The sequence below is a fragment of the Eleginops maclovinus genome, chromosome 2 (assembly GCF_036324505.1).
Source record: "Eleginops maclovinus isolate JMC-PN-2008 ecotype Puerto Natales chromosome 2, JC_Emac_rtc_rv5, whole genome shotgun sequence".
Taxonomy (NCBI): Eukaryota; Metazoa; Chordata; class Actinopteri; order Perciformes; family Eleginopidae; genus Eleginops; species Eleginops maclovinus.
The window spans coordinates 19,755,053-19,874,756 of record NC_086350.1 but is presented as its reverse complement, the minus strand read 5'-3'; the positions used below and the strand labels follow the sequence as shown (position 1 = coordinate 19,874,756).

General features: G+C 40.8%; 5 protein-coding genes and 1 long non-coding RNA gene across 18 annotated transcripts; 3 read left to right on the top strand and 3 right to left on the bottom strand.

Annotated features, from left to right (window-relative positions):
- Positions 1–1,186: 1,186 nt before the first annotated feature.
- agk (acylglycerol kinase) lies at positions 1,187–5,396 on the bottom strand. Its single transcript, XM_063898310.1, has 14 exons — positions 5,135–5,396; positions 5,004–5,043; positions 4,827–4,906; positions 4,668–4,743; positions 4,439–4,564; positions 4,230–4,324; positions 3,561–3,630; positions 3,284–3,363; positions 3,142–3,199; positions 2,422–2,569; positions 2,192–2,289; positions 1,987–2,057; positions 1,788–1,872; positions 1,187–1,650 (listed from the first exon to the last, which is right to left on the bottom strand). Exons 1-14 carry the CDS (start codon positions 5,242–5,244, stop codon positions 1,516–1,518), a joined length of 1,272 nt encoding a protein of 423 aa, XP_063754380.1. The 5' UTR covers positions 5,245–5,396; the 3' UTR covers positions 1,187–1,515.
- Positions 5,397–5,799: 403 nt separating this feature from the next.
- Positions 5,800–21,100, top strand: nup205 (nucleoporin 205). Of its 2 annotated transcripts, none has more exons than XM_063900741.1 (42): positions 5,800–5,859; positions 6,891–7,033; positions 7,191–7,362; positions 7,548–7,692; positions 7,824–7,983; positions 8,094–8,322; positions 8,412–8,576; positions 8,678–8,853; positions 9,017–9,133; positions 9,246–9,383; positions 9,536–9,686; positions 9,960–10,165; positions 10,377–10,559; positions 10,883–10,933; positions 11,216–11,425; positions 11,520–11,757; positions 11,852–12,041; positions 12,159–12,279; positions 12,650–12,731; positions 12,888–13,052; positions 13,163–13,287; positions 13,424–13,538; positions 14,152–14,301; positions 14,525–14,599; positions 14,772–14,929; positions 15,030–15,110; positions 15,256–15,447; positions 15,684–15,885; positions 15,970–16,068; positions 16,271–16,416; positions 16,798–16,989; positions 17,105–17,226; positions 17,406–17,538; positions 17,794–17,920; positions 18,045–18,118; positions 18,232–18,360; positions 18,581–18,707; positions 18,929–19,101; positions 19,292–19,421; positions 19,534–19,662; positions 20,441–20,517; positions 20,617–21,100. In XM_063900741.1, exons 1-42 carry the CDS (start codon positions 5,832–5,834, stop codon positions 20,767–20,769), a joined length of 5,979 nt encoding a protein of 1,992 aa, XP_063756811.1. In that variant the 5' UTR covers positions 5,800–5,831; the 3' UTR covers positions 20,770–21,100. The 2 variants fall into 2 exon arrangements, with proteins under 2 accessions (XP_063756811.1, XP_063756800.1); XM_063900730.1 differs by having other exon boundaries at positions 16,268–16,416.
- A 622-nt stretch (positions 21,101–21,722) lies between these two features.
- Positions 21,723–81,182, bottom strand: fgd4a (FYVE, RhoGEF and PH domain containing 4a). Of its 9 annotated transcripts, none has more exons than XM_063900768.1 (18): positions 80,904–81,182; positions 48,828–48,911; positions 36,766–36,918; positions 35,976–36,180; positions 33,118–33,529; positions 31,268–31,357; positions 31,015–31,160; positions 30,340–30,496; positions 30,067–30,205; positions 29,927–29,985; positions 29,697–29,843; positions 29,181–29,353; positions 25,622–25,652; positions 25,454–25,534; positions 25,239–25,364; positions 24,286–24,423; positions 24,025–24,165; positions 21,723–23,932 (listed from the first exon to the last, which is right to left on the bottom strand). In XM_063900768.1, the coding sequence occupies exons 1-18, from the start codon at positions 80,974–80,976 to the stop codon at positions 23,663–23,665; spliced, it is 2,625 nt and encodes an 874-aa protein (XP_063756838.1). In that variant the 5' UTR covers positions 80,977–81,182; the 3' UTR covers positions 21,723–23,662. The 9 variants fall into 9 exon arrangements, with proteins under 9 accessions (XP_063756838.1, XP_063756831.1, XP_063756863.1 ...); XM_063900761.1 differs by lacking the exon at positions 80,904–81,182 and adding an exon at positions 70,917–71,401; XM_063900793.1 differs by lacking the exon at positions 80,904–81,182 and adding an exon at positions 61,822–62,057.
- Positions 75,280–76,639, top strand: LOC134860320 (uncharacterized). The gene is made up of 3 exons (XR_010165222.1): positions 75,280–75,320; positions 75,482–75,546; positions 76,140–76,639. It is a non-coding gene; the product is annotated as an uncharacterized LOC134860320 (long non-coding RNA).
- Positions 81,183–82,122: 940 nt separating the features above from the next.
- On the top strand, positions 82,123–84,011 carry LOC134880079 (piggyBac transposable element-derived protein 4-like). The gene is made up of 3 exons (XM_063906793.1): positions 82,123–83,670; positions 83,767–83,880; positions 83,994–84,011. The coding sequence occupies exons 1-3, from the start codon at positions 82,123–82,125 to the stop codon at positions 84,009–84,011; spliced, it is 1,680 nt and encodes a 559-aa protein (XP_063762863.1).
- A 1,070-nt stretch (positions 84,012–85,081) lies between these two features.
- bicd1a (bicaudal D homolog 1a) lies at positions 85,082–118,972 on the bottom strand. 4 transcript variants are annotated; one of them, XM_063898440.1, is made up of 10 exons: positions 118,617–118,972; positions 99,569–99,781; positions 95,695–95,847; positions 94,458–94,946; positions 91,994–92,383; positions 91,109–91,873; positions 90,545–90,696; positions 90,195–90,405; positions 88,396–88,481; positions 85,082–87,169 (listed from the first exon to the last, which is right to left on the bottom strand). In XM_063898440.1, the coding sequence occupies exons 1-10, from the start codon at positions 118,830–118,832 to the stop codon at positions 87,049–87,051; spliced, it is 2,796 nt and encodes a 931-aa protein (XP_063754510.1). In that variant the 5' UTR covers positions 118,833–118,972; the 3' UTR covers positions 85,082–87,048. The 4 variants fall into 4 exon arrangements, with proteins under 4 accessions (XP_063754510.1, XP_063754527.1, XP_063754517.1 ...); XM_063898457.1 differs by having other exon boundaries at positions 88,396–88,471; XM_063898447.1 differs by having other exon boundaries at positions 91,109–91,870.
- Positions 118,973–119,704: the final 732 nt, after the last annotated feature.

The window sequence follows — 119,704 nt, the reverse complement described above, 5'->3', positions numbered from 1 at the left end:
TAAAAAGTACAATATTTAAAAATGTAAAGATAAGTTAATTACTTATACACAACTGCTAATACCCCACAGTATTTTTCCACAGCAATCAACACCAGCCTCCCTTTGTGTTCCAACCAACTGATCAGGGGCCTGGGATGCAGCCATGCTTAATCCCGCAGATTTGCTGTTTATACCATCTGTCAGATCAGACCTCACCAAGGAGTCTGCCAAACTTCTGCCTTAAGATCTGGGGATTAGTGACACATTCGGAGTGCTGCAGCATCCTTTATTCTTCGATATTCATTCATCTATATACAGTGCCTCCATCCTATACATACTCTTCTGACCCCCGCAGGCAACTCACAGCCAGCTCAGTGCTCTGGTACACTGTATGCTTTTCTTTATGCATGTCTTCTTTTGATTTCCTGTCCTTCCCCTCTTCCATTTTTCCCATGCCCCACAACAAACACTTCTTATCTAATCACTTCCACTGTGAAATTGACCATTTCACAGAGCACGTTTAAACGGGCCCTATTATGCTCATTTTCAGGTTCATAATGGTATTTTGTGCCTCTACTGTGACATGTTTACATGCTTTAATGTTAAGAAAGGTCTTTATTTTTCTTACACTGCCTGTGCTGAAACCAGAGCCCAGTCTGCTCTGATGCGTTAGCTGGTCGGCTCTCTTGTGATTGTTAATCCACTTAGAGATGTCCCGTCCTTTAGCCTATCATGTACAATATGTTGGATCGCTAGCCAATAGAAGCAAAGTGTTAAATAGTGGTGTACTCCCTCTGGAGTGAACTTTGGGATTTTAGCCTTTTCAGACCATTGACATCCACAAAATGTATGTAACACATTACAGGGAAGGGGAAAACCCCCCAAAACATAATAAAGAAATAGTCACACTAGCTATTCAATTTCCTTCTGAACTTCAATACAATGATAAAATGTTGACATAGCTATCCTACTGCCTCACATTTCTATTTATAAATTGATTGTATCGTTCTGCACTTGCATTTCCTGTAATTTTTGGTGTGCTAAGTGTTGAACCAACAATAGAAATAAATCTATTAAGGCTTTATTAGGTATTTATTATCTGCACTGGTCTCACTGTTATGAGACCAGTGCAGTTGTGTGTTTCTTTAATCATCAATCACCTAAATATATCAATAGAAACCATGTGCTACATACTAACAAGATACACTTCAGTTGGACAAATATTCATTTTATTGACCGAGTTTGAATGTGAAGGCAATAATAAACCACTCAGTAAACGTAAAGTCAGTTCCTTAAGTCAATCCGTACACAGGTGACTGGCTCTAAGAAACAAAGCCTTGGTCCTTTAATACACCACCGCGTGGATGTGATCCTTATTATGGATAAACTGTATATTCTATCATAGTTAACATGTAGTAAAATAATCCATTAGTACGACATCTGTTTACCAAACAACTTCTGTGTAGCTGTTTCTCTGGAGATCAGTTTTTGTCTCCTTTTGTTGTTATCTTCTTTTTGTTGTAATGCATTTCTCCATCACTGCATCTGTGTGAGGAGCTGCTCCCTGCGCTCCGCACTGATAAAGAACCGTAGTTTCCGTGGCAACAGACTTATCTCTACAGGCATGGCCTCGTACTCCTCGTTGTCGATGTTGTAAAAGCCAGCGGTACCCTGTGAAGCGTTAGAAGAAAAAGTCAGATATCACCACAAAACTGAAATACTGATCTTTAGAAAGTACACTGACTAATATCAGCACAATCCTGAAGTAGTGTAGCTGTAAAATAATTAAAAAAGGCATGAAATCTGACCTCTGGAAGCTGAAGCCGGCAGGCACTGGCTTCCAGTTTTGTGGACTCTTTAGTGAATACGGTGGAGTCCTCTTCTTTTTTGTTACTAGGATGAAGAAAATGTACCTTTTTTTTACTTGAACTTACTTTTACATTACCTTTAATATGATGAGAAATGTATCCGTTTCCATCAGATGAATAAAAAATGTTATGTACTGACCCAACAGTGATGAACTCGCCCACTGTGAGGTTGTCCGGTTCGGCACAGATCATCAGGGAGTCATTTATACGCTGCAAGCAAAAAAAAATGAAAAAAATGAATTAAAAGAAAGTAAAAAAACAAGGCAAATATGTTTGATGACATCAAATCAGAATTGAAGAGCTCAGGAACAATGTTTTAAAAATACACATATTTTTGCACTGACCCTTTGCACTGGATTTTTGTTGTGCGTTTGAACGAACAGCTCTAATGTCGAAAGCTGCTTCTCCTCCCACTGCACTGGCTCTTCTACTTTTGGAGGCTCTGATCAACACACACACACAAACACACAAACACACACACACACACACACACAAAGGAGGACATTTACTGTTAGGATTTAGTGTAAAGTTGCCATGCTGTGTCCAAAGCGTCGACATAATGACACACACTGACCTATGACAGGAGGGCTCCAGCGGTTTTTCAGCCTGCGGAAGATGCGGTACAGCACGTTGGGTCTCTGGGGCTTCTGAGGGGACAGATCAGGGGGCCGAAGGTTTGGAGCCAAGTAGGACACTGTGACTTCCCGGACCAGGGGCCATTCCTGGCGAAGGGAAGGTGAAGAGGAAATGGGGAGACATGAGATATGGAAATCATTTTATGATGAACAGAAGATGGCTGAAGTCTTTGGGCTCTGTTCTGTTTGTTTTTCCTCTTTTTCTAAGTGCTTTTTTCTGTTATTTTGGGTTATTTTATGGAATTTTAATGCATGAAATGTATTTGTACATTTTAAATGTATTTATGCATGTGTGCATGCTGGTGAATGGGGATTAAAACAATGAGAGATAGAACATTTCAAAATCAGCACTTGGATACTATTATTGAACTGAAACCTACACCTAAGAAATATTTGTATAGGTTTAAAACTGTTTAAGGTTTAATTGTTGTAGAAAACAGGTGATAAATGTCATCGTTTATTCGTTTATATATCTACTCAAAAAAGGGATATATCACATTCTATGTACTTGTATATAGAATTCTGCTTGCACTATTTCATTATATTTTTTGTTATTACATCTTTTGATTTGTTTTATGTCTTATATAACTATGTTGCATTGTTGGAGTATGTATATAGTGTTCTAACCCAGGTATGTTAAACAAAAGAAATATCCTTACATGTAGAGTACTTAACCAATGTGCTGCGTTGGTCTTCAGTGGTCCGAGGTACCAATATCTATTTGGAAAAAAGGTGAATTACTCTTGTGTTTGGGAAATTATCCAGGCTTTGTAATCTGAGTGACCACTTTTGTAGTCTTACTTGCTGATTTTTGCCGCCACATCTCTAAAAGCACCCCAACGAAGTCCCATCAGAGCGAAGACGGGCTGCTCTGTCTCCCCCTGGAAACACACACACACAACAAAAACACAAATTATAGAACTAAACAACAATGGATACATTATACTACTTCATGAGAAGAGTTATTTTATCATCTGTTAATTTGACCTGTAAACCAAAAACTGACCAAGCCAAGTATGTACCTTTAAGAATTATATTATTTGAGGCTTGGCAAGAGTAAACAGAATCAGTTCCTTACTTTGATTTGAAGCACATCCAGAGGTACAGTTTCTCCCTTCAATATGGAGAGTGTTGCTGATGTAATGTCTCTGTAAAAGTAATTTATGATAAGAAAAAATACGTTACCATACACATATTGGATTTTTACAGTCAAACACATCCAGTACACAGGTTAGATTTTGGCCAGTAACACTAACACATTTTCTTGGGCAATATATGATCCTAGAAATAATTGAGATAAACAATATTACTGTAGTTTTATATTACTCATATAATATTAGTATAATAGCATATTAATGCAGGCACACCCTTTCAAAAGCCCATTTACTTTAATTCTTTATATTATTCACACAATGGAATTCGAATGAGAAAAACAAACCATGACATATAATAGCCTAAATGAAAACAATAAAAAAGGGTGTCCCTGGGCTCGGTCAACAATAATGTGTGATGTACGCACTGCAGCCAAGTCTTATGATGTATAGGACAACCATTCTGTTCATCCTGGCTGTTAGTGGCATTCTTAAGTAAACAAAGACGCATAAAACACATTGACAATATCGGGGTCTGCTAAATAAATCAAGGTCATATCCATCTAGTGTCCCAAATGTTGTTGTTGTGACACACCTAGTGAGATGTATGATGCTAAAATTCAGATATTTCTGTAAAATTTTAAATGGATACTTACTTGACTTTGTTGTCACTGAGGAGGTGAAGACTAGGGCTCAGGGAGTTGCGAGTGCCCAGTGGAATGAATCCAATGGGTGTGTGACAGGTGGTGTCCTGTTGTCATTAAACATGTGTTATTGACATCCATAAAAGGAAAAATTGGGACCTGTTTTGCAATTATCTCCTAAACCAAATCATGGTGACAATCGACAAGTGTGTGACACATACCTGATCGGGCCTTCGCAGTAAACCTGTGACGACTTCCTGCAAGGTGCCATCCCCGCCGGCCACGATCAGCATGTCTGTTTGTTCCGCAAGCTCCATTAGCTTTTTAGCCTGGCCTTCATAATCTGTCTGTAAAGAAACAATTAATTTACACTCATGGTGTCACACGGTATCCATACTAGATACACTCATAGCACTGATGGATTCCAAATGGGAAATAAAACTAAAATACCTTTACTATTGTCACCTCCACACCAGCCAGGTGTAAAATAGGAGCGGCATTCTTTTCAAACAGGTTGTTGGCTTTCCTGGGAGGATTTAAAGAGGAAGTTGTCAATATTCTGCGAAAGACCAGGGTCTTCACTGTAGAAAATACTGAGAGGATACTTACCCACCGCAGGCTGCAGGGTTCAAAATCACTGTTGCTTTCCTCAGACGCTCAAATGGTGCTATTTGTTGACGCCCAAATTCCTATCAGGAGTTACAATGATTATAATTAGGGCTACGAGTGCATTTCTGATGGGTTTGGTATATGACAATGTATGAGCAACAACAAGTGATGTCTTACCCTGGCCAATAGACAGGCCTCTCTCCGCAGAAGGGAGTCACTAGCAAAACACAAGAAACAAATGTTAAAAAACTAGAACATGCAGTATGCTTAATGTTATTCGAGGTCATTTAATAACCCGAGAGACTCACCAGTGTTTACCATACAGCCAGTAGCCTCCATAAGACAAAACGCAAACAGCAAATGTGGACTTCTTCCAGTTATTCCGCAGAGTGCGAAACACTTTCACAACCCGAGCCATGGTTTTAATTAAATAGTTGCCAAGCCCTCTATTTTAATGCAGTTATACATTTGGGACGTTTTATATTCATGAATGACACATTTTCATCCCAGCGGTCACGGGTCTTCTACTGTCAGACTGCATGGACATGTTGGTGTAACGTCGAAACAGTACGGGCGAACACAAGGCGGAACCAATGTTTGTGTCACTTGTGTTTCATTAAAGCGTTTCAAGGTATAACGGGTGCTGCTTTACAAATGATTACTTTAAAATAATATTTGAAAGGGTACTGAATTCTTAAAATAAATGATGTCCATTCGAAATGTATTAAAAGAACGTATTCAGGAAATATATCAATAAACTACAATTCCCATTTAGCTAGCTAGATGGCCTCTGCGCTCTGAGGACCTCGCCTGAAAGAATCAATCAGAATTTCATAAATATTTTAAGCTAATTTACAAAACAAACTACCAAGTATTCACATTTGAGTAGAACTGGTAAATATAATTTGATAAAATATGTTTGAAGCTTATTAAGAGTAGATACCTTTTTTAATTTCACAACGGCACAACCACGGCACCCCCTGTCCGGTTTTCCGAAAGTGTATCATGGCGGCCCAGATGGCGGTAAATTCGGGTATGAACTATATTTATTTCGTAAAGTAGCTAAATTGTGTTCAGTCCTATGAGTTGCTATGAGTTATAATGTCACAGATAAACATGCCTATATTCGCTGTTTAGCAACAGTTTAGGCGACGTCAGGTTTTGACCACATGGCGATGGATCACTCAAATTCACTCAGGCTGCTAGGCTAACGTAGCCTAGCCTGCAAAACATGTTAGTTTAGCTAATGTTAGTGTAACTATTTGCTGGGTACAATGCTTAGCTTTAGCGTAACCACATGTTTATATTAGAAGCAAATACGGGCAGTATGAGCTCTCTCACGGAACCCCGGTCAAACGGGTTATCAGACGAGTTTACTCATGGAATCAAAACTGAAACAAACGCACAAGCAAAGACATATTTGGCACCAGTGCTTGGTATTTTGTACTGGGATGCTAACAACATGAAGTTCCTGTAAGAGTTACATTCAGGTCCAGATAATCTAAGTAGTTTCTCCTGTGAGTTGGTAATGAGTCAGAGTTGTTTGCTGCTACCAGTTAACGGTCAGACACGTCTGTACAGACTGTGTTGATGTTGCGTAGTGACAGCTCAGAACCTAGTTATGTATAAAACAATGATAAGCAATCTAAAACGATATGGAAAAATATCTTACATCTTGAATAACTAACATTAAAAGTAAAACGCATTTTGAAGATTGATGTGATCGATGGTCATTTCACTTTTAATGCTATTTGCTGTCAATTGCAAGTCTTTCATCGTTTGAGTTACGGTGGTTCAACATCTGTAATAAGTCTCAACCATACAAACCTTTGATATACTATTCATTGCTTGATCAATTATTCACGTACATATTTACATATTTTTATTGCTAGAGTAAAATGTGACTCTTTGCCATAGTTAAGCCCAAGATTAGTTCAGGATTATTTTATTTTGACATATATCAGATAATAGATAAAGCAAGATAAACCAATGCCAGTATGGTTTTAAAAGGTCTAGCTCTGTGCTTGTCTGTTAACCTTTGAAAAAACATTTCTTCCCACTCAGGAGCCAGTCTGTGGGGGCCGCTGAAGGAACTATGGGAGACAGTGGATGGAGCGGTGTTGAGGAGACAGCCAGAGAGCGTCCACCTCCTCGACTTGCAGCTGAAGAAACACAAACCGCACTTTCTGTCACTCTTCAAAAACCCGGTGAGAGAACACTTGTGTAGTGACCCATATCTTGTACGAATGTGACAATAGTTTTCTTTTTGTGTATCCTGCACCTTCCTTGGGGCAGACAGACACATTTTCTATTGACAGTGTGTCTTGAGAATGTTCTAACATTTGGTCTTCTCTCAATTTTCAGCCAAAGAGTGCAGAGCAGAGAGAGAAGGTGCGTAAAGCCAGCACTGAAGGCATCGCGATCCAGGGTCAGCAGGGGTCACGGCTCCTTCCAGAGCAGCTTCTCTCGGAGGCCTTCATCCTCAGCGATTTGTTTGATATTGGAGAGTTATCAGCTTTGGAGCTTCTGTTAGCAGGTAAAGTGGACATAAGAAAAAGACACAACTCGAAAGCAAGATTCTAGGAAGTTTTGTAAACTTGTTTAGTGTGTATTGTGTGGTAATTTGGGAGGTAGATACAATATAATCCTTGCATGACTTACAGTAGTGGACTATGATATTTCAAACAATTGATATTCTAAATATATTTATCTGTCTTTTAGGGGAGCAACAGCAGCCCCATTTTCCAGGTCTGACACGAGGCCTGGTAGCTGTGCTGCTCTACTGGGATGGAAAGCTTTGTGTGGCCAACTCCCTGCGCACACTCATCCAGTCACGCCATGGCAAGACCTTCACCCTGGACCTGAGGTAATAATGCTATCTACTAATGAAGCATTCAAGCAGTGACAGCTGCTTTGAGTATTTCTTTATTCTGCTGTTTTTCACACAACATCCATGTGTTCTTGTTGTTGACCTGTTCTGTTGGTTTTCTCCCTCAGTGGAGAGCTGGTGGCTTTGACAACGCGTTTCACAGATGAACTAATGAACCAGGGTCTGACCAAACGCATCCTCACATTGGTGTCGGAGATAAATGTGGCACGTGAATTTGAACGGCTGCAGAAGGAGCGTGGCCTTGGCAATGAGAAGCACAGGAAAGAGGTAGAAGCAAATCATTTGTGTTTGTTTGAAATGGAAATAACCTTTTTTGAAAAAGCCACATTGAGTAGAAGAAAATATGGACAACAACTAACTCCCTCTTCTGTCCCCAGGTCTCTGACCTTATTAGAGAGAGCAGACAGGCTCTGGCAGACAGCCTGTTTTCATGGACCTGCCAGTCTCCTTTGTCTAAAGACGACACCCTGGCTCTTATTGGCCACCTGGAGACAGTGTCCGCTCAAGCTGATGGCTCATTGGACAGCGTGAACCTGGCTCTGGTCATGGCTCTACTCTACTGCTTAGATGTGAGCTTTGTGGAACAGGGAACGGAAGATAGAGAAGGTGAGAACATTAGATTTCTTTTTGTACTGCTCTGGATTTCAGAGTTTTCCTTCTACAGCTAGTGAGGGATCGTCTCTGTGTTCCAACAGATCTGATCCAGGCGCTGCCCTTGCTGACTGAGAGGCAGTATGTGTCTGCGGTGCACAGCAGGCTGATGGACGGCCAGCCATGGAAGCTTCCAGGTCTGCAGGCTGTGTGTCGCCTGGCCTGGGCTCTGTCTCTGAGGGTCCTTTCTCAGCTCCCACAGGGAGGGGGTAAGGTCCTTTTTTTATCGGTCTGCCCTATGAAGTAAAATAAAGTCTCAAAGGTAGCAGCTATTCAATGTTACTAATACTTATATCTGTATGCTGTGCAGCCCTGGTGGAGTTCACAGAGGCAGACGAGACTCTGACTGACCAGGCTCTGCTGGGAGACGTCTTCCTGTTTATGAAGGAGGGCATCCTGGGATGTGAGGGCTGTGCCCAGGAAGAGTTTTACATCCGCCGCCTCCATTCACTCATCACAGACTTCCTGGCGCTCATGCCAATGAAGGTGAGAGATGTCACAGGTGTCCGTTACCTATGTTTAAGTAAGAGGTTCACATGGATGGATATCATGCTGGAGTGTGTCTTCAGCTTGTCTTTGATTAGGTATTGGGTTGTTTGTATTATTTTGCATACTGAGTGAAAATAACATATTTGTGCTGTATGTGTAGGTGAAACAGCTTCGTAACCGCGCAGATGAGGATGCCCGTCTGGTGCACATGTCTCTACAAATGGAGGGGGAGCTTCCATCGTCGCTACGCAAGGACTTAGAACATCTCATGATCCTGGTCAGTGTTTTTTTTTTTACACACTTCTATACCAAACGATCAACCTTATACTCAAACTGCCTCACACTGTGGGTTTGAGTGTGTGACAGTTGGTTCTGCTTTGCCTTTGCAGATAGGAGAGTTTTACAGTAAGGACCCATTTGGGCTAGAGTTGGGTCTGGAGTTCTGGTGTCCCACAGAGTCTCTCCAACACACCTCCCTGCAGGGGTCCTACCTGGGAATGGCGCTGCAAAGGCCTCCACACAAACAGGTGAGAGCTGCACTTTCTGGAACCTGATTGCATAAAAAAGTTTGTCGTCCAACCAATAATTGTGGTGACTAAGGTTTTGGCTTTCTCAAGAGAATCATATCATGTCAACTTTTCTGTTAAAAGACTTTCCCTTTACATATGCTTTGACAAAGGTGGTTCTGTCCAAGTTTGTGCGTCAGATGGGAGACCTCCTGCCCTCCACCCTCTATATCTCCTATCTCCGCATGCTGAAAGGGCTCGCCAATGGTCCGCAGTGTTCCCACTACGCCTTCAGCCTGCTCAAAACCAACGGAGCCACGCACAGTGAGAGCAGTTTTTTTTGTATAACTTGGAAAATCCTCAGAAAGGGATTGTCTGGGGTTGAATAACAACAAACATATTCTTAGATTTCTATCTGATATTGAGCATTTGAAGTCCAGTTTGGCCTCTGAGGTTTCTGAATTTGAATTTCTGCCATGTTTTCAATCTCTAAAGATGTAGGTGACATGCACCCTAGACTCTTAAAGTCTATTGTCTAGCTTTAGTGTAATACGTGTCCAAATGAATACCAAACTCACTTCATGTTGATGTGCGCAGGTGACAACCTCCAGGGAGTGTCGGGCAGCCCGGTGTCTTGGGAACACTTTTTCCACTCGCTAATGCTCTACCATGAGAACCTGCGGCGAGACTTTCCAAATCCAGACGCAGCACAGTTCCGCCACCCGTCCCTCAGAGGCATCACCCAGAGAGAGCTGGAAGGACTCACCTCCTTCCTGCAGCTGCTCACCACCATCATCACATGGGTATGGAAGAACAGTCACTTAAAGGATAGGCCTGTTTGCTCCTCGTATTAAGGGGATTATAAAACACGTTATGATCCAGATCGATGTGTGAAGAAGTTATTTGTGATTCCTTTTACACTCACCTTATGTCCTGAACAAATCTGTATGTTCCGGTTTCTGAGATTGTCCGTGTTTTGTGAGATACATTATATATATTTTTCTTTCTCTATAGAGTGAAAATGCTCGCCTGGCACTGTGCGAGCATCCACAGTGGACCCCCGTGGTGGTGATGTTGGGGTTGCTCCAGTGCAGCGTTCCCCCCGTCCTGAAGGCGGAGCTCCTGCACTGCCTGGCAGCTTTCGGGAAGTCCCCAGAGATCGCTGCTTCCCTGTGGCAGTCACTGGAATACACACAGGTTAGCGGTTGAAAATAAACAGAACTATTGAAGTTGATGATTTCATACGAAAGAGAGTGTGATTTCTCATATGAAATTCCAACATGGTTTCTGAAAGGTCACTCTTTATTTTCATATAGGGGTAGAAGATTGAGTTTTTTAGGTGATATTTTGGCTATTGTACCAGTCCAACACAAAACTAAAATGTATTGTCAGCCAGTCATTTTATCTCAGATTTTCTCATCTGGTGGGGGTATTCTCTTATCTTTACAAAGATACTTAATTCTGTTATGGCACAGTTTGAATCAGATTTTATGTTTCCTTTCCATATTCTTGTACCACAGATCCTTCAGACAGTGCGAGCCCCAGGACAGAGGCAGGCAGCTGGAATTGAGGTGAGTCTTTGTGTTTGGTGGAGTTTTGATTATTCTCAGTCTCTCTCTACTTCAAGATATGGCTAAAGATGCTTCATTTGATGCCTGTAGGGAATATTTAAAATGATGTAGCCTTGAATGGAGCGGGTTGTTGTTTAACATTTTCACTGCAGGATTTGGTTTTATAAGTTACACGTTAATTTTAATCTCCAACACCTTCCTTTTAAAAAAAAAGTTAGATATCCTTTAACAAGATGCACATTTGTGTTGTAAACTTTTTGATTTGCTTTGTTTGACTCTAAGGTGGAGCTGAATGAGATTGAGTCAAGCTGTGAGGAGTACCCTCTGACCCGGGGCTTCTGTCACCTGATCAGCACATTGGTGGAGAGCGGCCTGCCTGTTAATTTAGGGGCGGGGCTACGCGCACCCGGCTTCCAGCCATACCTGAACTTCTTGCGTGACTCTGTGTTCCTCCCCTTCCCCACCCGGGCATATCGCCATCCAGCGGAGAAGGTACAGTGCCCTCCCAGTGTCTCAACACGTGCATGCATGTCTGCTCTTTGACCCACACACACTCAGCTGTCTTTCCATTGGTATGGTCTCTCAGTGGGAGGTTGCTGACGCCGTCCTGGAGGTGTTCCACAAGCTGCTGCGGGACTATGAGCCCCAGCCCTCAGACTTTGTCCAGGAGATTGTGGAGCTGCAGGGAGAGCAGCTCGCGGCCCACAAGCCCCCGGGCCACAGCCTCATGTTCCACCTGCTGAACGACTCGCCCACGCTGACGCTCTGCCTCAGCCTGCTGGAGGAGGGGGTGCGCCAGCTGGACACCTATGCACCCTTCCCTGGTGAGAAAACATGTGCTGGCAGAGATGTGTGTGTGTGTGTGTGTGTGTGTGTGTGTGTGTGTGTACACTGACAAGCTCTATTACTCCCCGACAGGTAAGAAGCACCTGGAATCAGCGGTGCTGCGCGTCCTGTGCCTGCTGGACTTGGCCCTACAGAAGGAAGTGGTATTCATGGACCTCCTCAGGGAGAGCCAGGCCTCCCTGCTGGTCTCCCCATTGGAGCAGCTCCTCCAGGGAGTCAGTCCTCAAACACGAAGGGCCGATCACATTGTCAATATTGGCAGGTAAAAAAAGTTTCATCCAAACGGTGGAGTTAGAGCCATTGCTGTGATTTCTGTTCTTGTGTGTTCATGTAACTCCCTGACTCATTATTAATCATTGCCTATATTTGTCCCTCGCAGGTATCTGTACCACAGCAGCTCCAACCCAGAGGCTTCCTTCCAGAGTGCCAAGATCCTGCGTCGCATCGCCAACTACCCCAACATTCAGAACAGGCTGGTGGGAGATTTCACACATGACCAGGTATGTCAAATAAAAAGCATTGTATAACCCAGTCGAAGGATATTTCTCGAAATGATGAGCAGTATTCCAAAATAACACAGTTTTAATGTAGTTGTTTATATTTATACATCATTTAAATATATATCATTAGATCCTGTAACCTGCTTTCTGTAAAAGCTATTGGTACATTCATCCAGTGTTTCATTACTGTACTGTTTAATATCTACATTAATGTGATGCTGTCTAAATAAATTGTAGGAAGCTCTTGTGTTTCGTTTTATTTTCCCGATTCACTGAGGTGTTTCTGGCTTAGTGTTGTAATGTGTGCAACTTTAGTTTTGTTGGTTGTTTGTGTTTGAAGATGAGAACCCTTTGTGTCTCTGTCCCTCAGGCTGTGAGCGACAAGCTAATGGCAGGCTTTGTGGAGTGTCTCGACAATGAAGAGGCCGAGGAGGGAACAGACAACGGAGATGGTGAGACAGAAGTCCTTTTGTTATCTGAAAAAAGTGAATAATCAAAAATCTTCTGCATGAGGTTAAATTCTCTTGTGTTGACGCTGTGAGAGCTAAGCCTGTGTTCCATACCAGTCACACTCAAACTCACCTTTTTCATTACGCTTTAACCTCCAGACTCTGACGCACAGCAGAAGGTTGCAAGGATCCGACATGAAACCCAGATCCATCTGCTGAACCTGCTCATCACCTCCTTGGAGCTGAAGACGCCAAATCTGGCCCTGTACCTCCTGGGATATGAAGTGAAGAAGCCTGTGTCCTCCACCAACCTCCAGGACCCAGGTCAGACTGCTGCTTTGACCGATGGCATGCTCAGTTTGGATGAGATTATAGCAAATATTTGTGTTCTGGTTAAGATGAAAGGATGTGGACCTTGCATTTGTGTGTTACAGGTGTGTTGGGGTGTCCACGCAGCTGCCTTCACGCAATCCTGAGTCTGCTGCAGAGAGGCACAGAGAAGCGATCAGGACCTGTGCTCACTCAGCAGGCCCCACACCTGGCTGAGCTCTGCTACCAGGTACACCTCATCCTCTAATAAAAATACACCGTCATTTGAATGTTTTATACCCTTTAGGTGAATGTATAAATGGAATTGTGGGGCTGATTTATTTATTAGTTTTTTGCGTCTGACTGTCCTTGTTTTCCGCTCCCAGGTGATCTACCAGCTGTGTGCCTGCCCAGACACATCAGGACCCACCATGCGCTATTTGAGGACCAGCCAGGACTTCCTGTTCTCTCACCTGCAGCACCTGCCCTTCATCCTGCCCAGTGAGTAGAGAATCTACTTGGTGCTAAAATCTATCAAAACACAGGGATTAGAGATGTGATTAATACCAAACATGAAACAAAGAGGCAGGAAATGTAAATGCAGGAAAAGCAGAACCCTAGAGAAACCAAGTCCCTTTCACACAGGCTGTCTGTCACTGATATGTTCAAGGACATTTAATTGACATGTGTGAATAGAAGCAGGGTCTTATATCTCCCGAGTCAAGACCTAATAACAATTTTAGGGAAAATGCTGATATAGCTGTGTTGTTAGTGAAAACAAAGGTTTACCCACGTCAGAAAAATAATGCTTTCATGTGAGATGTGCAAGTCTCCCCGCTTATTTATGAATTTCAATATTAACCCAAAGGCTATCTCTTATCTGGCTAACTTATTGAATATTAGATTTGCAACAAGAAAAAAAACCATCTTCCACTGCATACACCTCCTGTACCTCCCCCCTTTCCTTATCTTCTACTGTTGAGTTGAGTTCCGTCATTAAGTGCATTACTGCCATCTGCTGGACTCTCCCTTCCCCCATCTATCGATGTCTGTTGAATTAGAGTAGATGTATTTTCTTTTTCATTGCATCAATTCTACACTCTGCTGCCCTCAGGTAATCAGATCGCCGCCCTCTCCCAGATGTCGTGGCTCATGAAAACAGCCGCCATCGAGCTGAGAGTGACCTCGCTGAACCGCCAGCGCTCACACACACAGCGCCTGGTCAGCCTGCTGTTGGACGACCAGCCTCACACTCAACACACAGGTATCTGTCTTAAAATTCAGTTCTTTTCTTTAACCTCTAATCTGAGTTTTTTTCTGAGGAAGGTACACTCTTTGAAATTATACACACTGTTTGAGACGGACGTTTTTTGGTTTAAAAGGTAATACAATTTTACATTACCCAAGGTTTGGCGATACTTTGCCTTGATCACATAACAAAGGTCTCTTAATGATAAACCTAACAACATCCTAACTTTCCTTTACAGCTGATGGAGAATCAGGAATGGAAGAAGAAACCAGATCCGTCTGTGGCTTCCTGCATTTTGACACCGTTTCTAAAGGTTTGTGCCTCTTTGGTACACATCTAAACAGTCTTTAAGGACACCTTAACCTCTTGAATGATTTGAGATATTTAACCAAACTGTCATTAAATGCTATTAAGGAGTTCATTAAGGAATTATAGCAGATAGGTTTTAACTTTTACTCTCACCCTGTCCCTGTTTGATGCATCAGTGCGCAGGAAGTTGCTGAGCGTGCTGGACGCCATCGACTTCAGTCAGGATATGCCTGAGCTGCTGCAGCTGGACTTCTTCGAGCGCACTCAGATAGAGCAAGTGATCTCCAACTGCGAGCACGTCAACGAGCAGGGACACACTGTGTGCAATGTCAAGGTGAGTCCCAAGGTCAAACGTAAACTTTCATTTCGTTATAACTAACATTATGTGTTTGTTCTTCAACTAATATGTGAAATGATGTTTACATTTCTTCCAGTTGCTTCATAGAGTGCTTGTGGCTGAGGTGAATGCACTGCAGGGAATGGCAGCCATTGGACAGAGGCCGCTGTTAATGGAGGTGAGTCAACTCAAATGAATGACTTATTATTGGTGTAATTATGCAGCATTTTTGGGGGTCAGATTACCCAAAGACATAATCCCTGCTTTAAATGTAAAGGTTAAAATTGCCCTTTTTGACCAATGCGGGGGCTGTGTTCTTCTAGGAGGTGAACTCCATCCTGCAGCAGGTGGTGGAGCGCAATCGCGTCCGCAGGAGTCTGAGTGCAAAGCGGAACGCGCTGCGGTCATGGAGAAGCCTGGTGGAGACGCTGCTGACCGCCTGCCCCGCTGATCTCATTCCTGCTGACGACAGGCAGCTCATCATCAGAGACCTGCTGCTGGACCTGCACGACAAGGTCAGTGTGTCACACGGAAGGGGGAAATCAGTGCAGCAATGGGTGTTTTAACTATGTTATGGGGGAGATCTTTAAGAGAAGTTTTGGCTAAATACAACTTGATTCACCCTCATGGTAAGGAAGATATTCAAGGGTGTCATGGATTTTATTCAGATATCATGTTCAAAGGACAAAGCTGACCCATCCCCATACACATTTTTACAGCCCTAAATATAAATGTTGCTTTGCATTTTCAGGTGTTATCCGAGGACGCAGCAGGAGAACTGATGCCCATTGTTGCCGGGGCAGTCTTCACTCTGACAGCCCACCTCAGCCAATCAGTCCTGTCCGAGCAGCAGCAGGGGGCGGGATTAGAAGTGTCTTCTGGCTTCGCCTCCATCGCCAACTCCGCCCTGCACCTGATTCTCCGCAAGCTGCTGGACTTCATCCTCTGCACCGGTTAGTGACGACACAAATCAGCATTTGTCACGTGGGATATGCTGCGCTTGGGGATATTTTATAATATTGTGTTTTACACGTCAGGAGGTGGATACCAGCGCCTGCGTGCTCACCTGTATGGCTCCCTGCTGTACTACCTTCAAATCGCCCAGAAACCTGATGAACCAGACACTCTGCAGACAGGTACAACACCGACACACTCATACAGACAGTCTGGAAAATATTCAGGGATCCAAAAATGTATTTCAAGTATGATCCGGAGCTCATGTTATTCCATATATTGTCTGATAGATGTTGTCTGAATTTAGTTTGAACTCAACATGTTTTATCTGGTGTTATGTCAAAGGAACTATGTATAGATGTCTGCTCTCCATCCCTTCAGCAGGGAAGGCCATGTGGGAGCGTCTCACAGCCCCCGAGGACGGTTTCTCCAAACTGCAGAGGGAGAATCTCTCTATTATTGAGAGCTATGGCAAGTCTCTGATGGAGGTGGTGTGTCGGGACGCCTGTGACGGCCATGAAATCAGCAGGGTGAGAGCCAAAGCATGAGAAAAACATACTGACTCGGCCATTTCAGCACTATACTGGTGTTTTTTCAGACTAAAGTCAACCTTAAAACAAAGCAAAGAGAGGCTCAAATTACAATAAATTATTTTCTAAGTAGCTCAGAAAAATACCTCTGTATTTAATGGCAGCTAGTTCTCTTATTTATTTTTCTATTCATTTTATTTTCAAGTTGTTTACCTTTGTTATTTCAGGGGTCTTTGCTTCTATTATTTGATGGCCTACTTTTTAAAAATCTTTCATCCTCGCTCTCCTTTGCTTTGTACCGCTGTAAAAGCAGGATTGTTAATTATTTGAGTACCTACCTAGGCTGGTTGTTTTACTCTCTGCCTTTTTTTTGTCTGTCAGATGTTGGCTCTGGCGGTGCTGGACCGGATCCTGTCCATAGACCGACAGAATCAATGGCTGGTGTACGTCTGCAACAGCGGCTACCTGCGCTCTCTGGTGGAGAGCCTGAGGCAGGACGACATCGCCCTGCAGACTCTGCTCACGCCTCAGCCCCCCCTCCTCAAACCACTTTACATCTACGAGAGCAAGATGGTGAGGACATGTGCAGACACACTATGTTTTGCAGTTTTCTTCACATAAAACACATGGATTATAAAAGCCTCTATAAGCAGCCTTATCAAGGTATTGCTCTGCTGTGTGTTCTCAGGCTCTGCTGACTCGCGTGGCTAAGACGGGTCAGGGCGCCGTGGAGCTGCTGCGCTGCGGGCTGGTGGCGCAGCTGATCGAGTGTCAGGTGTTTGACATGGTGCCTGACAGCGATGCACACAGGTATGCATGTGGGGAGGAAATGGGTGTTAAAATTACAATGCTGTTATAAGTCTCTCTTTATTCGCTTTGTCCGCTGCATTTAACCGACTTAAAGTTCTTTCTCTCTGTTCTTATAGTGTCTGTTTTAAGTTGTGTATTCCTACCATAGCCTAAGTTTGTGTGTTCCCCGTGCTCTGCAGGGTGATGAGGGACCCCTCAGGCTTCATCCCCAGCCCGATGGATCGCTACAGGCAGATTCTCCTACCGACCTTGAGACTCTTCCAAGTGATCCTGACCTCGACCACCATGAACCACCAGCAGGGGGCAGCACAGGTACGCACAAAACTACTGCTAAAAAAAGAAAACCAAATCAAAAAATCCTTTTACACTAAAAATCCTAGGAGTTAGTATATTATTTAGAATCTATTAGGATATAAATACTGTCTCGTATATGTAAAGTTTCTGTAAACCCTAGTTGGGCTGAAGTGAGCAAATGTGTTGGACAACTATATAACTAACTTTGTGTGTGTGTGTGTGTGTGTGTGTGTGTCTGTGTGTGTGTCTGTGTGTCTGTGTGTCTGTGTGTAGGTTCTCCAGTGGCTGATAGTGCACTCTGACACCATTCAGTCCTTGTTGCGCTGTCCGGAGCTCAGTATGGGGGCTTTGCAGGAGCTCTCCTTGCTTACCGGCATCATCAGTAAGACAGCTCTGCCAGGTAAAATAATACACACTCTATCAACTCTTTTTTTTATTCACTTTGCCATTTATTTTATCTTCATTGTGCAAATAAACACATCAGACTCTTCGAATGATTATTAATGTCCTGCTCGGTCTCTCAGGGGCCCTGGAGTCCGGCGGGGAGGTCAACAGTGCGGCTCTCATGGAGTTCCAGGGTCACATCAACAGATTCCAGGTGAGACAGCTGCTTCTGTTTTTTTTATTAAGATGTTTTTGTGGCATGTTTGCTATATCTTGTAATACACTATCCAATTAATGAATTGTACATTAATGTCTTTCCTCCTGTAGCGTCTCTGTCTGTCCCTGCTTGGCCGCCTGGCGGGGAACGAGCGGGAGAGGTTACTGAAGCAGGCCGAGATCGCTGCGCCTGCTGACTCAGCAGAAAGACGAGAGGAGATGGAGGTGGCCATGCAGCAGGTATGAATTAAAATAACCTATAAGTGAGATTCTTCCCTTGAAATGTGTTTTCCCTAGTCTGAAATAACAAACTTTCCTTTGATATGTTACAACAGCAAGAAAGAAATGGGAGGAAATGGTTAAAAACTCCACTGACACATTGTGGGTTGGATGCATAGTCATGATTATTCATCAGTACTGCATTGTGGGTGACCTGAGAGGTGCTGTCCTCTGTCATCAGGTGTGTGCTAACATCATGGAGTACTGCCAAACGCTGCTGCTGCAGAGCTCGGCGCAGGCTCAGTTCAGCATCTGCCTCTTCAGCCCCTCAGGCAGCGAGCCAGCAGGCAGGGATGGAGCACGCGCAGGTCAGTGATAATCTGCACTAAGAAACAGGACAGAGTCTGACTCATGTCCTGTATACAAGGCGTGCTTTTCTACCTGCTGTTAAGTGAATTACGCTGCTCACATTTGTCTTGTGTTTTCAGTGTCTAACTGCTGATGAGAAATCCAGAAGCTTTTACAGCAAAATACCTTTGTATTTTCAACACCAAAATATGAAACTGAACCGTGGCATTTGTTTTGAAAGATCTCTCAGCCACTCTGCCATCAATGGCTTACTCCCGGGCCCCCAGCCTGGGTCTGGTCATGTACCTGCTGAAGAACAGCGCTGCAGATTTCTTCCGCTTCCACCAGAGTCACAGACAAAGCCTGGGCAAGCTGCAGAGCCTGGATCAGCTGCCTCCTGACGAGCTCAAGGAGGTAATGAAAAACCAATACTCTGATTCACTCTCTCACTCAGCTGCAGTTTTTCACTCCTCGAAATGATGAACAGTAAAGGTCACAGTAAAATAAAGGTGTGAATAATGAGCATCTGTTCTTTATATGCTGCATGTGTCTGGCTCCAGCTTGCATTGTCTTCAGTTTCTAACCACTGAAATCTTCTCTGTAGTTGTGCCAAGGCCTGGTGTCGGGCCCGGGAGGCGTGGAGAAGATCTCCTCAGTGCAGAGGAGCCTACTAGCCAAGAGACGACTCGTCCAGCTGATCAACAACAGAGCCAAGCTGCTGGCCCTCTGCTCCTGTATCCTTTGGCCCTTTGCAGGCCCAGATTTAGACTGTGGACACCTTTGTATATTTGTAGAAAAGCCAAACCATGGATTACTGTGAGAGGCCTTAACCGGCCTCCTCTCCAGATGTTATCGAGACGTGTTTGTTTGTACTGTGGCGCCACCTGGAGTACTATCTGTTGCACTGTACTCCCACCGACCCCAAGGACTCCCCGATGCCCGGAGCCAGTTTGTATAGATCTCGGCTCACAGACGGTAAGAGGCAATCTTGTATATATGCACAATTTTCTAAAAAACTTTACTTTACCGGCAGTTTTCAGACCTCAGCTCAGTGATCGTAATCCTGTGTGAATCTGCTATATCTGAAATGAAATTACATTTTAGTAAAAATGTCATAACATCAGTGGAAATGTAGCAGTTCACATAACTGAAGGGTGTTTGGTTACCTCATACCTCAAGAATGGACTAAAAAAGACAAATATTTATTAAATCTGTTCCTGGTGGCGAGTAAAAAAGCCCAATTTTAACAGGGATGGATATTACAATGGACATTTACAAAATGGAGAGGATAACATCCTCTGTCAATCACAAACTGGAACTATGTGTGTCACAATGGAGTAAGTGGACTGACTTCGTAAAACCTCATAGGCCAGATTTAATTTTTCCAAAAGGTATGAGTTTAGTGTAAAGACCTGATCACTCCCTATTGTTCGTATTGTTCGTATTGTTCCTACTGTTCGTACTTCTTACTGTTTTTATTTTTATCTTGGTGTAAAAAAAGCAAAAGGCATTTCGGACAAACGTCAATATTAAAATACAATTAAAATGATGTCATAACAATGCCCTAAAAAAGAATCCCTTCAAGTCACATATTTTGGTGGGAATTTACAAGGCTCCATAGTACAGGCATCAATCCCGTAGCTGCCCCGGTTATACTAGTCCCGTGTTAGTAGTGCTCTAGTTGGGAAACTTCCCTTGTGAAGCTATTGATTGCAGTTAAGCTAAATCAAACAAATCTATTTATATTCTTCAGATTCCTTTGGCGGGCTGCAGGGAAGCGGAGGTCGCGCCCTCGGTCTATCGCGTGTCAGCCAGCAAGACCTGGACCTGGTAAGAAACGGCCCCCACGTACTTTGAATGTTCTGCGTCTGTAAACCCACCTCCACTGTTCCTGAACCTCTCTTCTGGTTTGTGCTTGTGTCTCTGCAGCTGAAGAGCGACATGGCCACAGGTTTCGGAGAGGCTCTGCAGAGGAAGCTGCTGGACGTAGAGAGTCTGTACAGCCAAGTACGCTCCCGCTACACTTTCATCCAGGCCCTGGTCCGCAGAATCCGCGGCCTGCTCCGACAGCCCAAAAGCTGAGGCAGACAGGCTAACACAAAGACTCAGAAACTCTGCCATCCGAAAACAACAGAGGACTTCAACTTTATATCAGCCTGCTTTTGGCTTCATAGCTCCTCCTAACTGACCTGTAGCAGCTCCTCTCGACTATTGTGGGATGGTAACACCATGACAGCACGCGACCTAATTATGATTGACAAGCGCTTTGTAAGGAGTGTTTTCTCGAAGAAGTGAGAAAGGATAACACACTTATGATATTTTTACTCGTTGAGAAAACGTGATATTTTGTTTGTTCTGATATTTCTCTCCCTCTTTTTCTGTTGTGAAATTAAACATTTTCTAAATCTGTTAATTACTTTGTCATTTGTGTGTGTGGACTGACTACACATGGCAGACATGAGTCACTATCTGTCGACATGCACTCAGATGAGAATACTGTAAATAGAAAGGTTCTTCCTGTTTAACTTTCTCACTTTACTGGCTTTCTCAGATTGACAGATGTCCCTGTTTCTGAGGCGATTACCACTCAGACTTCGCTTTTCTTTTCAGTGCATGTCTGGCCTGGCTCAAGTGAAACTTCTTATCAGGAGATGCAATACAAGGAACCAAAACGCGAGGTTCCCCTTTTTTTTAAAGGGGCCCTATTATGCTCTTTTCAGGTTCATACTTGTGTTTTGTGCCTTTACCGTGACATGTTTACAGGCTTTAATGTTTAAAAAGAGTTTTATTTTTCTCGAACTGTCTGTGCTGCAGCACCTCTTTTCACCCTCTGCCTGAAACCAGAGCCCCGTCTGCTCTGATTGGTTAGCTCGCCTGCTTAGAGAACCATTTACATGGACAAAAACCTTCATACAACATAAGGCCCCCTTTTTAAAGTAGCATCACAATGACTGCTTTGATTAACCATGATAACGCATTGCAAGTAAAGTTATTCAAACAGTTGTATATAATAACTAACAAGCAAGAACCCCATACCATATTTAATCGATTTATTTTCATTGAAGGTACACTTTAAGACTGTAAAGTGCATCAATTCTCAAACCTTTTGGGGACGGTGAGGGATGAGAGCATACAAATCTGGATATACGTTCAGATATTACAGACGGGAAGTCTTGTGCTCTTGTATCTTTATTTGACTACTGAGAAGAGGAAAGAGTTGGGGGGGGGGGGGGAGAGACTCAAGTGAACACCAGCAATGAGCAGGGGAGTGTCGCTGTCACACTGAAGAATCCAGGTTTGATGTTAGTGGGAGAGAAATCTCAGAAAAAAAATACGACCTACCTACTGCTTCTTAGCTGACAGTCAGGATACACATTTGTGCTACCTTTATTTTTTACAGATCATGCTTGTCATACTCTATAAATTACTTTAAATATTAAAATTAATTACAGCATTAAAAAACATTTACATTTCTCGCACCAGTTTGCTGTATCTGTGATTGTTCCGCGTTCGCATCTTTGTAGAAAAACTTGATGATCCCGGTTTGTCTCTCAAATCCTCATTTTTGAATGACTATCATCCATCAGTTGTAGGCCATATTAAATTACACACGATTAAACTGCTATTTTAATTCTAACAGCACCGTCTGGGCCTTAGGGATGGGCGAAGTATGACAATACATATTGAGAGAACTTAGACATGTATGAACATATTAATTTGTTTCTAAAAACGTAGCTTTACATTTAAAAGGTGATCTTATTTTACAAATAATTGACCTATTTGTAAATTTGTCAGGAATATGGCAACTCAAGCTGCAAATACAGCTGTAGTCTTTATGGCTCTGGAGAGAAAATCTGAGAATGACGTCATCAGGGATATCCTGACTTAGGATTTAGACTATTTATACCAGACAGCATCGGTGGCAATCAGGAAAGGCTTAATGGTGGTCTATTGGGTTGCATCATGGGAATTGTAGGCCTAGTTTGTACTAGGGGGTATCTCTGCTTCTGCTGCTTCTATCTGTCTTGCAGTCCTCCAACATTACTTGAGGTGTGATAAAATAAATTGCTTTATGTTGCAAACCAATGAGCAGGACTGACTTATTGTACTTATACAGGTTTTTTGATAAAATGTGATGAGGCCCTTTTAAGTCAATTTGATCTATAAAGCATTTTGTAGGTACATTTTTTTACGAGATCACAATATGTATTGCCATTATGATTTGTTTTACTATGGTCAGTGGCCTAAATATTGGTTACTCCTTTAGCTTAATAGAAAACACAAACGGGACTGGGACATTGAAAAGCAGACAGATCAGCCAATGTGCAACCAGATTTTGGGTTAATAGTGATGAATTGTCACTGAGGGGTGTGAAAGGGAGCTGGGACCATCATTATCCAAGCACACAGTCATTTTCCCAGTTTTGGATCCATCTTCTCAAGCAAAGAAAAGGTGGGGAACTTAGACATTTTCTATGTTATCAAAACAACATTTGGGATTGATTTCTGTACAACACATTTTCCTTTTTTGAAGAGGAACAAAAAAACATTTATACTGTACAGTTACAGAGTTGAGTCACAGCACGGGCAGGATCTGTCTGGCTCTCATTCACATCCCATACAGAGCTGGGTGAATCCACTGTGGTGGCTCAAGAGGAGCTGACTCAGATCGAAAGTAGGAAGACCGAGTTTGAGCTGTCTTTAAGAGTGCCTGTTGGAGGGAAGTCACTCAATCCTGACAGCTCTAGTGTTGACTGCACCAGACACAACCTTTAGTAATCCAGCACGGCTCTAGCAGTGAGTCAGAAGTCCTTGTGTGAAAAAATCCAGGAAGAAACGGAAGTATATCCAGCACTGATTATGTTCTTATCTTCAAAGGACAGCATGGAGAGTGTTCGTTTGTATTTTGTGCTTGCAGTGCACATCTTGTCTTTCTTTAGCATCTCAACAGCAGTTAGCTTGTAGTTAACACACTTCTATGAGCTATCACTACTCGCTTCTTGTGTGTTGTTGTTGTCCGTCACGTTGGCGCTGCCGCCGTTGGTCTCAGGGCATTCAGGCACCTCTCCCCTCACTGCCACTCGGATGACTTTCAGCCAGCGCTGCTTGATCTCTTCGGTTTCAGCGGCAAAGCTGTGGATGGACTTGGACTGGGTCAGGCGGAAGAAGGCGGGGGGGTCTGTGGGCCGGGCACTGTCGTCCACAGAGTAGCCCAGCAGAGGGATGGTGCACTGGGCCTTCACGTCCTGAGGAGGGATGAGGAGAGTGTTGCATGTATGGATGGATTTCAAACGCAAATTGGTTATCAGATGTATGCTTCATGTTGTTGGTGTGTTACCTGTGGAGCTCCGTAGAGATACAGCACCAGACACTCCTTCTCGGGGATGACGCACCACACTTTCTGCCCAGCTTTGGTCTTCTCACAGTACTGCAGGAAGCCACACATGATGCTGCTGCCTGTGAACTGAGCAGCTTCGATCTGCAAATTAGCAAACGATAAAAAAAAAACTAGTTTCAAATGCAATCTACATTAATTATTTACAAAATGCTTATCATGATCCCAGCACTATGTATTTATGTATCATTATATCGTCTTCACCTCCAGGATGCCTTTCTTCTTGCCCTCTGCGACCCCTGCTCCGGACAGAATGCGGTAGCAGTCCTTGCAGACTTTGTTCGTCTTGTTGTTGTCATATTCAAGTTCCCACTTATGGTCGGAACATTTCCAGCACACCACCTGCAAGAAAGAAGAAGAAGTTAATATCAAAATATATCAGCTCTAACAAAAACCTACCTTTAAGAAGAATATAATTAATTCAATATTCAGGAGCTATTCTAAACCACTAGGCATACATTCAATTAAATGATCTTATTTGATGATTTAAGCATATTTTGGGGCGTTTTGCGTTTTGACTGTGTGAGTATAACATGGAAGAATATTTCATCTTCCAGACTTTGAATACCACATTATTACCCATATCTATCAAATGTATCTTCTTTATTTTTGACACTTTATTTATTGGCTTTTTCCAACATAAAACAGTGGCAGGAGGGAAAACAGAGTGCAATTGCAGCTGCAGTGAGAAAAGAGACAAAAAAAAACCAAGGGGAAAAAAAATACAATGATATTAAACAAATACTGAATTACAATTAAAAAAATATATATCATGAAAGAAACTGAAAACCTTTAAGACCAGTGACGAAAAAACATGAAAATGTTGCAACAAAATCCATAAGTTTATGTTAAAAAGGCAGGGAGTGTATTTCAAAAAAGTGAATTTTCAAGTGTTGAATATTAACTTATTACCCCACATATGACTTTGGGTTGAGAGATTTTTTTTATTTAGGAGCAGAAGTGTCTGTTGTGTCGAAACTAAAGTAGCTTGCTGTGTATAATTCTATTTCTAAGGATGTTTTTACCATGTATGCCTAAGTAATGAATACATAAAGGAAAAAAAGAAGCAGCGAGTGGCTGTTTTATTCATATTGGACTATACTCATCAACAGTTGTTTCTGCATTATGCCTAACATAACAGCATCAAGATGACTTACATATCCACAAGCTCTGCAGTGGTGCCTCCGCCGTGTCAGTGCATTGAAAGGCTCTTTACACTTCATACACATTGTCACTTCATTGTCGCGAATCCAGCGAGGGGCACGCTTCCCCAGCTCTGCGTTCTACACAAAAAAATAAAGACATACTGAGTGTAACAGCGCAGAAAGGCGTGAAAACTTTTCTGTGTGTTCAGCTTTGATGTGACACTGACCGACACTTCCTCTGCGTCTTTCAGTGCATTCTTGAATGACTCGTTTTTCTGCTGGAAGATCTCAATGGTCCTGTGGAAAGCCTGTAGTGACACAAACAGCAACATGTTACATTCAAACACATTCAGTCAAACAGGATAATAACATTATTTTGATTATACTATCCGTACCTTAATCCAGTCTGCCTTGTCCTGCTCTGAGCTGAGGAGAAAAATAGCCACAGTGAGTATACATTATATAAAGGTATAGCCAAGTTTCATTTTCAGGCAGAGTTATGATGACATATTCAGTGATTTAAAGCAGTGATTCTTAACCGTAGGGCCGCGGCCCAAACTTGGGCCGCCGGCACTACCTAGAGGGCCGCAAAACACTTTCAGTTTTGCACTTGTGGGCCGCAAGAGCCGCGGGACTGCATAGGTTATCAACTGAAGACACCACCAGAGATATGTTATCCATGAGAAGCTCAGTTACAATGCAGCTTTCGACCACGTGGTGGCGGTAATGCATCAGTCAGTTGTTTAACAAGCTGCAATAGACAGAGAAGAAGACTGTCTTTTTCTCTACGCTAGATATATAGCGATATATTTAATAGATAAATCAAATTATGGAGAAGTTTTTAAAAAGGGAAAATTGACGAACATCGTGCCGACCCCCCCACAAAAGAGTACATTTTTGCGTCGGTACAATCCCGATTATATAAAATACGGCTTCGTAAACGGAGGTACCGAGGCAGTGCCGAGAGCCCAGTGTGTGTAGTGTGGGCTAACGCTGTCATCTACAGTCTGTAGACTACAGACCAAGCACCAGACGCTCGTGGGAAAGCCGGTGGAATTTCTCAAAAGAAAAGAAAATGGGCTGCAGATGCAGAAAAGGTCGGTCGTGTCACTGACTGGCAGCTCCAAATGTGCACTGAAAGCCAGCTACCTCGTAGCCAGACGTGTGGCACAGAGCAAGAAGGCGTTCACCATAGCGGAGGAGTTGGTTCTGCCTGCCGCTGTTGATATGTGCCGTGAGATGATCGGAGAGGCCGCTGCAAAGAAGCTGCTGACCATCCCACTGTCAAACGACGCTGAGTCATATGAGATATCGCGGACATGGCCTCAGACATACAGCATCAACTTCTTGAAAGAATAAAAAGTAGCCAGTTTTTCTCTTTACAACCAGACGAGTCCACGGATGTCACGAATGCTGCACTGCTGCTGGTTTTTGTTTGCTATCGCTTGGACAGTAGTTTGCACGAAGACATACTGTTTTGTGGAGAGCTACCAACACGTACCACGGCTCAGGAATGTTTCCGCTGCGTGGATAACTACTTCACTGAGAACGGCCTGGACTGGCAGAACTGTGTCGGGGTGTGCAGTGACGGTGCAGCATCAATGACTGGCAGGCATCAGGGTGCACCATAAGCTAAATGGACACACTGTTTTCTCCACCGTGAAAGCCTTGCATCAAAAAAGTTGTCACCAGATTTCCACCAGGTGATGGACGTAAGTGCGAAAACCATAAACTTTATTAAAAACAATGCTGCGAACTCCAGATGTTTTGCTAAGCTTTGCGAGGACATAGAAGCAGATCACATCCAGATGCTGTATCACAGTGAAGTGAGATGGCTTTCAAGAGGACTAGAAACCTTGAAACCTTGAAACCTTGTTTGAACTGAGGAATGAGGTCTTCTCTTTTCTCACTGAGGAAAACAATCATCTTGCACAGTACGGTACTATGCCAACACAATGTTCACAGCAAAACTTGCCTACCTCTGTGACATTTTTTCACTGCTGAACCAACTGAACATCTCACTTCAAGGAAGAAACAACAAATATGTTGCAGACAAAGTTCAAGCTTTGTCTGCACAAAGCAAGAGGAAACTTGCTTTGTGGACCAAGAGGGCAGAGGAAAAGAGGATGGACATGTTTCCACGTTTGTCTGACATACAAACTACTTTCCTGAGGATCTACTTTCCTGAGGATCCCAGAGAGGGAAACATGTGGATTTTGGACCCATTTTCAGTGGATCCCACTAAAAATGATGTTGCTTTGCCCTCACATCTGGAATCCCAGCTTCTGGAAGTTTCCACTGACAGCACTTTAAAGTTGCAGTGGGGCAAACTGGACCTGGGCTCCTTCTGGATTGCTGTCTCAAAGGAGTACCCATGTCTTGCACTGAGGGCCGTGAAAGTCCTTCTCCCATTCACGACTACATACCTGTGTGAATCAGGATTCTCCATTGTGGCCACAACCAAGACCAAAGCCCGAAACAGACTCAGAGCAATGCTGGAGGCTACTCTGAGAGTGAGCCTTTCCCCCATTCCACCCAGACTGGATCTGATTATGTCTCAGAGGCAGGCCCAAATGTCTCATTAAGAGGTGAAGATAAAAAAGGGAGTTGTATTACTGTTGTTCATTGTTGTGATTATTGTTGTTATTGTTGATTTGTCAGATATAAAGATTCTTCTGGTTCTGCATGCCTGCTGAAGCAATTGTCAAATGACTTCGCAGATTATAAGGCTATAGTTTCATTTGCACTTTATTTCAATTTTATTTACAGTTTATTTCATTAAAAAAATATTCATATTATTTGAATGTATTTATTTTGTCACCTTTTTACTGATTGATTGATTTATATATATATTTGTAATTTTTTTATTATAAGTAAAATCTAAATATTGGTCCTTTTTTAATTAAAAAGCCTGACTTGATCCTTTAAAAAAAATTCTTGTCCCAGCTTGATTTGTGCCAGGAATTATAAGCCTGTTCAGTGGCTTGATGTGTGTGCAGGTTTACATACACATGTCTAATAAAAGTCTTTGTGATGATCTCATTTTATCATGTCATTTTATTTGACAAGGTTTTTGCTTGTTAAACTGTAAGTGGATTTGGTTTATTATTGAATACAAATCAAACCGTGAGTGAGGTCAATTAAACCTATACAGTGTAAATATTTAATGGTCCCCGGGCCACTTTGTACTATAAAAATTGGGCCTCAAGGTCAAAAAGGTTAAGAACCCCTGATCTAAAGGATTTAAATACGGTGCTTAGAAGCGCTCATTTATGCAATATTCATATGTTGTTCACTTCATGCGGGAGGGCCTAGGATGTTTTGGCAATTTTATACAAGATTTATGGAGGCCTTCAGAGGAAAGTGATTAAAAATAATTCTGATGATTGAAAATTATTTTTAATAATGATCCAAACAACTTATCTCCGGTGTTTATGACTTGAGAACAAGTTACAAATACGATTTTTTTCCAGCTGCTTTTTTAGTTTTTTGTGTTTGTTGTTGCAATACACACGTTAGCCACAAGAGGCTAAGGTGCACCACTATAATGATCTAAAAGGGACTCAAACTGTTCACGTTCCCTAGCTAAAAGTCCCTCCGAAAAATAATATTTCATAACTTGCTAACACACCATGACTGTGTACCCTTGTGTTAAACGGGCATCGATCATTTTTTCTTAGATGAAAAACAGGATCTTAGAAACATCAAAACATTTTGTTTCCCTGCCCGTTTCAGATATGCAAATATATACAATATTTTATAATTTTATAATTATTAACCTGACAACCTGAACCTCAACTGTTTGGCTACTTTTCTACAGGTTTAAACATAGGAGATACAACTTTTTAAACTGGTCACCAGATTTTCCATTTTCGTCTCAAGGTGTCCGTATAATCTGCGTTAACACTTTGATAACCTTTTGTTATGTTAGGGATGTTTCACTCTAAAATGTACCTGGCCTGTAGCTCCAGCATCCTCTCCTTCCCAGACACCTGGAAGGTATGAGGGTAGTCCTCGTTGGTAGTCTCCAGGACTTTAATGCCGTCGATGCCGATCCGTGTCCTCACTGTGTACTTAGTCCCTCCCAGACTGAATTTAGGCACGCAGTACAACAGCATGTTGTTGAACTGACAGAAAAAGGAAACACAGAAGTTAATTCTGAGTATGGATCAGTGCATTGTTGATATCCAAAGGGGGCCATCTGAAACACTGCAGGTAACCTGAATTAAACAGATGGGATACATTCATGCTGAAGTTAATAAGAAAAAAACCCGAACGTAATCACATTATCTCGCAATCTAAGTGATTTAGAGTTTTCTCTATATGCCCCTGATGCACTCTCACACAGAGGTGTTCCTGGCTCGAAATGATTCACTTGTTTCAATTGGCAAACCCCCCCCCTCAGCATGTTTCCCTGCAGCTCCCCTCATTACATAAGAAGATGTTTTTGTAGATGGCAGTTTCTCTCACCAGGAAGAGGTACCGCTCCATGGCCGAGGTGTTCCTGGCTGCCAGCTTCAAGATGTGGCCCTCTTTAATGAACTCGTTTGAGGGGTTTACAATGTCCTCCTCCTCACCCAGCATCTCGTAGATCTCCATCAGTTTCTTCAGATTCTCCTAAATTAGGAAGGGGATTTGTGTTAGTTTGATATTAATATGCCAACGAAATTAAGAAATTAGTTTAAAATGTCTGTACTTACAGATTTACGTATAGCACTGTTTGAGTGAGTAGCTGCTGTGGCGATTATTTCTAGTGATTCTAAGAAAAAAATAATTGATTACATTATTATAGTATTACAATGTGCTCCTTGAAGTGGAAATGTTCAGTATTTGGACTTACTCTCTGAGTCTTGCCGGTCAGAGTCGTCCTGAGGCAGCTTCTTCAGATAGTCTTTTAGCAGCATCTCGTAGCGAGGGACTCTCTGCACGGGCTCCAGCATGTGATGCTGAAGCGTCAGGCTGCCACAGGCCTCCTGACTCTGTCCAGGAATAACAAAAAAAACTTGAGTTTTGACAAATATATAATGGAATATTCAAAAAGACAAAAGAGTGTTTTTCACACAAGTAAAACACTTAAGCAAGAGTCTGTGTTCTTATGTTCGGCTGGCAGTACCTGTATCTCCTGAATGATGCCCTTGAATTGAGGTGAGCGATCAGTCCAGTGTTTCAGCAGCTCCATGGCTTTTTCAAAATTCTTCACATATTCTGCATACATCTTGAGGAAGGGTGTGAGTTTCAGCAGGATGTCTCCAATTCGAGGTGTGGACGCCCTGCAGGGTGCAAGTAAAGGAGGAACATTATTTTTTTGGAACTAATCTTCATCAGTAACAGCAGCTTTATACCTCTGCTACAAAGCTTACAGGTGAATTATTGTTGAAAAAAATATATCCTATTATTTTTTAAACATTAACCCTTTGGCTTCCTGCTCATGGACAAACTTCATCTCGAAATAATTTGTTCAGTCATCAAAGACAAGTTCAAAGATTTCAAAACAAAAACAAGTAGTATAAAAGTTATAGTATTATTGTTGTAATTTTCCTTTTATACTATTTTTTTAATGTTCTAGTTTTTAAAAGTATTATAATAATTATAAATGAATCCATGTATTTCATTTATTAACAGTTTATTTTATTTATTAATTTGTAGAATTCAACTATTTATTGGACTTACTCAAACAACATGGCAAAATTGTCTTTGATAACGAAGCTTCACAATAAAATGTAATGTTTGAGATAATTTGAGACTTGAAATATATTTATTATATGATGAAAGACAGGCTGAGGCTCACCATTCCCCCATGCGTTTCTCCAGATCTGGAAGCAGAAATTGGCTGTGAAAGGCATGGATGGAGACGATGTTGGAGAAGATGTTCTTCACAACGTCCACAGGGAACGTTCCTTTATTTGCCTCCTCCATCAGCTTAGTACAGAATATCTGTAAAGAGTATAACACATACAACTGGTGAGTGACAAATAATTGAAAGAGAACATGTACTGTGAAATCTAAAAACCTTTAGTATGCGAAAAAGAGTAGTTTCTCACCTGGTCCAACAGGTTCAGTCGCGCTACATAGGCCTTCTCTGTGTGCAAGAGCTCGCTGGCAATCTTAAACAGCTTCTGTTCATTTGTCTCCTAAAAAATCAGAGGGGACATCAATGAGATGAGACGTTGTTTTAAATAAGGTCTGATTATGATGAGTAACTAAAGTGGGAAAGTGGGTTTATTCTGTTGAAATGTGTGGTCTGCATAATGAGCACTTTAGTCTGATATTTCTTTAATGATGAGTCATTGGTATGGTCATCTTAAAAGAAAAGGGGCTGTATAAAATAGACCTGAGATGGCTGAAGAAAATGCAGAAGTGTCTGTAGCACATCTATTGTTTCAACTCAGTATTCATTCCAACATCCTTTCCACTTGCAAGTCCCTGTTTGGTTCAGGTCTCTCATCTCATTAAGATGCTGGATCAAACAGTCATAAGAGGAATGTTCTGCATTTCACTGCAAATCATGCATTTACTGTGTTGATTCCGTGACACGTCTGCTGTTTGAGAGCAGCCCTTTAAATCCCATCTCACTGTTGCTGCATACAGAAGCATGTAGCACTGGTGTGTGTGCTCCTTAACTTGCAGGGCTTTAAGAACAGGAATTGAAAATATGGAAGAAGGGAAATGGCACCAAATGGAGGGAGACATGTCTGACAGTTTTGTGTGTGAGAGGCCAATTGGTTAGAGGAACATAACTGTAGAATGTACTTAACAATAACTTCACAAATGCATACTAATGTGATGAAATGCCACGACAGATTAACACCACAATGACCATGCAGAAGAATATTTCGTAATATTTATAACCACATCCGAAAGCAGTATCGTCCCCTTAGATTATCTGTACGTTATCAGCCCTTATAAGTTACTTTAATCATGTGTCGATACATCCATCGACACATGATTAAATACATGCTAATGCTTTCCTCGGATTCTAAATAACTTTTTAAGACAAATGGAAAAACAAGATACCACTGCAGCATTATCAGTTTATCTGGCTGTTTCTCTATGTGTTTGAGTTAAATTATTACTATATATTTTTTTATTGTATTCTCTAACTACTGACAAAATGTCTCTGTGTTGGAATTCAACAGACACTGGAATGGCTGCCATACGTGTAGAGATAAAGATTTAACAAACATTTGTTGTGGTCTCTTATTTTTTTCCGGAGCTGTATGCATGTTTTTTTATAGAGAAGCAGTGTGCACTATCCCGCCCCCCCATGTTTCACATGTCTATAGTGGGTAGCAGTTCCACTAACAAGTGAAACTGCATAACCTATACTTTTACTTTGCACATAGTAGACATCTTCAAAGCCTTTTTGTGGCTCAACAGCAGAATGACATTTGCATCACGTGACAACACGTGAGGCAATTGTGCCTAGTTTTGACCAGTAAAAAGAAACAAAAATGATATCTGCTGCATCGATTTTGATCTTTTTTTTTTATTTTGATGTTTCCTCTCCTATTACATAGAGACTTTTGTTTCTGATAAGACATTGACTGACCCTAGCTTGAGGTATTTATAATTAGTTGACAATCCCAGAAACCAAGGGGCAGGGAAGGTAGCTGAGACACGAACTCAGCTGCTCAAGCGCTGGACATCTGTTCAGCCTTTGCAGTAAATAACTCCTCTTAAACACACACACACATCCACACACTCTGGTAACTCTACCTCGACAATATTAGAGTAACCCCGGGTTGAGTTCAGAACATTGAATTGCCCTGAGAGCCAAGATGATAAATAACTGCTGACTGTTGCTGCAGAGTTAAAGCACCAACAAAGCTCTGCCTGGCTGTGAAAATAAAGCTTGAAAAAAACTATTTTTTTTCCAACAAATTAAACGTACCTTCTGCTCGATGCTTCCTTCTTCATTCTTGTGCTCGGTTTCTATTTTAGTCCCACTGTCCTTATTTTCAGTTTGGCTTTCTTCGACAGTCCTGTCTGTCTGTGGAGGTGAGTGATCACCACTCTGTTCACTGCACCCCATATCTCCGTTTACCAGCGCCGTGGTTTCTGTCCTCACACTGTCATTGTTCTCTTCCTGGCTGTCCTCCTTGTCCTTGTGCTGCTCCATCTGAGCTAGCACCCCGTTGGCTGCAGGTTTGTGTTCATCCTCGGGTGAGGCCGGTTTGGAGGAGTGGTTCTCCTTAGGCCTGTCTGTCTCCGACTTCTTTGGGTAGGCGCAGTGAGCCGGGCTGCTGTTGGTCGACTTGCTGATCTGTTTGAGCGGCGAGCCGTCTCTCTTGTTCTCTGAGCCGCTGCAAGAACAGAGAAAAAAGGCAAAGGAGGAAGTCAGTCAAGGGCACGAAAAATTGTTAAAAACATCCGAGGATAAAGAACTACAGGAATGTTTTTAGTAGCTTCTCGATCCTGCACAGGGAGAGTGGGGCATGTTGCTGAACAGGGAGCTTTTGCACTTGAGTGTGAGAGTTAAATATAAAACTCCCTCCTGTCTTACGAGGTTGCTGAGAGCTGGTGTAATGCAGAGGAAGTGTGTGTGTGTGTGTGTGTGTGTGTGTGTGTGTGTGTGTGTGTGTGTGTGTGTGTGTGTGTGTGTGTGTGTGTGTGTGTGTGCAGAGTAAAGATAGAATAGAGGTACAGTAATGAGGAGGAGAGCTACAACACGGGTCCCTTGAGGTGGATGCTGTCCTACTTCCAAGGAGACCTCTACTATGAATGTGAATGAAACGGGAAAAACAGTTTGCCTGAGATAATTTGAAACGCAGCACAGGAATGGAAGCTAGATTAAGACACACAATGCCATCATTCAGCTACTCTACATCCTGTACCAGCAGTCAGTCCAGCTGTTTCCCTGTAAATCACCCTCAAGACCTCCGAAAGCAACAACCTACAGTTTAGCAGCTTATGTATCTGAGCTTCGCTTTGCCAAATCTCTTCTACAACTGGTCACAAATCAGATCAAGTAAAAAAAATCCTTCGAGCATCACTGTTTCTAGCAAAAAACAAGATATATGCAATCTAACCTTTATTGGTGCAAAAAATAACCAAGCAGGTGGGTTTTTTTCAGACTTGGTGATGCTCGATGTTGCGCTGAATGTCACTGTCCGGTAGAAACAGGAAGTATGTATAAATAGAGGAACAACAACAGGCTGGTGAAACACTCTACAGATGAATCACTTTTTGTATGGTGCACCTGAGAGTGTGTGAAACAATACAACCAGAGTAATGACACGATAAGCGACTCAGAAATACCGTTTAATACTGTTTCAGAAAAGAACACACTTTAATAGTGCTGCGTGATATGGAAAATAATCAAATGTCATAATTTTTTATATCTTGGTATCAATATTGCAATGATTCTGTAAGATTCACTATCCAAAACTATTTCCACAATGAGTTTTTTAATACACAATCATCAGTTCATCATGTGGATACATACAAGAAAATGACATTATTCTCTCTTTAAAATCAAGAAAAGTTAACCCTTTAACCATTATGATATCCAATATCTAAGACAATAACTAGTCTCACATCATGTTATCCTTATAACACTAATAAATTAGTCAGGTCTACACAAAACTTCACCCTGTAGTTTCTTGTTGCCACAGTATGTGCACCGGTACATGAGGAGAGTTTAAAACAGGCTGAACAAGACAAGAATTAAGAGCAGCTTCTCTTGCCATGTGGCTGTTCTCTAAGGCAGCCGAGTGCCATGTGAACCAGATTAGTATATTAGTAGGCTAATTCTGTTTTCCAAAGCTGCGGGCCTTTCTCTTCCCAGGGCCACCAGAGGGCTAATCCCTCACAGCCCCCGCAGAGTCTGAATAAAAAAAGATACAACCAACTGCACTGATTAACCTCATGTCAACACTGGCAAAAAGGATGGAAGGTGTGGAAAAAACCTGGGATTCTGCTTAGATTTCATAATTATTTTTCTTCAGGGATCCAGACCTAGAATGAGTGTGAATATGATTCTGAGTGGGCATGCTACTGAATATTTTTACGCTCTACGTAATGAGGAGTTTGGACAAGGGGCCTTATTGTTGTTCTTTTAACTGCTGTAAATGAGCCTCTCCTGAATATACAAGTTTGTAGCTACAATCATAACCTGTAATAAAAGCAGAGAACAAAAAAGTACGAAGCACTGCTTTACAAAATCCAATTTATGTTAAAGCACCACCAACAGAACACTTTAATCCCCATACAACCAAAAGGCTATAAGACGAGTCGGGACCTCCTACCTTATTCTCCTTGGCTTCATCTCCAAACACAACCTGTCCCACAACTGAATGAGCAGCGCTGTTTCCCCCCGCCTGTACAAATCTCCTTTCATCCCCTTTGCTTGGCTTGTGGAGCTCGGGCTTATCTCGGCTTGTTCTGTCTACTCGCCCGTGCTGCTATCAGTGAGTCAGGCTGAAGACTTTAATCGAGGCACTTCTGCTTTTCATCTTTGAAATAACCGGCCTTAGGAAACGTTGGGAAAGACTGAGTTTTCCGTCAGCTGGGATGACGACAGCCTGAATGAGGCTGTTTGGTCACAACATCTAGTAAGTGACGTAGACAGAGTTATACAACAGGAACCCCCTCCAAAACAGAAATTAAAAGCTGGACACAGGCGAGAGGTACTTTCACTGAATGATATGACAGATCATAGGAAATGAGCAATTCCTAACAAACTTTGTTGAATGTGAGTCAAAACTACACACACAAACAGAGTGACAGTAACTAGTAAAGAGCCTCTACCTGTTCTCCTCAAAGCGGCTGATGAGGTCTGAGACTTTGGAGTGTTTCTCTCTGAGTTTCTCCCGGTTTACAGCACTTCTCCCTCCCCCTCCCCCTCCTCCTCCTCCCTCATCCATCCTCTGTTTTAGTGGTAGTTTCTGTATGCGGCCTGGTGGCGATGTCAGGTCCGTCACCGGGCTCTGGAGATGTGCTGGCTTTGGAGGCACTTTGGAGCAGAAAAAGGAAAAGTTACTATTTAAGATGCTGGTGGAAGGTGCCTTGTATTTTACTCATGAGGGAACATTTATTTGCATTGCGCATTTGGGCCTGAAGAGGGGGATATAAGCTACCCCAACATACACCATACAATGCACAGAGCTATCTATACTGTATGTAATAAATAAGGGACCCAGCTCGGTGTAGAATAACAGAGCACTTTCACTTTTGCAAAGTGTTAGGAATTTCCCTACATGATTTACAGCAGCACAAAGAATGAAGCTGTGTAAACTGTCTTACCGGAGTAGAATGATTTACTGATGTCAAATAAAAGAGGAATGAGGCTCAGGGTTCACCTATCCCAGGTTCGCTTACATAACTGTATTCCTGTTTTCACCATTTCCCTGAGCACATGTGGAGTCAGATACTGTAAGGCATGGCTATACTTATGGGCTATATCAAAGCAGGAGAAGGTCACAGGAGACGGAACGATCATTGTGTAGGTATCAATACTTTCACATGGCAATTATAGTCGGATTTGTGTCTGCTGAGCCCCCACCCTGTGGTTAAAATTATGTGGGGAGTCGTTGTGTACCTTGCGGTTTAGACAACAGCCGAGCCCTGCTGCTAGTGCTTCTTCCATTGACTCCTCTCCTGCTCTTGTCAGGTGTTCCCCGGCCTGCCCGACTCAGGCACGCATGCACACTGGGTGTGTTGCTTTGTCTGCACGGTGGGCTAGTGCCTAGAGCTGAAGGACAGAGAGAGAGGAAGAGTAAGCAAACTTGACAACATTCCTTTTTTCCCTTGAGGCAGAGGACAGTATGGATATGGAAGAGAAGGAAGGTAGATGGGGAATAGCTAAGCACAGATCCCCAGTTGGCCTCACTTTAACAACAATATACTCTTCATGTTCAATATATACAGTGGAGGAAATAAGTATTTGATCCCCTGACAATTTAATTAGTTTACCCACTTACAAAGACATGAACAGTCTGTAATTTTTATGGTAGGTTTATTTTAACAGTGAGAGACAGAATATTAAAAAAAAATAAATCCAGAAATGTACATTAAAAAAAAGATATAAATTAATGTGCGTTTCATTGGGAGAAATAAGTATTTGATCCCCTTGCAAAACACAACTTAGTTCTTGGTGGAGAAAGCCTTGTTGGACAGCACATAGGTCAGATGTTTCTTGTAGTTGGTCACCAGACTTTCTATGTGATGAAGGTTCGGAGACTGGCAAGGCCCCTCCATCACCTTAATGGGCTTCTTCTGAAGCCACTCCTTAGATGACTTGGCCGTATGTTTTGGGTCATTGTGGTGCTGGAAGACCTATCCATGTCCCATTTTCAGTGTCCTGGCTGAGAGAAGGAGGTTATCAGCCAATATTTTACAATACACGGCCCCCTCCATCCTCCCCTCAATGCGGTGAATCGCCCGGTCCCCTTAGCAGGGAAACGCCCCCAAAGCATAATGTTTCCACCTCCATACTTGATGCTGGGGATGGGGTTCTTCGGGTAATAGGCAGCATTTCTGTTCCTCCAAACATGACATGTCGATTTGGTGCCAAAGATCTTGATTTTGGTCACATCTGACCACATGACCTTCTCATAAGTCTTCTCTGAATCATTCAGAGGTTCATTGGCAGACTTCAGACGGCCTGTACATGTGCCTTCTTGAGCAGTAGACCCTTGCAGGCGCTACAGGATTTGAATCCGTTACTGCATAGTGTTACCAATAATTTTCTTGGTGACTGTGGTCCCAGCTGCCTTCAGATCATTAACAAGTCCATGTAGTTATTGGCTGATCCCTCACCTTTTTCATGATCATTGATCGTGGAGACCCAGACCAAGGACGATTGATGGTCATTTTGTGCTTCTTCTATTCTCTAATAATCAAACCAGTTGTCTCTTTCTCACCAAGCTGCTTGTTGGTGGTCTTCCACCATGATCACAGACCTGTCTTTGGTCTTCGGTGGAGAGGTTGTAATCTGATTTATTGACTGTGGACAGGTGTCTTTATCGAGGTAACGACTTGACATTAGGAGTACTTTCTTAAAGCGAGAGTACTTATTTAACCAGTCCGTGGGATCCAGCATTCTTGTTGGTTGCAAGGGGATCAAATACTTATTTCCCCCAATTAAACGCAAATCAATTTATATCTTTTTTTTATGTACATTCCTAGATTTTCTTTTTTTATATTCTGTCTCTCACTGTTAAAATAAACCTACCATAAAAATTACAGACTGTTCATTTCTAAAATATTGCACAAATGCTTACTTTTAGCCTTTCAAATATGCAGGTGTCTTTCTTTTCTCTGTTACCCATCATACTAAGGGGAATATCTTGTTGATATTGGACGGAGAAAACACAAATAATCGATGATTCATAAAATAATCAGCAGATTCATCACTAATGCAAAAAATATTTGTTAGTTGCGGCCTTACAAATAGAATATCATCAAGTATCACAGGCACCAATGATGGTATGGCAGATGCTAGTATGGCACAGTCTTATCCTTTCTTCGTATGTAACTATATTTAGTTATTTAGAACATTCCGATTCATGCAATGGAGGAAATTCAAACATATTTTGAATCTTTAGACACCTAATACTGTGAGTCGGATTTTAGCTGTTAAGGAAATGTTAAAACCACCAGTAGTTAAATGTGCTAAATCTATTTATTCTTGGCTTCAAGGCTGTAAATAATAATCAAAACTTTCAGTCTTGGTTTGCATTATTCAAACTCAGCTAAGAAAACTAATAATAATTTAAGGCCTAAGAGGAAGCTGTGGTTTTACAAAAACAAGCTAAGTGTGTCCAATAAACTTAGAGATCATTCCTAATGATCTCATCCCCATTCATACAGGCATACTGTTTATATTCATTACTGTAAATATGTTTATGCTAAGCAGCTGCAGGCTTAATATTGAAGAGTGTCAGAGAGTTGAGTTGATTATCGAGCTAATGATCCGTTTGATGATCAGCTCCGGAGAGGCTTTAACGGAGCAGCTGGACGCAGATGGTACAGCCTCAGTGTTTAGATAGAGCAGAGTGATTTAATGGAGCGACAGACACAGACTGGCAGTGTTTACAGTATCCTAAATACACTCTCTCTGACCTCACGGCACACACACACACATACACATACACAACACATACACATACACATACACGTACACGTACACGTACACACACACACACACACACACACACACACACACACACACACACACACACACACACACACACACACACACACACACACACACACACACACACACACACACACACACACACCACACACACACACACACACACACACACACACACACACACACACACACACACACACACACACACACACACACACACACACACACACACACACACACACAGAACATGTGTACTTAGGCAAATGTCCCTATATGGATCTACATAGCAAAGAGCCAGGAGTCGTTCTCATTATCTTACAATGAATTAGTCCATTCATTTCCATTTAAGGTGGTCACTTACATGGGTGTGTGTGATTTCACAAGTGGCACTGATGCATGGGTTAAGAAGCAGAAATCAATGTGGCTTTGCACTTGGTTACCTTGTTTGGATAAGTAATGTGAAGTGGAACCCTAACAGGGTAGAGCTTCAAGGATACATCTTGCCAAAATCTGAAATTCTGAATTGCATTTGTATCTGTCTACAGTATGTCTACAGAAAGTCTACAGAAAATCATGTTGTCCTCAGATTAGCCCACAGTGAATATGAAAGGAGAAAAGTTCCATCCTACAATATAAATCAGTGATAACAGGTCTTAATTTCTTGATAGAAACATTCCAAAAATAGATCAAACTAAAAGCATTTCTGCTTCTAAGGCCGGAGTTGAATGTCTTTTCATGACGTCCATCATGACATCCCAAAAAATGTTGTTATTGTGGTCGACAGCGGCTCTTCTTCCTCCGCAGGCAGCGGAAGTTCAACATGGACTCCAGGATACTCTACAACTTCTACAGGTGCACCATCGAGAGTATCCTGACTGGCTGCATCACCGCCTGGTATGGCAGTTGCACCGCCCTCAACTGTAAGACTCTACAGAGGGTGGTGAAAACTGCTCAGCACATCACCAGGACGGAGCTGCCATCCATGGAGGACCTCTACACCCAGCGGTGTAGGAAGAAGGCCGGTAGGATATTAAAGGACCCCCATCACCCCAGCAACAATCTGTTCTGTCTGCTGCCGTCTGGCAGACGGTACCGCAGCATCCGGACCAAGACCACCAGACTCAGAGACAGTTTTATACCACAGGCTATAAGACTGCTGAACTCCTGAGCTGTGTGAATGTCTACTCACATCTGTTTATAGTACACATATATATATATATATATAAATATATATATATATACACACATATATATATATATATTTATATATATATTATACACATCTGCCATACATATCTGTTTATAATACACATATCTATATATTATACATATCTGCCATATACATCTCTTTATACGTAATATATGCATCTGTTCATACCTCCTCATTCAACAGTGTAAAGTATTTAAATCATTTCAATGTATTCCACATATGTATATATGTCACATCCTCAAATCTTTATTGTTGATATTGTAAATATTCTTCTCTCTTTTTGCACTATTTTATCTATCTTATTTGCACCATGTATGTTGAGTTGTTAGAGGAGCATGGGATATAAGATTTTCATATGCACAGCATATACGTTGTATATGACCAATAAAACCTTGCAACCTTGAAATATGAATATCATTTATGGTGCTGTTAGATTCATGCTGGACCTAATGTTCCTCCTTTTGTGTATGCGAAGCGTACAGTTTATGACCTCAATACAAACGTGTTTTTTTTTTTTAAAGAATTGTTTGGGCAGCCAGTACCTTTAATACAGTGAGAAATGGGGAGATAGAGGGGCTGACTTGCAGCAAAGGGTCTCAGGCCAGATTCAAACCTGGGTCCACTGCATGGGGATCCAACCCCAGTATATGGCCTCCAGCTCTACCCACTGAGCCCAAATGTTGTTTTTTAAAAGCTGAATGACAACAAAGCAGAATATTTTGAAAAACATGTAATATAGATATTTTTTCAATACATTAACTTTTAGACTTTACAGCGCTCTGGATTAATTGGAAACGTCTGGACCAAAACGAGTTGGAAATAATGCTATGCAGCCACCCCAAGAATCTTACTCTACAAACATTATAATACAAAATGAATAGAAATAGAAATACTGGGTATAAATAGAATTAATACACATCAAATGATGTTATTTGAAACAATTCTTAGATTTATCAACTAGTTGATTGACCAGCAGAGCTTATTAAATTAACACACATTACTAAGGTCCATTTCTCACTGATTGTCTTTGTCTTTGTGAATTGATAGATTTTTAGATCCTATATCATTAGAAGACTATTCTAAAATGTCAGCTTAGGCATTATGAATTGACATTGAACACATTTTTTTTTGTAGCAGCCCCTTAAGTAAATGAACCACTGCTATCTGAGTGAAAACATATGTCCTATATACATGATGTGCCATTTTTAGTTTGTTTACTGACATTTTACTACTATGTGCCAAAATGGTAAATGAAGCCCCTTATTTATTTTCCCTACAGTGATCTTTATCTTACCAATCCTGAAACAGTAACAGAAGAAAATACCACAGAATCACATAGTCACAGTTTCTATTTTTAAAAACCTGACCGTAATTAAAGACAACAGCTCTAGCAACTGTCTGACTGGAAACGGTCCCACACTGTGTTTGGGAGAGCCGACCTACTAAAAACGGACCCAAAAATTACCAATCAATTCCGAAAGCGGCCTCAGGAATTTCTCTTGATTATGTGCTTGGCTTCCACCGGTGGCCACATTAAGAGATTATAAGAAAACATCCACTTATGCACCATATTATATACATATACGGCTAAAAATGAATTCCCCGCCTGCAGATCATGCACTACATTTATCGTGTTGGATTGCAGGGGGTCCACCCTCCACAGCCTGGCTCTGTCTACACAGGTTGTTATTAGCTATGTCAAACACCAGTCCCTCGCCTGTGAATCTGCTTACAGGCTGGAGGATTGCACTTGAACCCAAGCAAGTGGTGCAGGTATTTTAAGTGGTTGCTGTTAAAGCTTAGAACATACAGATGTTATAGATACAGGAAGTACCATTTGGAAATCTTTCTGCCAATTGCTTAGAAACTCATTGTAGTTATGATCAGACTAATATCTTTCTACTATCTTTACTCCCTTATTTGATTCATTTAATGGGCCATATTATGGTCATTTTCACGTTTAATAATTGTATTTTGTTGCTCTACTGTGACATGTTTACATGCTTTAATGTTCAAAAAGTGTTTTATTTTTCTGAAAATGAGAGCCCAGTCCACTCTGACCGGTTAGCTGGCCGGCTCTGTTGTGATTGGTCAACTGCTTTGAGATGTCCCACCCCTTAGCCTATCACGTACAATGTGTTGGTGTGCTCACCAATAAAGCACCAAAGTAGCAATGTCACTATGTTTCAGAGTAAACAAAGGACTACAATCAAGGTTTCAGGCAGGGCGAGGGGTGTGTGGGAGAGAATTTGGGGATTTTAGCCTTTGCAGACCATCTACATGCACTCAAACCTATAACACAGTATACAAAAGAGAAAACGCAAAAAAGCAAATAGGGCCCCTTAAGGCACTGAAACGAGCCATTTCCCTTGTAGTAAAAATAGGATAAACTTCCTTTCTCAGAAGTGTAATGCTGGGCAGGAATTGCTGCTCCTTGCAACACACTCATTCTAGCATCTTCTCATTAAAGCTGACAGGTCGCCACGTAGAGTGAATTAGTAGCAGCCACCACCCTGCAGAAACACTTCGACACTTTTTCTCCTCCTGTGTGAGATGGGGAAAGAGCCCTGATGTCTGAGACTTGTTTTTGTGGAAGATAGAAATATGTATAAGAGGAACTAAAGCTGGGCTGGGACACAGCTTGCTATAACATCAATGACATGGAGTCATTATCACAACTTCTCTCTCATAGGTCATCTGCGTTGCATAGAAACCGAAAACAACGTCGCAGCGATGCTTCAATCAAGGAAGTGCAACTCTGAATAGTCTAACTCAGTCGACATTTGGTTCCGTCTTAGTTGGAGGATGGTCAGACTTGTTGCCATGGCAACCAGCCCATTAGCTTTTGAAGATGCAAAACATTTACTTCACTGCTGAGTGGACCGAGCCTGAAGGCATCTGCTTCCATCTCAATAAATCCAAAGCTGCGGCACAGCGAGTACGAGAAATAAGAAATGCTCTTGTAAAGGTCAGGTGTCTGCAGCAGTGTAGATGAAATAACGACTTTCAAAAATGCTGCTTTTCAAAGCAACAGCGTTTTGGGTTTTCACAAATATTCTCTTTTCTTACCTAAAAAATGAAAAGCATCTCATGTTAGTGTGTGAGTATATCCAGGAGACAGAGCTCTCCAACAAACATCTCCCCTTTCAAAGAGAATCTACTTTCTGAGGTTTACCTGAGCTCAGCGTGCTATATGCAAATGTGTGTGTGTCTAATGTTTGTGTGGCACTACAGCTTTAAAGACATCACCCCCCCACAGCCCTCCAGCTCTGCCACATCACAGCAGAACAGGAATGAGTTTTCTGGAAGCCAGCAAAGGAGACTGAAGGAATTTATCACTCAGACGCAAATTAATTTTTTTTGCAACAAAAAAATAAACAGTGTCTGAAAATACTTAATAATCTCAACTAAAGCCTAAAAATAGTTTGATTCCAGGGAAGGCAAGGTCTGTTGGTTTGTTTGTCCGACACTTTGGTCTTAAGCATCACAAACATTGGATGGTTTGCCAATTTTTACAATATATACAGTCATGACCTGTACGGAATTGTATGGCACTTTATCTTAAAGTTGTTGAAGTATCTCAGTCTGAAGCAAAGTGGTCGACCAGGCTTTTTATTCATCTCTAGCAAGGGTGGTTTTAAAGTTGAGCCAGTTACCCTGTAATGTTAAGACTGGATCCCTCTCTGGCCCCCCGCACTATGGCGAATGTTTTCGTAATCTATTTATTTACAACTGCAATGATTCATGATTTTATTGATACCCTTTTATTTTTTGATAATCAATTAACCATTGCTTTCAGCCTCAAATATTGAGATTTCGTGCTTTTCTCCATTTTATAGTAAATATATTTGGGTTAGAACGGAAGATAAAAACACATTCAAATTCCTCTAAAAATATAAACAATTATTACTTGCAGCCCTTTATTGTTGTGTTAATTGGTATATACATATTGTTAGTTTTTTGGATGATCCTCCTTTTTAAATCATCTAAATCCACCACCTATCTCTAGAGCCACAATGTCTAAAGAAGAGACTATATGAGCTTTTTAACAACACACTTAAATATAGCACTTTAAGTCCAATGTCTCCAGCAGGAACTGTTCTTTAAGAGCAAAGTGAAGCAAACCTCTTGCGCAGGTGTAATATTTATCCAATCTCCATTCAGCCTTAGTCAAACACTGTTAAGCAACACATTTCTACCTTATGACACCATTACCCTCCCCCGAAGTGTTAAACCTGACAGGTTGCCTGACCTGTTTGTCGTACAAACCCCCGAAGCAAAATATATGCTGAGTGAGAGTTTCAGGTAAAAACAGAAAAGACACACCTGTTTGTGCTGCAGTGCGTCTCCACCCTGCCAGCAGACGGATTGACACAGCCTGTAACTAGGGCTTTGTCTCCTCGCCTGGTGACTCCACAGGCGCGATATATCAAAAGGAATGTCTGAGAGGACGCTTTACAAATTCTGCTTCTTGTTTTATAAATGGCTTGATGTATTACAGATCGTGTACGTGACTTCTACAGAGCGCAGCGATGTCAAAAACACCAGAGAGGGAGATGGCTAAAGTGCACAGCCATAGCCACACTATCTTATCTGGATCAGCAAGTTGGTTAAAGTACAGACGGGAAAGAAAGTCAGAGCTTGTTGACATGTGAAGGCTATTTGTCATATGAAAGGCTCTGCCAGTGTTACAGAGTAAACATTGCGACACTGTCTTCCATAGGCAGATAAAAAAAGAGCAGGTCAACATGAGAGCATGGGAGCTGAGTGGAGCCACTACTAGAGTGTGACTGTATCTTTTTTTTAAACAAATTCTAACAAGAGAAGAGAGAAGCTTACACTCATGGAGAGACAATTCAAAAGAAAGATGCAATGAATTAACTCACCCTACAGTTCGAGACGGACTGGTAGCATCCTCAGTGACCACACTGTGTGTGTGAGAGTGTGTGAGTCCCAGAAGAGCTCTGAGTTTGTGTTCAGTGTAATCCTCCCAGGCTGCCCCACCGCTCTATCACTCAGCTCAGAGAAGGACTCACAGAGCAACACAAGACTCCTCCTTCAATCTCTCACACACACCCCCTATTTAAGTGGCTTTAAAAAAAAGTACAAAGCCACACACACACCCAGAAGTTCACAACACACAACTCTGGATCTGCACATTTAAAAGCTACAAATCTACAAACAGGATCTGTGGCTAATTAACTTTAGCTTGCACAGCTCTTGCAGACACAAAGGGACAAACATATTTTCCATCTTCCTCGTTCTTTTATCATAAAAGGAGCAAACAAATAAAGCCTCTTGCAGTGTGAAACCACACTGATATGAGCACAGGCCACTTCTCCTTCTGCCTGATTATTCTGATCAATGATTAACAAGCACCACAGTAAAGCAGCCTGCAGCGCTACGCACCACTTCTCTCATCGGCTTGCTAAAATCTAAATGAAGCCCAAAGCCTCTGATCTATTATTTTAAACAGTCACGCCATCAACTTCTCCTCCTCAGGCACATCTCCTGAGCAAATATTTAAGACAAAAAGCCAAAACATTGGTGAAAAACTGAGCAATTCAACAAAAACAAGTGAAAAGTAATGCTAACTCTGGTTTAATCTGGTAAAATCTACTAAAAACAAGTGAATTCAAATGACAGATTTACACTACGTTATACTATGAACGAGAAGTACCGTTTGCAGAAGTATCAACAGGAAACTGCAACATTATATCGTCTGTGTTCTCCATCTGTGGTGTGAGCAGAGCTGGTCCCTGGTGTCTTTGACGGTCAAGCTCAGATGTGCGCGCTTGCTCTGTTGACTAACTGCTGATGCAGTGTTTTATATCAACTTTAAACCATCACAGGGTTCAAAGAATACATGAATACAGGAAGCCTAAATATAAGACCCTGTTCTGGTCATCTTGCTATCTGTGGATATGTGAAAGCCTTCTGTAGAGGCACACACACACACACACACACACACACACACACACACACACACACACACACACACACACACACACACACACACACACACACACACACACACACACACACACACACACACACACACACACACACACACACACACACACACACACACACACACACACACACACACACACACACTGCTGGTGTTGTGTGTCAGCAGAGCAGGATTATAAAAATGACAGGCATTCCATTAAACTGGTTCGATCGGTAGACAGTACATGCATTGCATTCCCTTCCTAATGCCTGTTCTAGGAACTACTTAGAGTAGTTAGGTACTTTTCATATACTGTACATGAAGTGAAAATGACAACATCCTGGATGATGGTGCAATTGTGAGCAAAACTGCACTATCATGCTCACCTCTCAGTGGTGCAAACATAAATTGGTGCCAATAAATACTTGACGCAGCCAACCTCCTATAGCCTTATTGTTGGCAGGGTCTCACTGCCGGCGTCACATGCAGATAGGAGTTTCTGCTGTCATCAGACTCAGAGATGCAGCCAGTGGCATCTGACCTCTGAATTTAAACAGGTGCTACAGACCTGCTCTTCCTTTCACTGTCTATTATATTTGTCAGTTTCCTAAATTTAAGTTAGTTCAGATAACACAAGGATAATTATTTGGTAAACCCATTTTGGGTATTCCTTAATAAAAGGATAGGCTCTGTAATTGAATATGGTTAGATTTCATCATTAACTAATTGTGTAGCTAGAAACAAATGATTGATTAGCCTTTTACATTTTAGTAAAGTAATCTATTTTTGACGGATACAAACAGATCTCTTAACCTTCACATGCATAAATTCATGCATGGCAGAAGAAGCAAGGTTTCTCCAGCAGTATTAACCTGGGCCTCGCATCTCAATTAAGGAAACCTGTTTTTTCATGTGCATTAATTCTAAGTGACTACCAAATACCAGAAAAGGTTCCTTAAGGGCACGTGCTCACACATGAATTAGCTTAAAATGTGGTGCTGACACAGTAAAAAGGAGAAAACAACTCTCATGCAAAAGACAAAGTGACTCAAACTGCTGCTTCACACTTTAAACAAACACACGCAAGCAACACACAAACAGAGACAAACAAAACACAGTTTATAACGTAAGGGCCCTACATCACTCAATGAGATAACAGCTTGTGTCTAGCTCTGCACAGAATTCATTGTGTCCACCATGCTGGTACAAAAACTGGTGTGTGAGTGACAGACAGGGTGACACATGACCATTTCCACCAGGCGTGAGGATTAGCCATTTCTGTTAAACTACCCAGACTTTCTTCAGATTAACACAGCCCCATCCTCTAATCCAAGGGCCATTGTGAGATTAGAACCCCTGTCTGCTCTGAACCAGGAGGCCCGGGAGGGGGGTGGTTACAAAGACGGTCTGCCTTTGTGATGAAAACGAAGATGGAGTGTCGGAGGAAAGTAATAGGGAAAGGGAAGTGGAGACATGGGATTAGAGAGGAGAGAGCACTGGACACAGTGGAGTTATTTCACAGGGATGAACTGTTAACAGATACCAAGGTCGGAAAGTGAGTTGATGATCAAAATAGACGAGCACAGAAAAGACTGACAGATGGAAGAGCGATGAAAGGAAAGACAGATTTTGAGGAGCGAATGAGACACAGTAAAGAGAAAATGAGAAAAAGGGAGAAATAGGCGGAGACTGGGGATGGAGGAATGCATCCATTCATCACCTGTGAGCCACACTCACACTCACACTCACACTCACACTCACACTCACACTCACACTCACACTCACACTCACACTCACACTCACACTCACACTCACACTCACACACACACACACACACACTCATACAGCAGAGGCCAGCAGCTTCCTCCACCACACTGCTGCAGGGAGGCGACTTCATGCTTCCCCTCACTGCATCCTTTCTAACCACATGTCTTCACGGCAGTTTATTTCTATTACATCATCTGATTTGGTGAAGTTTAGAAAGGACCAAAAGGCTTGAAACTCTAACCATGCTATTTGACTTTAAATGCAAACACGTGCAGCCCTCCTGCTGTGAATCAGAGATGGCGGCTGACAGGAAACAAAGCTTTGCATCTTAAATTGGCTTGTGGCTCTACTAGCTCACACACATCAAGAGATAAGGGTCAAGTAAAGCGTAAGACTGCATCACGAATGCAGACAGGAAACCACTGTCATGGTTAAGATTCAAATAGCTATACACTTTAATTAATTAAACACAGAGGGGTTTTCCGCAACACAATAAATAACATTAAACAAACTGCATTTAAAAGAAAGAGATTAAAGAAGGAAGGTGTAAGGGCATAAAGCAATGTTTCCTACCCGTGGAGTGTTCGATTTTCACCGCCACGCAGGGCCCTTGATCAGCGTTTTTGGTCTGGAAACAGTCAGCTTGGCCTTTCCTATCTGCAACAACAAAACACACGTTTCACTATAAAAAGAAATATGAGCAGATATTTTAATACTTCACCCGCATCTGAGCTTCGAGCGGTTTCAAGCCACCCAATGTTTTATTTAAGACAAGCACCGACTCAGTTTTACTGGAGAGGAGATGAAAATGAGAGTGGAGGAATAAGAGCAATATACCATTTCGAAGTCTCCAACAACCGAGACTACATGCTTGACATGCATGACGCGCAAGGGTTTTAAAAGCTCTTCTAGTAGCTGCTTTTATCGACATCAGGGGTAGACATGTGTTTGTTTTTGAGAATGAAGAAAATAAAAATATACCGCCCCTTGGAGATGAAAACTCTAATTAGTCTGTCTGTGATATGTAGGGCATACTCTGTAGGGACAGCTCACACTCTTTCAACACAGCCGTTTAATATGCACATAAAAGATTAAAGAGAAAATAGCAACGGGTGTAAAAACAATGATGGGCTCACATAAACTTAGAAACAAATAAAAAGACACACACACGTACGCACGCACACACACATACACACATACACACACACACCACCTTTGTTTGATTTCATATGAAACGTCAAAGCTGCAGGATGATCGATGTTGACACGCAGCACAAGATAACAGCTGAATAAATCAAAGACTCCATTCAACTTTTCACTCACTATGTCGGTGATGATGACAATGACACAACAGTGAATAACCTATTTTTGTATCTTTCTTTCCTACTTTACTGAAGGTTACTTCTAGTTTAATTTAGGACAAAAGGTAAAGTCAGTAATTACAACTACAGTTCCATCGTGTTGTTTTACATGTTTTTCAGGCATTAAATACATTTAATTTTTGATTGCAGTTTGATTGTCTGCAAGGAGAGCCTCTCTCCTCTCTGCATATGCATTTATGAAAGGGCAAATATTAGCGGGAAGAAATGTTAACAGAGGATGATAATGTTTTTCACTGGATTTTCTGAGGTCACGATAACTCTGACTGTCACTTCTGAGGCTGCCACAGGGAATAGCCTCAGGGAAAGTTGCAGTGGCTTAAATAGATGTGAATCAAATATAGGTTTCTATGTAACTTAAACCTTGAATATTAGCAAAACGTCTACAATTTGGCTTTCCTTAATGAACACAATATCTGATTAGTCTAATGTAAAATGTGAAGTAAACTGACAAATCACAACAGAATCTATGAAAGTTCTGTGAAAGACAATTAAGTGTGCATTTGTAACAACATCCTATGAGTTTAAACACAGATATTGTCATTTAATTTATAGTTTGATAGTCTGTTCATGTGTCACTTGTCAGTTTTTCCCTTAATACACCAAACTATGACATAGCATGTATCACAGTGTCAGTTTGGATCTATCAACACAGTAGATTGTGGATAATGCCTCGTAAAGGAAAAGTGGACAAACTCAGTATGGGGCTGTGAAACAGCCCAGAGGAGGTACAGATTTGTATGGAGTGTGTGTGTGTGTGTGTGTGTGTGTGTGTGTGTGTGTGTGTGTGTGTGTGTGTGTGTGTGTGTGTGTGTGTGTGTGTGTGTGTGTGTGTGTGTGTGTGTGTGTTGTGAAGGGGGGTATAATATCCTGGCTCAGGGATTAAAGGAGGGCTTTCTCCACCCACCATCTGGACTCCTCAGGCCTGCCTGCTGTTCACGCACGCACACGCACACACACACACACACACACACACACACACACACACACACACACACACACACACACACACACACACACACACACACACACACACACACACACATTAACATTACAGTACAACAATTGTACCTCAGTCTGTTATATAAGTTCCATATTCAGAATAAACTGACACACATAAGCAGCTTAACAAAAAGCATTACATACATATCAGACACTTCTCTACAGAGACAACCCTCTAATTCAACTTTACCCCCCCTCCACTCTCGGCTATGTGACTTAAACCATCACACGCCTATTGTTTCCTGAAGTGGATGACGTGTTACTATATCAACACTGACAAATAAAAAGCCACAAACAAAGCCAGAGCATAGGTATCAACACCCTTGAAGGTTGGGTTTCTGAGATGTGGGTGTAGGGGAAACGTGCTTCACTGATGATATATTATGGCAGAGTGTACTGGTCAGGCTACTGGTCTGACCCTTAGCTTCCTCTTCCTGTCTGTTCACTTCCTGTTATTCTTATCCTATAATCCTGAGTTCTAGCTTACCAAAACTCTGACCAAAGCACAAAAGGGCACGTGAACAAATTAACACAGTGGAAAGTGATTCACTACAAGGTCAAATATCTTATCATGAAAATCAGAGCTGCGTCCATTCTTGTAGCTGTAATTATTAAAAAATGTTGAAGTGACTGACGAGACTGTTTCAAAAGATACTGTAAACTAGGGGTCAGCAACCTTTACTACCAAAAGAGCCATTTTGCCCCTTTGCCGCAAAATAAAATATGTCTGGAGCCACAAAACATATTCAATAACACCGCTTATTGTCTCTGGGAACATGTAGATTGACAATATCAAACATGTTGAAAGTCTATATTGATATTTGTACCTGCAAATGCTGTGTGCTTGTTCTGGAAGTGTCTTTCAAGATTATACTTGTTTGCGGTTGGCTAATTTATCACAAAATTAAAAGCATACAGGTGAGTCAGCTTTGTTGGCAGTATTAAAGCGAAGGATTCAGAATTAAACTCTCTATCTCTTGTGTGACTTTTCTCTTTTACGATTTATCAATGGTTAGCTTTCCAAGGCCGGGGGTTTGAAATGTAGGATTGGAAGGACGTGACGCATTAAGTAGCTGACCAAGTATTATTTCAGTGTCACAGTATCACCTCAATCTCCAAGATAAAAGGCGTTACTTTCAAAAGATTATCCAAGAACTACCTGTTATATATTTCCACGTTAGTTTTTGTCAAAGCTGCAGGGAACAACTGCAGAGTGCATGTGCATGTTGATCAAGAGCTGTGTGTTGGATTTAAAGTGAAATGATTGATTCCGTAAAAAAAAGGAGGAGTCGAGAAAGCATTGTTGATTTTCTTCATCGATTTCTGTCTTTTATACCGGCTTACTGTCAGTTACAGTGAACACAAACTGCACAGGTGAAGTTGAAGAGGAAAAGTATTGATACATGTCTGTCATGTCAGATATTGAAGACCAACCTGCCTTCTTTATGTCTTTGGGTTTTCTCTATTAGTACAGAGAATTATACGCGCATTAACACAGGTGGCAGAAAATCCTTGAACAATGGCAGTTAAGAGAAATTAAAAATCTAATTCAGCAGTTACACAGCAATCCAATCAGCTCTCTAAAATGAACACTTTGGCTTCTACGGTATTGAAGAAAATGTGTTGCCTTCACTCTGATACCAAAATAAATGTGTTTGTTATATAAATCTACAAAGATCGGCGTTGATAAAAAGCTCAGTAGCGACTTCTCCTTGACACTTAGAGGACAGTTAATGAACTGTGACATTAACAAAACATTAAGTAGTGTGTGTTTGTTTGTGTGTGTATACATGTATGCGGTTTCTCTCAATGGAAAGTGTTGTTCAACGCTTTTATCACACTAGAATCTCTCAGCTGTGGATAGCAGCCTTCTCTCTGTTTACATTAACTCTTTCTATAGCAACAAGAAGAGAGACTGAGAGTCCAAAACCAAATAAGCAATGATCCGAGTCTGACCTTCTGTCAACACATGAAATCAAATCTGTATCCCCCTACTGTCGCTGCCAGTGTTCGCTCTGTTCTTCAACACTTCTAGCCGCTTTGTTATTCGCATTGCAACTTGTTTTATATTACGGATGCCCTGTATTTAGTGGAAACACATGCCAGCCGGGGCAGAAATAGCAGATAACACAACAATAGAAGTATTCTACTGCAAGTGCACAGAGAAAAACAAAACACAAATGTGCAAAGGTCTATTTTTTACGTGTTTTTATGTCTCCTAAATTCACCATGAGTGAGTGATGTACACTTTAGCATTAGATAATGTACAGTTGGGAATATTACACAACTGATCTTCAAAGGCTTTTATCATCATAGTTTTTTCTTTTTTATACCCTGGGCAAGAAATCTCCACTTCTGTAGCACTTACAAGCAATAACCCTTTCTAATTTAATATCTTTATTCTTTTACAGAGAAGTTTATTCATATATTAGATTCAACTTTATTGTCATTGAGTACAATGAAATACAGTTTGCATCCAACCAGAAAGTGCAAAGAGTAATAAAGTGCATTAGTTTTCACTTAATTTACATAATTATCATTCATAGTGTCCTTAATATAACACTTTATTCCCCCAAAAGATATACACTCATTGCTGTTCATAGTATTTTTGGAATATATAGAAAGGGATTTATTTAAAACATCTAAATTCTCTGTTCAAAAGCATAGACCTTTGTTTGTTAACACAATGAATAATAATAATACTTTTTTAACACTGCTCTGTCAAAACCAGATTTAAGTCCAAAAATGTGTTCACTTGAGCGTCTATACAATTATACAATGTGAGTTATCCGCATGTTCAAACACAGCATTTTATAAACTGAGGAAGTGCCATGATGATATCTATGAGTTAATTACATTACCCTTTACACCTTTAGTTTCTAAAAAACACAAAAGAAACACAAGTAATCTAAATTATACCAGAATATATCTTTGAACTCATAAAGATTAAGACTTAATAGCATTGTAACCATATCCTGAAACACTACATTCCAATCCGTCCCTTGTACCTATCTATCAAAAGACATCAAGCTTCCTTATTATGATGATAATGGGTTATGATTGACCCTTCACATCGTCCTGTTGACACACACACACACACACACACACACACACACACACACACACACACACACACACACACACACACACACACACACACACACCTTAAAGAGCACCAAATGATTATGAACCGGATGCTGAAATCAACGTATCGGAAATACAACCTTTACTTTTATTCACCTTTCTATAACTCGTGAATAGTTATGAACATAGTTTCCCCACGACAGAAAATCTGCATGCTTGAAATATTTTATTTAAGGTGACTGCACCCACGCAGATTGATCCACTCGTCTGGCAGCACCTGTATGTTGGTTTCTGCTTTAAAGACAGACTTCTTCCAGTTCTTTTCTCAAGGGTTCACAAACAACTCATTACTGGAACCAAAACCAACTGTACTTTCCTGATGTTCTCTTTTTTTGGGTAAAAAGCAAATAAAAATAACGTCCCAAGTTACCTGGAAGCACTCCTCTCCAGTACAGCTGGGTTTTCCCCGTCCTGTATCCCACACGATGTTTATCCATCTCAGAATGTCCTTTAAACTCTATTTTATCAGAACATCGATAAGGAAGCTTCAGCCGTTTCTTCAAAAGACAGGTTCCCCTGCACCTGGTTACTTCATGTCTGTATTTACCCATCAAACCCTGGGAGTACTTGCTATGTCACTGTACAAACCGGTTTCCTAAACACCAGTCACCATGTGTGGGAGAGACTAGGAGGAAGGGGAGGAGGAAGAAGGCGTCCAATAAGGTGCCCCTTTTAACCATTTCCATAATAATGATTTTGGTGGGTTAGCCAGCAGTCAAGGACAAAGTCGCCCCCAGAGTGGGAGGAGATAGTGGGAGGGGGAGAGAGACCAAAAGAGTGGTGGGGAGGGGGAACACTTTAAATCACTGGTAAGGAAAGGCGGCGGAAGGAGGGGTGAGGATAGGGAAGTGAAAATTATGAGTATTAACTAGCCATCACAGTTAATATTTAGCTATCTGCAGTCCTGCCAAACAGTCCAGTTTTTTTTTGCAGCAATGAATGAGATTCTGAAATATAAAAACCTAAATCACAGAGGGGAGTCTGCAGCAGTTATCATCCTATAATGATATGATGAACCAGATAATATATTAAACATTAAAAAAGACTCATTCTGCCCATAAGGACGCAAGAATGCAAAGTAACCTCAGCATCATTTGCATGGCTGCCCTAGATGGAGATAACTACCATTCAGATGTAACTCATAAATAATGGAACGCACAGAATGTATTAATATGCGGAGTCACGCCCCTTTAATCATACGGAGGTTCATGGAAGATAATGTGTGTGTGTGTGTGTGTGTGTGTGTGTGTGTGTGTGTGTGTGTGTGTGTGTGTGTGTGTGTGTGTGGGCACATGTCTGAGGTTTTCATTCTTGACACAGGAGAGATTGGCTATTGAATGAGAGCAGATGCGCCTGTCTCCCTTTTCTTGTGTCCCTGGGTAATGGACAATTACCTAAGAGCGATGGTGTTCTGCCACAAACATAATAGAGTGAAAATTAAAAGGCCTTGTAAAGCCTTTATGTGGTCAATGCAACCAGATGAGACCCTATCTTCAGTAAACTGAGCGAACATGGACATGATGTAGTTTACTCTGAAACTACTGTTCAGTTCTGAGCTTCACTCTTATATGGATAAAAAAGATAATTTAGCAGTCTTTACAGCACATTTAAGTACAAGTAAAATGACTTGTCAATCAGTCGCCCTAACATGCCTGAATAAATTAACATGCAGAATAAGTGGCAGAATCTACATTTGCTGAATCATTGAAACAGCATTGTAGCGATAGCCTTAGCATTGGTATAAACAACGGCACAAAGCCACTGTTTATATAATAGGGATAATTACTACTTTATAGTTTGTACTTCAATAGATTTACCTATACCTTGTAGCAAGTACTCAGAAGCCTTAAGGGTTGAAAATCACTACTGATCTTCTGTTTGAGCTGAAGAGTTACATTTGACTAGCAGCCTGTGCCTCTACCTTCTTAAATGTACCTGTCAAGAAAGTCTTCCTTTTCAGCGACACATTTAGCTCTATGTTTTTTCTTACAGTCCACTAACTTCAACATGTGTCTCATCAAATTCATACATCATGTCTAGAAAATGTCCATCCACTTTCTGATTCCCAGCATGCTCCAGTCACTTGCCCCAGCATGGAAAGATAAGCTTTCAGCATGATCTGAACATGCTCTCTGGCCCATGTCTAATGAGGGACAGGCCAAGTGGGCATACTGTGATCCTGAACCTGAACAGCAAACCCCTCTGTTAAATACTTCCTGTCCTTACTTCAGATAACACATAAACAAAGCAAGACATAGATGTAAAGAAGGAAAGATATATGGTTGTCACTGCAGCGATAATGACCCTCCAGAATTGATGATCACGACTGGAAAAGGTAAAGAAGTTAGGGTACAACAGCAGGTACAATACCTTGAATGAATGTGTACAAAAAACAGAGTAAGTAGCAGAAAGAAAGAATAATTGAGATCCAAACAGTAGTGTAGAGATAGGAGACTCTGTGATCATTGGGTACTATGAAAAGGATCAATGTTGGAGTTATAAAATGCGATAACATCAACAGTCATTCTTTCCTCGTTTATCTCTCTTACTTCCCCCTTTCACTGTGCTTCTTTTCTTTCTTTATCACCTTCCTTTCCCCCAATCTCCTCCTCAAACCCCGCCCATGACCTGGCTGTCTCTCTTGGATAATAGATCACAGCTGCTGGCTGGAGCACACAAATGTGTCAATCAATATCCCGTCCATCCAATCAGCACGTCTGACTGAGCCCCAGCCGGCCGGTCTGTTCATAAATGAACAACAGTGTTTATTCACAGCGTGCTCTTTCATGAAAATACTGAACCAAATGGATTTGAAATGTCGCACAGATCGAGTGCACATATGTGGAAGTGACGTATATTCAACATGAAAGACCATTACTCTTGCTGTGTGTTTAAAACTAGACTAAACTCAAGCACACCAGCTGCACTCTCATATTTACATTATTCAGAGAACTTTTGCCCAGAGGGTATTAAATGGCAATCTAGTTTCCATTCAATGCAACCCATTTTAAGCATCATGTTTGTAGAAAATAACCATTCAAATTCCCATCAGTCTAGCAAAGTAAATGAATTCCTGAACTTAAATATAGCTGCATTTCCAAAAATAACCCCATGAGAAGTTCTCACAATCGGGATCTGATGAGTGAGTGGTTGTTGCTCATCTGATGCTGGCTATAATTTTGTTTGATGATGAAAACAACAAAATGCACTTGATATTATTCATAGACTTAGAGGCATAGAGCTACAACAGAAGCCTTGTGCACTTGACTGACAGCACATGGCATTTGTAAAGGTCGTGATAGACAGATATGTTGTCAACAACATTTTAGAAGCTGATTTGTAACTGTTATGCAGTGACTCTGAATGGTTTGCACGGATGAAAGTGGCAAAAATATTTTACAGTTTTCCTTAAAAACACAGCAAAACATTGATGATTATGTTTCAGAACTTTCACCTAACTGTCTTTTTGTTAAACCCATCAATTGTCCAATCATAGCTTAACACACGTTACTTGGCACAGCACGGCTGTCAAGCTATGGATTTCTGCACATGTTGAAGCGGTGTACATGGAGCTGTCGTCTGAACAATGCTCTGGGGTGAATTCACAAAGAATGGATTTTGGCTGCTGAAAGCACAATCTATTGCACATCATTTGCAACTGCTATCCGTCCTGTTTCAAGGTCCAATTCATAGGAAATAATGCGGTTATGACATAACAGATTTACACATGTGGAAAACTATAAATGTTGCCTTTATGCCAATAACACAGTAGGCAGAACAATGGCAAATGACAAATGAAAAATAATATGTCTGACTGCGATTCACAGGTCTTGACAGTTGAGATACAGAGGCAAATAGTCTGGGGCCGACACCCCCTATACATCCAATACATTTACTACAAACTCTATAATAATGTGTGTAGCTCTAAGAGAAATTATCAAGTAGAATTTGACTTTTTTGGCAAAATTACTTGTTAACATAAAGGAAGGCCAATTCTGCAGGATTATACAAATACTACCTCATTTTAATGTGCAATTAGATTAGGAATACCAAGATAGAATTTTCTTGGCAGCGCAGTTAGGGGTGCACATTGCCAATTTGGGAAGCTTTGACAATTACACAAATGCTTTTTGTCTTAATTATACAGGTTTGTATGGTATGGTGTCCAAAACTAAGAAAGGGTTGATTTAGTTGCTCTAACGTAAGCGGCAACACTTGCAAATGTTGCTAATTCGCTAGTATTAACAATGAAAAAGCATTTCTTACTTTGTAAGGTTAAAAAAATAAAAGCTTAGGTCACCACTGCACATCCTCTGTGTAGTTATATTGTTGTTTAACATTAGGAACTCTGTTGGGAATATAAACATTCAGCAACGTCAATAGCAAAACTTGTAATGAGAGACACAGTATATTCACCATTCACATTGGTGACAGTCATCATCACAGAAGCCTTTTGTAGCATTAAAATGTAATTTTAACAAAAATGCTAACAAGAGAGACTCAATCTTTCGTTGCTTGTCAAAGTATGTCAAGCATTCAAGCAGAATAGAAAGTCTTAGATTTTCTAGTGACATACTGACACTAAGTAGATCCACACTGCTTTTTCTGTCCATTCTTGTCCTCTGCATGGATCATCAGCTGCTTAGGATACTGACACTTTGCCTGGGTCTTATAGCTTTAGCATCAATCCTTCTTATGCTCTAGTCACTTTTACAGAGTTCTTGTTTTGAAACGAGTCTGCTTTAAACATTAAAACATTGTCCACAAGGGTTGTGTATCTGTTATCATCTGCTAGGACCATAGATGATAGCTAGAAAGGCTTTGATCTAACTTCACCTGAACTCAGGAACACATTTTTTTGTGAATAATGTTTATTCATTTTGACTGGTACATCTGCCTAGAATGAAAAGCATGATAGCCAACACAATAGTAATGATTGGATCCAGTGCTTAGCAAACAGTCAATTAATGAATGAACTCATCATAAGAATACTTCTGAAGAATTATTCATCTTGATCCGTCTTGAACGTCTCTTTGTTTATCTCTCATTATTGATTCCAAAGAATATAGGAAACAGCAACAGAGATTCATTAAGGCTAAACAGATTTGACTCAATGCATTATGGATGAAGTAAATAGAGGCTGAGCTGAATATAATGCCAATCAAACAGCGTGGGTAAAAAATTGTGGCTCAAACAGGATCATTGTGCTCGGTATGAATGAGCCCCTCTGACTGGAGGCACTGGGGCCCATATTCTCAGCCGGAGCTGGAATGCACAGAAAAACCCTGCAATCCGGAAAGCAAGCCTGCAGGCCAGCCCACAGCCAAGTTTGGGGCTCTAATGAGGCACAGAGAGGAAAAGAGAAACTAACGTTAACATTTAACGAGAAGCAAACTTCCGCTTTAACTGTGCATGCTTGGACTGATACGATGTCCTCTCTTCCTCATTTCTGTGGCCATGATTTAAAATAAATCTTCTCAGCATTTCTGTACAACCAAATTCACACCCGCAGTCACACAGCATTTAATCTGACACCTTCTGGAGGGGTTCAATGTCAAACGGTGTCAAGATCATATGCAGGCAAAAAACAGAAACTTTTTCACTTCTCCATTTAAAGAGCAATAAACAAACAAACATAATGCAAAGGAGAGATAGCAGGCAGGAAAGGTGAGGAAAAAGAAACAACACATGTTGTGAACACAGAGATGACTAAATCGACAAGATCATAGGCTGCCAAAAACGGAAACCGTTTTTACTTCTTCATTTAGAGAAACAAGAGCGTTAAACAACAATCCAATTAGTGAAGGGAAAACAAGCATGGAAGGTGAGGAAAATGAATCCCACGAAGATTAAGCTGCAGCTGCTGACAAGAGTACTGCATAGTCAGATTCTGGGCAGGTGGGATTCATATCCAAACATACAATGCTTGCAGACATGCTCACGCAAATGTGCTAAAAAAATGCATTGTGAGGAAGTGATGGTTCTCAATAAATGACAGAGAGTGTAGGTCCTTATTAGTATTCATACAGATGTCATCTTAACCCATCTTAGTACTAGGAGCAGTGGGCAGCTATTGTGCAGCGCCCGGGGAGCAATGGGGAGGGGGGGATTGGAGGTGTCCGGTGCCTTGCTCAAGGGCACCACAGCAGGGCCTAGGAGGTGAACTGGGACCTCTCCAAGTAGCAGTCCACCTTCCATATTTTCAAGTCTGTTCGGGGACTTGAACCGGCGACCCTACGATTCCCAGTCCAAGCCCCTACTTACTGAGCCACTGCTGGACTGCTAGCATTCCTTCCTCATTCTAACTTTTCTTTAGAAACATGCTGCTTGTTTTTAATCCCATTTTTGGTCCCATCATGTACTTGGCCCCTGCTGTCTTCAAAGTCAAAGTCCACTTTATTGTCAAAGTTTCCACATGTGTTATACATACAGACAATTTAAATACCGTTTCTGGCAGTCCCACAGTGCAAACATAAACAAGAACATATAATATAAAAATGTTCTTGTTTATGTTTGCACTGTGGGACTGCCTTTATGATAGGTTCCCTTACTTCTGAGCGGTGTTACCAAAAGCCAAGTCAAAATCTCCCTTAACCATTTTTCCTGACCCACACAAGCATATTCTCCTAATCCTCTTCTTTGTTTCTACCTGAGACTTTTGGATTCATTGCCGGGTCTTGCTTGATCCAACAGGAAGTCCATCAGCGGGACCTCTCACAAAGACCGCAGCGAGGAGCCTTTTTTAGTATAAAGACCGGTAACTGGTTGCCTCCATCGCAGCACATAGCCTACAGCAGAATCTGGCGCCCTGCCTGCCTGTATAGGAAGCTCAGAGAGCGCAGAAGGCACTACAGAAAATATATTGCTGCAGATAAAGTTAATGGTTTCAACTGCAGATAGAGCTAGTCAAATGAGCTGCAGCATGTGCACACAGTGGGGGAATTGAAGTGGGGGAGATTGAGCTAAAATTGTAAAGAAGCATAAGGCATATTATCTGCTAATAATAAAGTATTTTACTGCAACAATGTGTTATTTTATGAACACTATTCAAGCAGCTACTTCTCAGGAATCAGGACAGCAACTACAAGCAGTCATCATAAGGAGATCGTATTACAGCTGTAATGACAAGGTGACTTCAAATCATAGTTTTGTTTGCACACAGCATCCACAATGTACACACACATGCACACACACACACACACACACACACACACACACACACACACACACACACACACACACACACACACACACACACACACACACACACACACACACACACACACACACACACACACACACACACACACTCTTGCATATTTTCCCACAGCTCAAAATGGACAGCCGAGGGCGATTACACCAATCATGGCAAACAGAGTTAACTGAAATCAGCAGTAGTCTTGTCTGTGGGCACAAGCATGTGTGTGTGTGTGTGTGTGTGTGTGTGTGTGTGTGTGTGTGTGTGTGTGTGTGTGTGTGTGTGTGTGTGTGTGTGTGTGTGTGTGTGTGTGTGTGTGTGTGTGCATATCTTGAGACAGCCTGCAGCTGAGAGTCTGGGTAAACAACGCCTTAAAGCAAATTAATAGCCAGCCAATACAGCTCCCACTGCTTAGAGGACCCACAGCACACTCCCTCACACACACACACACACACACACACACACACACACACACACACACACACACACACACACACACACACACACACACACACACACACACACACACACACACACACACACACACACACACACACTACTGCCACACTTAGCTTCAGCACCCGGGAGAGAAACATCCTGTGGTGAGAGCCAGGGTTTATCTTTTGTGATGTGTGCTCCCGTCTTTGCTAACCATCAGCCTCAGCAGGCAATGTGTGTCTGTGTGAAGCAGAGATCTGGCTTTTTCAGTGTCTGTGGTCACAAACCACCCACATTTGGTGTCTTAGCTCTGTTAACCTAACGCCCAACGTCTGCATTGTGCATTCGATGGATGACTCTTTGGTGTGCTTTGGTTAATGGGGTCTAAAATACAGATAGGCACTAACCTGAGTGGAGATTGTGTCCGGTGAGCAGCAGCTAGGTGGAGTCCAGTGAAGGAATTAAAATCCACTGCTAGACTGAAGTGAAAACGTCTCCCTCCCCTCCCCTCTCTCTGTGCTGTCTCTCGTTGCACTGGCAGGTTCAGGCTCGTGGTAAACTGCTGCCTCGCTGCAATGATTGCATCTCTCTCTCTCTCTCTCTCTCTCTCTCTCTCTCTCTCTCTCTCTCTCTCTCTCTCTCTCTCTCTCTCTCTCTCTCTCTCTCTCTCTCTCTCTCTCTCTCTCTCTCTCTCTCTCTCTCTCTCTCTCTCTCTCTCTCTCTCTCTCTCTCTCTCTCTCTCTCTCTCTCTCTCTCTCTCTCTCTCTCTCTCTCTCTCTCACACTTGCACGCTCAGTGACAGACTCGCCCTTTCACTCCCAACCTCAGATGCTTTCCTTCTTCTTTTTATCCTTTCCTCATTCCTCTCTACGGCAAGTGAAGATAATCACATTCCAGCGGAGATGGGACATATGGTGGGGGAGCTGCTGCCCAAGAGTAAAGCCCCCTCAGTGTGTGAGTGTGGTGTCGCATGGACAATCAGTCCCATTGTGTTGGGTGAGGGGAGGGCCAGTGACAGGGGAAGAAGCCAATGGCCGTACTCATCGGCTGTCCCTGCTGCTGCTGCTGCTGCTGCTGCTGGTGGTGGCTATAGCGGATATAGGTGCTGAGTGTGACATAAAATCAACCCTACAGGAAGAGAGGGGAGGGGGATAAAAGGCAAGGCGTCTGAAGGTGGACATGATGAATAATTTATGTATGTTATGAAGTAGAAGACTGAAGTAAAGGTTTTTAGATTTTTCATATCATTAAAAATGTTCTTTAAAAAAACCTTTATCACTTAAATATGTGTTAGTAATTGGATTATATAAAGTTCAAATCATTTAATTCCGTCTGTTGTTTGGTCCAGACTAAAATATAAGCAGCTGTTTATTTCTTTGAAATGTAGTATTAATATTCATGGTCCCCAGTCGATGAGCCCAGAGAGTTTGGTGCTTGCTGACTCTTTCTCTAGTGCAACCATTTTTTTATTTTTGTTAAAATAACTTCATAAATGTTGAATGGATTGCCATTAAATCTAATGTATACATTCATGCTCCCCTCTGAATTAACTGTAACATGGTTGATCTCCCAGCTTATTTTATTACCATCAGTTTGACATGAAAAATAATTGAATTACGATAATCCATGCAGCAATACATCCTTATAATGATTAAAAGACTGAATTATTCACCACTTTAACTTTAATGTTTTATTTTCTGAAGGAAAGATTGATCAATCAGTGAATAAACATTTTACTCGATTAATGTCCTTGTCAAAACGTTAAGTAGGTATGTTGCCATGGCAGCATTAGCATCAAGATATGCTGCATTTGAGAACAACTTCAACCAAGAGCTTCTCTTTGTTTTCTTCATTGCCTAGGAATGCATGTTCTCAAAACCAGACACATGCAGTCAGGTCTAGTTAGTCAATTCTCAGAGCACAGCAATCAAGTTCCAGCCTCAAGCCTTAAGTCTGATTCAAGTTCAAGGATAAAATATACAGCTCTTGTGAAAGACTCCAAAATGTATTGATTTGAGGAACTAGCTTCTTTCTTTTTGTTTTACAGCTGGATGACATTGCATTTTTTTTTTAGAGCTGATTGCAAGTGCCCCAGAAAATGTCACGAGTCAATAGAAGAATAACTTAAGACATAATGCAAAATAAAAAGAAACAATTAATGTGGAAATTGTTTTAGGTGAGCAACAGAATCTTTGCATAAATAGACACAGTAGATATATTGCTATTTGTATCTTCTTCCTATATTGTCACAGCTGAAGAAGACTACCACAGACTACAGAGACACAACAGATCTCTGCTGTGGTTGTCTGGAGTAGCTGAAGTGTTGACATGGTGAGAAAAAGCACTCACTTGTCATCATATTGTCTGAGAAAATTACCCTAAGGCACCAACAAGTGTTACAGTGATAGTGTTGCTTTCACAAGTTGTGTGAAGAACATGTTTTTGTTGAACACAATGCACACACACTTCGGATGGTCGCCTGGAAATAATGTCAAGGACCTTTACTCCGTCTTTCCTAATTCAGACTGGCAGCCATCACATTCCTGACCTCTTCCCCTTCTACCATCTATATTTCCACCCTTTCTTTGTGTCCTATTTTCCCCTTCATCCTCCATTTGTTCAACCATCTATGCTTACTGATCTCCTTTCTCTGCCTTTTCATCTCACTTTTTACTCATCACATCTGGAAGTTCAGCACAGGGCTGGTAATTGTCTTTATAATGAACCAACACACGCTTTATTGTTAACCCTTTACAACCGGACATGGATGCCCTTTAAAATGAAATCCTACCAGCGGTTACATGAAACGACCTGCTCACAGCAGACACAGCAGTCCATGCAGCAGGCCTCACTAAACAACACATTAATTAATGACCGGAAGGCCGAGAAAAGTCAATAACTACATCCAGACGTCACCATCAGCAGCGGTATGTGTGCTGCCTGCATGTCCCCGTGGACTGTGAGTGTGTGAGTGAACCACATGCAGGAAATAACTGTATACTCACTTTCTGTCTGTTCATTTACTGCAGAGCCATTACCACAGACAGGTCAGTACTGCTGTTCTAAGGTCAGACAGCCTGCAGTCACTCACCCCCCCACACACACGTAAAGGACCCATGACAGCTACAGTTTCAAGTCTGCCTTTAATAAGCAAGAGGAGAATGTAATAGATTGGATTAAAGGAAACATTCAAGGTGTGACTAGTCATTTCATTTCCTGGTAAGTTCAGACATGACATGCAGCACTTTTGTTTCATTGAGATGGGCTTGTAACTGTTAGTGTTGGAAGAGTTTTTAAAAAATATAATCAATCTTTAATTGTTATAACTATTATTAATTAAAAGGGTTTCTTAACAGCAAAAGTTGTTGTTGCATGCTGTCACATATTCATCAGATGTACAAATAAGAAACGAGACATTCCGGTTGAAAGTAATAATCTTGAAGATTTTCATTTAAATAAAGGCCACTGATGTGTCACAGGGCGCCGTCCAGTACGTTGCAGAGGTACTGCCAAAATGGATGGATTCACTTTGTTTATAGTAATTTACAAAGCTAGTAGTCATTTTAATATCTCAATGCACTAAAACCTAAACAAAAATAACAAACGTTGATGTACGATGTACTTTATGATCCCAAATTGGGAAATGTTTTTGTTGCAGCAGCATAAAAAACAAGGCATTGCACATAAGTAGAAATAAAAGAGTAGAAATAAACAGTTGTAAAATGTAAAACATCTCGAAATAGATAATAATTTTAGGGACCAGTTACAGTTAAATATCATCATGTTGTCACCACATATTATCAAACATGCGTGTTTTGCCATTGTTAGCCAGCTGAAGTTCCCTCGAATGCATTAACAACAATTGTGAGTGTTTTTTAAACAAAAAGTGATGAAAGAGACAACAAGCCTTCCCTAGCTGTTACACATGTTTACTGTCATGTTGTGTTTCAAAATGTTAATGTAATCTGACTCACTGACTGACTGCCTTGAGTTCACAAACACCTGTTGCTATTTGTTTTCCTAAAGTAAAAAAATGCTCGGTTTAAGATGATTTATCCTCCCAGAGAATTTAACAGATATGTCGCTTCTGTTCACATTCCTCTGGGCACACATTATAAAAATGCACAACAGGAACACATTACTCTTTGTTCAGTTTTCTTATGTTATGTTTTTTCTTGTCTAGCATGATGGAATAAACTACAAATGCATTTGGTTGTACAATCCTGTGTTGCATAATGACTAAATGAACCTAAAATCTGTGAAGTTTAAGACATTTTAAAGCATGCTTTTTTCAGTCTTGCTAAAAGGGCTAGGTCAGGTTTTGAATCGAAACGCTGTAATGAACTCATTGTAATGTTTACACCCGTCAGCTTTCAGCTTAATTGGTGCTAATTGTGTTGAAAACGTTACAGGATTATTGTTTGATCATTGGGACTGTTGAGAATAAATGACAGAACATTACAATATCATATAACAATGTTCAGCCTCGATTGGGTAATATAGGAAACACATATGTTGTGTCATGAACAGCACAGAAATATATTGTTAAATTACAGAAACACTCAGGCTTCTCCGTCAATGGCTGCCAGTGTAAATACACTATTTTACCAGGAAATTAAATATTATGTAAGCAAATGATTCCTCTTATGAGCCAACATAATGATTGATTATTATCGGCAAGATGGCTTATGTTTCCATGGGGAAGTATTGGATTTCAGACGGTGAGTAATGGACCTGCTTTGGTATTCTCTATACAGTTCGCAATTTGAAGCAAGTGCGCAGGCTTATATATTCATACAGGAATTACTGTCATGCAGGTACACTTTGAAAAAGACAGCCCACAAATCCAGACTTATTTTACATCAGGTTAGAGCACAGAGTATGCACATCTCACACACATGAGGAAGCAGAGGAATGTATGCAGAGACACTAGCTCACACACACACACGGCTTGCTATGAGAAACGCAATCAAACACTTAATGCATACGACGCTGCATGGTGGCAGATAAGCCCTTCCTCGCTTTGCAACCGCTGATCAATCTGTCCTCACACACTGTGAATATCAACTTCAACAATATCTCCATACACACACACGTGCACACACTCTGAATTGAGTTTAAACTCCCTTTGTTGGTATTCAGATTCAAAAGTAATGAAAAACATCATGAAGGACGGCCAGGGTGGTGGTTTTGTCCACCTAATATCTTCCAGAATCAAAATCTCATCTTTACAGTTGGGCGACACTGAAGCTCTAACATGCCTGACATACAGATATCCTCACAGTCTGGAGGTACAACTTCAGATCAATAATTTTTAGGATACACAAATAAATTCCTTATCTGAGAAGATTTGGAAAATGATGTTAAAGCTTTCGGACAATATAATTATTTTATATATAATATAAAGGTTTGGGACAGTTTGCATTTCCTGGAAAGGGATTAAACCTATTCTTATTGTGATCCCCGTTCACTTTAGAAATAATTCTTATCAGTTTTATGAAGATGGTAGTCAAATTGCCTTTCATCAAATGATAAGGAGCACAATAATGAGAAACTGTCTCATGAATTATTTAAAATTAGCTTTAGGTTCATTCATTATCCTGTGCATCTCTCTTCTCCTAACTCAAGTGTTTTATAACTGAACTTCCTTTTCACTGGTTTTAAACTGTATTAAGAATACAATACTTTAACAAATACTTAAAATGGGGGGTTCAAATCAAAAACATGATTCAGCTGTGTTTGTACTGTACTGACATTATGTTATGGAATTAGAACAGTTAGCTGAGATAATATGCTTCATTTAGCCCAAACAGTATTGTTAAAAAAAAAAACTCAACAAAAAAATAATGAAGCACAAAACAAACACAAAGCCACATCATTCCTTTTTTTTTGTCACTTTTTGCAGTAGAACAAGCGGTAAACATATCATATTATTAGGATTCAATCGATCAAATATGTCTGTAACGATTATAAATAGCAGACACAGAGCAACGTTAAGATGCATTTGGAGTTGTGCTACCCGGAGCCTGACATCTAACATTTACTTGGGTCAAAAGCAACTCATTTGGTTTAAACGATATTCAAAACTTTCCCCTGGATATAGCCTCTTTTATCCTGTGCAGCTCTGCAGAATTCAGAGAACATCATGTTTTTTGACATCCAACCTGTCAACACATTTTCTTAACAATGTCAAAGTGTTTGAAAAATACGAAACACATTCAGTTCAGTTCATGTTGAGCGTAAAGGACTTGAATGTTATTTGATTCAGTTTGCTTTTAAACCTCATCTTAATGCATTGCACATTTTTACTTTTTTAAAACTCCTTTTTCAAGCGTTAAGGTAAGAAAATAATAATATATGTGCATATATTTTTTCCTCTGTGCTTTCCTTCATTATGCCTCACTACCTTCCTCCCACTCACAGTCACTCTGCCCACCTCACACTTTTCGCTACCTTCTTAGCACTGCAGCTGGCATTTCCCACTGCCTTCGCACCCCCCCCCACCTCCCCTTCTCTTCCTCTTCCACCTACCACTCTCCCTCCACCATCCATCTCTTTCTTCTCTCCTTGGCCTGAGAGTGGAGGAGAGCAGCATGGCTCTGCGCCAGTAGCCACCACATCTCAATAAGCATAGAACCCCGGGCCTCCCACATCATTAATTAAACCCACGTCCCTTAAAATGCATGTTCTCACACACAAACACACATTTGGCATGCACACAATCCATTTGAGCCCTTGCTGTTTTCATTGACTCCCCCCTCCTCCCGTTGTACCACGCACATTATGAAGGTCAATGATGAATGATGGGTATTGTCTGCTGAAACACACGTGTTTATACACACAAATACACACAATACACACACACACACACACACACACACACACACACACACACACACACACACACACACACACACACACACACACACACACACACACACACACACACACACACACACACACACACAGCAGAATGAAAGATACAAAGACACAGCACACAAGGTACAAAAGCTGAATCTCCGTCTCTACAGCAGTGGGGCACATCTGTCATGAGGTCGACATCTGGCCCCCCAGCATCATAGGAACAACCCACCTTGGATTTGTTCCCATACTCTCCTGGCACACACACAAACACACACACACACACATCATGCTATCCCTGCTGTCAAAAAAAGACCAGCCAAAATCATCACTGACTGTGCAGCGTTTTGCCCACAGCTGCAAGATGGATTAATAACGCCAGACACCAAATACTTCGACACCAAAATCATTAAACAATTAGTTTTACTCACACAGACCCGCACAGATGATACTCGGTTGCTCTAATTATCCACCTTATCCTTCTCATATCTCCTCGCGGTAAACACACAGAATAAATCCCACCATAATCCACCCTGAATTAACAATAAGGGTTTAGAGGGATCATTTAGAGTGATAAGTACTTCATTATTTTCATGTTTGGGAGTGAATCAGGGACAGTGTGTCGAGTGCGTGAGTGGCACAGGTACACACAAGAACGATTTTAACAACAGAAATGTTTGTGGTTTTAAAACAGTTTGAATGTCATTAAAAGAGGCCAGTTTATCAAGTCACATCGCAATCATGTGTTGTAGATCGTAACTATTACTTATAGATGAAACACCTCCATTGGACTCCTTTGTTTACTTCCATGACCTAGTGACATCACTGCATAACACTCACACTTCTTTTTGCAGGCACTCCAACACATTTTACATGATAGGTTAAGGGGTGGTATCCAATCAGAGCAGACTGGGCTCTAGTTTCAGACAGAGGGTGAAAAGAGGTGCTGCAGTACAGACAGTATGAGAACAATAAAATACCTTTTTGAACATTAAAGCATGAAATCACGTAGAGGGAGGCACAAAATACAAATATGAAACCTGAAAATGAGCAGAATAGGGCCCTTTGCACAAGATGATATTAATAAATCCCTGTTTTTGTTATCTATGCTTCGATCTTGAATGCAAGACAAACAACAGTGACATTCAGCTCTTCTTTCTTGTGGATGTTTTCTGCACTGTGCACTTTTCTATCTTTGCATTGCTTTTGTCCTGCCGCCTCAAGACGATCACAATAGGAAAACACATAAATACAATTATGAAACCTGAAAATGACCATAAATTAAAATAGTGTAATGCTAAAATACTGTGTGCTGCTATATGAATAAAGACTGCTACCATGTACATATAACCACATGCCTTACCTGCTTGGATAAATATTATGTGCAGGCTTTACAGATCACATCCTGGCTAACAGGATTGATTACATTCCCCTATACATCATTAAATTCCAACACAGCAATCACATTTCAGCAGACACATCTAACCGGTGCCCTGATCTGATTGACAACAGGCAACATGGGAGGCTAAGACTTAATTCCAGCAAGTCATACATCTCGACTGTGCTGGCTTATATAAGGTTTAGACGTTAACACAGTAATTGCTATGATTAGAACTATTTGCAAAATACTCTTGAGTAAAACAATTGACTGTAAAACAACCTAATATATTAGTGTATTTGCACTGTTTCTAAATTGTGTTACTGGTACTGAACTTGTGACACCCTCTCCCAGGTTGGAACAATGAGTGTGGGTGAAAGGATTCGGCCCCGCCGGTGTTCCCAGCCTTTTCCTTCCTGCCAATGAGAATGAAAGCAGAACACCTCACAGTGTTTCCTCTCCTTTGCTTTTAAATACAAGGGTGACTCACCCAGCAATACACACCGATATATGAAAGGAGCACATTCGAGGTGCTGCAATGTTACAACACACACACACTCACACTTCCAGTGCTCTGATAATGCAGTTGGGGAATGGGCCACCAGGGACATTGCCAAAAGGCCAGAGTGGTTTAGAAGAGGGTCTTAAAGGGGGAAATGGTTCCCAGGCCACTCAGAACAAAACTCTTTTTTCCCAGCCGGGTGGATTTGAATGCTCCCATGCACAGCGGCAGGAAGTCCACATGGAGAAGAGTGCAACTCAGTGAATCAACACACTCACTCCCAGTGTGTTCACTGTATCTGACAAGTTTTACTGAAACAGCTAAATTTACCAAACCTTCTGACTGCAAACAATGCCAAAACCATTAATATAATTACAGAGTAATACTGCAGAGAAGTAAACTTTTCAGAAAATGTGCAATTGTTTGAACAGCGCAAGGACTTGTAGTCAGAGGGAACAGCAACACATCAGCAGAGTGGAAAATAATGGTCTATGCAGGAGAGCAGCCAGATGATAATATTAGAAAATGGATCTTGCCTGCCGGTAGAAAATAGAGATTATATAAATGCCAGTCAAACAAGGATAACAGAGCTGAAGGGCTTAAACAAGTCATAGGGATGTTCCACAGTGATCAAAGGTGAGTCACAGATGACGTTTGCAAAAGGATGGGCAGAAAAACAAAACTCTTCTTATTTTCTCTATTATATAATGTATTTCATTTTGTTTTTTCAGTGTAAAGCCAAATATGTCTTCAAATCTTACCATAACAGCAGAGCAGGCACATCTTTGCGTTAAAACCTTTCCGCCTCCAAAACCAGTACTTGCGCCGCCGCTTCATAGTCAGTCCAGAGTCTTTTATTTTGAAAAAGAAGATACCAACCCTAGATCTCTTCCTAATATCTATATTCAACCAATGACAGTGCTCATCATCACTGTGTTGTCCTGCATGTAAGGATCACCTACCCGAGGCAAGGTGTCTGTGACGGGACCTCCGGTAACCAGCCAGGCAGTCCATGTAGTGTCTGATCTCAGTAATATAAGCAGGCTGAGAAAGTTAGGTTTGTGTCCATAAGGGCTGAAGGAAAAGTACAAACAACTAGCACTTAAGTTTCACTTCCTACGTTGAAGCAGTGGTCCAAAATACACCTCTGTTTCGAACTTTCTCCCCTTCCTTCCTCTGCTTGAACAAAGAGACAGCGGAGACCCCCTGACAGGACGCTATGCTGAGACCTACTACAGCTGAAGAGTAAAAAAAGACTGTAGAGGCAGGCAAGTTATCCAACCACAAACACCTTCGCATCCTCTTGCATATGGGATGTCCGTAATTGTGCAAAGTTGAGGAAAAAATAAGCCAGGTTACACAATTGCCCCACACCTTCCTCTGTGTGAAGGTACTTCTTCAAAGTCCATCTTAGTCCCTTGGTTTTAGAGGTTGGAATCATGTTTTTTTGACGTCAAAAGACTTGGGCTTGAAAGGTACAGTTTCTGGGAAGAGCTTCACTGGCTAACAATGCCAGTCAGGAGCGGGGAAACGACACACAGGAAACCCTGGCTGGGGCATGGATAGAAAAACATAGTGCCTTGGCTGAAACACTGCAGATATTTAGTCTTCTATTAAATGCTCATAGGATTTGCCCAAATTCATTGTATCAAACTTATCTAATAAGCTTTGGAGGTAAATAACAAATACATGTACAGTCAACTACAGATTCCATTTAAAACCAGGCCTTTGGTGTTGTGTGACATGAAAAGGTTCACACACACAAACAAGAGGTAAGCAATAAAGTAAGTGTCAACAGACTTTGATTTGACTTGATACATTTTTCGAACAGTCTGAAAGTAGCTCAGTTACTTTCCTCTCTCTACCTTATTGTTTTCCAGCAGTCCGCTGTGAGAAATTACCTCCCGTCTTCACAGAATCAAAGGGATAGTGTGTCATGTGTGTTATAGTCAGACTATTATGTTTACCAATTATCATTAGTAGATATAAATGAAGAGTGTAAAAGAGGAAAAGCAAGATTATGTGCATTCAAATTAAAGGGCTTGTTGGTTCAATGGAGACAATTGTTGATTATTTTCTAATTGATTTGCGATCAGCAGCACAGTATCATAGCAGGAGAGAGTGGATGGTTGCTTTGTTGCAAAGAGTACATGACACTGCATGTGTACACATCAAACGCTAAGCATAAAGGTCCACCTGCTGGTGAAACGTTTCTGAGGATTTATCTCCACCTACTGGAATATTTGCAAACTGGAGAGCCTTAAATGTAATCCTAAATACTGTGTGCAGTTGCTGAGGGATATTACACAAAGACACACAGGTATTAGCCGAGCGCTGCCCACAGACAATCATATCCAGGAGTCAGACTTTTTCCCATGTGTGTTATACTGACTACCGTTCTGTAGGTATTCGCCTGCCTGCAGGAACCAGCTGATTCCAGCCACTGTCCCTGGGTCTCTTGCCTGTTCGGCCTTTTAGCAGAACCTCTATTCCTGGCTCACCCGTTCATCTGACCCCACCTTCTGCCCGTTGACCCAGCAGGCTCCTCTACCGGCCCAAATACTAAATAAACCATCTTCTAACTAGCTCTCTGCCTCCTGTCTCTTTGTTTGCACTTGGGTTTATGATAATAGCTGTAGCATATCAGGGCAATTAACAATTTAGTCACCTAAATAATTCACATTAACAAATAGATTGGACAACTAAAGAACATTTGTTGAAAATTATAGTTATGATATCAGGGAAATTCTTCTTTAACTTTGTTAATTGTGTGGTTTTTTTATGCAAACAAATAACACTCAATATACAAGAGAAGGGAGGTGTAGAGAGAGTCTGTGATCAGAACTGCAAACACAAACAAAGGTAACACTCAAGAATAGTATCATTTCAGAGGCTCTGAATAATTCAATAGAATATCTTGTGTGTTCTTATAAAAGTCATGTCCTATTTTTTAATATGACATTTAGCAGCCAATTTCAATATGTGCTACTGTATGCTGTGTGACTTAAGTTACGGGAAAGTACATTTTTGTTATTGATTTGTCAATATATACACTGTAGCATAGCATTATATGTGAGATAAGCTAATATTTACTGATGATTAGCATAGCTTCATTGTGATATTGTAATTACTCAATCAAACCTCTCACTGCTAAATTAAAGTTTGATCCATTTTTAAGGAACTCTTAACAATAAAACTAAAAGTCAGTCATGTTAGACCACCACCAAACACCTACAAAGAACTGTGTGACTGTACACCCTCTCCCACCAAGCCAGGCCAATTTGAGATATAGCTTCAACTATTATCACTTGAAGATTGTGCACAAAACTGTTGGAGAACAGCACAAATGATATCTACAGCTAGACAACCGTGAGTAAAAATCTGCAATAAACAACATATTTTCTTTCTGATTATCCAGCCTCCTACTGTTGAGACCTTTGATGTCCCACAGCCTCCAAGTGCTCCACCTGCTGAGACTATTTCAGACACGAAACTCCTCTATGAGGAAATTTTGAAAGGCATGCAGAACCTTTTTCTGTGTGACGAGTCGACACAGGTCAAAAACGCCCTATCAAGGGAGCCGTTCACAAGAATAAGGACCCTGATATACTAACATTGGGTTTCCTTCTATGGATGATGAAGTGGCTTGTCTGATGTTCCAGCCTCAAAGAGTTACTGTTTCTGACAGGAACAACATTTTGAGAAGCATTGGGTTTCGCTCTTGGGCTGAGGACACTGATCCAGAGAGTTCCAACCTGTGGCCTGATGCAGCTCCACAGCCTCGCAATCCTCTGCCTGCTGACACTTTTCTGAACCTTTATGGGAAGATCTTGGGAGGAATGCAGTGTCTTTTGAGGACAACACCAAGGCAAAGCCACGCAGACTGAGGCGTTACAAGGTTGCAAAGCATCCTTCTGCTGTCACTGTGTTTGAAAAGAAAACCGGAAGTGGTTAAAACATGAGGACCCTTTCAATGAGTCCAGAAAGCTTCCCATAATGCTGCCTGCACATGTTGAGGATGTGCTACAGATTGGAGACATTTGTGGGAAACACCCAGTCTTGACCAATATCAGGTTTCCTGCTCCAGCTTTGGAGCGCCTGTTGTCCATCACCGGCAAGATCAATTTCTTCTGCGTCAAAGCCCTCAACAACCTGGAGTTCCATACTTGAGCAGTGGCTCAGTCAGTAGGGGCTTGGACTGGGAATCGTAGGGTCGCCGGTTCAAGTCCCCGAACAGACTTGAAAATATGGAAGGTGGACTGCTACTTGGAGAGGTCCCAGTTCACCTAGGCCCTGTTGTGGTGCCCGGGGAATCACCATGGTTACCTGTTGTTGCCGTTCATTTATTTTGTGTTTCTTACATATTTGGCACCTTCCAGTTCCCAAGCCAAGTCCCTATGGACTTTGCCATCACCGCCCTGGTGTCGTGTTACACCTCCAATCCCCCCCTCCCCATTGCTCCCCGGGCGCTGCACGATAGCTGCCCACTGCTCCTAGTACTAGGATGGGTTAAATGCAGAAGACAAATTTCACTGTGTGTGCTCTGCTGTGTGCATGTATGTGACTAATAAAGAGGGTTTCATCCTCCGATTCTATACTTCACAGACAGAATGATGAAATAACTTGTTGGTCTCTATAAATAAAAAGGGACCAATTGCATTTTTTTGTCTCATGTCATGTTAGTAGTAAAACATTTAACAATGGGTCACTAAAAATAGCGCTTTTCGACACCAGGGCGGTGATGGCAAAGTCCATAGGGACCTGGCTTGGGAACTGGAAGGTGCCAAATATGTAAGAAACACAAAATAAATGAACGGCAACAACAACAACAACAACAACAGGTAACCATGGTGATTCCCCGTCATTTACCAGTGAAAACTGCTGTCCAATTTTCTGACTCCCCTCCCATATTTTATGATGGAGCTTGCTTGGTCGGCTTGCATTGTGTAGAAAAAAGTCAAAAATATCAAAAGCAACACTTAAATAAACCGATATGAGTGCAGTAGCGCAACAGGGGCACCGCATTTTTCGAACCCCTGATAGAATCAGTAGCAGCCAGTCTTCTCATTGCATCGCAACTGAACAGCATTTTACAAAACTACTAACATAGATAATTCAACAGTGGCAACCTGCTGGCAACACCGAGATTGAAACACATCACTGAAGTAAGGCCTTATCTTTAAATATTTAGGATTTGGTGTTTTCACATACAGTATATACATTAGGTTTTAAGATGGTCGTTTGAGGAGTTTCATGTTTAATTTTTTTTATCTGAGGCTTAAAACAGGGCTACTTTTCTAACAATCCTTTCTTTGCTCTGTTACAGACTGCTAAACCAAGTTCATCATGTCCATTTATTGGAAAGCGTACCCAATCAAGGATCAAACTATTGTAAGTTACTCTTCTCTGTCCTTGCTTTTGAAACACAAACTGATATGCATGACTATGAGAGCAAATAGGGGTCAAAAATAATTCAAGGCTGTTTAATTTCAAAACCTGCAGGTGCATATCGTCTTGTGTGTGAACCTTTTCTTTGTGCAGCTGTAGAAATAGTTAGTGCATGTGTACATGTGTGCACACAGATCATTGGAACCTGTTTAAAGAGTTAATGTTGTAAATGTATTGAAGTTTGTAATTTCTAAAACACGGATAAAAAATGTGTATGCCGATCTCTCAGACATACTGACTCAGACACTTTATGTTGAAGAAATTCATGCAAAAAAAGTACTTATATATAGCTAAATCTGTTTTTACTTGCAAATATGTGGACAAAACTGTTTAAGAATTGCACAAATGATGTCTACAGCTAGACAAATGTGAGCAAACGTATGCAACATGTAACATATTTCTTTAAAGAAATACAAATGATACTCTTTGTCCAATACAAAATGTAATGTACAATTGCATACTGTGAAATTATTTGCTCACATACTCAAACCATTATTACTAAACAAATGAACTTACACAAATGTATCTTTTCTTAGGCAAGTCCTGTTATTCAGTCCAGTTCTCCATCTGTGCTTGACAAAGGAGACACTGATGAGAAGATGAACCCATTTCTAAAGAACTTTGGGTTCCCTTCTCCGGATAATGAAAAGGCCTTTCTTGAGATCCAGCCTCTTAGTCTTGAAGCTTGTGAGGTTCCACTGCATTCAAGTCCTCAATCTGTTCTGGACATGGCGCTCCGTTATAAGGACGCTGTTAAAGGCATGCAAGACCTTTCTTTGGATGACGACACAGATTTAAACCGCGTTTCCAGATTTAAAACATTTGAAAAGAAAACCAGAAGTGCCAAAAACATGAGGTTCCCTCCACTGGGTGAAGACACCAAGTCAAGAAAGCTTCCCACAATGCTGCCTCCACGTTTTGAGGATGTGCTACATATGGGAGACGATCGTGTGAAACAACCAGACTTGACCAACATTAGGTTTTCTGCTCCAGCTTTGAAGCGCTTAATGTCCATCAAGATCAATTTACTATAAAAAGGGACCAATTGCATTTATTGTCTCATGTCATGTTCATAATAAAACATTTAATACTGAGTCACTACAAATAGCGTTAAACGACCACTGTAACCAAAAGTGAATCAGTCTGCATCATACACACCTTTGTCCAAAATAGAAAAAAACACTTTCCTATTTCCTTGTGCATAGGTTAACAATTAAAAGAAAATGAAATAATGCCATCCTAAAATGTCTTACGGCATGTTTTCAAGAAATTAATAAAAGCATGGTTAAGTCGCCAAATGTGTAACAAACACAAAATAACTGAAAAACAGCATAGAGTAGACAAAAGCATTGAATAAAAAATAAAACTTAAATATTATGTAGCAACAAGAAATAAGTATACAAGCTAAACATCAATCCATCAAAGGAAATCTGGCTCAATATCTGCGTATAAATTGAACTGTGGAGTATGATGTCCTAAATGCTGTTTACCCTAAAGAACGTTGATTATTGGTCAAAATAAAATTAAAAAACGTTACAGATTCCATTAGAAAACAACCGTGCCTTGGGTGGTGTAAGAAAAGTGCTTAAGCACAAAGGGTTGGTGACCAATAACGGAAGCTTTGAAAGACTATGTTCTAAACCACACATTTTTCTAAAGAAATGTACTCATTGTAATTCAAACTGTTTTAGGTCTTAGGGTTAGGGTTAGGCATTTTTATCAAGAAGGCAACTGTGAGAAATATCCCTGTTTTTACAGAATCACAGGAATAGTTTGTCTGTGTGTTGCAGTTAGACTTAATTGTTTACTAAGCATCAGTAGTAAATGATAATGAAGGAAATAAAAGAGGAAAGATTATTTTCAAATTAAAGGGCATCTTGGTGAAATGGAGACAGCATAACCGAAATTGACAAAAGTTGATTATTTTCTAATTAACTTGGGATCAACACCACAGTATCATTGCAGGAGGGAGGGGATGGTTGCTTTGTAGCAAATAGGACATGAGTATAAAGGGCTATCTGCTGGTGAAACGTTTTCTGAGCATTTACCTCCACCTACTGGAATATTTGCAAACTGGAATCCTTCAAACTTAATCTGAAATACTGGTCTGTGTGTGTATGCAACCGCTGAGGGATATTACACAAACACACATGTATGCCATTTCCTTGTGAGTGCAGCCCACACCCACTGCTATTATCAGCTGAGAGAATCACACACCTCCAAACACACAATGGTGTTCAGGCTAAGACGTCTCCATCCGACGAACTGACCAGACTGAGTAATCATTGAGGAAATATAGTAATTCAACATTCCATAGCAATATTTGTAAAAATAATGTATTTACAAAGATGAATATTCACTTCAGGTGTTTTTTCTGACCTTTCGCTTTGGAAACTAAAAGAGAAAGCTATGAGAATGTGTCAACTTGCAATCATAGTTGGCACATACAAATGTTGTCAAAATGTTATATCATAAAGTCATCAAGTTCAGTTTCCCTTAGAGTTCATTGATAGACTCAATGAGGACAAGACTTCCCCCTTATTGTCTCATGTCCTGGTCATTGTGCAAGAACAAAGAGGACAGGATAGTGTAGGGAAACACAGCAGTATAAAAAATGAATGCTTCAAACAAATTAGTAATTCCTAAAGAAGGAAAATCACATGAACCTAAATGCAATGTTGAAATAAAGCTATAACTGTAATTTAAAGACAACCTTCTCAACACTCTTCAAGTGTAGATTTATGGCATAATATCATGTACTTTTTACAAAATTGTCTGTTTGTTGCTAGAAGTTTTTATATATCTGAATATGATCATTCATAAATAAATAAAAAATGTTCTTTTAGGATGATATCTATTCTGATAAAAAAAAAGCAGGTTGAAAGGAAACACTTTCAAATGACCCTTTTAGGACTCAATTACCAATCACACCTATAGCAATATTTCTCCATACCATGAGGTATTACTTATGCGTAGTGTATAATATGGTTCAGAAAAGCACAACACATAAGTAAAGAAATAATCTTTAAGTCATCATGAACTGATCTGCATAGAGGAACCATTATTACATGAAGTGAGTTAAAGCCAGTAGACAGTAAGAGGGTTCAGCTCAGGATGAATGGGCACCAGTGCAGCAGAACAATAGCAGAAACAGTAGGCTAGCAGGCCACACAGCATCTGATTCATACAGTCCCACTGCTTCTATAGCACACAGAACACAAGCAGCTTCATTGTTGGAGACTGATACAGCGGTCCTCACACTAACACCAGCTCAAACATGCATGCCCGAGAGCTATTTGTGTTTTAATACAAATGAAATGTTACTTCATGTGTTAGTTATAAAAACATACTTGGGTAAAAACAATATCACACACGAGAAAGACAAAAACAAATAATTCTTTGGACTGTATGAAGGTTTCCAAGAGAGTTAAATGTTAAGATTTATATTGCACCTTTGCGCAACCCAACTGTGTTACACAAGAGCAGATAGGAATGTATTTCAGTTTGATTTCAAAGATGATGAAAGACGTCCTACTTACTATCAACTTGTCCAGTAGGAAAGGACCAACATAGACATAAATTATAACAAATAATCTTCTTGGGCACAAATAGATTTAAATTGTATTCCTCTTGGTTTATTCTTCTAAAACATAAACAGACATAAAGTCAAAACTTCAGAGTATACTAGATAATGATGAGTGTAATACTGCTTCTCTGAAATCATATCCTGCATCATTAGAAGTCATATTTAGGAAGTCAAACGGAAGAAATGACTATCTAGCTATGGCAAGGGAAATCAGGTTATGCATACAGTATTTGTTTTCTCCAGTGCTTTCACTTTTGAAATCAACCCGGTTCATATCAAGGGTAGTTAAATATCTACAAAAACTTTAAGACGGATACATTTACTATAGCTAAGCAATGTAACCATGGGGCTACCATTTAGACTGGGGTGCAATGACAAGAGGAAGTGTTTGATGGTATACAAAGTTGGTATAGTGGTTTTCGAGCTTTGAGCAACATAGAAGCGATACATCTATGATGGAAAACACACATAATAAAGGGTATTCAAAGAATGTAGATTTCCATTAAGTCAAAATGTCCTATCCTACAATGTCAACAAAACAAGTAAACACAAGTGCATATATCCACCTCATGATTCGGATCCACTACAACATAGTGGCATACTTAAACCAGAGATCATGGATTCAACACCGCATACTTCAGTTTTCTTTCTTATTATTGAACAATATGAAAGAGCATGACAAACTCAACAATACCTCCTGTACCTCACTTCAAGACGTTCAACTCATTACCTGAGACATGTGACTGTTGACAGACAATTGTGCCTTGTGAGGTGAATGCAACTTGTCAGATATTAACAGTGGCACTACCCACTATAGAGCAAAGTTCAAATCAAACTGCAAGTGCACTGAAGTGTCCTCAACTGCATGTTAGCACAAGTATACAGCAGAGTACAAGATAAGATGAGCCCCTCCTGTTTAAGTAGGTCATGCCCAGACAGAACAAAGTACTGACAGGTATTTGGATAATACTTTTCTGAGAAATATGGACTGATAAATAACTAAAGTGTGGGCCAACTTTTATTTAAAGCTGCCAGATACTAACAGCTCTCCATAGATACATCCGGAAGCCAGCATGGAGACCAATCAAAGGACTTTAGCAGACTTTAAAACTGAGACACATACCTACACAGAGACCTGTCAAAGATCTATATATGTGTCTGAACTTTGCAACCATGAGTAGACAAACATCTAGGTCTCTCTACAAAGTGGTGTTTTCAGAATAAAGAAAATGTGCCCTCCAGCATGTAGATGGATACACAACAGGCTGGGACTTGCCTCTGAAACCTTCATACCTGCTGAGCAGACAGCAAGTCAGAGGTGGTATGTAAACAAGGGCTATAATGTTGGTGTGTTACTGTGCGGACAAAAAACAGACTGACAAAGACACACTATGTCTAATACAAGACCTGTCACAGCGATAACATTGAATCACCAGCATTCCAGTTAAACACTTTACAGCTAGTTATCAGTAAGCAATAATCCATCATGCTCTAAAATTGAGCGGCACAGGAGAGTGCACAAGGAAGTCATTTCAAGTAGTCGAATTAAGAGCGTAAAGACCGTATGATAGAAGAGAACAAACACAATCAGCCAACAAGCACTTTGTTTTTCAATAAAACCATCACGCACGTTAGGATAACTTGAAATAGTTTTGGGAGATCGCAGTTGTGTTGTTGTCATGAAATGGGTTTTCCAGCGTTGCTTAGTACCTACTTGCTTCTCCTAGATCCGCATAGTCCAGACTCAGTTGTTTCCTGCGAATAGCCACCCTGTTAAATCCTTCCATTTTTCAATTAGATGTTCTTCGATCCAGCATTGAATAAGTAAAGCGAAACGCATTCAACGTGAACTGAAATAACCATTACAAGTTTAAGAAACGCGGTCCACCGCTTGCAGGAAAACTCAGTGGCACGTCCAGCTGTGTGAAGACATAAGCGCCTGCGCGGGTCAATAAGTAACAATAAACAAACACCTGTACATGTGTGGGTCAAATTGATATATTCTACCTTTCTCTGAGCAATGTCACCTTGTTGGGGGTGTTTCCTTAGCCCCGCCCTAAGTACATACTGGTGGTGCTCCACGCACACATAATCTACTGCTGGAGAAACACACAGACACACACACACACACACACACACACACACACACACACACACACACACACACACACACACACACACACACGCACACACACACACACACACACACACACACACACACACACACACACACACACACACACACACACACACACACACACAAACTATAGTTTTGCCATGTTGATTATCTTGTTACAGTATTTTTTGAGCATAATAATTCAGAATCAAGGTATTTGTTTTATTATTAGAACATATTTTACCAAACAGCTATCAACATGTTGTTATTTAGTGAACCCTTGTGTGGTGTTCGGGTCTGTGGGACCCGTTTTCATTTTTTATTAAAATAAAAATTATACAATTTATACATTTTTCAAACTCAGACTCACTGGCTTTGGCTCATTTTCTGTGAAGAACATATATCAGAATACATTTTTAATGACAACACACCGTACACCCCCCCTACACATTTCTATTACATATAAGATGTCCAGGTCCACTGGACCCAGGGCTAATAGAAGTGTGGAAATTGATGTTCTGTGTACCTGTGTGTGTGTGTGTGTGTGTGTGAGTGAGAGAGAGTGACAGAGAGAGAGAGAGAGAGAGAGAGAGAGAGAGAGAGAGAAAGAGTGACAGTAAATGTTAGGGTTCCCACACAAGGTTGCAATATTGTTGCAAAATTCAAGCATCAACACTGTCTACTCTTGTTTTCCCGCACATTTGACCCTCTTTCTTGCGGGAATCTTTATTTTCTCATACTCTATCTGCTACAAATTGGAGGCAGGACACTATAAATATAGCTTTGCCAGTGTGGTTTCTTATCCCAACCGATCAAGATGGCCAAAAGGATCTCTGCGCAGAGGGCCCTGGAAATGATTTTGGAAGAGAGAGAAGTTTTTGATGATGATGTAGAGGCAGAGGATTCAGAAGAAGAGGTTTCAGAATTTGAGGATCACATTTCTGAAAATTCAGAGTCTGACAGTGACTCTGAAGAAGATGATGAGATTGAGCATCAGCCAGTTCCAAAACGAAGACGAGCCACAGGACCAGGCCGTCAGCAGCCAGCCACAGGACCAGGCCATGAGCAGCCAGCCACAGCAGGGATGGCAGTTACTCACACACAGGACATCGAGTCTTCTTTTGAGCTTTTCACAGATTCCATCCAGAAAATTATTCTTGACTGCACTAATTTAGAAGGAAGACGTGTTTTTGGAGAGAGGTGGAAGGAAATGGACCAAACCCATTTACATGCCTACTTCGGGGTCCTTATCCTTGCTGGAGTTTTCAGGTCCAAAGGGGAATCAGCAGAATCCGTGTGGGATGCAGAAACTGGCAGAGAAATTTTCTGTGCAACAATGTCTCTGGAAAACTTTCACATAATTTCCAGGATTATCCGCTTTGACAACCGAGATGCCAGACCAGCTCGACGGCAGAGAGACAAACTAGCTGCCATCAGGACAGTGTGGGACAAGTGGGTGAGCCGCCTCCCCCTGCTGTACAACCCTGGGCCAAATGTCACCATTGATGAACAGCTGATGCCATTTAGGGGCCGCTGCCCCTTTCGGCAGTATATACCATCTAAACCTGCAAAGTATGGTATAAAGATCTGGGCTGCCTGTGATGCCAGTTCCTCATATGCTTGGAACTTACAAGTCTACACAGGGAAAGCTGATGGAGGAGCCCCCGAGAAAAACCAAGGAATGAGAGTTGTCCTGGACATGTCTCAGGGACTCAGTGGACACAACATCACATGCAACAATTTTTTTACCTCGCACAAGCTGGGACAGGAGCTCCTAAAGAGGAAGCTGACCATGGTGGGAACAATACGGAAAAACAAGTCAGAGCTCCCACCTCAACTGCTGACTTCAAAGAACAGGCCTGTCAAGTCTTCCAAGTTTGCCTACATGGCTGACACATCCCTGGTATCCTATGTGCCAAAGAAAGGCAGGAATGTGGTACTCATGAGTACACTGCACGGGGATGGAAGAATCTGTGACCAGGAACATCACAAACCAGAGATCATCATGGATTATAATGCCACAAAAGGAGGGGTAGACAACATGGAGAAGCTGGTGACGGCCTACAGCTGCAAACGGAGGACTCTACGCTGGCCACTGGTGATATTCTTTGACATGTTGGACATCTCAGCAAACAACGCCTTTGTCATTTGGATGGCACTGAACCCAGAGTGGAACAGAGGGAAGCTCCAGAAGAGACGCTTCTTTCTTGAGGATCTGGGAAAGGCATTGGTGAGACCACAAATCGAGGAAAGACAACATGTCCCCAGAACCCCAGCCTCTGCAGCCATCGTGAGGAGGATTCAGGAGGAGAATGCTGGTGCCCTATCCACCCAACCTACAGAACCACAATCTGCAGAAGCTGAAGTAAGTGTGTGATCTGTTGCAGTACATGTCTGGCACTCATGTCTTGTGAGAGAGAGAGAGGTGTTAGAAAAATTCCTGATCTTTTCATTATTCTAGGTTGTGAACACCAGCAACAAGAAAAAGCGGTGCGAAGTGTGCGGACCCAAGATGGACAGGAAAACACAATATACATGCATCAAGTGCAAAAAGTATATCTGCAACACACACACAGTAAAACTCTGCCCCTCATGTGTTGTATAGGCTAGTGGCTAAAGGCCATGTGTTCAATGGGGCTGATGTGTTGTCTTGACTGATATGTTTACTCTATGTGTTCATGTGTTCAGCTTGTGTTGTGCACCTGAATGGGTTAAATTTCTTGAGTTCAAAGAAATAAAAGCCAATTGTTTTGAAAAACCTTGCTTCACTTGTAAATTTGTTTCAACTCATATCTGGATTTTTAATTGATTTTCTTTATTACGTTTTAAATAATAAGTTATAAATGTGATCTAACAAAGGTAAAGGGCAAATATTAACCATATATACTGTTTATACTGCTTGTAATTGGGATTAAGTAAACATCTGTTGAGTATTTTAACATAAAAGTGCTTGATTGTGAGGTATTAAAAACCACAAAATGCTACGGGTCCACCAGACCCACAAACACTGGCTGAGTAACAACAATATGAACACCACACAAGGGTTAAGTCTTGTGATGTAAATCCAACACTAAGTGATGTTTATAAGAATATATTTATTAAAACAAATCTTATTCTGTTACATTTTAATTAATTTAATAGATGATATCCATTAGTAATTAAAATGATAATTCATTAATCTAAAATGTTTCAAAATTATTTTAGGAGAAATTGTATTTCATAAGAGAAGTTGTATTTGTCGGGTCACGCATACAATTGTATGTTGTTGGATATTCAGTCAAACAGACAAGCTCCTTTGAAAATATGTCGCATCATCATAGTTATCTGGCGAATAGTTGAGATTGTTATTGTTGTTATGGTTAGTATTTGTTACGTTAAAAGCACATCAACTATGTCTTTATTTACTTTCAGTTTTGTTGGAGGGTGAACAATTCAGTCAGTATGATCACTGATGTCCTTCTTATGATCAGATAAGCCGGCAATCTGTGCTGATGTCTCATGATACATCATCCTCTGTCTGCCACAGATTGCTTTATTTCTCAGTACTGATTCAAATCACAGCCCTTTGTCCTTTAAAATAAGCAATCTCTTGATCTGTACTACTCTGCGCAGTGTGATGCAGAGAAAATCACAGGGATTAATGTCTAATCTGTCCGGTGCGTTTTTAACCTTTTATTTGCTGTATTTGTGAGTGCATGAACAGAGAAGTTTGTCGGTATAATGTTGCTATTGAGAAACAGACACAAACACAAAGTCACATACAAATCCAAGGACAGTCTTTTATTTACTTGTGAAACCAATTAAACACATTTTTAAATGGAGGAGAAACTGTTAAACCTTTTGTTCTTTTGAAACATATTTTTTCTTTTTTCTTTCACTGGGTTAGTCTCTCTCCATCCACTGCTATATTGTGCAAACAAACCAACAGAGTTTGGTCACCGATGAGCCTGCGTGGGTTCAGAAGCTACTTTTGAACGACAAATGTTTTCATCACTCTGTAGTTGCAAAGCAACAATCCACTGTTAACAAAGACAAATTCAAGAAACATACACACACAGAAAACAGAAAGATTCCAGTCGTTCATTACTGATGTAACAGAAATGCTTTACCCGGCATTAAAACACAATACTGGCCATGTAGTTGCAGTTTATCCGTTTTTATATCCATCTGGCAAAAATATGTATTCAGTGCAACGAGAACGTTATGAGTATAAAGACAAAGAGATGCGACTTCAACTAAGCAACAAACGTCCCACATTACATCCATCTCAGTCTGAATTGGCCCCTCAAAAAGAAACAATGGGACAATCCTTCTGTCTTGCCTCTTCCCTACTGGCTAATCAGTTCATGGTGATGGAAATGGTTGAAAATTGAATTAATCTTAATCAGATCTGTCAACGACCGGCACTACTGTATTGCTATAATGTGTAGAGCATAATTGTGCTTGGAGTACTGCATACTGTTGGAAGGAAGCATGTAAGGAATGCTGAACAGGGAGATGTTACAGTGGCAGACACATCTAAATTCAGATATTGAAAATGTCATTTCTGTCACCAAACGTTATAGTTTCTGGGGTTTTGGCCAATGTAATTAAAGAGAGAAGACAGAGAATACTTTTTGATGAGTACACAATGATGATTTGACAATGACGGTAACTCCAGAAGAGGCACACCTTTGGGGACTCCTCAGCTCTAAACCAATATTTAAAAAGTGAGTTCAGTTCACTCCATGGTCACTTAAACCTGTGCAATTCAAATGGCAAAAACCCAGGCCAACAGCCCTAGTTCTCATCTCAACCACTCAGTCTCTCGTCTATCCCAGACTCTGAAGAGATCTGAGCTACATACCATACACAACCATGTCACTAGAGTCTGCTGCAAAAATAAATACAAATAATAGGAAGTATAAAATATTCTTTATGCACATGATTTGCAAAAAAAGATCTCTGTATAAAAAAAAACAATCATTCTAGTAATGTTGGAAAGGTAGCTGAAATCCACTCACTACCACCACCACCACTACCACCACCACCACCACAAGAAAAATTTCTCTTGTATTAAATGTTTACCTTCATTAGTCTGTCTGCATCGTCAAACCAAATGTACCCTACACTTCTATTTGGCATACATATGTTTTGATTATATTATACTGACAAATTCTAAAATTGAAAATACTGTACTGTACGGTTAGGCAAGATGTAATACTGTTTACAAGATCAATAATAACTTTTGTTAGCATCAACTTTGCTTTGTTAAAGAATATCTGCCATATACAGAAGTACATTTGCTAAATTATCTTTGATTAAGGAAGTCTTCACCACAGCAGTGAAACACCTCTTGAATTTCCATTTTGAGACTGACCAACAATTACAGAAAAAAACATTCCATGATAAATACCTCAGAAATCACAAATCAATATGTAAATAAATAATAAATAGTACATAAATGATTAATAAATAGTTTAGGAATTAAGGAAAGATTCCTATTATTTTTCACTCATTTTGCACCTCATTTCAGTCCTTTCCAGGACAGGATGAAGAGAGCATCCTCTTCTTCTGCGACCCAGGTAACCAGGAGGCCTGCAGAGGGCCGGATCATGTAGCGATTAGGTGGACTCACGTTGGTCAGTAAGCACCAGATGGGACTGCTGGGGGGAGTTAAACTGAAGGAACCCCCATCCAGAGTGTCCTTGTCTCTGCATGACACATACAAGACCGGGCCCTGGCCCTGGCCTGGAGCAGCGGGTTAGGTGTCGGGTGGCAGGGGATGCTGGGCCAGACAGATACGAGGGTCGCAAGGGGAGAGAAGGCTACTTTTGCTGGACAGTACTGCTCGCTGTTCCTGGAGGTCTGCCAAATATTTAGGACTGTAAAAATGTAGAGAAAACACAAGAGAATAAATAATATTAAGTGAAAAGACATGTTTGTCCAGGGTTACAGAAGAGGGGAACAGTCACTGGCAGAATTAATAAAACAAATATGCAACATGTGACAAGGGTGCAAAAGACAGACATGCTTTTTTTTTAAAGGAAACGTTTTAAAGAAATTGAATTTTTAGCCAAAAGGTTGAAATGTGAATATAAATACTCTAGTATGCTATATATAAAGTTAGTGCTAGCAGTCAATTAGCTTAGCATAGAGAGCTAAAAGACAAGAAAGATGTGAAACAGCTAGCATGGCTCCATCAAAAGTAACTAAACCTCCCCTTGGTTAACTTCCTGTGGTTGGATGTCTTTGTGAGAGCAAAGCCTCCAGGAAGTGAGCGCTGGGCTAAACCCAAATAAAACTAGATCAGAGTACTTTGACCTCATTTGTCTGAATTGTAGTTTGACAAAATAGATAATACTTTTTGAGATGCTTGTGTTTGGATTCAGCCAGTCCTAGCAGTTTCCATCCCTCAGCAAAGTTAAACTAACCAGTTACTAGCAGCTGCTCTACGTTTAGCATACATCCAGGGAGGTAATCTTACCACTATTAATTGGCAAGAATGAATTAAACCTAAATCCAGATTATGCTTCAAGACAAAGTATAATGTGAGAACATAGACAACCAAAAATGATTGGGGAGTATTCGCTAATCAGCTCGACAGTAGAAAACAAACATGGCCTTAGACCTGTCAGCAGTTTCCTAGTTGCTGTGAATGACTTCCTCAGCCCATTGACATATACGGTTAAAAAGATGGACACATTGTCTTCCAGTCTGATGGTAGCTCAAACACTACTGTCAACAGCTTTCGCTTTACTGGCTAAGTCATACTGTATGTCTATATGTGAAGAGAGAGAAAACTATAGTGTAAAATGTATTTATTAAAGTTAACAATCAACTTTGTAACTCTAACTGTTTTATTTTATATCATGTTTTTTTTCTCCAGTTGTAATTATTAAAGGGAGCAGGTGAAGAACACTGTCATGCTAAACTTAAAATGTGAAAAATTTGAGCATGCAAGAAAATGTAACTTCTACAGATACAGGTGTGCAACCAGAAAATATGTGCTTAGTAAATAGAATGTGAATGGCGTGTTCATTATGGCTTGTAAAAGATAGAAGGATAGATGCCAATGAGCCTACCACTAGCAAGTTCTACAGCATGTTACCTGCGTGCTAGGGAGGCTCTCCCTCGCCTTAGTTGTGGGGAGAGTGACGGTACTGAGGCAGCAGGCTGCTGACAATCTACAAGAAACTGATAAATTAGACAAATATACAGAGTGGTAACACTCAGGGTTAGACATTAAGGACAGAGAAAACACGGAGGACAGGAAAGGGGAAGACCTGGTCAGCATCAACGAGACTGTTTGCTATAATAATAACATTTTGTTTAGGATAAGACATTTTCTGCTGGAGAATCAATGTTTCAGTATGTACAGAATCCTATGAGAAAGCAGATCAAGAGGAAATTTTAGCAAACAACGGAAAGAGCAGGTACTTAAATCGTAACTAAACCAGTTTCATCTGATCACACCGACTCTCTAGAGGTGGGAAACACAAAGAGACACAGACATGAATATATATTCAAATACACATACACACAGACTCGAAAATCCAATATTATAAGGATTTGTACAGCACAAAAAGAGAAGGACAGACACAGAGGGGATAATTTGGAACAATCCAACCACAAACAACTCCAGGTCACTGGCTGTTCACGGCTCAATTTAGATAATTAACTCCACAACAGTCATGCTTGTCACTTCTCCATTAAAGTTTACATTATGTTGTGTTATACTAAAATGGTATTTGCTATTTGATTTTAAAGGACAGAGAGACACATCAAAAGGCATTTGACAGGAAAGAGATTGGAAATGTTCTCAGACACTGCTATCTGGTGGAGAAAAAACAGGAAACACTGTGAGACAGTATTATTTAGACATTGGCTGTTGGTGGAAGAAGTAATAGAGTTAGTTGAATCTATGGTTTTGCTTTGTATAATATATGTGGGATAAGGGGAAAACTGATCACGGTAAATCCAATATAAAGTTGAGGCACAGAGAGGAGGTCTGACTGGTTTCCATACCACTCCTTACAACATATTGTTACTCCAGTCAAATGCTTTTTGACAGATCTCTAAGTGTGAGAAAATCAGGCATGCAATAATTAAATAGAGGAAATATCATTCAACAACAAATACTTATTTTATGCAATAGTTTAGTAACAAAAAACCCCCAACAATTCTAACATGTTATTTTTAGAGTTTGCCACAAGGAGGCAATGTGAGTCACTGAATGCTGCTGCAGCAGAGGCTTCAGGCATTGCTTTGTTTAGTCGGAAACACTTCCCAGGACTCTACGAAATTGATCATAATGATGATCATAATGCGATCATATTTATGGTAGCATGTATTTATATACCTGGTATGACATTTGTGGTGTTGTCTATTACAAAATGCTAAACAGTCCAATCTTCAAAATCGAAAAAAGAGGTTCAGTGGTGTTTTGAGGATGGAGTGAGCTCCTTCTTCCTAAGTGTTCAAACCTTAGACATGTGAAAACTAGTTTTTCCTCCTCTCTGTGTCCCACCTTCTGGGAACTGTACTTTCTACATACAATATAAGATATTGGTGCTGGGTGATGAGTCATCGCCTTCGTCGGAGGTGAGGAGATACTGGGGAAGGGCTACGGGTTCTGGGAGATGGTGACAGACGACCTAAGTCTTGTCTTGAATAAATGAGACGTCTGAACTCTAAGGTTAGCCGCTCAGGGTCTACAATTATCGGCGGGGAGCCTGAAGAGTAGCAAGAGTAACTGAGATTTTGATGAAGAATTGTGTCTGAAGTCCACGCAGACATGGACGGACTAGTAAGGGTCAGGGGGGTGTTGAGGGTGTGGGTGGTGATAAAGGAGGGGTTTTGGACTCTCGTGGGAATGGAGGGAGCTGTGAAGGTGCCTCTGAGACTTACTTGGGGCGGGCTGCTTTTTATCCTGGGCACTTTAGCGCCTCGGCCACGGTAGGTTTGCTCGTGGTCGAACTCCAGATCCTCCAGCCGTTGGGTCAAGGCCAGTTTCTGCTGGATGGCCATGCGGAGGAGAGAGTTCAGTGTCTTTTTCTCATCTTCTGCTGCCGCCAGCTGCCTCTGCATCTCATCCAGCTGAGTAACATACTCATCACATCTAACGACAAAGAGAGGATGAAGATACAGAGGGGAAACAAAGATTTAGTAGGAGATTTCTGCAATAAATGCAAATTCATGATTTATATTTGAGGAATTGTCCCTTTCCCATCTTATTGGACTCATATATCCCCGCTCACCTTGTGGCAAACATGGCCCTAAGAGACGAGAAGGTGGCGGCGTCTTCTTTCAGAGCCTTCAGCTCGTTCCTCAGCTTCATCATGGTCTCTGTCACCATCGTCTTTTCATTCTCGTACTTGCTCTTCAAATTTGCCAGTGCACCCTCTGCTGCCTGAAATGTGGATTATTTAATATTTATGTTCACAATTTCCTAATTTGGATAAAGCCTGGATTTTTCAGTGGATAAGACATTAGGCATGACATATTAAAGGGCTAGTTTGGATGTTTGAGTCAGTGTTTATACAGTAGATGGCAATTAAGAGAAAAATACATGCATGCAAGCATGGCAACTAACTGATTTGCTGCTGTGGACAGGAGCAAAGCACAACTTATTTTAGCCACTTCATAAAAGGAGAAAAGCATAGATTTGCGTAGTACATTGTTTGAATTAATAGTGTGTTTCTCCAAAACAGGGGCATGTTGCCCGCTATCTACAGTAGGTAATATACTGAATATACACATTATACAACCCCACCTTAAATATTCCAAACTAATTCGATGTATGAGTAAAAATCCTCTTTTACCTGTTTATTAGCCTTCAGCACCAGCCTGAGTGTGGCTATCTGCTCTCTCTTAGTACTGAGCAGCGACTTCAGTTTGAGTATCTCCTCCATGCACAGCTCCTTGTCCTTGTCAAGCATAGGCGCCAGCTCCCTGGCTGCAGCCCTCTGCCGGGACAGCTGCAGCGACCGGTCCACAGCCCTCTGGAGGTGTTTGATCTGATCTCTGATGATGGCGTTCAGGTTGTAGATATTCATAGGCTCCTTCCGTAGGTCTCCACCTGCTTCTGAGGGCACTGGAGATGGGCAGGGAGAGATGCTGATGGATGGCGATCCCATGGGGTTGCGAGTGGGGCTGCTGTGACATGATGTAGACTCCCCTGTGTTGGTAGTTTTCTCATTGTGATGGGAATCTTTGGATGGGGAGTCCAGGGGACTGCGTGAAGGCTCAGAGCAAGAGCAGGCTGTAGATGCTGCAGCGAGGCGTCGAGCCAGGCGAGGAGAGAGCAAAGCCCGATGGTCGTCAGAGCCTTTAAGGCTGCCGCTGCGTGTGATGCGGCTCTGGCGGTAGTAGTCCAGCATCACGCGGTTGGGTGTCTCATTGTTGCACAGACAGACATGGTGGTAGAGCTGCGCCAGTTCCTCACTGAAGGTAACAAGCTCATCCTGTGCTGTGTTCAGCATGCCCTGGCTCTCTGAGGCTGTGCTTGTGGCTGCTCGTAGCTCTGTCTCCAGGCTCGACACCTTCTCGCGGCTTTCCCGGTAACTACGCTCCAAAAGGGTTACCTGCTTGGAAGAAATCAATTGGACATTTGCAACATCAAAGGGTGCAAACTAGAACTGAGTAAAGTTTATCCTGCCCCAAAAATGATGCAGCAATAAAAACATAAATGCATGTCAATGACAAACCTCTTCATTCAGTGCCTGGGCCCTGTCGTCACTGTGGCCCTCTCCCTGCCCCTCCACAGCCTGGTTGTACTTCTCCTTCAGGACCTTGAGCTCCGCTTTCAGGTCGATCACCTCTGTTACCGCTACCTTGTACTTACACTCAAGGATCTCAAAGCCGTGGATATCGGGGTCGCGTTGGCCATTGGCTGGTGGTGAGGAGCCACCATCAGGCTTTTCACTCTCCTGAGGGTCATCAAGCTCTTTTTCTCCATTCAGACATTTCATGCCGCTGACGTGCTCCATGAGGCGATGGACACGGTCGTTCTGCTCGCTCAGCGCACCCTGTGTGTGCTGCAGCTGGGTCTGGGACTCCTGCAGGTTCATGAGCAGCGCCGACTTCTCCCGCTCCACCTGCAGTCAAAAAATGACAAAAGGGAAAATGTTTGCAAATGTTTTATATACATTAATGCAAAACAAGTCAGAGGCTTTTCGATACAATATTACTTAATTGTCAGATCAAGTGTTCACAGCAGCTCCATTTGCTTACTTTACTTTGTATATTTTGTGTTTTCTTATTTAAAACTTCTAAAGTTCGGACAACTAATTACAATTAAACCTAAACTCCGTTTTGAATGTTGTCATCACTTCCATTAAAATGCTTCAGGCTGACATTATGGGCACATTTAGCAGCGAATGCTCTTCAAGTGTTCATACTGAGAATGACAAAAATGTATTAAAAAAATTCAACCTGCAATTTGAATCTTGATGATGTTTACATCTTTGCCAGAATACTCAGCTTGAAAGAGAAAATTGATTAGTGAGTAATTGTGTTTAGAGAGAAAGGCACACTGCTAATAGTAAAGCCACTAATCTAATTTTGTATTTCCCTGAGGAGCTCAGCTAGGGGAAAATGAACAGTAATGACTAAACTAGATTTCAGCATGAATATAATCTGCCTTTGATTTTTATGTCATTCAACACATGGTATTTATTCCCCATGAGGGGTATGTGTGTTGCACATAGGTGACTCAGTGCATAAGTGGCTGTCAGAGGAACACACTGTATCTCCTACTTTATTATATAAGCCCCATATTTATACTCTGTTTATTTGGACATAGCCTATCACAAAGCATAGTAACAGTGGGATACATTTATAAATGTACTGGGCCTGTGGACAAAAAACTTATCTGACATTTTCCCTTTCTCATTGGCTGTCATTTCAAATTTGGGACTATTTCTGTCCCCTTGTCTCTAAAGTAAAGCAGAAAAAAGTCAGTTTCTGCCTCTGCATCTTCTCCCTCTGCCTGTAGGATGATAATCACCCTGACAGTACTCCCTACAGCACAAGAAAATGTTCTGCATCTACTGCTGGACCCTGTTCACGTTGCTATGATTAGCTTCATCACTCCGACTAGTGACGTTAGCAGAGCACTCATTACAAAAAAGACATGACATACAATGTTACATCCATGTATGGTATTTCATTTCTTATCATTATGTGCCATGTATCTACAGTATGCAGTATGTCTATTTATATGTTGTGTAAGGGGCTGAGAGGCAGGGTAGTTGGAGGCACCTACATCCCTAACAGGTGGCTCCACCCTCTCCCAATCAGTGGAGACCCACACAGCAGGTGCTAATCACTCCCTCAAGAGAGACAAAGGAGACAGAGAAGCTCAGTTTTAGTGTTGGCACACGGAAGGAGCAGGAAGCATCTAGTGTTGGCACACAGAGGGAGCAGGAAGCACCATCTTTGAGAACACGTTTGGAGAGCTGGTAAGTCGGTTAGCGGCCCAGCTATCTTAGCCTTGGTTTTGAAAGGTATTTTTGAGTTGAGTAAAAATAAATCCTTTTTTGATTCAATCACTGCCTCTGTTTTGATTGCTGCGCTACCACTTTCCTCTTTTGGCGTCCCAGTCCTGTTACAGTTGTATGTATGTTTACCTTTTTTTCAGACATTTATATATCCTGTTTAGCGGAGTAGCTTGCTGCCAAACCAAATATGCTGTTGTGTTTAATAAACAATAAGCATCTTATCTTTATTGTCACTTATGGTTTTAATGCCGTTACATTGCCATTATTTGTATATTGTGTTGAAAGACCAACAATCAGTAAATGCTGTAGCGTTTTATGTTGTTTTTCCTGCTTTTCTTCTAATTCCCAAACTGTCATCACCTTGCCATTTCCTTGCTATTATCAGGGGCAGTGACTAGCGCTGCTTTCATCAGAGAAGCAATAAACACTGGGCAAAACACACACACGCACCTGAAAATGTATTTGCCTTCCAATGAGCTTGAGTACCACAGTAAATTGTCTGGGGTTGGTGTTGGTAACAGCTTTAAAGCAGATACAGTTTTCCAGACAGTAACCGGACACATAACCAATGTGATAAAGTGCTGTCAGTGCTGACCTTGAAAATAACATTCAATATTACAAAATGGCTAGAACCAAGAATAAAAGCCTGCTATATTTCCTTATGACCCACCTGTAGTAGCTGCTGTTTGAGCTTCTGCATCTCGGACAGGTTGAGCTCACTGAACAGGTCCGGCACCGGGTGCAGGCCTTCTCCTTTCCAGCCCGGTCGGAATTCCCCGTTCATCTTAGCCAATCCGGTGCCTGTGTGAACATGACCATTGCGACGATTGCTGTCCTCGTTGTTGCTGTTAACAGCAGGCATGGCACTGCCGTTTGTGCCATTGGTCTCCTCAGGGAACTTGAGGCCCTCAACACCAGTGACAGTGAGGGCCAGATGGGCCCCTGCTCCGTAGACGCTGTCACTCAGACTGAGGTGGTGGGCCAACTCCTTCCTCAGATTGTTCTTCTGCTCACGCTCACTCTTTAGGGCATCTAAGGCCTCCTCCAACTGACCCTGAGAAATGTCTTTCAGACGTAGTGCGTCTTCCAGCTGACTGTTGAGGAGGACAGTCTCCTCCTCGAGGACTTTGGATTCATGTTTCAGTCCCTCATATTCCACCTGATGGGCAGCAGAGAGGATGGAAATGAACAGGAAAAGAAAGAATAGAAACATGTCATTAACTTGCTTAATTATGTTTTAAAACAAAAGAATACTGTTTAAGGATCGGATGGCCCTACCCTAGGTCACACTGGAGGAAACATTAGTAGTTGTGAGTAAAACAAAAATAAGTAAAGTAACAAGTTTATATAATGTACAATTTTGACATTATTCTTTGCAAATGAAACAATTTTTGAGCGATGTAATCAAAGCAAAAAAACACCCTTCCATAAGGGTTTATGAATCCTGATTTTGTACTATTAGTCTGATCTAAACACATGCCACGGTAATGTGGTCAAATATATATATTAAATCATTTGAATACAGTCCAGCAATATCTAATTCTTACATCACTTGAGAGATATTAGGTTGATATACAACCTTAATCTAGCTCAGCACATGTATTAATAATCTGTGTCTAAAGGCAAAACAGACACTGTGGAACACTTCAGAGAATACTGCATCTCCTGAAGAGAAATTAAAGATGATGAGCATTCAGATAAGAGCACTTTCTGATCCACTGCATCATGGAAATTGATACTGAAAACATAAAGGGGTAACTGATATTATGATATGAAGTGTGAGTCATTCATTTCAACTAATATGGGTCTTGGTGTTTCACCATTTAAAAGGCGATGAACAGTTGTTTGTGTTTTAAAAGAGAATTCATTTGAAAGAGTGAATGTGTAGTGAAAACCTTTATACCGACCTGGCTCTGCTTGAGTGTAGACACCAGTTTCTGCAGCGTGATGTTCTCCTCCTCCAGCTCGGTGTAATCCTGGAGCAGCCTGGTCTCTCGGAACTTGTACTCCTTGACCTCCTCCCTCATCCTGCTCCTTTGTAGCTCCAGTATCTCATTGCTCTGGAGCAGAGGAAACAGGATGAAAAGAGAAAAGCAGGGAGAGAAGATTAATACAATGAGGAGCGAAAGAGAAAAAACAAGAGAATTTGATAACCTAAATTCCCTGGCAGATAACATTTAAAACTGTTCCCTCATTTGAGGATGCACACTGTAATAATTCTGATAATGTAACTGGGCTTTGTGCACAGGCGGTAGCATCACTCATACCCATACTGTACAGGATTCATCCCTCTCACAGAAGAGAGAGGATGAGGAAGTTTATAAAAATATTTTATTATCTTAAATGCCATGAGTCAGCACCCTCAGACTCCTGAGAAGTTAATCATTCCGGGTCGCCTGCTGTGCACAGATGAAAAAATTGAGCACATGCTGGACCAGATACAGATGAGAGAAATGCACAAGCCTGAAAAGTCATAAATCTAAGTATAGGAGGCGGCAGCACTGGGACTAAAATGCGACCACAGCAAAATCCTCCGTCAACTACTATTGGTACATTTTATTCCAAGTTTGGGAGATGGATGAACTGACTGGATTTAAAGCAATGCCCATGTTACTCTAACATTACTGGTTGACAGTTTTGTGTAAGAGGGTTCATAATCTCCAGGCAAAAGTTGGGGGAGGGGATCAGGTGTCGGTATAGTAAGTGTGCATGCATGTGTGTGTGCATGTCTGTATCGGTCTGTATGTGTATCCACAGGAAGTTTTGCATCATTTGTCTTTAAAAATGTTATGCAAGTTCCCTCCAGAGGGAGTTTCTCTACAACACACTCCCCCCTTGGACTCCATTCCATGACATAATGACATCTCTATGTAACATTTGTGTTTCTATTGGCTAGGGCTCCACAGGGGGCTGGACATCTCTAAGTGGTTGACCAATCACACGAGAACAGACCAACTAACCAATCAGATCAGACTGGGCATGGGCATGTAAATGGTGATGTGGTTGGCAACGGCTCCCCTCCAGAGAGAGTTTCTCTCCCACACACACCTCCATTTGACTCCTTGTTTACTTCTGTAACACAGTGATATCCCAGTCTATACTATATGCTAGCGCTCCAACACATTGTACGTGAGGCTAAGGGGTGGGACATCTCTAGCGGTTGACCAATCACAACAAAAACTAACCAATCACTGGGCTCTGGTTTCAGACAGAGGGTGAAAAGAGGTGCTGCAGCACAGGCAGTATGAGAAAAATAAAGTGAAATGTCAAAGTAAAAGCAGAAAATACAAATATGAACCTAAAAAAGATCATAACAGGGCCCCTTTTTAAAGTTACTTGTTGACAGTGTTGCTGTTAGAGGTTCATTATCTCCAGTCAAAAGTAAGACATGGGTGAAGTGTGAGGAGTGTGTGTGTGTGCATGTATGTTTTCTGTCTGTTTGTCTAACCACAACTAATCTCGACTCAAACATCTATGTTAAAGTGTGATCTCAATATGTACAGGAGGACCTGCAGATTAAATTAGGCACAACATTAAAAAAAAAACTGTTTTCGCCATCTTAAATGTAAGGGAGCCTGGAGGGACAATTAAGTGACAAGCAGAATAAGAAAGTGGTTCCTTTATTTTCAATTTTACTAAATGTGCTTAGTAAAATGCAACTAAATTGGAGCATCAAATGAAGCATGGTTTACAGTATGTGCGCATGTGTTCACCCCTCTCACTGCAGAGTGGCCTGCAGCTCCCCTGCAGCTCTCTGTGCATATGGCAGAAGTGCTGACCCAGAGGCAGTTTCAGTGGGTGGGTGCACTCACAGGAGGAGGGAACTCAGAGACCTGACAACCAAACAGACTATTCTGTGCTGTATAGAAGTACATAGAAGAAGTACATAGAAGTAGAGTTAGACTGCACTGAGAACACTTTTATACTAAACCAGGAAACACAATACCACCAACTTCCATCTATATAACACACCTTGATACCTTAGAGAACATTTTTGGATGCTATGTTATTGATGAAACACAAGCTTCCTTTGCTGCGTCTTACATATTCATGACATTGCTGCAAATTACACTGAGCTAGGTATGAAGTGACAGGATTAAAGGCCAATTATCAGCCAGTGAGGCTCTATACGAGCAGAGCCGATGGGGGGTGCTACAGTGGCCGGGGTCAGGGACAGTGTCACACACAACAAGGCTTCAACTTATCCCTCATCTAGAATTCACACCCCACACAGTGTGGCTGGGACAGCTTTATTGGATTTGACACAATGGCAAACATGGCGAGGTCCAGCCATGTTGTATTCATTCATCATTACAACCAGTGTTGTTTTAGAAATGGGGAATAAGTGCAAAATGTTGCCAAAGGATGGAGAAAACATTTAGGAAATATTAAATGTGTAGGTTTAAACATTTTTTACAAGATAAGATAAACTGTAGGTGATTTGTGTTCTGCATGCCATCATTAGGGGTGCCGTAAATTCATTATAACATACAATTTGTTAATTCTTATTTGTTTAAAAAAAGGGTTTCCCACATCTAATTCCTAATGATCAGATTTTTTTACAAAGAAAGGCAAAAGCAAACTTTTTTCTGAATGAGGTAAAGTTTTCCCATCAGTTATTTCTTAATGAATCGGTATATGTAAAAACTATTTGTGAGAGATCACTTTTCGGAAGATTTTGATTTAACACGGCTTGTGAAAAATTAAGCCCCCCGTGCGGCTTCAACACATGGTTCCCACGATAAAAGACCACTCCCCCTCATTAATGGGAATCCCAAATGCAAATGAGGATTTCAAAGAGAGCTGGAAACCGTTTGATGAACACATTATCAAAGAGCCATGAACGTGATGCAACCAGGTGACAGATGTGTGGAATAACAACTCCTCTACAATATGTCGACTACACTCATAATCAGATTCCCAAATGGATTATGCTACACAATCTGGAATAACTCGAATCTCGAATCAGATGTTGTTGTGACATAATCTGCTAACATTCAAATATTTTCGTAAAATGACACGCACGTCCAGAGAGTAACAAGTGACCCTCATAACACTCCCTGATGTTTTTAGTGAATGAGTGTGCGTCCTTGTGTGTGTAGTTCTGGTTGGTTGGTTACAGCAGCCTGGCTCTATCTGTCCCTACACATGTGCCGAGCTCAGGGTATTTCACTTATTCCCTAGCTTAGCACCGGATTTGCCCCCCACAATGGGGTCGTGGCTGCAGTGTCTGACCCCCGCTCGAACTCCTGCACTGCCCGACACAATGGCTGCAGACATTTATGAATGCATAAACGCTCTGCACGTATGCATATGCATGTTTGTGCATTTCTGCCACTGTGACCCTTTGGCTTTTGTCAAACACACAGATCTCATGTCAGTTGGTGTAAAGTAAATAATAAACATTTGGAAACATGTTTGCTTAAAAACAAAAAATCCAATAATGACAATTTATAATCATTTCTAGGACACAAAATTCATTAATTTTAGAAAGCAAGGACAGCTTTAACTTAAACTCAACACATTCAAAAGTTGCAGCTTTTATAGTAACCTTTTTCCCAAGGGAAATTACAATTTTACTAAAGTACTATTTAAACAAAAAACATATTAATACTAGGAATAAACATATATCCATGAGGAAATTTAAGCTAATTAAATGAGTGTACAAATGCATCAGCCCTACTGTCAGCTAAAATAATGCTGCTTTCGCACATATACTACATATTACTGTTCTCGTCTGGCATGATCTGACAAACCCTCAGCAGAAGGCAACAGGCTCACCTCGCGTAGTCCCTGCACTAGTGCGTTGAGCCTGTCGTTCTCGGCCTGGGCGTTGGACGCCACAGAACGGCTTAGCGTCATGTCGGTCTGCAGCACCAGAAGACGGCCCATGTAGTAGGCCTCCTTAGAGGCTGACTCCTGCAGCAACGTCTCCTCATTGGTCTCCCCATCCTCTGCCACTTTACGCTGGTTGGTGTAAGCCTGGCCGAATGCCTGGATAGGTAGAAACAGAGGGATTGTCAGAGGGGAGTAATACAATGGAATTATATTTTATATCTAAACAAAGAAGAACAAATAAACCAATAACCACCTTTGTAAAGTCAAAGTTGAAGTGATACTGATCTAAATTGTGTTAGATCACATCATCATACTAATCCATATGAGAGATGTGCAACCACTGCTAGCACATCTCTCAGTTATGGCCACTAGGCGTACTCCTGCTGCAATTTTGACCATGAACCGCCCTACTTGCATGGTCTGTCCCTCAAGGATACCTGCCTTATATCTATGTCAGATGATGTTTCACTGTGATCAATAGACACACTGTTCCCATTTTCCTGACACAGGTTTTAACAGCACCAATAGCTGACTTGTCATGATCGAGGAGCCAAGGCTTGATTGAGGAAATCTTAGCACGCATCAACAGCAAAACAGGCCAGCCATACTGTAGCATACTAGTGCTGGAACTAATGCACAATAGCTTGGTAGACTACATGGATTGTTGGGCGGTAACTAGTTACACTGCCACACATAATTACATCTACAAAAATGTAAAACATTACAGTTACTATTCAAAATGTTGTCTTACAGAGGTTAAATCCAACTGTTCATCAGTAATATCTTTTCAATAAAGAGCTTTTATCCAGGAAAAACGATTCATTCTGTTGCTTTGTTCCAATGTCTAATGTAAGACGTTACATTACTTTGATGAAGTAATGAAATAGGTAAATTAATTATTACATGAACTAAAACAGGGTTACCACTGTTACCTGCTAAACTTATACAAAGTTAACCTTCCCAAAAATGACTGCACCAACAACAAAAGATGAACAGTTACTTTGTGCAAGGTTAATTGAGACCATATCAATTGTATTCTATGAATGTATAATCCTGTACTATTGTCCTGACAGGGTTTTTTGAGTGTAGACAGAACTACATGACTTTTAACAGCACCCTCATCGACACACATGCAGCAGCTGCCCCTGTGGTTCGATAAATACCAAAAGGCATCCTTTAGTATCTCGGCAGATCAGCAGGAAAATATGGATATGTAGCCTACAGTGGCCCCTCAGAGCGACAAAGGATCAATACTCCTGTCTCTGAAAAATATTTTATGTTTAACTATCGCCACATGAAGCTGAAAACAAGGCAGCATGTATAGCTATTAGGATGCACTTCCTGGACAAAGACCAAAACAACAATGCTTACTTAATCATAAGGGAGCCATATAGTTTGGACTGAAGTACAAATAATTCACAAAGTCTTTCCAATCCCACCTTGACATAATAACAACAACAACATATTCTCCCTTTCTCTTTGTGATTAACCATTTATAAGTTACAAGCATTCATATTTCAGAGAACGCTTGAGCTCCATGGTGCAGCTGTCTTGTCTTTCCAAAGCACGACTATTTTTAAATTTTTTATTTTCACTCTTTTATACAGGGTAAGTAAACAGCATGGAGTATGCTGGGGTCTCATTGTTATACAGGCAATTTATTACAGTTAGAAATCTACTTAAGTGCAAATCAGGAAGAATATAGAGCACTGGCACAAAGAGAAGGAGGACGTTGAGCTAATATATATATATATTATACACATCTGCCATACATATCTGTTTATAGTACACATATCTATATATTATACATATCTGCCATACACATCTGTTATACATAATATATGCATCTGTCCATACCTCCTCATTCCACAGTGTAAAGTATTTAAATACTCTCAATGTATTCCACATATGTATATATTTCACATCCTCAAATCTTTATTGTTAATATTGTAAATATTCTTCTCTCTTTTTGCACTATTTTATTTATCTTTTGCACCATGTATGTTGAGTTATTGGAGGAGCACGCGACATAAGATTTTCATTGCCAACATATACGCTGTATCTGCTGTGCATATGACAAATAAAACCTTGAAACCTTGAAACCTTGAAACCTTGAAATATGGTGATAAGCTGTCAGTTCACACCTCCGCATTGCTGGTAAATAAATTGTTGTGAAGATCCGTGTGAATGAATGCGATTGATCCATTTATCCAGAAAGTGATTTAAACACCACTTAATGAACAATATTGACCACCTGCTTCTGTCACATCTGAGCTGCTGTTTGATGCCAACAGTAAATGCAGGAAAAATAGATCCAGACTTAGTCAAACAGCTCAAATAAATAACACTGATAAACCCTTTTTCTGATAATCTAAATCAGAGAATTGACATGCTGTATATCAAGTAAATAAAGCCCTGCTCATTCAGAAAGGCACGGATTACCTCAGGATTCATATTTATTCTAATTCAAAATATCCTTTTCTTTGACTTGTGAATTACTAATGTAACAGTTAGCATATGAATAGGCAGCGGTAATAACCAGGGTAGTAAAACAGCTGTTAATGAAGACAGAACATTAAGCCACTCAACAACAGAAACTGTCCTCAAGGACGTGCTTTATATTGACGAGAAAAAACACTCATGCAAAAATACTGTATTTTGATCATCTCTCATTTTCCCTCTTTCACTGCACCTCTTGTTTCTCACTCTCTTTCACAGTCTCTTGTTCCCTCACCCTCATGCCCTCTCTTTTGCTCTCCTGGGGGCCACAGTGTAATAGAAGTGAGAGATTAAGAGGGAGGGCCTCATGGACAAAAAGGCTGATTAATTCCAACCACAGTTTGACTGAATGAGATTGCATTTTGGTGTTAGATGGGAGGCAGTCAATGTCCGAACAGGCCCCATAGTAACAGCTTGGCCCTGCAGAGGGACCAACAAATAATCTGGACGCAAAGGGTTCCAGCATCATGAAGTCGAGGAGGGAAAAAAAATTAACTCTTTTGAATGGTGGGCAATTCAAAAAAGATAACAGACTGAATGGTGTTATCGAAATATAACAACTTCCCAGTGCACAGTTGTCTTAAAAGAACAGTTAGACATAATATTGGAACTGTGGTTAGTTTAGTTTAGCAAAAAACTGGTTGCAAGGAGAAACAGCTCGCCATATTTTCGACACCCCTCTCACAAATAAACCTGTCATATCACATCTGTTTGATTACAAAAACAATAAGGGTATGTGTGTAGTAATTTCTTGGCCGGAAAGGAATTACCTATTGAAGTCTTCCTGAAGTGAGCTTGACGGGCAACTTGCAGAGCCTTCAGGAAGTTACTGCTCCTGGTCAAGAAATAGTATGAAACATAGCCACCTGTAAAACCAGCGTGCAAGTTGTTGTTTCAAATTGAATTGTTGATATTAAGTTACAAAGTGTATATGAGCGAGGCGTAATGTAATGCCTTTTGACAAAGCCAGGCTAAGTTCCTGTTTATGCTAAGCTAAGCTAACTGACTGCTGTACAAAAAGTGTGTTTTAATAAGAAAGGCCATAAAGGGGGGCTCTGGTGTATGAAGGCTGGGTTCTTACTGCAGCAGCCCGGCCTTTGAATCTGGCTGCGGTCCATCTATTTCCATTGTCCTGACTCTCTTTGGCTATAATTTAATAAAGGTCAAAATATAACAAACAATATAAATATATATTTGTTTAAACATAAAGTACACCTTACTGAATAACTGACTTCAGGCAATGATTGTAAAAAGTAAAGAATAATCCGGCTAATCACAGTCAACTTTTGACACTATCTCCTCACACATTTAATTCAGTATTTATGTCTGAACTATAGACCAAAACCAAAACATAACAGACACATCTACAAAAGGTCTGTCCCACTTGCAGCCAGCAATTCACCAGCACTCATCCAAGGAGAAATGGTGGGTCTTGGATTTGTAATGAGAGGCAGATGGTTTCTTCCCAACCCTCCTTCACGGGCTGAGCCGTGCTCGCTTTAATTCTGCTCCCTCCATCTGCCTACTGCACCTCTTAAAGAAAACTGGAATTGAGTGACTCTGATGTCTGAGGCTCCAAACGTACACATGAAAAGGAGCACAGTGTTCTCTGACCCTCCTGATGCTGTTGCACCACAGTTGCTGGTGGGCTAAAAATAGCACTGTGACAGCTCTGCATTTTTCAGGCTAATTACGTGAACATCACTAATAAACTGCATGCTGTATCATTATAATGATAGATTAGCAACCCAAATAACATGTGAAGAACAGCACGGACGATTAAAGTTTAATAACGTTTCCTCGAGATGATTCAATAATGGAGTCACTGATTGTCAGAATGCTTGTCTTTTGCTTACTGAAAACCCCATAATGCATTCAACCTTGAGGCTCTTCGGCCTTCTGTGCCTCAGTGGATAAAGTCCAAACAATAGAGTCCCCCCCCTCTATAGATATTCATCCCTGGGGCAATGAAAAGAGGAGCAGGGAACAAACCAACCGCTGCACCAGTGTGAGAGGAGGAGCATGTGCAACCTTAAAATCCTTCCCTGTTGCAGCTCCTAATTAGGAGTCAGGGGAGGACCTGTGGGTATGTGTACACTACAAATTTATTTTTACAGACTCCTAGAAGGAGAGTGAACTATTTATACATCAGCAATTAATCACCAGCAAACGTTCATGATTAAGTGGACATATCCAGCAGAATACACTTTAAAAACAAGTGTATTTACAGTAATCTTTATATGCCAAGAGGTCTAGGCTTGATTATATTGGACACAGGCAAACACAAATACAAGTTGTGTTGTGATCTATTTATGTGACCTTGTTTAAGTCAAGTGCTAATTAGGGTGGATTTTAATTAAAGGATTACTCAATATATTAATAATTAAATGGTGACACAGAACATCCTTAATTATTTCGTTGTACAGTTGGAAAATGAATTAAAATGATACTGAATATATATGAAAGCACAATATGAGAAAATGGGCCATTTTCATTGCTCAATTTGAGACAGGACAGCCTTAAATCTGGATCACAAGTTTAATTTAAATATCAACCTAAAGCCATCTCGCAGAGCTCTAATCTCTGTCTGCTACAGCAACATTTTGATAAGTTGAGCAGAAATCAGGGTATTAGAAAAATGTGTATGAAAAACACTAACACACACCAATACTCGTACACACAAAAGGAGACACACACTGATGTCCAGATGGTCGGCCCAGCCAACCACATCAGGGATTTCAGTACCATGGAGAGAGACATGTAGGACTGCTGCTGAGAAGCCGCCCAGCTGTCAGAATCATGAAGAGACCGGTGTGTGTGTGTGCGTGTGTGTGTGTGTGTGTGTGTGTGTATGTGTGTGTGTGTGTGTGTGTGTGTGTGTGTGTGTGTGTGTGTGTGTGTGTCTGTGTGTGTCTGTGTGTGATTGAGAGTAGAAGATTGTTCCTTGCTGCAGCATGTCTTTCACTTTGTTATTCTCTTGCTGGATGTTGTCATAAAGCATGCCACGGCACTATCAAGAGTGTTTGAGACCAAGTGAAATAATTAATTAAAAAGAAAAAACACAGCAGCAACAAAATAACTGCTCCAAATGGAAGAGGCAGCATGCAACATATCAAACTCCAGTATAAACACACAACAGCCTGAGGTGAGAGGACAAAATACAAACACACAAGATTCTATTCTTACTCAACCATTTGGAAAAAGACATGTTAGACTGCAATAAACAAGCCTGCAAGCAGTAAGCAGGAAGAACAAGTTGAGTTTCCAGCTACAATATGTGTCTTAAAGGGGTTGCTCAAGTCATTTAGTACTGCATGTACATAAAGTAATGAAAAACCCCAACACAGATTTAAAATCAAATGGTCAGAAGCAACAGGGGCTGCCACATCCATAATTGAATTATCTAGTGTGAGTCACACTCCAAATCCTTTAGCACCATTCAACCCAATAGTGCCTCTCTGAAAGCTGCTTTATCGTCTAATTCACCCTAACTGCGACCCTCATTTACAAAGCCTATAAAGTCATCAGCAAAAAGGTTGATTTTCTAATAGACTTGGACTTCCTTTTGCCACCAGTGGATTTGTACCCTGCTAGCCATTAGAAAGATTGCAGGTGTAAGGCAACTTACATTGGTATTACTTTTCAGACTTGGATATTGCTGTTTGCTTTGCATAAAAGCCAACTTCTTTCAAACATTCCACTTCCAGTTTGCTGGTTAAAATGTCCCCAGTCCATGCTGAAAAGACCCCGATGACATCCCCAGGGTACTTTTTTCCTACTCTAGAAAGCAACCTTTAAAGCCATAGAAAATATTAAAAAGCAGATGTATTTTTAAAATCTGTATGTTTTTAAAATCCATCAGAAGTTAGGCTTTGGCTGACACCAAACCAGAGAGAGGTTAAAGAACTTTCTATACTCAAAGCACTTTTTTTCAGTTTAGTAAATATAGAATCCTAAAGACACACTGATGTAATTAAAACCCATATTCATGAGGTGCCACTGAATCAGGTTTATGGGAAACATTGCCCTGGCATATTTCATCCTCTGACAAGGACACAGAAATGTCCCCATGTGCGTCTCAGTCACAGGGAAAAGTGCCAAGTCAAGAGATCTGTCATCTATAAAAACACACAAGCACATTTTCACGAGCAAGGGGAAGCTGGGTAATCACAGCCCAGCAATAATGGAGGTCAGTCACACGAACAAACTTAACAAATAAAACAAGGAAAATAAATTGGAATAAACACAGCAACGGGTGTTAAAATCTGAGCTCTGTTTGCATTCAATACATTATTTCCTGTCTTGAAAATTATATAAGAATCCAATTAATAAAATAATAGCTCAATGTTATAATGCTAAATAGCCAGGAATATTCTACAGCGCCATTGAAATCCTTAAATTGACTTTCCAGCTTTGGCTCTTATATGAATTACAGTCTACATAAACACTGAGCCGGTTTGATATGAGTGCTTTATAGAGAGTGAAGAGGGTAACTACGAACTGCCCTGCTTTTTAATCCTCCTAACTGAAATGCCATTTAGCTCAGGAAAGCCTATTATTCCTCTGATGACAATATGCTATTATGCTGACACTGGAGGATAAAAAAATCTATAATGCAGGATAATGGCTGAAAAACGCCTAAATGTGCCTAACAGTGGAAAATCCCTGCCAGTGACGACAAATTCACAATAGCGTCACATCTGTCGCTTTCTCACCAACACAATGTGAACAGTGCACGCTGCCTGAATCTGAAAGGTCTGCCAGAGGACAGCATGGTTTAGTTTAAAAGATGTGGCTTGTTAAAGTGATTAAATTTGGCTCAAGTCGGCTTCTGATAAGAAAGACGCCTGGATTATTTCCCAGAAAGCCTATCACTTATGTTTGCTCAGTCTTTGCGTGAATAGACATTGAATTGGTAGACAGAGAGGCAGCTGGGAGTACGATTTGTTGGATCACAAATGACTTTTTCTGTATTTTTCTTTTCTCCTTGAATCCTTCCTTACATTCTGCTCTTATCCTTAGTCCATTCATATTATCTACGGTCATTACCACACGCTAACCCAGGGGGAAAGTGAACAAATCACTGCTGCCTCGATGTGAAAGCCAAACTATTTTTTTTAAGGATGTCATTATATAGAGGAGCACAGTATTTTAGGTTTTGCGTTTAAACAGCAATCTCTGATGTGAGTGAGCATACGGGAAGGGCAAAAAAGAAAGAAAAAACTGCACAAACTGGACCAGCTGTAACTGTGTCAAATGCTTCTCTCTCTCTGCTTGGTAATGTGCCCTGCAGGAGTTCTGTAGCAAGTCAACCAACACATGGTCTAACCTTAAGGCTATTCCAGCACACGATTACAAAAAAATAACTGCAGGCACAAACAAACTTGCACTTCACTGGTATTCATCCCTGACAACTGCCATTTGTTTGCAGAGCACAACAGTCATCGGGTTGAAATGGAAAATAGAAAAATAGTGAGTGAGAAGGAGGAGATGAGGCTTTAATGCAGAGTTCCCAGATTATCCGACACAGAAAGACAGAAAGAAGGAAAGAGGAAAGAAATGAAGACAGACAGAAATAATTGATTTATTTATCAAGCAACAAACAAAACACCCAAAGGGGAAACATACCAAAATAACATTTCACATAAAATCTCTCCTTCTTGATCTACCAATAATTACCTTTTTCACAGTTGTAGTAGTTGACTTGATAATAAACCCTAATGTTTTCTTGCTTCAAGATGTTATGGATGTCAACCAAATATTGAGAAAACTGCTTATATATACTGTATATATATATACTGTATATATATATATATATATATATATATATATATATATTACATTTATATGTCTTGTGTTTTCTTACAAGCAATTTTAAAACCCAAAGATACTTTGCTACAATCAAAGACAACGAAACCGAGCAAATATTCACTTTCATATTCAGATGAAAACTCAAGATAAATAATTTGGAAAAAACATTAAATGTTGTATATTTTGACAAAATGTAACAAAATGTTAACAAATTCATTTTTGGTTGACTGAGTATTTTTCCTTTTTTTCATTTGTTTGACTGAATATTGTCATGTAATACAATTACACAAAGAAGTGGTTGAAGTGTTCCATGGGACAAGGAACATAAGACCATATAAGTCAGGTTTGCTTAGAGAGCGAAGATTTCATAAGTAAGTGTTTCAAAGCTCACAGGCTGATTGCTATTCTGTGCCAGTTGCAGCCAGAGGCACATAAGAGAGAGAACGACAGGAGACGGATTCAACTGATAACATTGTTTCCTCACTCTGTTGTGGGTCTCTGCTGTTAAAGAGGTCTCCGCGTAGCCAGACAAACACAGACTACATCGAAAGGCTGGTCTGCACACAGTGACCCTCTTAGTGTTGATACATGGGGCCTCTGGGTGACTCAGTGCTTTTGTGCAGCACAGTAGAGCCTCCATGCCAAACCCGCAGACCTGTGGGAATCCTCGTACAAGCTGCTGAGGTGATGTCAGTGCTGGCAATTCATCAGGCACATGGAAGTCTTAGAGATGCCACTCCTCTGAGTTTGGGTCTCTTATCTATGTCCAAACATTGTTGTTCCTTCTCATTCTGCTTTTTCCCTAGCAAGAATTCGACTCCCTTTTTAACATAAGGACTATACGCTATTTACTTCACATATCATGACATGGATATGGGAACTGAATTCACATAGGAAAGTACTAAAAGCATTTGAGGATTTAACTTGTTCGGCTTGATTACTGAATTGTTTAACTCCAAACAAAGGACTTTGAAGGATCACAGACTAAGAGCTCTGTGAGGCAGATATTAAGCTCAACTATTTCTTTCTGTATGTTTACTCACAATGATTTGTGTCACAATGACACAATTTGCTTAAATGTAATGTTTACTATGTTCATTATCTTAGCAGCTTTGTATGCTTACATTTGGTTTTCAGCACTAAACAAAAAGTAAAGCTCAGGCAATTGGAAATGTAGCAACAATTGCAATAAGCATTGCAAGTATTGAGCAATATAAAATTTCTACCTGATAAAAGAAAAACGTCATGCTTTCCCCACAAAAAACATTAGAATTGTAAATGTCAACAAATGTGTTGCCGGATCATATTGTAGAAGTATTTCTTGTGGGTAAAGAAAACTTAAACATGTCAGTGGTATTTAGTGGTTCTTCCTCTGGGGATTATGGATGTGTGTACATATTTTCATGGTAATCTATTGCCACCAACATTGAGAGCTTCAAAATAGCTCTCCAGAAACCTATGGGGCCAACCCCAATAGAGGTCAGTCACCCGAGTCTCTTTGAAATGGTAATGCATTTTTCTTAATTTTCTTGCATTTATTTATAAATTACCAAAGTACCAGACAGATTATTGATGTTAAAAAACTATTGCTTTGTTAATAATACAACAAAAATGGAGTCAGGCAGCTATTTTCCTAATGTGGCACAAGCTGGACCACTCTTTACTCTTTGTTTAACAATCTAACTTGACATCAACTCTCTTGTGATGGAGGATGGGGTTCATTAAATAGGTTAACTATGGGATGATTTAAAACCTGTCTAATCCTATACGGCCCTTAATAACGTCAACCTGACAAAGACAGATCCTCTGACCCTGATTCTGTGTCGCACAACCATTATAACTGCATGTTTTGGTGTGCACGTGCTCATGCGTGCCTTTGAGTATGTGCACTGTAATTGTGATGGTGGGGGGGATAGGCTTGGACTTTGGAGGATCATGCTCTACATCAGTGCTGGATAAATAATGGCCTCTGGTCATCTAGATGGGAGGCTACTCTTTCCCCTTCATGCAGAGATGATAAGAGAGAAGACTGCAGCTGAAACTAAATGGCTCTGTCTAGACACAAAAAGCTGAATTACTGAAATCAGTGATGCTTCAATGCACTGCTTTAAAAAAAACTCAAACAATAACATTAAATATAAGCAGCAAATGGCACAACCATAGCTGTTAAATTCACACGAGGAAGACGTTTGGGTTGCAAAAACAAAAGTTTTCCTTTGGAGGACAGGCTGCTTTTTTTGCTATGCTTTCAGAGTTTGCAGCACACACAGCTAAAGTGCACGACTAATCAATACAGCAGCCCGCAGGCAGGGGAGTCCTGTTCCCTCTTCCCTCTGAGCAACTACTGAATTTCACTGCAGCAAAAAGGAGCTTTCTGAAAAACATGATCTATGCAGGGCTGGGAGGGGCCCAAAGTGTCTCTGCTGAGGGAACTGATTCATTGCGTACTGTTGTTATTCATGTGAGGATCATGACATATCAGAAACAGGGACAGAAGAAAAGAATAAGGGACAGAATGAAAAACCTGGGTGTAATAATGTATCCCTTTGAATTCTGTTAATCATTCCATATTCAGCCTCCAGTTTCTTTCTCCCTAAACACTATGTTCTGTCAAGTCAACACTAATATAACAACCTGAAACAACAAAGAGACCCGACTGATGGGCTGGAATCCCCACCACCATTCTCTATCCTGCCACCCCTCCTTACTAGTCTCAATCACAACATCCGCAGCCAAGCCCCACCCACCTCCGCTGCTACACATACAGACACTAGAGAGAGAAAAAAAAACAATAGGAAGTGCCACACACATGCAGGAAAAGTGGTCCTGGTGTGTGACTCAACAACAAAGACATATGACCTTCCCTTCAGGTCCTGACAAAACACACACATAAACCCATATAAACAACAGGGGCCAAACACAAGGGCAGACAGGTCCTTATCTACATGCTCCACCGCATCCCTGAGCCTGTTGCTAAGGTCACAGGTCAACACCACCACAGCGGACAAATTATCCTCTACAAACAACAATGGCATTTCAAGGAGAACAATATTAAAATAACCAAAATGACTTTAAAGACACAATTCTCGTGTACGTTTGTAACGATATATGGATATATTGATTCAGTGATAAAGAAGTAAATATTACTGATGCAAACTAAAAACATCGACACATAGCATAATCAGAAACAGGTTTATTGCCAATTAGTTGTACACATACGAGGAGTTTGTCATGATGTTGTTGTTGCATACATATACATACATAAAAATAAAACAAAAATGTAAACACTATATCACCATCTTTAAGATACACCTTAGTTTAAAATTCCGAACCGAACATTTGACATATAATGGTGAACAACCGGAGGTCTAGTTTCCATTTCATTTTTTTATCAAGAATGTTATCGATCTTTCTGGAACAGCCTAGTAATGGAATTGCAAATCATATTTTACTTGCGCTTTGAGGGTTGGTATAAGTCTAGCTTTATGTGTTACATGGGCGTATGATATAGTCTCAAATCGATCATATGGTTATGAATTGAATTAGTTAGAAAATGTCTCGTGGCAGACTTCAAAATCCGCAAATATCATACCGTAATTCAATAAAGAAATACAGCATAGTATCATGACATAACTTTGGATTTACACCACTTTTCTTGAGAGGGCTAATTTTCTAATAAAGTTCTGTTAAACTTGATTTGGCTTTTTTTCATGGCTGACTTCAATCCAGTAGACACAAGGTGTGAACACAACAGCTGTTTTCTGTTTTATCCACTTTGAGAAAATTACAGCAAATCTCTCAGATGTGTTTTACCAACATGCATTGTATCGGTGAGGAGGGGGATGGTGTAAAGCACAAAAACTGAAAGAAGGGAGCAACACCATCTCATGAGATATTGATTCAGCCCCTTAAAACATGTTTACTGCCCTCCCTTGAAAGCCAGCTTATGTAAAAGAGAAGTAAGCAGGGGGGACTGAGGAGCAGGGGGGAGAGAAACCTGTAATGCATCCTTTCTTCTCGCTCTGGACAGATTGATTTACAATCACAGCTGCCCTCTTTCGCAATTGTTTTCCCTGAATTGAGGGCCCGGTCAAACACACCATGGTGTACTGAGTATTTTATCAAAAAGTTAATAAATGTTTAGAGGAATTCAAGTTTTGCTTATCCTTGTATTCATTGATGAATCATCATCCCACAAAGAAGCAACACTCCAGGACAACACTCTTACTCCACTGATCCAAAGTCTTGCACCTGCAGCTTCAAATAGATGGATAGGAAAACATGTTTAACACTTCTGTAAATGTAACTCCTATTCTCAAATGGATTCTGTGTTATTTCTATGAATTTAGTTTTTTGTTTTTTTTAATAAAAAGTTTTTCAAACCCGTGTGACATTGACAGGTCCTTCACTGGGCTTCATAATTCACTCTCAAGGAGGACAAGTCAGGCAACAGCTTCATACCCTCATTACCGGCGCCTGATGTGACCGAGCAGTCGCTTGATATTACCGTTACTTATGCAAATATTTACTGCAGAGCAAATCCCAGTGGGAATGGGAAACAGTAAATCAATCATCTGCAGGATAGTGGTTGCTTTTTCTGAATATGACAGCTGGAGAATGAAGCACTTTTATAGCATACTTCACAACCTATACAATTGCATACGCTTCAGGACAAGGTTTTCAAAAACAATAATACAGTTTTAGGGTCACCTGGTTGTAATTAAAAAAAATAATATATTTAGAACAAAACGTTTGTGTTGTTGCCTTCGTCTTGGAATATTGTCCTTGCTATGCATGATATCCTTAAAAAAGTAGTTTGACCTTTGGCAATATGCATTTTAGAGTAATAAAGATACAGCGTTTTATGCTAGCGGTGGCAGGAGTGAGTTTAGTTTAGAATAAGCTTAGCTTGGCATAAGACTGGAAGCAGTGACAAGAAGGCACAGTCTATAAGTAAAAAAAAAAACCTCTACAGCTTACTTAGCATCTTGTTGAATATCTAGTATGTTGAGCATCTGAAAATATACACTTAAAGACAATAAGCTGAAGTAGACTCCCTTTAAATGAAATGTAAACCCCTTTGGAGTTAAACACATCTACCTATGTAATTCTCAGGAAAAAATGGAATAGCTGTAGTTCCTAAACATCTCTAACTATTCCTTTAACATTGGCAATAACACAAAAAGGTTGAGTTTTAGCAGTGTTTGCAATAACTCTCTTTGAAATTAATCAGATATTTTTGCCGTTTAAAAAATCCAACATTAATGCACAATGCTTACTGCAAACAGCAACTTGCACAACATCTAAGTTCATTGGCAGCAAATACTATTGAATGTAAAATGTGTGCAGACAGTGTGAAGACAAAAGATGACTAGACAGCCGCAGGAAATATAAAAACAGTCTTGCATCTCATGCTGACCTGATGAATCATGACTGAATCGTTCTATTCAGGTATTTCAAGTTACCCTGTGAAGAAACTGATGTAGATTTCTTTTGGCATATTTCTCAGCATACAGCATTGAGAACAGAACTGACCTGTGAACTGCTGCCAGATCTCAACATAGCACAAATGTCAATTTATCTGCAATCTTGTAATTTAAAGAGGCTGAAAATACGTGTTACGACAGAAGCTGAAATCAGTTGCCTGGATGACATGGTATGTTTTCTTTACATGGGATTAAAACTACTTTTTGATTATGGAGTTATTTACAAAACAAACTAATTATTTAGTTTAATTAATCACGAAATAAAATGACCCTATTACTTGCCAAATGAAAGTGCTCTAAATCTAGCTTGACACTGTAATGAAACATCACTCTGAGCCATATGAACACGCTGCCCTTCCCGCTCTGCAGTGGCGACATCCTCCTTCTTCTGCCCCTCACTGTGTCCTATCTGAGGTTGATCTGCCCAGAGACAGCACTAACAAGCCAGAACCAGGGGCTAATGGTGTCTCCTTCACTGCTTAGGCAGCTATCCAGAGACATACAGTACATACACACACACAGGGAATCAAGGAAGGAGAGAGAGTGACACGAGAGATGGGAAGGGATGCTGAGGGAGAGAGTTGGGTAAAGGGAAAATATATAGGAGGGGAGAAAACGCTACAGAGCAAAAAAATACTTCTGCTTTAACAACTAAACACGCTCGAAGCATACAGACTTTTGCTTTGGCCTACAGACAGTAAAGATGTGTTTACAGCTTGTGCACACACATTGCAGTGATGGACAGCACCAGTTGAAATGTGAATGTTTGGTCAATGCAGTGTTACTTTGGATTTTTTCTAATGTCTCATTGCAGAGACAAACAAAGCGGCAATGTATTTTAGGAAATGATTCCGCAACTTTTGAAATGATCAATTAATAGTTCAAGTCTTTTTTTAAAGAGTTACGAAAAATGTCAATGTGAAAAGGAATTACTCTCTGTGGGATTTGGATTTCTGGTCAGTGAAAATGGAATATTTGAAAATGTCCCCATAGGTTCAGATAATTGATAGCTTAATCGATTAATAGAATAAATTGTTACTTGCAGCTCAGATTTAGACTGGACGATGTATTGTTCTGCTTGCTTGTACCATCATTGCTGGGTGTCATTTGATGTGGTTGTCAATAAATATCAACAGTTTGATACAGAGTGATTGAATTAGTCTAGTAACAGCATGTGTGAATGTGTGTGTGTGTGTGTGTGTGTGTGTGTGTGTGTGTGTGTGTGTGTGTATGTGTGTGTGTGTGTGTGTGTGTGTGTGTGTGTGTGTGTGTGTGTGTGTGAGTGTGTTTGTGTGCAGGGGCGCAGCTACCCAGTGTCAGGGGGGTATGCAAAAAAAAAAAAAAAAAATAGTAATAATAAATAAATAAGTCTGCCGGACATCATCATGTATGGGCTTTAAAGAATAAGGGTTTATTTTAAAGTATATCAGCCACTATAGGCCTACCATAATTAAATAATAAACAGTTACAAACATTAACATTATCATTATAACCAATGGCAACATAATACTTTAAAGTGCAAAAGTAATCCTACAAGCAAAGATCCTTTAGAACCCTCTCTGTTAACAATAATGAAGCTTTTGTCACGTCACACTTTAAATCATCCTACCTGTTGCCTTTCACCATTATTTAACTGTTGTCGCATCCCTTGACATGCCATCTCCTTTTCCCTCTTTCTTTTCCTATTTTCAGCCTCCGACAGCTTTTTTTCTTTATCCATCTTGCTCCCTCTTCTATGTAAAAATTCTATGATGGAATCCTATGAGATAGGGCGCCTTTCTCTAGCATAAGGAAATGCAGAAACTATTTAGAAACGCACAACAGCAGAAACATAAAGAAAATACCAATTTTATTTTATTATAATTTTTCTTTTACCATCGCTTTGGCACCCCCCCCCTGTGTGTGTGTGTGTGTGTGTGTGTGTGTGTGTGTGTGTGTGTGTGTGTGTGTGTGTGTGTGTGTGTGTGTGTGTGTGTGTGTGTGTGTGTGTGTGTGTGTGTGTTGTCGTCAACCAACTGGGACTTGGACTGGGGGCAGACGACAAGTAGGCTTACATGAGGAACATATGTATCACCAGAGAACATTATGCAAACACGCAGAAAGAACACACATGCAAATCTGGCCAGCTTGCACTTGCACGCCTGCACACACAAAGACATAAACAAATCAATGAAAACACATGCTTTAGGCGTAAAGGTGTATGGTGAGATTGAGTTTTTGTCTTTCATCAGAATAACTCAGTATTTCAGGGCTACCTAGGCCACTCAGTCCCAGAAGCAATTCCAATATCCATTTGCTGTTTCAATGCTGTTTTATTATTTACCTCTCTTTGGCGGGAGTAGATGTGATGTTATTGTAGTGGCAGGTTTGCACTCTGCCAAGCAGTCTCACATTCATAAAAGTGGGACAGACAGATAGGAGGTAGGACATGTTTTTTGGTGGAAGTAATATCACCTCCGGAAAATGTTACCTCTCAGGCGAGAGAAAGAGAGACAAATGGTTGGATGGACAGACAGGCAGGTGGGGAAGCAGAGAATACAATGGGTGCAGACGTTAATGGATGACAGATCACAACAAAGAGCACCGCTGCTGTAAAGGCAGAGTTACAGCTGACATTTTTAGAGCTATGAAAAGTTTTACGACACAGGATTTAAAAATGATGCAAAAGTAAGTGAGATATTTATGAAGAGGCTCAAAACACCATATTTTATGTTAAGTGACAACATGATCCTCTGACACTGAGAAATATCCAGAAATTTGTATAAAAGATCGCGTAAGTAATTAGAAAATGAATTAAACATTCAAGTAATCTTTCATGCAAAATAGCCTTAAATGCAGTTTTTAGCCTCTCAAATATGGAAATGTTACACTTTCTTTAATTTATATCTTATTGAAGTGCAAAACAAAAACAAAACAAGACATTAAGGACGTAATTTTGGACTTTGAAAAACTGAGGTACATTTCTCAATACTTTCAGACATTTTATAAACCAAATGATCAATTGGTAGATTAATCAACTACAAGAATAATTGTAAGTAGGCCTATCCACCCTTCTGGAAAATGTGATCTCTTTGGTGTATCGTATCTTAAAGTTTAGAAGGAAATTGAGGATTTAATTCCTTCAAAGTCAGACTCTTTGCCTCTTGTTTCCTCTTCTGGCATCTAAATATATTTCGTTTCATAATACTTTCCCCTGAATCCTCCTCCTACACAGCCTAACTCTGTATATTTCCTCTTCCTTCTCTTTTCTATCTCATCATATCCTCCCCCATCAACTGCCACCTCACCCATCATCCTATAATCCATAAGTGTGAGATATCAGCAGGACCCTGCTCTGGTGCCAGCTGTATCAGACTCTTTATTTTGACATGCTGCTATGAGCTGCACAAAGATCTTCTGATTCTGCATGTGATTAAAGACAACAAATCTTGACTAGCGGAGGAATAAAAGGGCACGAAGAAGAAAACGGAATATGTAAATAAGTAACCATCATTGCAGAATGTAACAAGGCAGTGGTGTCATTCATATATGAGCATGTTAATCTTGATCAATATTTGTTCATGTATCCAAAGATTTTTAATACTGGTAGATTACACATATCTACTGTAAGATCTCTCTGTTAGCCATTTGTATAAACAATAGTTAACTGTTTAAGAAGAGGATAAAACTAGATTAGGTAGAGGACTTAATGAAGGCAGATACTAGACCACAGTGACTACTCTACTTAAATCATTAAAGGCCTTGCTGACTAAATAACTTTTAATGACATGTGAATGTGAGATGAAAGGACAAACAATTCAGTTCTGCTACAACAAGTTTTTTTTGTAAAGCTGTTTCTGTTTGCTTCTACCTTTTTAAAAACTAAATAACTATAATTTTCTTTACACTGCACTGTAACATTTGTTCCAGTATTTTACACCTTTTTTATTTCATGTGGGCTGTACTCTTGGTATTCTCTATTTCAATGTTTTATGTAACGCATTTTCAATCTCCTTGTTGCTAAAACTTGAAGAATAAATAAACATGGCTCGTGCTAATAATGTGACATTGGTGTAGTGCCATTAAATGGCAACACTTAAAATGGCATTTATCAAAAGGATTTCGGAATCTACATTTTTAAACCTCTCCTCATTATAAAAAAGTTAATACTTTCTCAAGTGTCTTTGGTGACTCTGTGACTTTTATCTTTTAACAAACCGCCTGCTACAGTCATGATTAGTCATGACACTGTGCAAATAATGATGAGAGTGAATGGTGATGAAAGTTGGCAGTAAAGAGCTTCTGTCTCTCCCCCTTTCTTTCTCCCTCACAGACACACACACAAAAGGTAGCCTTCAGCCCTTATCTCCCCTCTCGGCTCTATAGCATCTCCATAAGCAACCTTGAGTTCTAAGCCCTGTCAGCATCCACCTCTTGTTATTATATGCATAAAAACGGAATGTATAAACAACCATATTCAGGCTTGACCACGCAGCACTTTTCCCAATTCTTTTTTTTAACTTTTAAAGTCGTAGACCCTCAGATTGTATACATAATAATGCATAAACACCACAGCATTTTGGTACAGAAGTAAGCATCTGTGTAATTTGAAAACCTGCATCCTTAAACTATGTCTAAAAGCCCTCGTATCTTCCTACGTTCTTGGCAAAAAAAATCCTTATCTTGTGAACAACTGAGCCAAACTGTAGTGGACAACTCTGAAGATCCAATTACTGAGGGATTTCTGTGAGAAAAAGATCTTGGCAAACCCGAAAATGCTGAGCAGAGTTGCATGGAAGTTAATGACTGTTGCCATGCACACACGGGGAAGGAATCTTGAAACAATGAAACACAATTGGGTGGGAGGTGTGGGGTGTGTTCCTGCAAAGTCCTGAGCTTGCAATATGTGCAATGTCCTGCTGCCTATATATTCATTGCATAGAAACATCATTCATTATTCAACTTTTGACATGATGACTTATTCATGGGATGCATTCTATAGCATTATGAGAGTATACACTGATGGGTTTAAAACTAAATTCTGTGCAATGCTACTATTTCTCAATTAGTTCGGGACCCTGGAGATCACATAAGGATACATTAGCGTTGGGTGGACCCCCGCTGTGAGGATGAAGCGGATCAACACCTGCCCGCAGTGCGCTTTCCTCGCCACAGTGCCAAAAAAAAAGCAACAGAGGCCCCTTCTCTTACAGTACCTCCTGTAATTGCTCCAGCTCCTTCCTGAGAGTCTCCTGATCGATCTCCAGGTCTGCATACTTCTGCTTCAGCGCCTGGTTCTCCTCCAGCACCACCAGACCGCACTCCGCAGCCCGGATCTTCTCCCGGTTCGCCTCGGTCAGTTCCTGGGTGAGACGCTCCAACTCGGCCCGGTACTGATCCACCGATTCCCCGCATTCTCCATCGGCGGCCATCGCCCCTCTCTCCGTGTGGCTCTGTCAGTCCCCCTGTCGGTCTGCGCCCCAGCGCTTTGGACAGAGCACAGAGGCGGGCGGAGGCTGAGAGATGCTGAATAACCGCCCCCCTCCCCTCTCCTGAGAGGCAGGAAGGCAATGGTAACACACAATTAAAGTATGTATTTTTTCCAAAGTATGATCAATTTCAGCTCACAGCAGATTAATATCCTTAGAAACCTCCATAACGGAGGACATACAGAGCCCTGCGACTTAAAATCAGGTCAGTGTATTCTGTGTGACACACAGCAAAACACAGAGCAGCATTTCTGCTTATTCATGGGTGCAACAGCGCCACCTGTCCTCTGCTGTGAGACATTCACAACTTCTTTTTACTTTTTGTATATGGCCAGAACACTTGATTTAGATAGTCCTGCATTCTCTCAGTATTTACAGTTCACAATATGCAGGCCTTGTTATGCTCCGATAAAAACGGTATTATGTAAATGAAAATACATTACATCACACATCATTTGGCAAATCACATTTAAGACCCTGCCTACTTATAACCACACACTAACATTACTGTGCAGGCACGCTCTCACAGTAAGCACAAGAAATTCAGGTAATGGTGATAGTTTTCATGATTGCATGTCTTTCTTTTCTTTTTTTTTTTTTTAGTACTGAACTTAATTTAAATGCTTAGTATGTGTATTTTCCGTTTCAATTGTATAAAAAAACATACATGAAAGAGAGAAAGCTGTGAGAAATGAGTCTGTACTCAGACTATAATATACTTTCATAACAAAACGGGCCAGTATATAGTATAACACAGTCAATTCAATAGTTTTTAATAGATTATTTATGATGTATGGGTTGACATCTTTGACTCA

Coding starts and splice junctions, on each gene's coding strand:
- agk (XM_063898310.1), bottom strand. CDS start 5,244: ATGGCTCGGGTTGTGAAAGTGTTTCGCACTCTGCGGAATAACTGGAAG. Junction 4,565..4,667: donor TGGAGGTGACAATAGTAAAG/GTATTTTAGTTT, acceptor GTTTCTTTACAG/ACAGATTATGAAGGCCAGGC. Junction 4,325..4,438: donor TACTGCGAAGGCCCGATCAG/GTATGTGTCACA, acceptor TAATGACAACAG/GACACCACCTGTCACACACC.
- nup205 (XM_063900730.1), top strand. CDS start 5,832: ATGGCGGCCCAGATGGCGGTAAATTCGG. Junction 7,693..7,823: donor ACCTTCACCCTGGACCTGAG/GTAATAATGCTA, acceptor TTTCTCCCTCAG/TGGAGAGCTGGTGGCTTTGA. Junction 14,302..14,524: donor GCCTCACACTCAACACACAG/GTATCTGTCTTA, acceptor TTTCCTTTACAG/CTGATGGAGAATCAGGAATG.
- fgd4a (XM_063900753.1), bottom strand. CDS start 54,329: ATGGGTAAATACAGACATGAAGTAACCAGGTGCAGGGGAACCTGTCTT. Junction 25,653..29,180: donor ATGCTGGAGCTACAGGCCAG/GTACATTTTAGA, acceptor TTTTCTCCTCAG/CTCAGAGCAGGACAAGGCAG. Junction 25,365..25,453: donor AAGACGCAGAGGAAGTGTCG/GTCAGTGTCACA, acceptor TTTTTTGTGTAG/AACGCAGAGCTGGGGAAGCG.
- LOC134880079 (XM_063906793.1), top strand. CDS start 82,123: ATGGCCAAAAGGATCTCTGCGCAGAGGGCCCTGGAAATGATTTTGGAA. Junction 83,671..83,766: donor CACAATCTGCAGAAGCTGAA/GTAAGTGTGTGA, acceptor TCATTATTCTAG/GTTGTGAACACCAGCAACAA.
- bicd1a (XM_063898440.1), bottom strand. CDS start 118,832: ATGGCCGCCGATGGAGAATGCGGGGAATCGGTGGATCAGTACCGGGCC. Junction 99,782..118,616: donor AGCTGGAGCAATTACAGGAG/GTACTGTAAGAG, acceptor CTACCTATCCAG/GCATTCGGCCAGGCTTACAC. Junction 91,874..91,993: donor CCCAGGCACTGAATGAAGAG/GTTTGTCATTGA, acceptor ATTTCTTCCAAG/CAGGTAACCCTTTTGGAGCG.